The sequence below is a fragment of the Tinamus guttatus genome, unplaced genomic scaffold, assembly GCF_059628265.1.
Source record: "Tinamus guttatus ecotype Peru unplaced genomic scaffold, ASM5962826v1 Tinamus_guttatus_pri_ptg000583l, whole genome shotgun sequence".
Taxonomy (NCBI): domain Eukaryota; kingdom Metazoa; phylum Chordata; class Aves; order Tinamiformes; family Tinamidae; genus Tinamus; species Tinamus guttatus.
In genome coordinates, this window is record NW_028289117.1 from 1,501,548 (window position 1) to 1,645,726 (window position 144,179).

The 144,179-nt window shown below is 37.8% G+C and overlaps 1 protein-coding gene across 7 annotated transcripts; it reads left to right on the forward strand.

The window, feature by feature from the left end:
• The first annotated feature begins 9,337 nt into the window (after positions 1–9,337).
• Positions 9,338–96,149, forward strand: ELAVL2 (ELAV like RNA binding protein 2). 7 transcript variants are annotated; one of them, XM_010212444.2, is made up of 8 exons: positions 35,566–35,680; positions 58,987–59,077; positions 61,443–61,683; positions 76,160–76,263; positions 87,476–87,629; positions 90,033–90,258; positions 93,522–93,560; positions 94,083–96,149. In XM_010212444.2, the coding sequence occupies exons 2-8, from the start codon at positions 59,006–59,008 to the stop codon at positions 94,411–94,413; spliced, it is 1,167 nt and encodes a 388-aa protein (XP_010210746.1). In that variant the 5' UTR covers positions 35,566–35,680; positions 58,987–59,005; the 3' UTR covers positions 94,414–96,149. The 7 variants fall into 7 exon arrangements, with proteins under 7 accessions (XP_088390802.1, XP_010210746.1, XP_010210745.1 ...); XM_010212443.2 differs by having other exon boundaries at positions 94,086–96,149; XM_088534674.1 differs by having other exon boundaries at positions 61,446–61,683.
• Positions 96,150–144,179: the final 48,030 nt, after the last annotated feature.

The window sequence follows — 144,179 nt, forward strand, 5'->3', positions numbered from 1 at the left end:
ATGTGCCTATGTGTGTGATGCATTGCGTCTTGAATTTGAAAGGACAGAAGTTAATGCATCATATATTTATAATGTACCCAGCTGACCAGTGTTCGGAACTCAACTATGACTTTATGGAAACCTAAGAGAAAAATAGGTGAAATGGGTCATTTTTCCAAGATGAATACGCTTAGCAGAATTGTGCCTCTCTTCACCAGAACATCAAGATGTTACCTCAACAGTTTCAGGTAAAATTCACTATTACGTCAGTGGCTTTTGTAGATTTTGATTACTCCAGGCTTGCCTCTGAAGCCTTCTTTCTAATACCTTGACACACTTAACAGTCCATCAGATAGAAGCTCTTGTGCACTACATCACAGCATGAATATTTTAAAGTGATGACTGGCTATGTAAACGCATAGAATAAAGACCTAACAAAAGGATATTTTCTCTAGTCAGCAAAGCTTCTTGGCTTCTATTCAGTTGTGTGAACTAAGACAGCAGATATACTTTATTATCTACACTTTGTCTCTTTCCGTTTCTAGGACATAATATCTGATTTTTATAAGAATTTAAACTATGAATGTATTACCAAAAGTTTTTATTAAAACGATATTAAAAAAAAGCTCTAACAAGAACATTTCTATAATAACAAAATATAAGCATAGAGATTTGAATCGAGAGTGAGCTTGCTTGTAAAATTCAAACACATTTGAATAAATATGCTTTTTGTTAGCTGTTTTGTATTACCACCACCAGTTTGAATGGCAGCTACAATGTATCAGCCAAAATAAAAACAATGGGTAGAATAAAAGTGATGCGAACAGGTTGGCATATGCCAACTTGACTATTTTGGTAGGACATGGCACGCAGCCAATGCAAACTTTTCTCATTTTTTTTAAGAAATGCAATGCAGAGAATAATAGGAGATTTAGAGGTATAGAGTCTACGTTTCTATCAGCAAATGAAGAGTTTCTAATATCACTGAAAGACACAGATCATCATGTACATTTAGAAGACCTTTGAATGTTGACAGAATGCGCCTTTCAAAGATACTGCCCTTTGTACTATATGGATAGTATCGATACAACATTAAGAATGCAGAATCAGGAATTTCAGAAATATTTTATTAACTTCATGAACCTTCCTTTAAGGAATAAGCTGTTTGCAAGCCCACATATCCTTAATTAAAGCCACTCTGAGTTTTCGGGTCTCTTCATTACAGAGGATGCTTCACATTTCTTCATCAGGTTGAACAGTTTCATTTAAGAGCAGAAATAAACCTGAACCTAAACAGGTTTAAAATCAGCACAGCTAAGCAAGAACCAGCAAAATCCACAGCTGATGATTTCCTCACTTTGTGCATGGCTGCCCATGCCGCAGTGTTGCCTGACAGAAGATGAAGTGAATCACTGAACTGTGATCCCATCTCTGCATTGGCAGCACAGCAACAAAAATACAACCCAAGTTTGCTTCAGACCGTCTGTCTAAAACTGAGTTGGGTTTCATTGCCTCAGGAAAATAAATACCACCATAGAAGTTAAAAGGCAAAAGTTACATAGCGTACTTTCTCAAATTTGGAGAAGGAACCTGTGATTTCTTAAGCTGCATAGAAATAATATGTTTATCTTCGGAGTATGTTTCCAATTCTTAAATTGACTAGAAATAATGTATTTATCTGCAGAATATGCTTCCAGCAGTAACGGTCTGAATTCTTTTTTTTTTTTTTTTTTTGACATAAAACTTAACTTAGTTGAAAAGTAGATAGAGTAGAACTACTGTACAGTGTCATCCCTTACTGTGCAGGAGCAGATAGCGAAAATCTCAGCAGAAGGGATTAAAGGCTAAAGAGGGGAGGGGAAAAGAACAGGAGGGAGGCGAGGCGAGGCAAGGGGAGGAGAGGCAGATATAAATACTTACTGAGAGATTTCATATCCATAGAAAATAAAAAGACTCTTACTTTTATTTTTTTCTCCTTCTGGCTGGAAAGACTTGCAACAAAAACATACGATAAGCATTCCAGCAAGACCAGAGTAAGCAGAAATTTGTGTGAAATTCAGGAAACTGTCTTAAAATCTATTATGAAGAACCTCTCTTCAAAAAGGAAAAGACAGATTAGTCTTGAACAGCATAGTCCAAAATGAATTTCAAACAGACTCAGCTTTATATAGACATATACCTTCTGCATCATGCTTTAAATATGAGCATGAGAAATATGGATTCTGCTGAATTAACATGGATTAAAAAAAAAACCTCTAAAATCTGTGACCCGTTGCTTAAGTTGTTCTAACCCTAGGTATTTTACGTTGAACAGTACAAGTAACTTTAGGCCTTGCTACATATTCATGCAGAGAGAATCAAAACATCTGAATTAGTCTGTTTCTCTAGAAAGCTTTCTAGAAGTTTTCTCAGAAGGTTTCTTCTCCTCTAGAAGGTTTCTCAGCTGAACTGTAGATTAAGATAATTTTGTGAACATAACAATGTAAAACTTAAACTGCTTCTTTCCAGGCTATTTGGTAATTCTGAGACATTTTCTGGTCCTGTTAGTAGTTGTTTAATTCAATCTTGTAGCAAATTAAGTATTTTTTTTCCAACTGATGTTGGTGTCCCAGACATTCAACCAAAGATGTAAATTTGCCCATATGACATTATAGCACTATACATACAATTGCTTATGTAAACTGCTCAGGAAAAGAAAGCACATATTCAGGTGAAGTAGAAATTCATGGAATCATCAGACTGAGACTCATGTTACTTCACGTGTGCTAAAGTCATTCTACCATAGGAGGTAAACATGTAATGTTCTTTCTTTTGAAACAGATTTTTTGTTTGTTTCCAAGGCTTTTTTTTTTAACTCCTAGCTCTCTGAGACCACCTTTTTAAATCAAGTTCTCAGTTTCCTATTGAAATGCAATTTTTATCCTGCTTAACTGAAACATACTGAAGAGCTATTTGGATTTTCAGACTCTCAAGAAGGTAACACCATTTGCACTGAGTTTCTGCAGCAAGAGCTTCTCATGATTTCTTTGTAAGATTCAAGATGCGGATGGTGTCACTAGTTAATTTTGAACACCACCATTTTAACTTTGCTCTGGTGAAAGAGAGAAGAAAGGAGCTAGATTACCAAGAAGAAACGAAAGTGCTTGTCCTACACATATTTCTCAATAGGTTAAAATAATGCTGTTCTCTCTTGCTCGAGAGAGAGCAGGGATTCTAGTCAGAGGCAGAAGTGATTAATTTATTTGAGCATTGTTAGCATCATGTTATTTATATCAAAACCAAATTCAAAACTTGCAGCATAGATTACAAAAAAACCACCACCACCACTAACAAGAAAACTGATTAGTGCTTGTTGAATCACACAAAAGAATAAAGGAAAAAAGAAATAACCTCTTCCCTGCCCTGCTAAATAATTTTGTTGCTTGTTGAATCATTTCCATCTTCTTTAACAAGAGTAACAAGAATGAGATCCTCTCAAGGGATATGTAATCAGCCTTCTACATCTCTCTTATACTATCCAAATCTAATAAAATGCTTCTTTTGAACAAACTTCTTTCTCATCATCTTTGTACATACACTTTTAAAGTCTTCCCACATGTGGATGTTTACACAATCATTGTGGAGGTCTCAAAGCCTCCACATATATCTTAATTGGACTTTTAGAGTAATTCGCAGGTAGAAACTTTCAAAAACAGTTCTGCGAAAAAATAAAAAGTTATAAAATATTTATCCATTCATATTATCCAGAGAAAATGTTATTTACATGTTATTTACATGTTATTTACATATGTTATTTACTCATAAAGAGTCATAAACAATCAGAAGTTACTTAACATTTCTCCAGTGCACAACCTGATTAAACCAAGTTTTCTAGGAAGATGTTTGCAAAATGCCTACATAATGCCCATACTAGAGAAGTCAAGAACCCAGTTGGCTCACCTTTCTGCAAAATTATGTGACTTTCAGAATAGAAAATAGCTATTTTTTTCCCTTTGTTTCTACCTTTCTTTCATTTTATTCTCATTATTCCTAGAACAATATATAATCATTCAATCCAGTCATAATGATCAATTGTTTCAGCTATCACCGTCATCTTTGGTGACATATTCTGAATAACCACAAAATTTTCAACATATAATTCTTCCTAAGTATTTGTACAGGTGAAAATTGTGTCACTCACGTCTAAAGTAAGCTTAGTGTGTACTAAATATAAACAGACAAATATAAACAGAAAGGAGGTTGGTTTTCCCTGGATTTTGCCAAGTGTATTTGAAGGATGGTAGTCATATTGTATATTAGTTTAGACTATCTTAAAAACTGCTTTATTCCAAACACCTTTAAAATACTAAAAATCTTTACAGCACAAATAGTTTACTTACAGGTTAGAAAACTTATAGTTTTTCATGTATCTTTTTCTTTCTGAAGATATTTCATGTGTCTGAAGTGGTTGAGATGGTGAAAATTAGTACCAACTCAGAACAACAATGTTGTTTCTGCATCCACCAGTAATTACCAATAGTCTCTAAGGTGTTTTTGTTTTTCAGGAATCTCCCTCAAATTACAGAATCACAGAATCACAGAATGCTTAGGGTTGAAAGGGACCTCTAGAGATCATCTAGTCCAACCCCCTGCTCCAGCAGGGACACCCAGAGCACGGGGCACAGGGTGGCATCCTGGTGGGTTTGGAAGGTCTCCAGAGAAGGAGACTCCACAGCCTCTCTGGGCAGCCTGTTCCAGGGCTCCGTCACCCTCACAGGAAAGAAGATCTTGCTCCACTTACACCCATTATCCCTTGTCCTGTCACCAGCCACCACGGAGAACAGCCTGGCCCCATCCTCCCTACAATCATCCCTGAGATACAATCATCCCAGGTGCAGGACCCTGGCCCCCTGTCCTTGTTGAACCTCACAAGGTTCCTCTCTGCCCAACTCTACTACAAAGATTACTACGGAGATAACAAGGAACTCTTGTATAATGCATTTATGGGAGTGGGAAATTCACAGGACAGCAGTAGATCAGTTTAGCAATTTGTATATTTACAGTAAAAATAAGTTGTACACAATTTCAGGCATTCTTGTATTTCTTCAGGCTTTAACTCACTACTATTCCCACCGTGTGTTATCTGTTATTTCGGTCAGACAGTTGCAGATCTTCCACGGAGAGAAGCAATATCTTTATGAGAAAACAGTAGTACTGGAAGAAAAATCCAAGTTGCAACAGAATTCTGGTAAGAACTACAGATTAATTCTTGCCACAGAACTGAACACTCATATTAAAGTCTCACAAGGGATCTGTGGCTAAAACTAATGAAAAAGTAGTATCGCTTTGAATTTGTGCATTAACAATTTCCTGACCTATCCCTAACCTTCATCATGCAAAGTATCCATTAGTCAGTAGAAAGATCAGCTAGCTATAAACAAAAAATGTGACAAAGAATTTTAGATAGTTCAAACGTTCTTATTTTGAAAATTGTAAGCTCAGTGCAGATGGAAGACTGTTACAGTGTCATTAGGGCATTGATGAGAGGCAGTAAAGAAAAAAGTCTATATGAAATAGAAGAAAATTTCATTACTCTAATTTGAAACCTCAACAAATTATTGAATGGGAGCAAATGTGATACGTATGGCAAACTCAGTGTCTTTCAAATTAAACCATTTTTCTGAACTGCTGTGAAGAGTGCTTTCTGAGTATAATACTTGCTAAGCATTCAGGTTTAGGAAAGTATTCTTGCAGTCTAGAGAGAAATTATTGTTTCTCCCTCTTTTTTTCACCTCTAAGTGTTTTCTAAAGTAAATATAATCATAAACTTGGAGTTCTAAGGTAAGATCAGAAAATTAGTAGCTCTTGGTATCGATCTTTCACAGTTTTACCGGATTGCACACAATGCTGAGTTCAGTTACATCCAACTTCCTACAAAGAAACCAGCGTGGCTTGTCATGTTGTGTTTTACACAGGCAAACACTTGCACAGACCAAGTTCCTTGCCTTTCAAATAAAAGATGAAATATTGGCCTATGCCAATAGGCCAATAGTAAGGCCAGAGCAAGGTCACACAAGCTCTTCCTGCCACAAGCCATCTTATGTCCAAGTAAAATGAAAGTAAACTAAAGGTATAGTGTTTAGATAGATTTTTACATAGGAGATGACCAGAAATGTGTTAAGTGCATCTTTTGACAGTATTGGGATGTCCATTCTAATGTGAAAAAATCCTGTACAGCAAAACAACTCCTCCTTATCCCCAGATAATATTTACTTCCTTCCTAGTTAACTCCTTCTCCTGGTCAATCAACTTAAAGTATTTACAAAAGCCTGACTTCAGCTATGTGATCTTAGTCAGACCAAATCACCAAATTAAGTTGGATCAATAATTAATTTATATAATTATTGTTTATATGTTTAGTTGGAAACTACTGTTTTGCAAAGTACCTTACAGTTCTTTAATTCTAGTGACAGTGTTCAGGTTGTGCTGCATCAAAAACTTATGTTTTAATAAAATATACTTACGATGCGAAGGGTGTCTGGTGACTCCTTTGGTAAATACTTCCATATTGCAATACACTAGCTGAATTAACAACTGCACCAATACTTGGTTTTGTAGCTGTTTTGTATCAAATTGTTCTTTTATTTGTTCATCTTCTATACATGTTCCTGAAGCCTTTTTATTTAATACCTAGCAATTATCAGTAGGAGCTCAATGCTAGGAATTGGAGTTAATGCTCAAATACATTACAGCTGCAAAGGTATGTTGTATCATATTTTTCAAGTATTTCATAACACCTTCTAAAACATTCTCTTTACTCAAATTTTCAAGTTTTCATTACAGGAATTCTGCCCAAATTCTCACTGAAGAAGGGAGTCAAAAAAATAAAATACTTCAGTAGTTTAAATGGAATCAATAAATACTCAGCAAATTCCATTTAAAAATAAGTATGTGGGCATGAAGATGAAAAATACTAGCATATGTTTTTATGTATTCTAGAGGTTATCATGAGAAAAATGTAGTAAAGGTATTAAATTACAATCATATTTCAATTGGTCATTCTGAAGGCATGGCATTTGTCTAACAGCTAATGAAAGATTAATTATTCTGTGCAAGTCTTTTGTTAAATAAGTACTAAAAACACTGACTGTGAGAACATAAAATCTATTGAATTGGTGAAGGCAGATATAAAAACTACAGTTGTACCTATAGTAAAGAAAAGGTAGTTTTATTAGGAGAATTTTTGCTTTGACATGTCTCTTGCTTAGACAATGTAATGATCCAAGAACTGAAATCCTATATTTATACTTTGCTCAGGCTCAGCTACCTGCAATATGATATTAAATACGCCAGAATAGACCAACAAGTGAGAACATCTTCCAGTAAGAAGAAGAATAAAAAGCCCTCAGTCAGAAAGTTGTCATCCACAATAATCATGGTGTTATATAATCTGTTCAATTGTGATTCTTAAACACAGCATCAATACATTTGTAGGCTAACCAAAGAGAAATCAATAGCATAATTTGCCCCACTGTTCCAAATTCATTACATATTTTCTCATCTTGGAGGAATAGAAATCTCCTCACTGTGAAGAACTCCATTTTTCAAAGATGCGATCATTCTGATCTCTGTGAAAACCAGAGAATATTGAGTAAATTCCCCAATTTACAAACATTTTCAGTACCTTGAGAAATGGATAAACACAGAAAATAAGATAGAAATATGCAGAAGAATCCAAGAGGAAGCTGAGCAAACAAGGTTGTATTGAAATCAACTCCCACTGCATGCAGTAGAAATCTTTGACTTTAATGGCTCAGCATAATTGGGGAAATAAAATATAGAGACTATGGACTATGGCAGATAAAGGACTTCCAAGATATTTAAAAATATACAAATTAGATACTGCAGTGTGTTTCTTTGCCACACTGCAGAGTGGAATGCAAAAAAAAAGCCCAAGATACCTCCATGCTGAGAAGCTGTAAAACTTGCTAGGGTTTAGGCAAATAAAGTTACCAGGGAGGACATGTTTGCTTCAGACAAAGAGGGGAACCTAAGCACCTCCAGACAGCCAGGCAACACAAGAGACTTTCAGATCTTGCTTAGATCTCTAGTGGGCTAGTCATACTGCACACAGCACAAGATGCCTACTGGGCTGGGACAGGGCTTGACCACAAGAAAAAATCCTCAGTTCCTCAGTGGGCAGCTCAGGATTGCCCTGGGACATGAAGGAAAATTGCATGAATGGGGCTGGGAGAAAAAGGCAGAGTGATTTCAGGATGTGGATTGTGGAAGGGGAGAAAAAGACATTCCAGCTTTTTCTCGTTAAAGAGTATTTGACCAATGAAAGGTCTGCAGCAGAGGGGTGATGTCTACCTCCAGAAAGGGGACCAAGAGGATGGCAGTAGGGTGTTTTGCAAACATGAATTGATGCATGGACATGCTGGAGAGACAATTTGCCACTATTTTCACAGGAGAGATGCTATTACATATCCCCTCCCTTCTGGGAGCAGGAGCACTTGCAGGAACACCCTTGGACAAAGCCCAGAGCACCTGGTGTGTAGCGCAGGCTTGCAGGACTCAGTGAGCCCAATCTCTCTGGGGTGGAGGAGCAGAAATGAGTGATGCACTTGCACCAAATCTCTCGCAGGGGGATGAAAGAGGAGGAAGGAGGTGGCGTGCATGTGTGTGTGGTGGGGAGAGAAAATATTTCAAGATGGGCTTGACATAACTAGCGATATTCAGATCGGACTGCACTTAGGTTCACTTTTTCCCTCTTTTTTGCTGTGGAGCGTGCCAAAGGTGATTACTGGTGATGGCTTCTCTCACTGTAGGTCTCCTAGAGGAGTAGCACACCTGAGTGCTTCCTCCAGTGGCAATTCCACCAGAAACCACCCACTGTTCCTCTTGGAGGGGGATGTTTGTTTATTCTCCCCTGAGAGTGGTGCCTCACTGAAGGCAGGTGCAGTCACCCCCTCAACCCTTTTCTCCCTTCCTCTTCCTCCCCCTATCTTTATTTTATTTTATTTTATTTTATTTTATTTTATTTTATTTTATTTTATTTTATTTTATTTTATTTTATTTTATTTTATTTTATATTAATTTCCCTAAAGGCAGGCATTTGCTAAAGGCAGATAGGAGCTGGGATCGCTCCCCCCCTGTCCAAGTCTCTCCATCCCCTTGCTTGCCTTCCCGGGAGGTCGGGGGAGGGGGATGCTGCAGCATTTGGCCTGGACGTGCTCTTTTTGTTCCGAGGTCCCTAGACAAGATTTAAGCCCCCAGCAGTGCACGCAGCCCAACAGTTTTGAAAAAATACGGTGTAAATACTTCTCCTTTGGGGAAGAATGTCTTTGTGTTTTTTTTTTTTTTTCCCTTTGTCCCGAGACGATGACAAAGCACTGTGATGTCACAATGGTAAGTGAGATTTTTATTATTATTTTGTTATTATTATTACTGTAATTTCTTCTTGGATCCGGGGGGAGGAAGAGGCAGGAAAAGAAAAATGGAGAGAGAGAGAGAGAGAAAAGAGGAAGAAAAAAAAAAAAAAAAAAAAAAGGAGGAAGGGAAGAGCTGCCGATGGGGGCGAGTAAGGGAGAAAATCGTGCGCACGAAACTCAGACAGGGCTGCCCTGGGGTCACCTTCTGGAGCATCCGAGGGAGCAGGGACCCCCCTCGCCAGGCGCCCGAGGAGGAAGAGGCAGCGGGGGAGGAAGGCGCCGGGCGGCGGCTGTGAGCGGGGACCGGCGCAGGGGGCAAAGCTTCGTCTGCGGCTCCTCAACCCGCGGAGGGATTTGTGCCGCGAAGGGTGGTCACTCGCGCTGCCTTTTCTGGGCGTTTCACTCGGGGGAAAACAAAACTTAAATAGCATCTGTGAATGCTCAAACGAGTATGTGACTGCAAAGGATCCCATCCGGCTCCTGAAAAGTGCTAGTTTAGGGAACAAGACAGGCAGTGGAAATTGAGTTTTGCTTTATTTCTACTTTATTTCATTTTATTTTTAAGAATGAGCGCTCAGAGTGCTTGATCCAAGGGAGGGATGAGACGGAATAAAAAGGAAGTCGCTTGACTTTGTGGTTATCAGAGGTAACGTTCCCAAGCTTGTAACATTAAAAAGGAGATTAGATTTTATTTCATGTGGTAGACAGTAATAATTAACCTCTACTGAGGATATCAGAGTGCTTTCCGTAGAAAATAGCTGTAAGACAGTATTATTTAACTTGGCCGTGACTTAAAGCAATTCGGACAACTGGAAATGCTGGTAAATACAATCACAGCTTTGATAACACTTTTTAAAGCTATTAAACACTATTGAAATGGACCAAAACTCCTATATAGTTTGAAGAATGTAGATAGAAAGGGTTTTTTTTTTTAATATATATATATTGAAGTCTGCAGTGGCGATTTATAAGTAAACTGTATGTTAGGATTTTTTTCTCTTTAGAATCCTTTCATCGTTAATGACTAAATGGCTTGGATTTTGCTTTTTAAAAATACTATCTCTTCACAGACAGTAATAATGAGGCTAATGTATTGCATATACAGCGAATTTAACTACATATATGCCAGCTGTAGCTTCCCTTACTTCTCTTTTCAGAATACTCTGAGACTGGCAGTAGTCTTTAAAATGTATATCTATTCTGCTTAATATTCCTTAAGGATAAGCATATACTAACTTAATCTGAGTTTGACTCCGTGCTTGCTGAAGCTAATAGTTTGCTGAAGCTAATAGTGCTGAAAGTTAATTTGGAAGTAGTAAACTACACACGTATTTCTGTAAACAGTTTTTGGTAGGCAAGAAGGCTCCAAGGCAACCAGATCCACCACATGAATTAATGCTTTATTTTCAGAGCAAGCATATGAAATAGAGGGGTTAGAAGTATTTATACTTTTTGAGGGATGTCTCTTAAGGATTCACTTCATCTTTATTTCCATTTTTATTTAGAATAGTTTTAAACACTGCAAAAATATTTGGTGAATACAGAGAATGGAAGATAATGATTTTGTCCAGAAATTAAGACTTCTAAATCAAAAAAAAAAAAAAAAAAAAAAAGACAAGGACTAATGAATAAGTTTCACATATTCTCCATATATACCATTGCACATATTCTCCACAAACGCCATTAACTTCATGGGTAAGGAGAAGCAGGTGAACCATTAGTTCATTTTCTCACCAGATTTCAGATGAACGCACCTTTAAGCCAAACATCTTTCTTAGTGGCTGCAGCCACCCTCCCAGTTACCTATAATCCTTTTATGTTCCCTGTCCAAATCCTGCCAGTTTAACCACAGCATGGTAATGTAGAAAGGAAAAGAAAGCAAACAAACCAAAAAAAACCCAGATCTACACTCACCTGCATCTGCTACTGGGGGTCTTCTCTATGTATGAGTGGCTCTGAACACCAGCAGAGCAAGTGGTCATCAAGGTTTCTGAGGATTGCCTGCACCTAGTTTGAGTGTCCCCTACCAGGTCTTTGCAGCAGTTTTAAAGAGACAAATTGATATATTGCTTAAGTATAGTCTGTCTGTTTGTTCTAGCATTTGGTGAAGAGCCAAAAGAAAAAGAAAGTCTTTTTTTTTTTTTTTTTTTTTTTGTACAGCAATATATTTTGCCATCATTGAGGTATAAATAGGGGAAAAAAAAAAAAGATAATCTAAGAATGCAATTTATCAAGCCTAACCCAAACTATTGATAAAAGACTTGACAACCACCCCAAAAATACTCCCAAAAGACTGATGGAATTTTATTGCTTAGTAATGATAAGAATATGATAATCTGTGTAGATAATAGTAGAGGAAAACCATTATTTTCCTCTATATTTATCCATATCTTGGAAAAAAATACATGTGCTGTTCCCGATGGAGTTTACATCACTTTCCTCATCACATACGGATGAATGTTCTGCCGAAAGTGTTACCAAAAATTAAAGCAATGATTGTGAATGATACTAGTGTCCTGTCTGGGAAATTATGAAGAGTGAGGTGGGAAACTCATATAAACATCTTGCAGCAGATGAGTAAGAATTAAGTTGGTACTTGCTTGGTGCGTTTGGTGAAGTTACCTTGGCTTTATTGAGGGAACTTTGTGACATCCATATAAATATTATATTTCCCTACTTGAAAGTCCAGCTTTGATGTGAGAAGTCAGAATTCAAATGGGAAGGCACCATAAAAAAGTACCAGAAATACATCATACAGCAGAAAAGTCTAGAAAATTTGAAGTAAAGGAAAAGGTGATTGCCTGCAGCTTGCCTAGACTATTCTTTTGTGCAGACCTTCTTCTCCTTCCCTACGAACATTCAAACAGAGCATTGAGACTGTTTCCTTGTAAAACTGCCACAGTAAAAAGTTTGAAAGAGCATACTAATTACTAGATACCAATGTTAAAAAAGTAGAACTGAGAACATTTATTCTGTTAAAAAAGCCAACAAAGTCAATTCTTTCATATTTAAGAGCTTTAAGAAACAAGACTACAGGCACCTCTTGTTTTAACTCCTTAGTGCAATAGTTCATTCTTTTATTTTAAAGAGTTATTACTGAAAGTGATATACAATGCAATGTTAAAATGGAATTAGCACAAATGTTTTTATATCTGCAAAGCATTTATATGACTTTGTAAGTTTTTGATTTATGACATTTTTCAAGGTTATGTTTCATTGTGTCTTATGTATAATTCAAGTTTGATCTGATATCAAACTACTAGTTTGATACTACTATAGTTTGATACTACAAGTTTGAACTACTAGTTCAACTACTAATTTTTACAAATACTTCCTCGACTCAAAGAAAACTTTTACATTTTGTGAATCAAAGTTCTAAATTAAATCCTTTTGTGCTTTGTACAAGGCATGGAAAACTAAAATGACAGCGGTTGCAGCATTCACATCTGCAAATAATGCTGATATGTGTTATCTGAAGTGCAAGGAACATTTAAATTATTTTATGCCTAGTTTGAGAAGTCCATACAGAGCCTGACTGATTTTTAACCTAATGAATTGTGCTCTTAAGTCTTTTTCCTTTTGAGGTCTTATAAGCAGAAAAATATAAGATAAATCTTACTGCTTTGTTCAAAAACTATCTGTGTAAAGAAACAACTTTAATAAAGACAGGTAATATATTTTTTCCATTCCTCATTTGAATGTTATCTAATTCATGTAAAGAAAATGGTTAACCCAAATCCTGCAAAGATTTAAGTGTGTTGACCATATAATCAGCTGAACATCAGAAGTGCTCTAATTTTGGAATCAGCATATGCCTTTGATGCTTCTAACAATATTGTAGGTGTCCAGAAACTGCTTCAGTTCCATATGTCTATGAACATACAGGCAAATGTACTTGCTTAACCACACATACCTCATATTCATTATAGAGAATTAAAAGTTCAACATCTGAGTTAAATTTATTTAGGATTTAGAGAAGAGCAAAATGCATAAAATCTGCGTCTTTTAAGGTAGACTTTCTCTTCTCTGTGTTTTTGTGATATTAAAATCAGCACTTCAAATTTCACACAGTTTAGACACTTTTGACATTAGCAGAACCTCTACATATGTACCTCTGAAAAAGAATTAGTATTAAAACTGAACTGCTTAGGCAACAGAGAGTGTCATTCATCAAAGCTAACTGTTTTTCTTGAAAGTTGACTTCACAAGCTGTGCTGTTTGCTTGGAGTGTTGTTTGGTGATGAAGTGATAAAAATGTCAGACTAACTAGCAATAGCAGAAACTGAGTGGTATCTATTGAAAGTTATTCATATAAAAATAGGTTTAACAAGACCAAGTTCTTATTTCACTGAGTGGACAGTAAGCAGTTTGTATGCTAGACAATTTGTTTATGCATGAGATATTGCTCATTTTTTTTTGTAATATTTTGATCTTAATCCCTGTGCTTTAGTCCAGGAGCTATGACTCATTTCTCTGTCAGGAATGAATCTACAAAGTCTTCTTTGGCCACATGAAAAGCTGGCACATTTCTTGCCACGATTCTTTTCTTTTTTTGAAATGGGAACTGGGTTGTCCAATTTTATATATAAAGCCTAAATATGTAATGTCATGAACAGTATCAATGTATATGACTACATAAAACCTCCATGTGGGGAGAAATCTATAAATCCTCTTATTCAAAATGTTTCTTTTTTCTTCACCAGTTTTTCTACTGAATAAAGCATATCCACCATCAATGACTACTTCTCTGCATTGTGTCTTACCTGCTGGGGTCAGTAAGTTCTGAAATGATGGTGGGTATTCTCTCTAGGTATGCTTTCCACTTTCATGTTCATCTAGCTTTACTGAGCTATGTGCAATTCTTAATGCATATTGTGTTCATTTTTTCTCTCTGGTTATAAACTGTTCATTAAAGGAATCTGGGACACTAATACAGACGTCTTAGAATATTTCATGTATGTACCAAATACAAGATTTTATTTTTTTAAATCCTAAAAAAGGAAGAAGAAAGAGGATCAAAATCTCTCTCTCTCTCTCTTTTTTTTTTTTTTTTCTGGTTGGGAGCGAATGATGAGGGGAAGAAGAGTAAAAATGGTTCTCCAACCTACTTTCAGTTATATTTTATCTTAAAATGAGTGGTCATTTGATTCCATGTTTTTCTAAATGTGCTTTGATATATTTTTACATCCCATAGTGCACTCTTGTTGTTCAAAGTAAAGAGAATACAAATGGTTTAGGGAGGCTATCAGAAAGACATTTGGGGCCTTTTTTTTTTTTTTTAACCTGAAAGTAAGATAAAGGATGTGTATATTTGTTTGTTTGTTTTTCCTTTTTAAAAATAGATATATTTTTGTATTTAAGAAATAATATATTTTCTCTATTTTTGGCCAATCGTAGCTTTTAGCAACTTCAAGTTTCTGAAGTAATGCTTCCTCTTCTTTGAAAAAATATTCTTCTTCATTTGCTCATAGACAAAATGAGCACTCTATTTTAGAGTTATTTGATACCAAGACTGATAATGAAAGAAAGGAAGTGAAAAATTTAAGTGGCTGGGTAGAAAGACAGACCAATGTTGATCACAGGGCTGAAAAAGGCAGAAAAGCAAATTTACCCAAGATTTGCATTGACCATCTATTTTTATTAAGCAAAATAAAGTAGAAGTTCAGTTCTGCAATTGTTAATTCTTATTTCAGAGGTCTCTTCTCACAAATAACAGTTAAACTCTCCAGTCCTGTTTGTTTTTCACATCAAAGTCCCTCAGTACATGATATCTTGTAAGTAAAGGCAAGTTAGATGTTTTATGCTAGACAATCATGTTTGTTTGTTTGGTTGGTTTGTTTTTGGAAATAAGTCACTTTTTGGAATCTCATTAATGTGGCTGTATATTCTCTGATTTGACTTTAACTGAAATAAGTAGACTCAGTATTTCAAGCCAAATTACTAAAAATAAAACATCTACAGTAATGAATCTGTTTTAAAAAATCCATTCAATTTCTGTGTTCTCAGCTTAGTGAAACAAAGACTTTCCCACAGAAGCTCAAATTATCAAATAAAGGTCCAAAATGTGGACATTTCAGCACATTTCCTTATTTCCAAATTTTCCTTATTTGATGGATGAATTTTGTTAACTATAAAAGTCACTGTCCAAAACAGTTTCATCTTCCTTTATGCTTATGCAGGTAGGGAATCATTGTTTACATCTTATTTTAATAGGTATCATGAATTTTAAGAACTTTCTTATTCTTAAGGAACATGTAACTCTCTGCCTCAGCAATATTTTATTTTTCATCTCCAGAGTACAACTTAACACTTGTTATACCTGCAATACATTTATCATTCATCTTTGGGGATACCTGTTTAATACCTGATTAAACATACCTGATTAATATCTGTTAAAGAAGGCATTGCAATACCTAAATGTGTCTATTGCTTTTAAAATGAACTTCGTGATTGTTTTTATTGAATCTCCTTCTTGGCACCAGTTCTTCATGTCCAAGCTTTGGGAAAAACCTACACTACTTTAAAACAGAGGGAAAAAAACATAAAAAGGAATAAGAAGAAACATAAAAAAACACTCCTGAACCCATTTGGCTTGTGATTTTGAATAGCATTCAAATTAGAATGATTTTCCCAGATTTTTTTTAGGCTTGCCCAAACCAGCTGTATATTTATATGCTAATCTAAGTTCTATTTTTGTTCCCGTTGGGGATTTAAGTGATTATAATTGTTGCTCTTCAAAAGCCAAACAGATGATGATTGCTGCTTCAGGAATATACCAATAGAAACTGTCTTTCATTAAACCTGCTCATCCACTAGATAATTATCTCCATTTTAGCTCATGAAGAAGCAGAAAAATGGCAGCTACAGTTTCTTGAAGGCAGTTCAGTTATTTAAACATCACTTCATTGGGATAAGAGGAGGTTTCAAGGCAAGAAGTTTGTGTTTTTTTTTTTTTTTTTTTTTACTTCCCAAGATGCTGCAATATCTGACACTCCATGAACATCAATAAAAAGGGTATAGATGTCTCCCACCACATATCTTGGCTGAAATATATAACCAGTCCTTCTATTCACATCATAGTAAAAATGCCTCAGCATTTAAAACTCTGCAAGTATCTTCTAATGTTCTGTTTATCTTACAAATGGAAATACTTCAACTTCAACTTGTTCTTTAAGGTGAGGCTGCTGCAGTTTAGTGGAGGTAGTCAGACCATATATGTTGACATTTTTCCTCTGCTCTTTCTTTATGCTGGTTGTCAGTGCAGCTTTTTGGCATAAATCTCATCTCACTACTCAAGGGGACATGAAAAAAACTGTCATCAACAGTTTCAAAGACAGACTATCTGAAAAACTCATACTTTACCACATAAAGCAGGAATCTTTCACAGCTTTAGTTCCCCGTATTATATGGTTATGCCAAGGAGATGACAAAATAAAAAGCAAGAGTTTACAAAAAGATGAATGTGAATTTTCTTTTCTTAAATTTAAATGCCTATATAAGAATAGAGGCTAAATTTGTCCAACCATCAGAAAACCATCATTTCCATAGGTATCAAGAAATCAAAAAGTATCTAGAATGAAAGAACATTGGGTCTTGAAACAGACTTTTAATGGGGGTCTCTAGAGCACTGGTTGACAGGACTCTGTGAACTGCTCAGAGGTAGCTTCTTGGCGAAAGGGATTCCAGTACCCATATATCAAAATAAAATCCGTGGTTTCTCTCTGAAAGGGAGACATTTAGCCTTTCCACAGGCAAACCTCTCCACTTCCCTTTGCACCCACAAACAACATTTGCACTATGCAAAATTTGCACTATAATGAAATGACTAGTACTTTCCATGCAAACTGGAATTTAAAGCCCTTTTCAAACACTGAAAATTTCAAGTGTGAATTATTTTCCTTTTTCCCCAGGAAATCAGGAAGTTTAGCCGTATTTATCACTAAACAGCCACAACTCACCAGTATTTCCCAGCAATAAGTTAGTCTGAAGATAGATGCAAAAAAGGATGTTCTCCAGTTCTGGCTATTCAAACACATTTCTAATTCAACTTCACTCTGCAGAACATGGCTTAGAAAAAATAATTTTTATGGTTCCTTCAGTCTCAGATAACTCCAAGAAATAATGCTGAAATACTGAATTGATTTCTATTTCAAAGTTTTATTTCCCTTCCCTCCTCTTCCCTTCCGTTTATAGACTATGAATAAGTATTTATTGATCTCAGTAAGATTACCATAAAAAAGTGGGTATGTGCTGAATTTTTCACAGAAATATGCCCCTACTCCCAAGTCTTATCCAAATAGAAATGATAAAAACCATTTTCCACAAAAACACTGGCAAAACTTGCAAGCAAACTGTCTACTCATTGTCACTCTGTAAACATTTTCTTGGTTCGTATCTTGCTCTTAAGGAAAAATAGAAAAAAATAGAAAATCCTGGGGTTATGCCATTTCTTTCTGTTCAGGACATTTTGACAACTTATAACAATGTTTGGATGTGACTGAATCAGCACTTTATGATGTAGAGTTGGGTTAGGATGCAGAGATGGCAGGGGAATCTGGTGAGTCAGCAATTAGACAGAAACCAACACTAGCCTTGTCATTTTAAATGATCTCATGTGTCCTCTCCTCAGTATCACCAAAAAGTAGCAAAATGATAGCATCATGGACTGAGAGGCGAGCAGATCCCTCCATAAAATCGAGCTTGATCAGTTATTCTCAGATTGTATGGAAATGCAAGGACTGAACCTTTCTCTCCCTCTCCATCTTTTATTAGCCTAAAAATGTTTTTAGTGAAAAAAACTGTTCTGATAGATGAAAAAAACAAAAATTTCAATCTTATGTCTTTGCATAACCAGAGACTCTGTTCTCTCCCTGATTTCTCTCACATGCTCCATATGTGCTAGCTCCACTCTCTCATATAAATACATACAGCCTAAAATACTTTCTGAACTCCTCTCTTCTTTGTGTGTTTAAACAGTCTAGTCATTTTGTTCTCTTTATAACTCCTCTTCCCATTCTTGAACACCTTGTTTTTCTCTTCTTGCAAAGGGCAAGCACGAGACAGCCTCGTACCCCAAACCGATGTGCTTTTAAAGGCTCATGTGCTTAGGATGCACACTATATCAAACCTCTGGTGAATCCATGAAAATACAGATCATAAATAGCTCATCTCTCTTTCTTAATTTTCCACAGCAAACATGGAAAACACAATTATTACAAACAATAAATGTTGCAGAAAAAAAGCACAACGGATTTGTGTTAGATTAATTTAGTGCTCATTTGTACACATTAGCTATGTAGTAGACTTTTCAGACCTAAACTGATCAACAACAACAACAAAAGAATAAAAATCCTGCAAAGTATTAGGCTGTTGGGACATGCTCTGGAAACAAGGGGATTGGTATGCTTAGAAAATGAGGGGCTGGATGAACTACTGTGATTTCCTTTGGAGGTAATATATAAGTATCACACATCTGGGTTACAAAGAGTGAGAAGATAGACATAGTTAAGTTATCATACTCGTGTTTTTAATGCTCAGCGACACCAAGAGAGGCATTCTACAAGGATGAAGGAGAAACTCTAGCCAGAAAGTATGAAATAAATATTTGAACAGTAACCTATTATTTATTTTTATATTACTACATCAGCTACTAGCACTGCTGAAGTGCTGCTGCAGCAAAATACCTACTATAGACCTTGTCACTCTCAATATTTGTTTGGGAAAATATGAGAAAAAGGACTGTGAATAGAAAGGCTAAATAATCCTTGCTACAGGATTTTTACTAACTGTGACTTCATTGCTTGCTATTTGTTTCCTTGCTTTCATCGTTTGTCATGAACATCGGAAATATGGATAGTAGAAAGGCAGTGCTTTCAGAATCTAAAAGATATCCAGTAATGCAAGTTCTATCTTGTCTTTCCCTGACAAAACTTTAAAAAAGACAAATTAGGTTCTAAAGGGTTAAAGATAACCTGAGGAAGAAGGCAAATCTCATATCTGCAACACAGATCTGAGTAATAAGACACATATTTTATATCATCTTGACACAGGATATGACTTTGCTTTCCTTTTTTTAAATACAGGAATTCTTGGAGAAATCAATTTTAAATCTCATATAAAGAATTTTACATTTCACGTAAAGTAAAGCACATAGAAAATCATGGATCATGGAAATGGTTGGAAGGAGAAACACATCTTTCATGGAAGAACTTCAAGGAAGTATTGCATAAAAACTTTTTTTGCTATTAAAACCTATTTCTGGACCAATAAAATTGAATTTAGGCTCTTAATCACATTATCTTTCAGGATTCTACCATTTGAAGGTGAAAATGAGGTCGCTGTAGACCGTTGCACAGATTACAGGTGAATTCTTAGCATTGATCATCAGAGCTGAGAATTCCTTCTAAAATGTACAATTTTTATTTTTCATTGAAACAAATTTGGCAGATATCTGCATTTATGCTATTAATACAGTGCTGTAAGACCTAATTTTGCTTTAGCAGGGTTGTGCTTCAAAATTTAAGTCTCCAAATATTGATTACTAAAGGAAGCATGAATTTTTCTGAGTGAAGATTATCAGTTTAATTCCGGAATCCCATGTCCAGTCTAAGTCTGCCTCAAAATAAATAAATAATAATAAAAAATTGTTGCTCAACTCCAAAAGTTACTTCGAAGATAGAGATATAAGAAACCAAAAAGCAATCATTCTTTTCATTTATTTGGGATAATACTACATTATAAGTAACTTCATTCAAAATAATACTACCTGCTTGGTTTCAATACATTTGCTAAAAAAAAAAAAAAGAAGGAAAAATGTGTAGACAACTTGATTAGTACTTCACAGGTTTTCACAGCCTGTTAGATCTATTTCTTTCTTGATTTCTTTCAGAAACAAATGTAATTGATTATAAAAAAAAAGCATTAAGTTAAATTTTACTCATATCGGTGACAGGGAATGATATAAGTAAGAAAAGTAAATCCCCTAATGATTTTTCAAAGACCAAGGATTTTATTCTAATTACCTGAGGAAAATAAAATGTATATCATCTCACTTCTTTTCAATTTCAACAACTTGCTTAAATAATGTGTTCCTGTGCTTAACTACTCCTAAAGAGTGTTCCTTGCTAGTTAACATGGGTTTTTGTTTTGCAAAATAAGCTATTTTCTCTATTTCTTTATTTCTTTCCCTCTAGTTCCCATGAAAACTACATGTCTGTAATCTGCCAGTAAGAGTGATTCTAGAAGCATTTTTGTATATCATTTGCAGTGTTCCCATTTCTAAACAAACTCTCCCTTAAAATATCTTCAAGAATCATGCTAAGCATACTAAGATGCTAGGCATGTTCTTTTCCTGACACTTTCTGGGTTCTTTCTTTCTGTCTTTAAAACACAGATAAATGGAAATTAAGCATTATGTTTTGAACACATCAATACCAAATAAGGATCATATCCATGAATGTCTTTTCCAATCACAATCTCATTGACACATGAGTCACTCATTTAACAGAGTGAAATCTCCCTTTTTTTTCAACATCACAGTCCAATAACCCTGCTAATTTGTGGTAAACTCTTCAACAGTGCTTCTATTTTTCTTTTCTTTTTTTTTTCATTTGCACATTTGATTATGATCTTTCTATAAATAAATCTTCTGCCATTTATATTTACCCATCTGTATTCTGCAGATATTAAAACATGCATTTCCAAAGAATCATCTTACAATCTGAAATTACACACCAAGTATTTTGACCTGTTTGTTTACTACTTCTGCTAATTGTTTTCCATAGTTTCCATAATCATGTTGCATCTCACAAACCGTGGTTAGAAATATTGACTTGACTTTAAAAGATATGGAATTTGGCTAATGCCTTGTTCCTGGCAGATCCCTATTAACTGTTTCTTCCTGCTACAGTTTTGTGAAATTCTTCAAAATAATAAGCAGTTGGCTTCTGAATATTGAAACAAGAACGACATCTACCTTTCCCTGAATCTCTGAAAAAAAATTACCTTTCCCTCAAAAAAAAAAAAAAAAGGAAATGGCAGAGTGAACCTAGTGAGCCAATTTTGAGGTGTATATATATTGCCTAAGGACCAGATACATTTAGCAGAATTTTCAACAGTCAGGAAATATTCATTATATCATCAGAATCATTGGCTGTAATTCGATCACATTTTTTATTCCAGTAAGCCATATTACAACTCAGTATATTTCTATTAGTTTGAAAAACCTTTAAATATTTTCAGATAGACGGTCTGGATCATTTATGGTCTGGATTTTGCTGATGACTCATCTCAAGAAGAATCCGAGGGGTACACAGCTCTGCATGACAATTCTGATGCAAGAAACTGAATTTTAGAAGCATAGGAAACAAAACCTCTAGCTTTTAAAGAGAACAAAAATAGGGGTTGTAGCCCCTGTGAAAGTAATTAAGTAATCCACAGATGAATAGTTTTGCCATTAAAAAGCAGAAAAACTGGTCATTTAGATAATTTTCAACCTGATCATTAAGAGTAAAATCACAATCCCCACAAAATTATGAGGGCCAAAAAGGTATTGTTGCAGTTTAGTTTTCTCTCTGATTTGTGATTTTGATTAAATTACATATCTACTTGTAAATTTCTGAAATACATCTTAAAGAGCAAATGTCTGGAAAAGACACATATCTGTAACTAGAAAGTGTTAAAATCATAGAGAGTTCCAACAAGGTCTTTGAATTAGTTTGACCTTCTCCATCCTTACTTTCCAGCTCTCTCCAAGTCACTTCACTTTTCTCCCCACTGCAGGTTTAGATGACCTTCTAATTTTAGGAACAGCAGAGAAGCGTTTCCAGTAAAGTACAAACACCAAAGATTCCTTTTTCTCCCACCCCATTCTGCTTTTTCCTTTTGACTCTAAAAAAACTTATTTGCTGCAAGCATGAAAGAAATTAGTTATCTCCTGGGGTTTCTTCCACTTCTTCTTTGGCAAGTCTCTATCTTGAATACTTCTAAGCAACAGACTAAGACCAAATACATCTGATTGTATAATCAGGATTATCTGGGAGTGGTCAGGAATGGGTCCAAGATTAAGCGATGACAGGCTGTGCTTCTGTTAACTTCTTCTTTGTATACATACCCAACAATTCATCTTAAGAAATAAAGCTGGCCCTGCCTTTAATTATTATCTAAAGAAGATTGAAAGTTAGCTTTAATCGACAGAAAATAGCTAACATAATGGCTTATAAACTTTTCAGGTACTCTGGCTTTTATGGAATCATTACAATGAGTGAAGTGAAGGTAGCCATTCCTTCTTTAGAAAATAACACCATGCGACCTCGGATTATACACTCTATCTTCACCACTTCTAATTGAATTTTCCATAAAAATTTCTTCAGGAAAAAACAAAAAAAATCAAATCAAAGCTGAACACTTTCTAAAGTAGGTGCATCTGCTCAAAAAGGGTGAAGCAACAGTATTCCAATTTGATGCCATTAGTCAAACAAAATGCACAGTTAAAAACAGTCTAATAGACTTAGCATGTCCTATGGGTCTTTTTTATTTTTTGTCAAGCAAATAATTCTAAAGCTCATTATATATGCCATTCACATCACCAATTAGTTTTTGTTCATCTGTGCTCACAATACATGCTTTTATTGTCTGTTGCAAAAGTGAGTTTATGTGTTTTGATGTAAGCTTGATGGCCGTTTATTAAAAATCACAGTGCAGTTCCTTCTCCTGCAGAGGAAATAGGGAACTGACAATAAACCACTGCAGTTTCAAAGTGTTTTTCTGTTGTTTTTATATCCTTATCTTTTGTAAAGAACTTGTTAGAAAAACGAACAGCTTGTTCTGTGTCTCCAAGGTATGTTACAACAGATGAGAACAGATCAGGAACAGAAGAGAAAACTCCACCCCAGCTGAGGTACTTTTGGGAGAATTGTTAGTTTTTTTAATTATTATTAAAGCAGCACACAAAAAGAGAAATAATTTCTCTTCGTTGACAGCATGCTAATGACAGTTTACTTCAGTGGACTATCAGCAACATTCTGGCTATGCCACCTGAATTTCAATTTCTTAATTTATAGTGCAGATAGAATGGAGCTGGATCTCTGCCGTTTTCTGCTCTGGACTGGTGTTATCAAGCGTGAAGTTTGGCACATTACAAACCTATTCAAGTGATTATCTGTTGAGGACCCCTTGAGCCATCTCCATCTCTGCAGTGTGCTGATAAGACAGCTGTTTCTTTAGCTACCCTACCTCTCTGGGCCGTAGTCCACTTTTAGTACAAACTACAGCTTTGTTACTGTGCGCTGGTGCTGTCACTTTCTCAATTGTGCAGGCCTTTGATCTGAACACAAAAGAGGTCAATGGAAGCAATTGACTGGTTGACACAGTCATATTATTTTATAATTAAGCATGTATTACATGTATTGAAAATATAAATCTTCAATGGAAGAAGTTGATGAAACCATGCTGCAGCAGAAATCTGCCTCTTTCCAGATCATCACAGTAGGAAACAAGCAAAGATGCAATGATTTGAATGAACAGGCAGTTTCTTTCAGGTATTATTTTTATCTGGATTAAGACTACACAGTTGCCTGCAGAAACCCAAGCAGCAACTGTTACCTTTCTGGAAATGAGTTTTTACAAATATTCTCAATAAAACTAAAATAAAAACTAAAAATCCCCTTCCCTACACCACTTACCAACGGTTTTATTAATACTCAGACATTGCTATGTAATAGGGCAGAGAATAACAGCACTGGTTGCAATGCTTGTACTATCATAGATAGTGCGACAATCACAAAGCTGTACTGATGTACAGGTCTGTTTCGTACCAAGAAGTTTCTGTCCAAAGACTTACTCTGAACCATGAATGCCTGTTATTGTTTATTGAACTACCAGGAAAAAAAAAAAAAAAAAAAAAAAAAAAAAACCCTCAGCTTGCACTGATAAAAATAACCCATCTAGGCCCTACGGGTGCAGTAACTCCTTTCAGCTCCCTGCCTCCCTCGCAAGAACGCAGCTTTACACATGATCCCCACTAACCAGGAACCTTTTGCCTGAAGTGAAGGAGACTGACCTCAAAGAGACACCACATACCTTATGGCTTCTGCCTATTTATCTGTTTTCCTGGTGGAGGAGAGAGAGGAGGAGGGAGGAAATTCCCCTTTGGAGCGCCGGGAAGCGACCGGAGGGCGGGGGCCGTGGCGGGGGCGGGCGCCGCTGTCCGTGGTGCTGGAGCTGGTGGCGGCGCGGGGATGGCTGCGGCCGAATCCCTCTTTCCCTCTTCGCCTTTTCCCTTTCCTTCTCTTTTTCTCTCTCCCCTCCCCACTTTTCCGAGTTGTCAAAATGCTCCTTTGCTGCTATTTTGCGGCACTTTGCAGGTTTCGCTTCTGCGCCCTATCCTCCCAACCCTAGAGGGAATGGGCTGTTCAGCACGGCTAAACGAATAAAATGTCCCTTCAGCGCGAGAAGTCCTATATTTTATTCATACGACTGCCTTGTTTTAGCAATGATTTAAATTGCTCTGGAATTTTAGGGAGCTTTTTATTTTTTTTTTCCTACTATAGAACATTGTTGTTTGCTCAAACACTCCCAGCAAAAAGTAGACAGGGGGATGCAAGTGATCAGAAACAATTAATACCTAGGAATACTAGTAATACTAGGCAGAACGCCTAGGGAATAGAATGCTTAGTAACACTAAGGCAGAACACACACAAGTTTCACAAATACATACGACTTGGTCTCCAGTCTAATCTTCACTTCAGAAATCATCACAGCACAAATAATTGCATTTTCTTCAACAGACGTATACAAAACTTTGCAATATCTGTTTTGAAAAGGAACATGACAAAGTTAATTTTAATTGTGGTATCATTAACAGGCATTTAAAAGCAGTTTTACAGAGCGTAAGAGGTGCCATAGAGAGGCAAGAGTCATCGACAGGTATTAGTTGAGTGATCGTATAACCTCACAAGGTATTCTCAAATGCTGACATTACTGAAAGCATAATTTACACGCATTTTTTCAAACGAAACTAAACAGACATTACTTAATGCAGGACTCTTGCAGGAGCACCTTCAGTATGGAATCATTGGTAGAAAAAAAAAGAAAAAAGAAATAATAATAATAATAAAACGATCAGTTCTTCATTCAGCTTTTGGGATTGCTACTTCATGACACCAAGGAGTCATTCATTTCCTTTTCTCGGAGTGTGACTGACTCAAAAAGCTGACGATAGACTGTTACTGATCAGATAAAGACTGCATGTCCTAGAAAAGTGTCAGCTACATTTGGAAAGCAATTAGTTATGTGAGATGTAAAATCAGGCCCTGTGTGCTACTTAGTAATTGCCACAGTGATTGGATATGGAGATCACAAGAACCAAAAGATAGATAAACAAGCATGTTTTCTCCTTCGTGGTATTATTCATTTATAAACACTCAAGGACGCTCTCAAGGAACACAAACTTATTTTATGCCTACCTTTGAAACCATATACCTCTTCAGTTCGCAACTTTTTACATGAAAAACAAAACAAAACAAACAACAACAAAATAAAACAGACTATAGTAAATAAGCATCTGAAGGATTTCCTTTCTGAAGAGCATATTTTGATATTGGAAGTACATTATGTGCCCGCTCTAATTTGTGTCAGGCGGAAGAAAAGTGTCTCCAGGAAGCATTTCAGATTACACAAAGAAACGAAGATCGAAGGACAAGAAGTGTAAGAAATAAACAGCATGTGCAGAATTGTTTCCCCCTTGCAGCATTGATTTTTTTTTTTTCTGGGAACTTTTTTTTTTCTCTCCATTCGCCTCCTTTCTCTGCACTCCATAACGTTAGTTAGAAGAACCACTTCTCATTAATATGTCCACTTGTGAGAGGGCAGATTGCAAGAACAATCTCTGGGCAGATCTATAACTTTAAAACGAATACTGGCACACGTTTTTCCAGGGCACTATGGGGTGCGCAAGCATAACATAATTTCTAGCGGCTTCTGCTGCAAAGGCAGGACTACTCCGCCAGCCCGGACCGTGCTCTTCTGGACAAGAAGGTCTGTATTCCAACCGGCCGCTCTTACGTGATGAAAATAATAATACTAATAGTATTATTACTAAAATATTAAAAAAGAAAAAAAAAACGCACCACCATCACCACCAAAAAAAAAAAAAAGGACGAATTGCTCTTTTCCAACGCAATCGCAGGAACTGCGCGGGGCTCCCACAGGGCTGCTCCGATGTCCCCGTAGCGACGTGGGCACCGTCTGGCGCCGCAATCCCACGCCTCGGGCCGCCGCCCAGCATCGGCAACGCGGAGCGCTGCCGCCGCGCATCGCAACGCCGCGCGACGCCCGCGCAACGCCGCGCAACCCCTGCACCGCCCCGCGCGCCGCAACGCACCCTGAAACGGGGCGCCGCGGGGACCGCCGAGCGGCGGCGCGCCGCGGCCAATGGGCTGCCGCCGCCTCGGCGGGGAGGGGGCGGCCGGGCCAATGGGGGCGCGCGGCGGCAGCAGCACGCTACGTTGCGCCCGGCTGCGGACTGATGCCGCGCGCCGCGCCGCGGGTAGGAGCGGGCGCGGACGGGGCGGGCGCGGACGGGGGCGGCGTGCGTGGGGGGTAAGGGCGGCGCGCACCCACGCGCGGACGCGCACCCGCGCCTCCCCCGCGGCCACGCGCCGCGCAGCCGCAGGCACGCGCCGTAACGGCGGCCGCGGCGGGGGAGCCGGGGCGGCTATAAATCATCGTGGCGGGCGGCCCCGCCGCACGGCACCCTCCCCCCACGCGGCTCCACGCCATGCGGCAGCAGCAGCTCGCCCCGGCGGCGCGGCCCTAGCGAGGAGGCAGCGCACGCGGGAAGCCCGCGGCCGGCCCGCCCGTCCATCCCTCCCTCCTTCCTTCCCTTTGTTCCTCCGCCGCTGCCCCCCTCCCATCCCGCCCCGCTCCGCTTTTTGTTCAGCCGGGAGACGAAGGGAGCGCCGTCCTGTCACTCCCTCCTGCCCGAGTATCCCTCCCTTGTAAATTTCCCTTTATATATATATAGATACATATATATATATATATATATATCTCACGAATGTTGGACTGCTGGGGGGGGGGGGAGGGAGAGGATATTTTTTGCCTTTGCTTTCTTCGCAACTGTCCACAGTTTAGTTCTTGCATTTTGTCTCCAGAGAGCTACCCATCTGCCTCGTACTCTTCTTTATTGGGAACTGAACGGCACCGTTACTTTTTTTTTTTTTTTTTTTTAAGCTGAGGAGAGAAAGGTAAGTTGTGCTTTTATTCTTTACAAGATTGTATATATACGAAAAGATCTACTCATCTTTCCCCCGAGAAAAATGAAGATGCATGCAATACAGAATTGCATTTATTTTGCATGCTTGTTCTGTATTGTACAAATCGTGTATATTGCACCATGTAATGCAATCCGCTGTGTTGCAGCGCGACTGCAGGACTCGCTGGAAGCATTTCTAGCTACAACGCAGTAGAAATACGATCAGTATGTAGTATGTGCAAGTAGCACGATGTGTGCAAGGTAGCCCGCAGAGCGCTACCTGCCCTGCCTGCGCTGTGAACTTCCCAACGCCGCCCTCGCTCCAAGTTCATTCGCGTCCGTCCAGCATCCGCGCCAAGGGGTATCGCTTTGAAAAGATAAACCCGCGTGCACAGATTAGACGGGATGAGATTAGAGTGGAGCCTAATTGCATTAGCCTGGCAGCTTTCCGTGCCTCCCCTCGGCGCGGAGGGTGGCAGAGAGGGTAGCAGCGCATGTCCGCAGCTTGGCCCGCCCGCGCGCAGCGGCGAGGGGCGCTACGGACCCCCCACCCTGCGCAGAGTTTGCAGCGTGGCCGCTCTTTGTTCCGCGCAGGTTTGTGCTGCGCGAGGGCGGCAGCGCCTCGAGCTCTGTCCATGGTCCTAGCGCGCAGAGGACGGGGTGGAGCGGGGCACGGGGAAGGGGGCTGAAGCCCCCCGTCGTGCTGGGGGCGTGGGGGAAGAAATTTACATCGAGGCAAAAGAGCCGCGGGAAAGGAGCGCGGGGCGCTCCGTCTGTCCGTTCGCCCTCCATGCCCGCGGTGCCGGGAGGGCCCGGGGAGGAGAAGCGCTGTCCGCGGCCGCTGCCTCTTAATTTATGCCAAGCACGTTGCTCCGCGCCCACCTCTCTCACATGTGAAAAGAATTAACGCGAGAGCCGCGCGGCGTCGGGCAGAGCGCTCCCGGCCAGCGGAGGTGGGCAGGGGAAGGGACACCCAGCCCTGCGGCGCTGCCCCCTCCGCGGGGACCGCGCCAGGGCTCGGGGGGGTCCCACGACAGCAGCCCTGGCAGGCGCGGGGGGGGAGGGAGCCCGGGGCCCGCGGGGCTCTTTGAGTGGCCGCCGAGGGCCTCACTCGCGGCGTGGTATGAGACATCCCCTCCTCCTTCCCGGCTCGCTTCCGGCACCGTCGTCGGCGAGCGGGCGAGGTGGTGCCGCGCAGCCCCCGCGCAGCGACACGTCGGGGCCGCGCAGGGACCCTCCGCCGCGCGGGCTTCCTATCCCCTGCGTTGATTAAACGGCTTATTTATTTGCTCGTCGGGACGCGCGGGGGGCGCAGCCGCGCGCCGGGGAAGGGGGGCCGGGCGTGGGAGAGGCGCCGTCCAGGGCTGGCGCTGCGAGGCTGCGGCACGCGGAGGTTGGGCTTCGCCGCCGCCCCTGCAGGTAGCCTTTCACTTTTATTGCTTTTTTTTTTTCTTTTTTTTTTCTCCTCCTCTTTTGTCATTTTAGGTTGGTAGCTCTTCCACTTGCAAACTGCTAAGGTATTTACAGAGTTGCCGCTGTTGGATTTTTTTTTTAATTATTTTTATCTTTTGGTCTGAGCATCTATCTTTTTTCTTTTTCCCCTCCCCCTTCCTTGTGCTAGATTTTCATCTCTTTTTTTTTTCCTCTTATCCTTATTTGTCCCTACATAAGATTTTTTTTATGCCCCTCTTTTTTTCTTTTTACCACGAGGTGCTAATTGGACGCGTTAGGCACTTCATTTAATTATTTCCCCTCCACCCAAGGAAGCATTGTGCAAGAAGCCCTTCGTTTTCTCCGAAACGCCCCTTGCAGCCTCGTGACCCTCCTCCCGCCCCCGACCGCAGCGTGCCCCACTGCCCCGTTTCCTCCAGAGCCGGCCTTGCTTCAGCTTTGCCTTGCTCGCCGTCCAGCGCTTGCCCTTGGGCCACCACCTTCCTCCTTTGGGGGAAGGAGCCGCTGCCGCCGTGGGACTGTGCGCGCTTTCAGTGAGCTCGACGGGCCCCGGAGCCCTGAGCTTTTTGCAGGAGGGGGTCGTGCTGGTTGGCAGGGGAAGGGCTGCGACCCACACGGATGCCACTCTCACCTTGAGGCGCGAACAAAATAGCTAATAATAAAAAAGGTGCTTTCGCCGAGCGCCCGTGACGCCTGTCCAGGCTGCAGGTCGTGGGGGGCGTTTGCGTGGGGGCACGAAGGGCTCTCCTGGAGTGGGAGGAGAGGAGCTGAATGGTTCCTGGAGAGGCTTCAGGTCTGCAAGCATCAAGCTTTGGCCTCCTTGCTCCTCCCCAAATTGCTCCTGCATCCTCCTTGCACCAGTGAAATGCACCAGGCAGGAGGATGAGAAATAACACCGAGCAGGGCCGAGCGCTGCAATGTTGGTGGGGTTGGGAGGTTTGCTTTTACTTACTTACTTATTTATTTTTAAAAGATGGCTTTGGAGGGCAGCTTCAAGTTCTTGCGTACCTGCCATGGCCCTCTGGGATCAGGTCACAAACAGTAACTGCTGCTGCAGAGGGAGGCACAGAGCAAATGTGCTCCTGTGCACAGAGCAAAATAAGGTTCCTGCTCACACACACATTCTGTATTTTATTACTTTTTTTTTTAAAGCTCTTTTTGGCCTAATCACGGCCTTTTTGTAAGCGATATGTCTTGTGGCTTTATTTTCAATTTCTTACTTGCCCTCAAAAAGCCACCTTGTACTTTGTGTTGTGTGGAGAGGGACTGGAGCAATTTGTCCCATTATACATAATATCAACAATAGTGGCCAAAATACCTCGCCAGTGTGCTGAAAACAGTTCAGTGTCGTCATTTTGTTTTTCCTTTAATACTTCCATATTGCACAGCTTTAGATTTCTGTGTGGGTGTTTAAATGTAGTTATAGGCTGTTGAAATAGTGGAAATAGTGTAAATTCAAATAGTAGAAATAGTGTAAATTTAAAAAGGAAGCAGTTTAATTGAAGTCCATAAGACTAAAAATATTGCTACATTTATGGAGGCTTTGAAGAAAATAATTATATTAATTTACGAATTATGATTTACCAACTTCTATGGTATTTTGTATAAATTATATGTTTAAGAAACTAGTAATTTCTAATTGAGTATATATATTGTGTGTAGTTATATATACACACATATATGTTGTTAAGTGTGTGTGTGTGTATGTACATACACACACATTCTTACATGTATTCTTTCTTAAAAGGTGAGAGACTCCTATTTTCTCATTTTTTCAGTGGTAATAATCCATGCTATTTGCCTCCTTTCATTCTTCGTGATGAATGTTACTTAAATAAATCTGGCACAGTCCAGGCAATAAGATATTAGCTAGAGCCTCAATTTAGCGTTTTTTTTTCTCAGTAATCTTTCAGAGATTTTGAATCTTAGGGAGAATCTGGACATGGTATTTAATTTTTATCTTCTCTCTTCTTTTGGAAGTGTTATGTGAGGGTTGATTATTTAGCAGTGGATTATTTAGGAGTAGAGCTATTGCATATAAATAGCTTTGTAAATACATAAATATTAATTCTTCATACTGTTCAAAGTGAATGCTGTGTCTGTCATATGACAGCATTTGCAACAATAGATATTTACAAATGACCTTGAGGCTGCCAAGGATTTTTAATCATACTACTACAATTTGATAAACTTGTAAGTTTGTTTTCCCTTTCAAATGTCTTATGACTACACTTGACCTTGCATTTCCCTTCATGTAGAGCTGTCTTAATTTTGTGTGTGTTTTACTAATATTCAAGTAGTGATTTATTTATTTAATTTTATGCATGGTGAAGATGTTAATTGCTTTAGTCTTTGCAGCTGATACCCTTCAATACATTTGTGCATGCATAAATCTTTTCCTATTTTTGGCTCAATCATGTTAGTATAATATTTCCTTATGTAAGTTCAATGTAACTTACCTATACAAATATGAATCTTAATTTTCCAATTAAGTTTTCTCTTGAAATTCCTCTACCCGAATGTGTTTTAAATGGTATTTTTTCCTAGTGAGAGGTGTAGGTTATCTTTCCGTAGGAGTGTTTTCTCTTTTCTTACCCTCTCTGGAAAAGAGGCACAGGGCGGGGGGGGGAGAAAAAAAAGTCCAAATTGCAACACTTAAGTGAGACTGGGAGGAGGAGATCCAGGTGTATCAAGTTTCTAGGGTTCCAAACAGCTGCAAACTGTGTTTTGTTTTCTTTTTTTTTAAAGACAGGAGGGAAGCCCACTGGAAGTCTTTAAAACTATATCCCAGACTTTTAAATGGTATTGTTTAAACAACTCCACCAAAGCTACACCTAAACTGAATTCTTATTCTAACACCCTTTTAAAGCTAAGCTAGCAAGATTGACCAGCTTTATTGGGGGATTGATTAAGAAATAGATAATGGTTCTCTTTTTTGGTCAAAAACTCCAAGATACACTTTAGCTCTTCTGTGCATCTCTCTTAAAATGAGACAATATTAATGTAGAGATGGACTACGCATGTTAAAAAAAAAAAATACAAAGATCCCAGGCCAAGTTCTTTTCTGGAATAGCAGTGTTAAAACGGTGCTTTTATGGGTAAAATCTGGCAGTTCTGGAACATAATTACTTTTGATTGTAGTTTTTGCCACTGGTGCATTTCACAGGAATAAAACTGAAAGCCAGCTAACAGATAGACTTGCATTGTGATGCATATACATTTCAATCTTATTTTAAAGCTGGCTTTTGTTCTGGTACTTCTGTAATCAGCTGTTTTTGCTACCAGCTGTTACAGAGCATTTAGAGAGGGCATTGCCTTGGTGCATATGGCCTTTTCCTTTCCTGACAGCCCCCAAATTATTAGGAAAAAAAAATCCTGTCCAGTAGGATTAGCTGATGGTGCTTTTGGTTTGACGCTTGTTGGTCCAGTTCCAAAGTTAAGAAACTGGATGCTTTTTTGCCTGTAACCTATCTAAATCCAGTTAATTTAGTCCAAAGGATTATTTCTGTAAAAGGCTGGTACAGCAGAGTTGGAATTTGTGACTTTTTAGCTGGGGGTCAAAGCAAGTTGCTAAAGATGCATGATTTTGCATGCATTTTTCATATTTCTGCTGGCAAAATAGTGTGCAGAGACTGTCACCGAGTCCTGGTGCTGCAGCGCTGAGCAAGGTGCCCTGGCCTGGTAGCTGCTGGTGCAGGGACTTGTGACACTCAGTGTGCTTGCAACTGTGCCACACTCCTGTGCTTGACGGGGTTGGAAAACAGCTAATTGTAGGTTTTCCTCATTAACAAGTGCCTCCTGTTTTGTTCAGGCTTTTTGAGCAAGGCGTGTATCTGTGCAGAAAGCACACCTGTAAAAACATGATTTTTTTTGGTAGAATGTTCATGCTTTGTTGTCAGTGTGTTGTAAAGTGTACTGTTCGGGGGCTTAATAAGTATGTAAAATGGTTACAAACCACTTTTAGCAGAAATATTAAAGGAAATTATCTTCTTGGGAAACTTTTTTTTTTTTTAAAAAACTGTGAAGGTGTGTCATGTTTTGAAATAGATCACAGTCTAATTCTGATGTTGACAAAGTATCTCGATTTTTAGTAGCTGTAATCACAAAACAGCAGCAAAAATAATTGGAAAGGCAAGGTATTTCTTCTGTCACCAGAAAAAAAATCAAATTGGAAGCAACTTTTAGCTTTCCAGAGGCAGCTTATAAAACTTACGTGTTTCATGCTGTTTTCTCCTTGTTTTAAGCTACTGCTCTTCTCGGTACTGCAGCACTAAAACTGTGTCCCATTTGTGCTGATGGTTGCAGTAAGCCCCACATCTATGCCGTTTTGGAAGAAGGTATCATTTCCTAGCAGCAAGTGTGCGAAAAGTGTAAGACAGTTAAATCTTTTAGCAGCGCTTTGCTACAGAGCAAACAGCCTGGGATAGGGGTAAAATTGATTCTTGATAGCTAGGAGTATAAAGGTCTATTGGGCTGTTTTTCAAGCAGGCTAAAACCTTTTTACTCCTATAGATGCTGTCTGAATAACGAAGTATTCAGACTTTGCTTTGCTTCATTGAGGAAAATGGGCTTTTCCCGCTAAAAATGCTGTCGATGACCAAATGCCTAAACTTCGATAAAGCCAGTAAAACACCGAGGGTGGTGGAAGCTGCTCTTTCTAGGCAGTGTCTGAGGTTTTCAGCTCAGTGTGAAGTAGATAATCTTGTATCATGGATAGTTACCAAATTACTAAAATGTAGTCTAAAATATATGTGTGTAATTTGTCGAATGCCTAATGCTGAAGTACTAGTAAGATGGGGAGAACTTGAACATGTGAGTGTTTGGTAAAACCGATGTAGGAAAGACTGTTCAAGGTGCCACGGAGACCTTGCTGAGATGTCCTGAACAGCTCTTCTGTGGGTCTACACTAGCTACATTTTCTTTTAAACACCTCAGGATCAAATTATTTTAACCAAATACCTACCCAGGTTTAACTGAACACTCTTAACATATATTTGGGGAATGAAGCTGCCTTGGTGTCACTGCTGGAGTACTGGTTTTCAGTGGTTCAGAGCTTAGTGACAGGAATGAAAGGAAGAGACTCAGCTGTGGAAAGGAAATTGTAATGTAAGTTTGACTTTTCTAGCAGTTAAATCTCTACTTGGCAGCAATATTTGAATACTTTTTTGTATATCTTTTTTTAAAAGTAGAATTATGGCCTGAAGTGGCGCTTCGAATTGTCTTGGGTTTTTTGTTTGTTTAGTTTTGTTTGGTTTTGTTAGTGTTTTTTCTCCTTTTTCCTGTTTCTTGTAATATTGATGCACTGAAGATTTCTCTTGTGTTGCCTAGAGTACAGCATGAGAGGAGGCAGGGCAGAATGATGCAGATAGATCTGCTTCAAGTGATCTCCTCCTAGCTAAATTGCCATGATGAGGCTGATATTCCCTCAGGTGCCTTAATCTGTGCAAGGGGCCTCTTTGGTTAGCGTGCCTTTGATTTCAAGGTCAGCTATATTTGAAGTATGGAAACTGGCAACTAAATCCAGCGTGGCACGGAAAAAAATGTGGTGTTGTGATGCTTAATGATACAGCTATATCTAGTGCTGTATGGTGGTCCACCTTTGCACCGGGTGCAGTGGGTTTTGGTTTTATGTGAAGTTATAGAAATGCTAATATTAATATATTATGAAGTGCGCATACATATGAGCAATGAAATCTGTTATAATGCTTCTCTAGTATTGAAATTGTGTAGTGCCTTCAAGAAATGTTAATGTTCCTTGTTTAGGCTTGGCGCAAAGGCTACTGAATAAAGTACCTGGACGCTGGGTGAAGGGCAGGGGATTTTGCCCGGTGTATTGAGCCTTATGATCTTGGCATTTTATGTGTTGTCATTCAAAGCAAGTAGTTTTCAATGAAGCCAAAATCATTGAAGTTAACTTCATGGGGTGCATGGTGCATGGCCAGTGCTCCTCTGTTCTTATTCTCAGCATTTTAAGACTATCTGTGAATGTCTCCTCTGGTCTATTAAGATTGCTTTTTTAAGACTTTTTTAAGATACCCCAAATGTGCTTTTTTGTTTGTGTGTGTGTGTGTTTTTTTTTTTTTTTTTTTTTTTTTTTTTTTTTTTTTGTTCAGCAGCTTTGGAACAGTGTGCTGGACAGCAGTGTTGATAGGGATGCGGGAGGAGGAGGAAGACCTTTGGGGCTGTCCTATAGGAGGAGGGGGACTCTGAAGAACTGGGCACCTGGAGGGAGAGGATATTGTGGCAGTGGGAAAGATGTTTGGGGTTATGGAGATTTTCTGGATCATCCCTTTTGGCATGCACGTGCATAGCAATTGCATCGAAATAGGTGATACATAGAAGAACTGCTAGTAACAACCATACCTTGTCTTGTAACAGCATTCTTGTTTCATTGCCATCCACATTATTTGTCATCTTGAAATGCTGAAAAACTAATGCTGTGACTCTCTCTATTCATCCATTAGCATTAATTTCATATGCACCAATCCAGTTTCAAGGCAGAGCAAGATCTTGGAATTTACTTACTTTTTCTGTATCTACCATTCATCTCCAGCCTTGAACCAGCAAACGTAACTAGTTAAAGGTAAGAGGCAAATGCTATAGTTTACATATCGCAGTCAGAATAAGGTTTTCTTAAAACTTAAGTTCATTTTATAGATATAGGTTATTACTGTACCTAAGGATCTTATTTTCATGTCTAGTTACGTGCTTAGAAATCTCTCCAAGTGTCCTGGCAATTCCCTTATACCCAGTATGTGCTAAAAGCTGTTTTCTGTCCGTTTCCAAAAAAAGGGACAACTAAGGTCATAATTCTAAAACACTATCTGCTTCTGGTAGCCTTTTCTACATATATGAAAAACACATTTGCTCACTAGCGAAGAAATGGGTTTACTGATGAGTATAACCGCCCCCCCTTTTTTTAAATGCAGCTGTATATTTAATTGCATCCTGAAATTGAATCTAGCACCTGAAATTGCTATCCCTAATCTGGTCAGAAAACCAATTCTGAAAGGGACTTTAAATCATAAACAAAGTGAACTATACAAGATCACAAAGATTTTTAAACTGCTTTTGCATGTATATTGCTAGACTGTTAAAGCTGATGTACTAATACACTATGGTGTGCATCCATGGTTTTTGCCTATTGATATTGAGATATCAATAGACAAAAAGAGATTTTCAGTCCCAATAAACAGGTTTTATATAGTTTTGTCCTCAGATACTGTTGAGCAAACTGAAAGGAAATTAAATGTGGAATCATGCTAGTTTTTTGATAAAGACCATTTTTATAAGGAGCAGTTTTCTTGTAGTGCCATTCCTCTGTGCCAGTGAAGGTTAAGAATATAAGAGCATAAATTTGATATCCTGATGTAGGAGACTTAATGTTTGTTTTAGATACAGTTCTGCTGGTAAAGGATCTCTCTCTCAGTGAATTATAACTGGGTTATAGAGCTGTGGGGTTGTTGCTGTTATTGTTTTTGTTTCCTTTTTTTCTCCTGCAAAGGCTTCTTGCACAGCTGAATGTGTATGGAATGGTGACTGGATGGTATAACATGGGCTATACATACAAAATGTCTGAGAGATTTTTCTGCCAAAGTTAGATAACATACGAGGACTTAGGGATTTAATAATCCCTTCTTTAAGCAGTAACTCTTACAAGAGGAATGGTTGTTGTAGTCTAGAAACAGCTGCTGTAGCAGAAATACAAACTGTACCTTCCCAGACATGCCCTTTTCCCTCTCTGCCAGCCCTTACAAATACTGATCACACATTGTCAGGTGCAGTAAGGGTTATGTATTTTAACTGTGAAACAAGATGTTAAAAGTTCCTGAATCAATGCTAATTGTGTCAAATTGCATATCTTTGATGTAAATTGCCTGGAATGAACAAATGATCTCCTTATGCAGAGGAACATGTACACATGAGAACAGAAGATGAACTGATACTTCTGTAGGAACCTTTCCCTTTTGCTGACTTTTTAAATTAACTGTGCAATTTCAACTTCATTTTACACTTTGCCTATAACAATCTTGGATAATGTTACTGTATGCTGTCTCTGCCAAGATTATAATTGCTGTTACTAGTGATTGCTCAGATGTTCTACTACAAATATTAATGACCACCTAACTGTTCTCCTGTTTGTTTAATTGGGTTGGCTTGTCGGCTTGTTGGCTTATTGGCTTTTAAAACTTTTATAGCTGTTTTCATGGTTTGCTCATCTGAGAAGGCTGTGTTGCCTTTATCTGCATATATCTGCCTTAAAATCTGGCTTTTAGGCTAACAGGAAAAAGCTGTAGGCATGTACTTATATGTTTATATCATACCAAGCTAACTGTGAGTAAATTTCCATCGAATTGAAGTATGTGTATGCAGGACTTTGTTCTGACCTGGCTAAATGAGTATAAAATGGTACACTCAGATCAGTGCAGCATTATCTAGACCTCATCTAACAGTGCTAAGGCAGTTTGTACAGTTGAAATGCAGATGGTAGTAAGTCATGTGTCATGTGCACAAACTCAAAATGAAGCATAATTCTACATGGAATGGTAGAGAAGCTGTACAGCAGGATTAAGTGGGAATAAGAGTAATGATTTCTTAAAATATACAGCTGTTAGATACTGAAATATTGTAGATGTAGTGTACTTGGTTGCATACAAGATGAGTACATGGATAAATGTCAGAGAGCCATGTTTGAGAACTCGTAAAGCTGCTCAATTTCTGGAGGCATCTTTTAAAGCACATGAGACTTCAAATACGTTGCAATGCTTGCTTTTTTTTTTTCTTTCTTTCTCTTTTTTTTTTTTGGAAAAAAAAAAACCCTAAGTGGATGGAGTGGGTATGATTTATTGGTCCTCAGCTTCTGGATTACTCCTTCCTTCTGATAAGTGTGCCACTTCTATGTTTTCTTAGCCTGATTTGAGCAAGAAGATGGACCTAATTTGCATGCTTATGCTCTGTAGTCCTAAGTCAATTAAAAGTTGCCAATATTTGCTATGCTTTCTGGTACCAAAAAGCATCTGACCAGCCTGCTAGCTACTGGGTCAAGGAAAATATTCCCTGAGGAGCTCTTTCTCATTTACAGTTCCTTAGTGACAACAGAACTTAATCCAGAGTACTGAGCTTGAGCCTGTTCTGCTTCTGCTAATTATTGCTTCAGAAATGGATGTAGCACAAGCTAGATAGGAGAGCACTAAATACTGAGATACTACTGCTATACTGGAGGGGCCTTTAAGCCCATCCACCTTCAGAAATAGTACATGAAGCAGACTGTAACTTGCTTACAAATACAAGGAATTTTTAAAGTATTTTTCTCCTTTCACTTGTTTTGCTGGGGAGGAAAGTCTCCAACATCTCTGCATCTGAAGCTTGAAGGGTGAAGCTCTTAAGGGTGAGTTTGATTGTGCCTTGCCTTTTTATCATCTCATGTCAGCTTCTGTAGAGATGCCTGGAGAAGCTGGTATCTTGCAAGGTGAGGCAGAGAAAGACTCCTGGGTCCTGCATTCGTGTTTTGATAGATGCTGAGGAGAGAGTGGCAAAGTAGTCAATAGCTGTTGCTCCTGAGAAAATAAATCAGGCTTCTCTGGGCTACCTAGTGTTCTGGGTTTGAAACGGCAAGAGAGAAGATCTTTCCCAACAGGAAATCTTGTTAACGGCTTCAGTCTTAATAATGTAATTTTCAGACTCAAAAGCCAAAATACTTTGAAAAACTTTTGCCTCGTTCTTTACTCTTACTGTGTTTCAGCTGAGGATTTCTCTGTTGTCAGGGTGGTACTGGGGTACTGCAGTGCAGGAAAGTACTTTTCCTTCCTTTCTTTCAGCACTCAGCTGACTGAAATAAGAGCCTTGTTTAAAATCTCAGCTGCTTTAAGCAATTGCTATAGTTGTTCTAACTCACTGGATTTTTGTGAGAAAAGCAGAGGCTGCAAGAGCTTGAAGTGGGAGCCTGAGGAAAGAGAGACCTTGTACAAGATTTCCTTTCGTGAAGTCTGGACTTGAAGAGGGCTAAGAGGAGATATGACATATTTTCATGACATCCACATAAAGGTGCTTGAAGATGGTCGGAGTCACTGACAACCAATGTAAAAGGGAGTTGTTTCAATGCTGCCCCTTTTGGAAATCTGAAAGGAATTCAAGGAGATTACTCTGTTCTGACATGGCAGGAATATCTGCTGTTTCTCCAGCTAGGAATTTCATATTCAAGTAATGCTGTTCCCCATCTGGACTCCGCAAATGTGAACTGGATGCCTTTTCTAGTGTGGTAACATAGCACTGCTAATTGGTGGCTTAAAGGCAACCTCAGCTTGTCAGGGTATTTTAAAAAAGTGGGCAAGATGCTGGTAGCCGGATTCGGTTCACTAAGCAGAATTGTGCATCGGAATGAAGATGGCCATGCTTGCTGTTAAAGGCTTCCAAATTTAGGTCTGTGTCCCCTCCGTGTTTCTGAAATGTGGTCTTCCCTAACTAATTATAAGGAGTAAGCAGACTTTGAAGAGGCTGAGGATTGTGCATTCGTGGTGTTATAAGTGCTATATATAGCCTATATATAGGCTTTTCTTGTATATTTGAGATTCACAGTACACTTGAAGATCATTTTCTCTTTGCCAGTAAGTTTGACCTTTGTGGGGCAGAAAAGCAGGACAAAGGATTGGAGGGACAGTCCAGGGTGAGCTGAAGGCATCAGAATGAGATTTCTGCTTTGTCAGCTGTGCTCTAAGAGGTCACTCATTCGAAAGATGTGCTTTTAGTCTAATGTCACATAAATTTTACATAGAGACAAAGCTAACAGAGCCCACCTATATCTTTTATTAATCACAAATGGTAGCCCAGCATGACACTGCTTACTGTTCAAAGTGATTTTCAAGGTGAAATTTAGTCCTTTGTACTTTTTAACAGAGGTAATATATCTTTGATGAGTTTTGGACTTGCTTCTCCTTTAGGCTTCCTTCAGGCTATAGTCATTTGGGATAGCAAATAAACACAGCTAGTACTGTTGCCTACTGTGTGGGCAGCCCTTCTCCTGAATTTATGCTACAATTCAACTTATCTAATTAGTTAACAATATTTTTCCCAGACTTTATCACAAGTATTAGTAGTGATGCAAGTATTTTCTGATCCTGAGGGATTGCATGGTATAGTCCTCTTGAGAGCAAATATTTTAGTTGTGTCTGTAAATTCAGCTATCAAAGAGTAAATACTATGATATGTTGAAACTTACTTTGCTGGTGGGGAACAGCCTACAGAAAAAGATCCTTCGTATTTAGGTTTTAAAGTGGTGTTCAGGGCACTGTTAGAGCTCAGATGATATAACTGTCTGAGACAGACTCCTACGAGTACTGGCTGCCAGAAGCCTTTTTCTGCTGTCCCTGTAAATGGCTTTGGGTCAAATAAAGATCGTGTGATGGAGCGTGGAGGTGTATTAGTGATGCTCTTTGAATGGGAGATGTACTGCAGTATGGGAAGTTACCAGCCAATACTGCCTCATGTGGCAAGGAGAACTGTTGCTCATGCTTTGCTTTAAGTGTTGGCTTGGCTCTTTCCTGAGGATGTTAGCACTGGTCCAGATGGTAAATGGGATTTTGGACTTCTAGGAAAATGCATTGAAGCTTTGGCTTTGTGACCAGTCTCTGGAACAGACTAAGTCTCCTATGAATTAAAGCAACTTGGTTTGGCTAATATCTATTTTTTTTTCTTTTAGAATAACTTTTGTTGCAGTAAGGGAGAAAACAGTGAAGCTGACAGTCAGCTGAAGTTGGCTGTGGTGATGGGATTTAACCTGTTTCTGTATCAAGACAATATAAATCTGTTTTTTTTTTAATTATTATTATTGGTTTATAAGACTGGTATATTCCTGTCTTTCCATAAGTAATAGCTCATCCTTTCTAGTTTCCTGAATTGTACCATCCCTACCTTGTCTGATTTAACTAGTGGAAGTGACTGTAATATCATGTACTCAAGTGGTAACTTAAATAGGGGAAACAAAGGGCTAGTTGCTATACTGTAGTTGCAGGTTCTCAGGACACATTTGTATAACAAATCAAAAATACACAAAAATGATGAAGTGCTGTCTAAAATTGTTTGCTTCTGACAATAATGCTGTTGGTGTTTCCCTCTGCTTCTGGTTAAGAGCTAGTGGTGTTGCAGAAGAGGTATGCTGTTTACATGGTAACTGAACATGGACAAATTGCCTGCAGCTTGTTTGTAGGCTGTCCATTTTGGTCAGTGTTATGTAGTACTGTCCCCTCTCAGGAGGGTTAGGATGTGGAGTTATGATGAAGAAATTCTGAGCGTGAAAGGGAATGGAAAGTGGGAGGAAGACCGCTAGTAAACACTAGCGGTATTGCATTTGGCTCAGATACTTTAACAAAGGCTAACTTTCCTTCTTCCACATTTCCTTCCCTTCGTTAGGCAGAGGGAAGAAGGGAAGGAAGAGTGGGCTGTTTGAACAGTTCTTCCTGGTCTCTTCTATTTGACATACAGTGGTGGTCTTGGAAAAAATAGGTAGGTACCTGGAGGATTATGGAAAATTTGAAAACTTGGCCCATTACACCCATTTCAGATGCTAGTGTTTGTGCTTCAGCTTCTGCCTGACTTGACACGGATGTTTTTTTCATGGACGTCATCCTTTGAGTGGAATTCACATGTGACGTGATTGGTCCCTAAAGACATATAAAATAGGGATCCTAAACTGCATGTCCAGTGCATTCCACCATAATGGCCTATCCGTAGTCATTGCAATTAGTTGTTTGGTTTTATCTGTGCTGACAATTCCAAATTGTTTGCCAGGCTCTATGGTCATGTCAAATCTTCAGAGCCAAAAGAGGTCTTGGAAGATGAGTAAGAAATTGATCTGTTTAAAACGACCAGTACCAGCAGTTGTGGAGATGGTGTTAAAATGTAGCATCTTGTTGTCTTGGACTCCACAGTGTAACTAGATCTTGTTTCTAAAATTAGTTGTTTTAGTCTAAAATTTGTTGTTTCCAAAAAAATGAAGTTTGTAATAAGGTCTTGTTATCCCAGCCTTCCCTACATCCATTTCTCCCAGGAGAGGCTACTGGCTCAGGACTAGATCCTGAGAACAGTTTTGGTGCATCTGAGTTGAGTGAAATGGGCAGAAGGATTATGGTAGGGCTACTGAAGGTCCAGCTGTGTAAAAGAAACATTGGGTTGGTGATGCAGAGAGTTTTATTCTTACCAGCCTACTAGATCTAGTTATAGGAACTCGTAGTAAGGAAACTTGACAGGTCTGGAAAGAGGAAATGGAAATTGGGCGTGGAAAAGTCATTCTAGAACAACTGAATCTCTCTTGATTTTCCTTATATAATCCTTGCTTTACAAACTGATGTTGAGCTTTTGTTCTGCCGTACTAGCTTCTACCTCATTTTTAGGTGTTACCTGCAAACTCAGCCTTGGTTTGCGATGTCACGCAAAAATCATATAAAAAGAATGCTGTCACTCCTTTTTCAGGAAGCCTTTCTCATACATATTTTAAGACCAGTACATTTTGACAGCATTTTCAACTTGCTAAAAATGAGCCTTTTTTCAAGGTCAGGTCCTGGAGTGAACCAAGATAATGTCCTCAGTTTATTAGAGACCATCATTAGGAATTTCCTAGTTGTGACCAGCTGTTACCTTTTGAGCCTCTCCCTCTAAAAGCAACCTTCACATCAAAATATGTCTGCGGTGTAATTTCCTTGAACTGCTTTGCTTAGGGTTTATTGTGCTGTGTGGGTGTAACCAGAGCACAGCTTCTTGCTAGCTACTAGATAATTAACATTGTGTGCATATGTTTAGTTTCATAATGAGAAAAAAAATCTAAAAATATTGCTCAAGCTAAATCTAGGCACCTTTAAAACCTTTGACAATACTGCTGAATATCAGTAAAACACCCATAAAGATTATGCAATAACCTAGACTTGTGCTTGTAGGTATATACACAAACACCCACTTAGACACCAATCCAACCCACTCTGTCTAAATATATGTGTATATAGAAGATATTCTTTCATTTGATTGTGTTTTTATTTTGCATGTCTTATGTGTAATTGTGTCTCATTTAGAGAAGGTGAATGGAAGCTACAAGGACTTAAGGGTAGCCACACTGATTTGTGGGGCCTTCCGCCAGTGAACATGAAATTACACACAGTTGGGAATGCAGTTGTGGGCAATCCTGTGCTGCTTTTTATCCATTAGCAACAAGCTACTATCATTAATGTTTATTAATTAATATTAAGGAAGCTTTAGTTCTCTTTAATCAACTTGTTCATGTAAACTTTGCATTTCTGTAAGATGAGCTGTGGAGTGAAACCTGCACCCTTCTGTAGTTGTTGCTTGCTTGATACTACGGAGTGCCTGGAAGCAGGACTGGCCTCTTGTGAGTAGTTGCGACTGCTTTTATTAAGTGCTGTTTCTGATTGCAGGTTTCTTCTTCCTTGGTACTATTCAAGACACTGGTGGGATTTAAAAAAATAAGAAAAGAAAAGAAAAAGAAAAGAAAAAAATCCTAGGGCCACTGGTTATGCAATGCCAGTAATGTTGACCATTTTAGTGTTTCTACTCTGCTTTAATTCCTGTTGCTGCATAAATGTATATGTCGTTTGAAAACCCTGCCGTATATTACCAAAACAGGAGTACTGAATAACAAGCTGAGTTTAGAACTGGCTCTTTATTTTGTATTTGATATAGTATGCCTGTGTTTGTATGCCTAACTTCCTTCACATTCTGTTGATTAGCTGAGTTTGAAGAAAACAGAGTAGTATTTGTCTTGTTCAACAATTAATTGTTCAGCGGTTAATCGTTCTAGTTATGGCTCTCATGAACAGGCAGACTTTGTGCTTTGGAACAAGTCAGGTTGACTGTGGTACAGTTAATGAGGGTAGTAGATCTATCTCTAATTCAGTCAAATCCTCCTTCAGAATTTCGAAAGCGTTATGAAGTTTCTCAATGAGGCATCCATCCTTATCAGGTTCAGGAGGGAAGGAGTGAAACACTGTTGACAGCAAACCGTAGTTGGAGGTGCTTGAATGCTACAGCACTGCAAAAGGTATTGCAATAGGCTCGAGGTAAGGAGTGCTCCAGGCAAGAATAGATTAAATAGACTGCGAAGAAAAATTACTGGAATATAACACAGCTGTAAAATTTTGTGCTTTCAGAGGATGTAGCTGAGTTTCTTCTTTATAAAGATTTACTTTGGTGTTTTGATGGGGAAAAATAGTCCTGAAAAACAGAAAAGTTGGTATAGCTATTCTTTAAACCATTTTGCAAGCTCGCTGTTTGAGGGGTTTTTCTTCTGCTTTGGCCTATTTCCAAGTGTGACCTTTATCTGTCCTCTCCTGCCTTGTTAATGCTTGTGCGTACTTACTGTTCCTCAACACTGGAGGATTCTGCTCTGAAGCAACTGTAAAGGCTTGACACGTCTTATCTCCAGTTGGTAAAAAAGCTGTCAGAAACAGCCTCAAGGATGCAGACTCTAGTACAAGTCTTAGTACTGTGCGTATAAATATGTATAATACCAATTTGATATATCAAAAGTTTGTGTCTTTATCCAGAATTTTTGAATCCTAAGGGTTTTTTTCAAGTGTCCTGTTAAGTAAGTCTGTCTTAATTTGCTGAATGGATTGTCTTCCTTAGAAGACAAAGGTGCAGCATTGCTTAGAGTTGGGTCTTGCCTTAGTTTCTGTGTGTCTGCTGGGAATGATTGCAGGTCCCTATGCTTGACAGGAAAACAATACCTATTAGACATGTTGTCTGTGAATTTGTAGAAGTTACTGTTTGGGAGGCTGCAGAAACCAATTTTGAGGTATCCATTAAACAAATCATAATAGTTTATGGTGAGATTGGTTCTTTTCTGAACTTAGTTTTACTTAGTAGATGAGGAGAGTCTCATGAGAGGAGTGTTTGTTTGTATAATCTGTTGGTACAAATAATCTATGTGAATCACATAGTTTTGTTGCAGTGAGAAGCGAAGGATAGACATGTAGACCTGAAACTTCAATTATCTTGCTAATTAGGAAACAAGGAAATACTGAAAACTTCAGGTTTGTTTTCAGTGCCCTTAGAATTCTGTTATTTTGAATTTGCCAGTATAGCTTCTTCAACTGTTAAACAGTACATTACCTTCAAACTTCCTCTAGTCCTTCCTCAGTTGTCTTTGACTTGCCAGATTTATATATATATATAATATATATATATATTTCCTTTTTTTTTTTGTGGAACCCTAAGCTTAGAGTGAATATGGATTGTCTAATATAATGCTTACCCGTGATGTGCTGGCAGTGGTAGCCTGCTTTTGAAACATGAAATCTTGACCAGTTTTCTAAGCCTAACTTGCATGCCTTAGGTTCAAATTCATATGCTCTGCCTTCTTAAGACTTTGTCTTAAAAGTCTTTTTCCCTGAGAAATCTCATCTTTTTAAGATGTTCCTCATGGTTTTTAAGATGGTCAGTTTCTGGCAGGGGGCGGGGAGGGAGAAGTGGATAAATAGCCTTTCTTAGTAGACAGAAAGGCACATAATCTCAGGATGACTGTCACGACTGTGTTCTCTTTCTTCCTCAGTCTTGAATTGAAAACATGTCAGGGAGGGAGGTGCAGGGTCTTACCAATCTGTATGACGCTTTGTATAGAGGAAACTTTTCTATGTGCTTGAGTTTTTCCACTCAGGAATAATCTTCAAAGTTTTTCTTGGACCCACGTTACAGGGGAGGACTGTTTGTATTTTATTGAAATTTGGTGATAACAGGTGCTTCATATTTAAAGATGGCTACTGCTCCTGGCAGGTTTGCGTTTGAACTGAAAACCAGTGCAAGAAACCTTTGCTTTTAATATGGTCTGTGGAAACTTTAATTGCATACTGGCCCTTACTTTTTTGTTTGTTTGCAGTGTTTGCTCCTCATGTTTGTTAGCTTTTTATTAAGGCTGCTAGATGATTTTTTTTGTTGTCTATGAAGTGATTTATGCAGAAAAAAAGTACATAATATGTTGAAGACAAATCATTTACTTGTAATAAAATAGCTGTTTTAGCCTTTTTTATTATTTACTCTTCTAAGTGAGTGCTGTAGCATCATTATCTTATTGTTGACAAATTCTAAGGCATTTCCTTACCCTAATGTGAGAGTCGATTTTTGGATTAAAGGATAAAAATGATAACGATAGCACTAAACACTTTATAACTTTGGGAGTTTTTGAGCTTAGCAAGGTGATTTTCTAGTTATTTGCAGTATCTTGTCTGTAAAAGCATTCAATTTTGTGTTATTTGGCCCTGAAAAGCTCTGTGAAAGAAACAAGTGTCGCGTATGAAAGATGCAACATTTGGAATTACCTCTTTAATTCTGGGAAGAACTTGTAGGAAGTGCTCTAAGTCCTTGGTAGCCTTTAAGTGACTGGGGAAAAATAGCAAGAGTTAACTCTGTTAGTTCTTTTGACCTGAAGTTTGTCAGCTCGAGCTGTTGTTTTTATGGCAAGATGCAAGCCAGACTTAAGTCCTTTGGACAGTAACTGATTCAGTTTTGTCAGCTGAATCGCTGGTCTTTGGGCGGTTACTCTTCAATTATGTGCTTACATACAGATAAGAACTGTGCTTTTAACATGTTTTGAATTCATTTTCTAAAGAAATAAAAGAAATAGCAGATGTCTGGCATCTGTTTACATAATAGAAGATGTTTGTGAAAAGGTAGAAGGCAAGCTGAATGTAAGACTGATAGAGAAGGACTATCCCTATTAGACCTATAGCTTCACAAGAATAACTGCAATAGACAGGTTTATTCATTTCCAAGGCTTATCAGGTGAAAGAAAAAACTCTAGTAAGCACATTCAGATTTGCATGAATCTTTCTCATCATTCTTAAACTCTTCGGAGAATTGGCCATCTGTTTTGAGCTGTGTATAGCTGACAGTGTTTAAATAACTTTATGCTCTGCCAAATCTCCGTACTGTGTACCAGTTGAGCTGAGTTGCTGCAAAGAACAGAAAATAGATTATCAAAATGCTTTTTTATTCTGTACTCGAAAAGGCATGTTATGAGCTGAGGATTGTTCATTATGTGAAATATCATGGTTGTCAACTGGTGCTGTCCTATATTACTGATTGCATCGAGGAGAAAGACAAGGTTTTAATTCACTGTTTGTGTTACTGTATTGAAAAAGATAAAATCAGCATAAACAAAAGTTGCAGTTGCTGCTAACGGCAACTTACTGCATGAAACTTGCTCCAAAAACTCATTTGATTAAAGGGGTTAAGCAGAGTGGTAATGGAGAAAAAATTAAAGATTGATATAATTGGGCCTCAAAAGAAGTAAGTTGTGAACCCAGGCAATATTGATTAGTTTCCCTTCAAAAGCAAAGTGATTGTATGCAAAGTGCGTCAAAACTTGTTATTGAACCCAAATGATTTTTGGGGATGGACTAACACTCTGCAAGTGTTTCCTCTAACTGTTAGAATAAACATGAGTCTGTACTGACTTATTTTTAAGCTTTGGTCTGCTTTTCTTTGCACACACGGCCACCCCCTGCCCTCCCCAAGGGAAGCTTTCAGAGGGCTCCCATCTAGAAATCCAGAACACTAGAATTGGGTGTAATTCTTTATGCCAACATATGAAAGATTAAGCTTTCTTGAAGGAATAGCTCCTCCATCAGAGGATGTCTTGTGTCAAAGGGTTCTTGGAGCAGTGCCAGCATGTAATGTGGTTTTCTTTGAACACTTTATATTTGGCACTCCAAGTGGTATCTGTCATAATTCAGTAACTTTTGTTGCTTAAAAATGGCTGCACCTTGTTTCTGCTGAATTTGGCATCTGTGTGTGCATGCATGTGTGCATGTCAGTTGGGACTTCTGCTTTAAAAACTGAGAGGTAAAGAAAGCAGCCCCAGAATTGGGAAAAATGGTACTTTCAACTTAGGAGGTTATGATATGATTCAGTAAGACATTTGTTCGGTATATCTAGGGTCATTAACCACTTAAATATGTCTGTATCCTGCCCATCTTTTATGGAATAACTCTGGAAGCGTATCATGAGGAATGCTATCTGCTTTTTCTTGACTCAAACATTCAGGATACCTTGATAAAAAGGAAAGACTTGAGTTAACTTGCAACCTACATTAAAGTGTTGGAAAGTGACCTGTTGTCCATGAAAAAGACCAATTTCTCTAAATCAATCACTACCTAAATTCCTGATGAAAGGGATTCAGTCTGGTGCATCATGCTCTTGCAGTGGTGTAGATCTAGTTAGAATGCTCATAGCTCCTGATGATACTATATGTCAGTAGGAAATCCTGTTCATATTCACTGATCTCTTCAGCTCTTCCTGCTTTGAACCAATTTTTGAGGCTTCTACAAGCAAAAATTTAACTTCCTGTTTAATAGAGCCTTCGTCTGGCTTTTGACTAGTTGGAAACTCTTGTTTAATTGGTCGTAAATCCTAAGTAATGTGACTGGTGCTTTAGTGAGCCGAACTTCATCTTCAAAAGCTTTTAGGTTTAGGAAGGATGTTACTTCTGGAGTACTTAGAGGAGCTGACATTTGGCAGGATTTGAAGAATTAAGATTTTGGAGAAGAGATCTGTTTCTAGATTTCCCAGCAGATTTCTTTCTGAATCTTGTCCCAGAATATCTTTTAATGCATCACATTCAGGTGTTTGTTTTTTTTCTCTTTTTTTTAATTTGCGTGAAATTTTGCCCTTGATAGGCAAAATACATATTTAATAGATGTGAGGATTATGTGCTATTCTCTTCATTTATTAACAAAACTGTGTTGTGCTAGGATTATAAAGCCTTCAAAACCTTCTCTAACTGAAGGAAGAATATAGAGTGGGCAGTCTGGGTTTGTATTTGAATATATGAGATCAAACATCAGTTCTGTGTAGCAAAGGGGCATTAGAGTTTACTTAAAATTAGTCCATCTATTGTTATCATACTGAACTGGCATGAGGTAAGCAATGCTAATGTTACTCTTTTGATATCTTGAAACTTCTTCTCACAGATGCTATTAACAAAATGCTAAGAGGCTGAACCTCTAACTCAGCTTTCAGGGAAGGTTTCAGGAGCTCCTAGGCTTAGCCTCTGACATCATACACCCCTTATTTTTTATTTTATTTTATTTTATTTTATTTTATTTTATTTTATTTTATTTTATTTTATTTTTTCCTCTTTCTATGTAAGTGAATGAATGAGACTTAACTGAATAAAAACCCTTTGGAGCTAGCATAGAATTAAGCCGGTGCAGGAAAACCTATTTGTACTTTTCTGTATCGGGGTAAGCTCTAACTTGTTCTCTCCGGGGCTTGATTGATACTGCTTGTGCACACCAGTGTCCTGCTCACGGTGGGATGAAACCAAGGAATTTGCTCTACAGAACTTCTCGGAAGGGCCTTTCCCTCCCTAATGACCTGCAGTGTTATTCAGACACTTGCTGGAGGTTGAGAGGACCAAGCAGTTGACTTTGAGGTGAGCAGAATATACTAGGTCAGTTCAAACTGATGCCATTCATTTTAGATCAGTCAATCCAGCTGTCAGAAGTTTGAAAAACAACTGATATCCCTTTTCTCCAATTGCTTCTCAAGTGAACCCTCTCAGCCAGCTGAACTGCATCTACCACTTACTGTTTTCTATGGTCTGTTGAAAGAATGCAGCTGTACCACTTCTGCCAGCTGTCTCCATAAATGCAAAATCTCCACCCCCTGGAGTCTTACCTCTTCTCCATGCTTTGAAGCAGATTCTTGCTAATAATGGCTGGTCTGTGTAGCTAATCACTTACTCTAGTGGGTTCTTTGGAGAAATATGACAATTTGTACTCTTCATAAGCAAATTGTAATGTAATAGGCTTGTATGACAGCTGGGAAACTGCACCACTTACTGCTTTTAAATATCAGAAATAAGGATAGTAGCACTTTGCCACTATGAAGTGTATACACTTTATAGTAGTATATACTATATAGTGTATACACTTTATAGTAGTTTCTGGTTTACTATTGAGAGACAGTTTTACTACCCAACTCCTCATTTTTCATCTGACTATGTGGGAGTGTGCAGGAAAAAAAAAGTACTTGTGTGTGTAAGAACTGAGAGAGAGATACAGGAGTGATTCCAGAGGAAATAGTCCTCCTAATATTAGTTTGTAGTGCTTTGGAATACAGACCTGTTCCTGAAATACCTGATATCTTCTGTTCAGCTGGAAGATCATTTTCTAGCATGGGGTTTGGATGGTTTACTTGTCTTCCTTTTAACTTCTCTAACTGGTGTATTTTTGTGTGTTGTCTTGAATGAGTGCTTTCAGACAACTCGATGCCCGTGCTACAGACGTACTCTTTTGCCTCTCCCTCCCTCAATGCTTATCTGGAATACAGAACTGGTTCAGTAGCTGATGCTGAAGGCAGAGGATTCAGCCACAGAACTCTGAGCTGAGTTGGTTTTATTGCAGTAATAAGCTTTTCTCTGTGGTTCATTAGATGTAGCTGCAATGAATTAGAAGTGACTTAAATATAACTCAGCTGATCAGTACTGGATGTCCTAGGTATTTTTGCCAAAGTTGCAGGCTGCCTTTATTATTATTTTTTGAGTCCTTACTGGAAATACACTGTTCATAAGATGAACAGCTTTCCAGTTTGACCTGTATTTTTTGCTCTAAATCTGTAGAATCCCCATTTGCCTTTTTGTTATGCAAAGGATAAAAATTAGCTCAGGAGCTGGTAAATTGGAGGCTGCCAGGTGATTTCTATAATCTGTGTGATACTTAACAGGCTAAAAATAGGTGCCGTAGGGGATATCTATATGGAGGGGGCAGCTTCTGCTGTTTGAGAAACTCTGTGCTGAAGCAGCTCTATGTTTGAGTGTTTAGTAGTTTCATCAGTGAGATGGAGAGAGTGAGTGGCTTTGAATGAGAGCTACTGCCGATGTCCATATATCTGCAAGGAAAGGGAGCTGCTTACTCTGAAACGAGTCACAGAGTTGGTATGGCAGTGTTTTATGTTTTTCCTCCTTTTTTTTTTTTTTTTTCTTGTCTGCTGGGATGTGGTCTGGTTGAAAATTTCTTGTATTTTTTTTTGTATTTCAGTTTTTTAGTTCTGGCTTGCGTCTGTTTCAAGCCTGTTAGGATTGTTTAACCTTTACTGACCTACTGAGAATTTGGAACTTAATAAATGTTTTTCAGATATGGGCCAGGTAGGGTATTTTTCCTCTCTTAGTTCCTATAAATGCGAGGATGAGGCCAGCAGACTACCCAATTGCCAGTAATCTACTCTTTGAACCTCTACATGGTACAGAAAATTGTCCCTGGCCAAATGATTCTTGACAGTAAATCTTCAATGTTTATATGCTATTTGCCATGTTTTATCTGTTCTGTATGTTGATCTGATCTCTGCTTCCTTCTCCTGTCAATATTTTGCCTGTTGTCATGGTCTTTCCCTAAAGTTACTGTTTGTGCTCGTAGGTTTGTCTGCCTGGGCTTATTGTGGCTTTTTCAAATCTTTGCAACATCAGATTCTAGAATTTTGATATGGTTTAAGTGAATGCCAGCAGTCATGAATCTCCAACGGAAGCTCTCCTAATCTTTTCAGCAAATTAACTAGTTTACAGTTACAGAGGGAATACTGTTAGCCTTAGGTAGCTAATCCAGAGTGAAACAGCTGTGAAGCTTTTGCTTTTGATGCACAGGCTGAATGAGCATTTGGAGAACATCCAGCCCAGGCTTGGTCTTTCACAGCTGACTTGCACGTAGGAAGTATGTGTGCAGTGCCTATGTATTTTATAATACAGTATTTTGTTTAGAACTTGCTCTAAGAACAATTTAAATTCTTTTTTTTCTTACTGCTATTGCTAATAACTATACTTCAACTTTTTTTTTTCCTTCTACTACTGCTTTTTCTCCCTATGCCCTCTTTCTCCCTCTTGCTTTACAGTGCAATGCGTGAACTACTGAAAGTGGAAAGTTCGTCATCAAGTAAAACTCTGTTTCATGTAGGCTGGTATATATGCCAGGTTATATTCTGGGCATTTTTAGTCCTTTTTGGGTGGCTACTCAATCTACACCTGTTTATTAGCAAGCAGTGGATTTAAAGTCTTTTTTAAGTTTCGAACTAGATAGATTTATTCTCCTGAGGCTGTCAAACGTTTTTTTGCAAACACCTCTGCTTTTCTTTGAAGAAAAGTGTAGATAGGCACAGAATTGCATACAGTGAAAAAGATGCAATCAAGTGTTTGGGTATTGTGTGATCATATATTCCTGAGAGTATTGTTTCATTATTGAATTAGGTGTATATATATATAACTAGTATGACTGTGAAATCGGGTACTACTTGAGGCTTTGATACAATCAAAAATCTTAATATAGAAAGGTGAACCTTTTAAAACTTCAAGGAAAATTAAACAACAATTTCTAGATTACTTAAAGATGATAATTGGTATTCTTAGTTTTTTAGGGAGTTTTTTTATGGATAAGAAACTTGCATAAATTTATCAAGTTGAAATTTTAATAGGCTAAGGTATACTCTACTGTGCGACATAGACACAGAAACAGTGTAGAGTAAAAGAAAAACATATTCAGCATACCTTATATAAGGTATCTTGCATCAAGATTGCAGTATTAGCATACCAGAAAACGCTAGAGGTAGAAGACAGATTATCTGTTGTTTTCATTATAAAGAAAAGGTTACCAGAAAGGGAAGTAAGTCAAATGGCCTCATAAATTCTGCTTTATGGATAGATTAATATGGCGATATGGTTAGTTCTGTCATTTTGACTACTCTGCCTCCCTGTCCTTGAATTTATGTTCATGCAGGGGTTGCAATTCTCATTAATCCTAAGTCTTCAGACTTAGCAGTTCTGTCCCAATGGACAGAAATTCAGAGCAAGATTATTTTTAAATAGCAGAAATATTTAAATATCTGTTTTTTAGTTTGTTTGTGTAAATAAAAAATATGTATCAGAGCAGCATCTGATTCTGTCACATTGGATGTATTGCATTATTCATTATCTTTTTGTCCTGTGGTAATCCAGGGTTTCCAGGCTATGCTTCTGGAACTGTGGTGGCCTTTGTGAAGTGGGCAGGGACAGTGTTAGAAGATCAAAAACAAAAGCTGTGTCAAGTGTCTTCCCCTCCCTCACCTTTCCCTCCTGAGACATAATTATTAACATCAAATCATTAAGAATGCTAATTATGGCTTGGATATTCAGATTTTTAGCTAAGTAGTCAGAATATATATATTTTAAGTTAATCGTGACCATATTTATTTTTATAAGTTAGTAATGAATTGCATGGCTTGGTAATGTCTAGGTATTTTAAGGTGTTTTTTCTAAGAGGACAGAAAAAGTTGACTGGAAGTGCTTTGTATTATACACCATAATACAGGCTTCAAATTTGATTTTGATGCCTTCCAGCAACGAAGAAAAAGCTGGGACTTAGCCATTTTGTGTATTTCAAATATTAAAGGAAATGCTTGGAAATCATCCTTACAGAAGGACATAACAGTATAGGGCAAAATGTGATCTTTATTTCCTTTCATCTGTAATGTGTTTTTTTTTTTTTTTTTTTTTTTTTAAGACAAAAACTGCAGCTTTGTCACTTCTGCACTTGAAACCTGCCCTTTACTCCTTTGCATGCTTTTTCCTCTGCAGAAGTGAGTTTGTTCAGCCTCTAAAATAGTAAGAGACCAGAAGCAAGAATTCTGCAAAACGTTTGTGACTTCTCTTTCGTATTAATTTGTACCATTATTGTAGCCTTCTCTTTCGTATTAATTTGTACCATTATTGTAGCCATCCCTTTCACTAAAGAGGCATCAGTTAATGTAGGTGTGCAGAAGTTCTAAGTTACTTCAGATACGTGGACCTAAAAAAAAAAAAAAAAAAAAAAAAAAGAGCTTTAAAAATGAATAGCTTCTAAACCTAGCCTGGGAATTTTTCTGAGAACAATCACAAAACCCATCTACTTGACAGCAAATTTACTATAATTATCACTTGGAAAAAAAGGGATTGTGCGTACTATGCTATAGAAACTTTTGTTGTGAGTTTTCTTGTTTTTGTTTTTAATACAATGCATGTTAACCTCATGAAGCAGCAATTAAACATTCTGGTGAAGAGTTAAACTTCTAAAAGTTTGATGTGTTTTTTTTTTACACATAATCCACATCTTCTGCCACTACGTCTGACTTGTTGGTGCAGATCAGTGTGAGTTAGACAGCTCCTATGATCTTGTAAAGGTAGGAGGACTTACAGAGAGCAGATGAATATTGTAGGGCTTAACTGTTAAGGAACTTCTTCCTTGCTTACTTCTCATTTGAAATTGGTTAACTGTGAGGAGAAAGAAAGAAATGCTTTTGGGGAGAGAAGTCAAGGGGATTTGCCCTGGAATTTGAGGGGAAAGGCTGTGATGGAGATGTTGAGTTACCAGAATCTGATGGCACTGTGGACCTGCTGGGACTTCCTTCTGCTGGCAGGTCCCTGACACTGTCTGGTTTTGAACCTGCCCATTTTCCTGGGAGGCCAGGAGAGGCTGGTGCTGCTATAAAAAGTGGAGAGGGGAAAAGTTTCCTTAACCATGGCTTCTTCTCTGGAAGATAATATGCTGTTGCCTGATCCCATTGTAGGACTTTGTAGCCCTGCAGGAACTCTGGGCCAGGAGGGACTATGTCTTTTAGCTCTAGTCCCCTACAGGGAATGGAGCAGGGGAGGAGATGGAGAGGTGTTGAAGTTGATGCATGGTGCCCCAAAGCCGGGGGGCAGAAGAGGGGCAGGGGGCTGGTTTGTTTGTTTAAGCTTAGATATTTTTAGAGTTGCAGTACTCTGTTTTGCTTCTTAGGTGTACTTGAAGTGACGAGAGGAGAGTGCAAGTGTGTAAGAAGTACTAAAGGGAAAAGTTTTTTATGACTCCTAAACCAAAGGATGAGGTGGAAGTTGAACTTATGTGGGAGACCTGCCTATTTCAAAGAGAGCAGGGCCTTGAATTAAAACTGAACAATTAAATGTGAGTGTTGACTTTGAAATTCCCCTAGGTGTCAAGATGTACAGTCCTCAAGATGTTAAATTCTTAAGTTCTTTAGAATCTTGGAGGCTTTGTCTTTTCCATTACTTCTAGCATGTTCAAGAGCACTGCACATGCAGCTGTCTCTAGTATAAGACTGTTGGAGTTTAACTTCTTGCAGGATGTATATGCTTCTTAAAGGCATGGATTGTTTTGCATGACTTGCAGCCTCTCAATAACAGGCTGTCTAGCATGTGAGATGGTGACAGTGTAGCTCAATATTTACATGAGCAAAAGTAAAAAATTTTTATGTAATTGGCCAGGTCTTCTAAACAGTGTTGCACAGTTGAAAGTTCTGTGTGCTGCTTCTCTTAAACAATAGTCTTGCTTCAAGGATCGATCAAGTTGATCAATGTGGGGAGACAATTCGGAATAGTAGGTCGGTGTATAAGACCAGCTTGGATCATTGAATACATGACATAGCTGGATAAAACTAGTCTAACAGGGACAGTGATACCTCTTTTATATATCTTGGTAATATCAATGAATGGCAGTCTGTGAGCCAAGCATAGTTTGGTGAACCATTGGGCAAGACAAACTTGACATTTAATTAGCATTTTTGAATCTAGTGTTTCTTCTTGGATATCTTGGACTTTTATTTTTCTTCCATCCTTTGTCTATGCTTATTAATGCTGCTTACTAATGCTGGCTCATTCTGGGAATAACTACTTATGTTGTGTGATAATGTGTCTTGAACTGATAGTTTATCAAAATGCAGATGTATGGTGTATGCGTGAGGAAACAGAGGAATGTTTCCAGGGGACTTTAAGCTTTTTGGTACATCTTTGTCTTCCCCCATGTAAAGGACACTTCCCAAGAATTAGCCTATGCTTTTGCTGGTGCCTCTTATATCTTTTCTAGACTGGTCCATTATTAGGTAACACTGCTCATGCTGTATTTATGACTCTGCAAAACTGTTTGCAGTTCCTTAATGCTGCTATTTTAAGGGCAAAGAAACCAGTTTAAGTCAGCGCAGCATTACTTGGGGCATCCCACAGGTTGTTTTGGCTTAAGAATGCTAGCAAGCTGGAACATTAACAGTTTCTGAAGACTCTGCATATTCTGTGCAGATCTTTTTCTTTTCTTTGTAGGTATACATTTCCACTGTTCCCTGCAAATTCTTACCTTCAGTGAATAACTCTACCGCACTGAAAGGAAAGAAGGATATTGAGGACTACCAAGTGCTTCTCTGGTAGCACACCTCATGCTGGTACTCATGACCATTTGTCCTCCAACCTCCCAGCAGTTGTCTTGTTGCCCACCTGGAAAAGGCAAGGCTTGTCTAGCTGCCTCTTTCTCTCACCAAAAGCTTCTATAGGTGAACTTAGGTAGCACCACTTAACCAGGATGAATCCTTTTCACACACAGAATCACAGAATGCTTAAGGTTGGAAGGGACCTCCAGAGATCATCTAGTCCAACCCCCTTGCACACATGGGGACACCTAGAGCACATGGCACAAGGCAGCATCCAGGCGGGTTTGGCTTACATGCCATGTAACGGATCTTCATATCCATGTTCCACCTCTTCACTTCCTGATTTTTCTGGCCTTTGCGAAGGCCGAAGTATGTTAGGGTCAAGCAGTTCTATTTCTTTACTGATGAGTGCAAGAGACAGTGTGAAAATGCTTCTAACCTAGTCGCTTTAGAAGGAAGCTGTGTACTTTGACTACTCTGCTTTCTGATTTACAGTTTACTGTTCTTAATAATTTTGTAAGAAAAGCTTTTGAGAGCACTTTGTTATGAGAAGTTAAAGTATCTTTCATAGAAAGTGAGTGTGGTTGTTGTTTTTAACTGGTGTAACGGAGGGAATGACACAAGTTAGTAGGAGGTGTGTGTCTATGTAGATAAGGCTTTTAATGGAGAAATGCTGTCTTGTGTTGATCGAAATTAGCAGTTAATCTACCGACTGAGATTCCTGTTCCTATCGGACTTGGATTTTCAGACTCACCAAGCACAATCTGTGCCAGCAGAATAAGCCGTTGGAGTAAGCAACAAGATTTGGTCTGATCTGAAAAGCAAAACATGTATTAAATGCACTCTGGCTGCCTGTATGTATCTTCACCCATAAAGAAGTTTGGGATGCTCTTTTCCAGCAGCCTTTGCTTATACTGAATTCAACAGCTGCCTCAGATGAGCTGTAGCGTAACCATATATTAATGAGTACTTAGAGTACTAGTTCTTGCAGCCTTAAAGGCTTAAAGGCTTTTTAAAATTGTCCTTACTGCAATATTGGTTTGAAGAATGAACCTCATCTTTTTAAAGATACTATTAAAAATATCTAAATACTTATTTTTAAAGCAGAATTGGACTACTAGCAAATGTGTGGTAACTTCTAGTGCTGAATGTGCTTTTTTCCAATCTGGTTCCATTCTTTTATTGAATCAACAAACAGTGGTTGTATGCAAGTATTCCATACATGAAAATAGGTGTGAAATTGTTTTAAGACAAGATGATGAGGGATGTATAGAGGTGGATGAGATAACATTCAAAATTCAAAATGCAAAGCAGAGCACATGGCTGGGGGGCTTTGACCACAGCTGTGATGAATGAGGTCTCTTCCATCCCATGCTCCTGGGATGTTAAAGGTGACTGTTCAGTCCTGCCTGCTTTGTCATCGCATCTCAACAGCTTTGAGCCTTGCAGCTTTGGCTCGATGCTGCTAGGATCCAGGTTCAGTTACAGCTTTTCATTGTGCATAAATGCTTGTGTATCTTACATAATGAAATATGTTGTTGGGGCTTTTGTTGGTTTTTGTTACCTTTTGTGTTGTTACCTTTTTGACTTAAAATCTTGCTAGCTGTGCTTTATTTTCTAAAGCATTTAAACCATCTTGAATTATATCAAAAGTATTTTTATGGCAACCAGGAGTTACTGCATAAACTTGTATGGGTTTAACTTCTGAGTCTGTATCTTCCCCACCCCCTTAATTAGGCTAGATGCAAACTTTGGACTTCTCATCTACTAACAAGGCTTACAGAGCAAAAAGACTAGATTATGCTTGCATTAATCTTGAACTGTGGCAACGCAGGCAGGAGTCTTTCCTTTTCCTACCTTTAGCATGGCTATATTTAACACCTGAGCTATTTGTAATGAGCTGCAAATGGCCCATTAGGTTTGGTATCCTCCTAGCACACTGTTCACTTCAAATTCAACTGGGTTTGCAATTAGCTTTTGTTTAACGGAGATAAGGTGGAGAAGGGAGTAGTTTCCTTGGAAGCAAGTACCCTTATGAAGAACTACCTCTTGCATTCCTAATTATTGGTCAGGTGATTTCTGTTGGCTGTTGCCATTTATATGTCAACTAATATGCTTTAGCAAACTACTGCAAAACTGGACACAATCTGTGCAAGATTTTAGTTAACTTTTAAAAACTTAGTCGTAATGGTTTTAAAGAACAGAATGGGTTCTAGCAAAGTGGTTGATCTCTCAAGTTCTGTGTTTTGTGGGCTGCAGAAGGCAGGTAAGGGGAGTTTATATTTTCAATGGTGCATGATCATCTTACACACTAATGGAAAAATCTACCCTTAGCATTTTCTTCTTCTCCTTTTACTTCCATCTTGCAGATACGGAAAAATGTGCTGTGGTTCCTTTTAGGTATGGTGTGATTCTTGTGATAGCTTCCATGCTAGATGCTGGGGTTCATTAGATTGTGCCGTCTTATAAATGCCCTCCTAAAAGGAAGCATCTCAAATTGTGCAAGAAGTGTAACTTTTGAACTGTTGAACTGTTTTTGGACAGTTTAGATTGGAATTGCCTAAAACTCCATTAAGCCACACTGCATGGACGTGCTGGGAATACTAATACATAACAATTACTGTAAATTTGTACAAACTGATTTGTTGCATTCTCTTGCTAATCTAACATATGGTACTTTTTGTGTCCATATTGCAGACGGCAACTCCAAACTAACATGGCAGTCAGACTGTGTGATGTGGCTTCTCTGCTTAGAAGTGGTTCGTGGGCAGCAGAGCCTTGGACTGGGGTCTGTGGGATTTTTCTTAAATTCTGTAGGCTACTCTTTTTTTAAAACATGCTAATAGTGCTGAGGCCATACCAAACTCCTCAAGTTTTCATTCGGCACTTTATAACTCTGCTCATTAGAAGTTGTAGGTTGTGTCCCTATTTGGTCAGGGCCTAGAGCACGCTGGTGTATTACGACCACTTTTTCCTTTAATACAATGATCTTCTGTAGAAATCAAACTGCAGTAGTTTGCCTTTCTTCTAATGTCAATCTATATTCAGTGCTAATTCAAAACACTCAATGGATAATCTAAGAGTAGTATTGTACTAAAATGGTTTTGGTATGGTCTGAATACTAATTTGCAGTAATTTTAAAAACCTGTATATACTGTATATTTTTGACTTTTACTATTTTTAAAACTATGCTTACAATCTTTATTCTAAGAAACTGTTTGAAAACTTGTAGATTTATTGCTTAAACTATGTCTGGGTGGAAAAAAAAAGTGGTAACTGCCAAAGATGTGGTTTATTTTGTGAACTGTTATATTCAACCTATCAATGGAAATATGCATTATTTGTAATTTGTAGTTATTAGTATCACTTTATTCAGACCAGATGGCTTTATAGCTGAGAAATGCTGTAATTTCAGCACACCCAGGCTACTGCAGCTGTTCACTTGAGTGTTGGCTTAGGATTTCATTCTTGCCACCTGAACATCAAAATGAATGTGCAATTAAGTGGGGATTGTTTGTTGTTCCTGTTAAAGCTTGCTAATTTTGTTCAATGAACACTTTTTTTTTTTTTAATGTAATCATAGAGAACTTCAGTTAGAGCTCAGCATCAGCTCTGCCAGAGAAAGTAGTGCTTTTGAAAAAAAGTTATTTTCTCAACATTCACAGCGCACTTGTTTGGTCACAGTGCCAGAAGCAGGTTACCCTAGGAAGACCAGCTATCCCAGCTGTTCAGGAGAACTGGTCGTAATAGACCAAATAAATATCTTCCCTTTCTCTCTTTGTACTACAGTAATTTCTTGGAGAATATCTCTGCATGCAGAACATAAAAATGTCATTTGAGGAATGCCAGAGATACAGTTCAAGTCACTTGAACCAACTCCTATCTAATATTTTTAGGAGAGTTACTAAAATTCAGGTTTGCAGATGCTGAGTATAGTTTATCTGTTTGGGTATGCATTAATCGGTTATTCCTCTCTAGAAAGGGGAGTTAGATAAAATCTAGGTCAATTCCAACCTAAATTAGTCTATGACTTTTTGAGATAGGCTTTTCCATGTGAGAAAAGTCGGTCTAGAGAATTAATTATGAAGTTGACTTACAGGTACTGGATTCTTTTTTAATTCAACTGTCTTTATCAGTCTTTCTTCTGTATTGAAGTATCTATTAGTGAGTAACAAATCTACGGATTCTCCTGTTGTCCATTGCCTTTTGTAGCTTATCTCTAACTGGGTAGGCTAAGTCTTGGATATTTGGTCACCATTAAAAAGCTATTGTATTTGCTCACTACCACTCAGTGAGTATCTGAGATTTCAGAGTGCCTTTTCTTCAACTGGCAAATCCTGGGCATTTTTCTAAATGACTGATACTGTATCTGCCAAATGTTCAGTCAGATATTTCATGATGAAATACAGGACTTTTTAGAGTGATGGTCACTCACTTTGATGTGAAACAGTAAATCAAGTAGAATATCAAATTCAAATGATTTGGGTTGGTGGGGAAGGGAAGAATTTAAACCCATTACAATTCAATTTAATCAAATATGAAATGCATTAAAAACTGTTTCAAATCAGTGTAAGCAGTGTATTGACTTAAGAGTTTTCAAGGAGGAATTCTTTCCATCAAAGCACATTCATTTAGCTCTCTAAAGCATCTGTTAAATCATTAATCTTGCTGTCTTCCAAAGTTTACTAGGAATATACTTAGGACACAGTTAATATCCACTGTCTTTTTGATAATGATAAAAATGATAAAAATGTCATTTTGAAGCTACATGTCACTTCAGTTCTTGGTTGTAAATTAACAGTACTAATTAGCTTTGTGTGAAAACTTCTATACCAGAAAGATTAGGATGCCCCTAAATGAGGAAGTTGTGGAGAGGGCAGAAATCAGGTTTTGGCTATTATTATATGCTTTTTTCAGATAACTCCTCAGATATTTCTGGTGACAACTTCATTTCCTTTTATGTTTCTAAAAATAACTAGTCTTGACTAACAGGTTTTCCTTTTTCTTTATTTTTTTTCCTTTGCATGTAGAGAACATGCTAAACATGACAATGCCATTTCTGTATAGTGACAAGTTATTAGATTTTTACCTAGAGTATCCCTAGTGATTATGAAATATGAATTTTGATGGTTCCTATTTTCTGTGTTTTTTAGCAGGTAATTGCTGCCATGGAAACACAACTGTCTAATGGACCAACATGCAATAACACAGCCAATGGTTCAACTGCCATAAACAATTGCTCATCACCAGTTGATTTGGGAAATACGGAAGACAGCAAAACCAATCTAATCGTCAACTACCTTCCACAGAACATGACACAGGAGGAGCTGAAGAGTCTGTTTGGCAGCATTGGTGAGATTGAATCCTGCAAGCTCGTAAGAGATAAAATAACAGGTATGTTGGTCCTGTGATTTGCCCCCCCCCCCGCCACCATCTGCAGCTCTTTTACAAGTACTAAGCTTTCAACTGGTATTTTACAGTTTTCTAAACCACATAGTAAAAGAGTACAAAACAAAAGATGTCACTAGACTGAAGGAGTTTAGCTGTATTAGTGTGGATTATGCATGCAAAAAATGAGTTGTTTGCATTTCATTCTGGTTAATATGAGCACTGCGAATGCTAAAAGCGTCTTTAAATTCTCTGGGTTAGACATTCTGAGTCTTTAGAAAGAAGTCTTAGGCTTTTAAAAGCTGATAATTATGAAATTTGCTTGACTAATTCTGGAAGTATGAATTTGTTATCTCCAGCCGATACAAAACTAACTTTATGAAGGGTAGAAATGAAAAGTGTACTTTGGGAAAGAGTGGCTAAGTGAAACAGCTTTGCACTGCAGCTTTTATGTCAGTTTTCTTTAGAATACACACTTTTTGTCTGAGAACTTAAGTATGAACTGAGGAATGAGAAGCAGTACATCATGTCTTGTAGTAGCACTTTAACAGCTGTAGCACAAGTCGCTCGTGTATTTAGACCAGTCATTTAAATTTGCTTAAATTATCATATGGATACCTATGATTAAGGAGAGTGAAAGGGCAAATAGCAGAAATTGTTTTATATCTCACTTTCAATTTTCAACCCTTGAGCTCTGTTGTACTGAAAAAAGGCTGGCATACACCTTATGTTGACATAAGGTTGTTGACACCTTGGCCATATTAAAATCTTCTTACTGTGCTTCATTGTTCCTAGAGCAAAACACTGAGTAGAAAGATAAAAGCTCTAGTTTAAATGTGTTGCACACAGTTTTGACATGTTCTGGACAGTTTTGTTCGTGTTGGTGAATTGGGTATATTGCAGGTCTGTGTTTAACGAATTACAGGATGATTAAAGTTGGAAGGGACCTCTAGAGATCATCTAGTCCAGTTTTTCTGGTTGGTTGATCCAGGCAGGTTTCAAGTATCTCCAGAGGAGACTTAAGGAGACTTAACCTCTCAGGACAACCTGATTCCCAATAGTGTAAGAAATAGCAAAGACTGAAGATTAAAGAACTTCTAGGTGTCTTCACAACAGATCCTGGGACTTCTCTATCCAGTAGCTTGCTGCAACTCCAGTAGCTTGCAGAGTGAGTCTTGTACTGAGTGCTTGAGTACTGGTGCTGCTTGTACTGAGTACTACTACTGCTAACATGGCAGTAGGAAGCTGTACCAGAATTCATACCCATATGCTGCTAATACATGGTTGGTCAAAGTATTGATTTGACTCTTGGATATTTTTCAGAAGTAATCTTCTTGAGGATTGTGGGGGTATGTGGTGTTTTTTTTTTTATTATTATTATTTTATTTATTTATTTTAAATCACTGTCTCGTCCACATGGAGACACAATTTTATGGTGTCTCATCAGTTTTAATGGTGTTCTACAGAAAGGGGATGTTAGGCCTTCACTCATGATTCAAGGTCTTTGTGGCTGTTCTCATCTCCAGACAGTTCTGTATCTCAAGGCACAAGTTGGATTCAGGTCTCACTCCTTGATCTCCTACAGTTTAATCCTGGGCAATTTTAAATACTTTTTAAAGATTCCCGAAGAAAAGGAGAAATGCTATGCTCAAGCTTGTTTCCAAGATTGCAAGAATGGGATTCATTTGATACCTTGGTCTCTTCTACTGACTATTCTGACTGTATCAGCTGCACATAATGTGGGGTGTGTGTGTGTTTTGCTATGGTGTGTTGTTGTTGTTTTCTTAAACTTCATACATGCTTTTTAAAGTTTTCCTCCAAACAGGGTAATTTTTTTAAAAGATATGATGCCCTTTTCCAAGGAGGCTGCCGAAATGGATCCTTTTGTCCTAGTGAATTTGGTAGGCTATGATTCCTTGTGTTTTCTTATTTTAGTTAGTGGCTGCTTTACTTTTAAGATAATGGCTGGTAAAGTGGTTAAGTCAAATCCATAAAGTACCTGTCTTCAGCAGTTTTGCCTTGGCTACCAAAACCACTGTTTATGATCCTTTCAAACACGCATTGAACTCTACCAAACCTTGTCTGCTTTTCACTACAAGGAATATTCGATGTGGGTTTTATTAACAGCTTTGGTGGTGTTTTCAGTATTTTGTTGCCATGAGGGAAACTGATTTAACAGACATCTTAGTTTCCAACAATAGTTATAATCCTTTGCAATATTTGATAATTACATAAGTAAACTGCGTAAAGTTTGCATCCCCCCATTCCTTATTTCAAAGCTCATTCGTGAGGGAGCTTGGAGTGCAGAAAGGACAGACCCATCTCTTTCTCTCCTGCTCATCTTAGAATGTGCAGTGCACAGGCCCAACTTGCTGTTGGGCACCTTTTGTGGTGGAAAATGCTTGCTCAACTAATGGCAAAACACTGTCAGTCTTCCTGTCAGGAATTTGTTTACTGCTGTATGTTTAGAAGGCAGAGAAATCAAACCATGATACTAATTAAGACTATGAAATGTGCTGTGCAGTTAACCTCTTCATCTGGAGAACCCCATGAACAAAATCAGCCTGAGAAGGGCATGGGCTACCATCTAACTTCACTTGCAAGTCAAATAATTTATCTGAAGTAGTGTTCTTGTGCAACTATTTTGGTGTCTTAAAAGCTTTTAAGACTTCACTTCACTTGATGGAGGTGTATTTCCAAGGTGCAGGTAACATTTACTTAGTCTAATCTTATGTAACTTCCAAAAATAAGTGCATTCAAATGCATTCACTTTACTTTTAATGAAGTTTTAATTAGCAAACTGTTTTTTTTTTTTTCTTTCCTGTATGACAACCTATGTGTGTTCTTCCTTTGGTTTAATCTTTGGAAGCCTATGTTCTCTGATACCCCAAGATAGGTCTATTCCTGCAGCTACATAGAAATGCAAGAGATGGTGATAATCTGATACAAGACTTACCTTACCTTAATATGGCAAACAATTTTAGAGAGTAACTTTTCTGATATCTGAATAGGCAAAATCACAATGAATATGATAGTGTTAAGAGGAAGACTGGACTTCCTAATGCCAACTGTTTTTATAGAGAAAGTAAGAAATCAGTTTTGTATCTGGAAAATGAATGTTTAGTTTAAGCAAAGTAGAAGAACTTGGATTACTTGAGGACTTTGCTTCTTTGTTGCTTTCCCAGGAGTGCTTCAGGAGCTGCTATCTTTCTGGATGCTCTTTAAAGGAATCCACTGTCTCATTTCTGAGAATAGTTGAAATCTTACTTCATGAATTTGAGAGAAGGTCTTCATCTTCAAAGTGCCTGTTGGACTGTTATTGCAGTAGTGCATATGCTTAGAAATTACACAAACCTGTGTATCCAAAATCAAACTTTCTTATTGACAGGTCAGTTTTTTCCTGTCTCTTTTTTTTCCTAGAGCATGCTTGAATTAGTAACACTGTGTATTTGGGGTTATTGTAAGTTTGCAGTTTGGTATTACCTTGAAGATGAGGTGCACTTATAGGTCAGCCTAAAAAGGTGTTTCACAACAATTGACCCACTCAGATGAAATTCAGTGCACTGAATAGTGGGTTCCAGTTAGTACAAGGAGCCAGCTGCTCCCCACCTGACTATTTTGCTTTTCATATCCTTATCTGCTGACATGTTGTCTTTCTGCAGATCAAGGGATAAGCTTATTTCAGGACATTCTTGCTGATCACCAGTACCTGGACTTGTTCTATAGACTTGATCTCACAGGTTATCTTTTGAATTTATGTGCTGGCTGGAAGCTTGGTCCTCCTGGCCAACCTCCAGCAAAGAACTGTGCAGCTATTTGGCTGTTGTCCAGTGAATACATGGGGCGATGATTCTTCATGGTCAAATCTATAGTCTTTTGGCATCAACTGTTTTGTTGAGGGTGGCCCTTAATTTTCATTGACTTTAATGATCTAAATACTAGAGTGATGAGCAGGTGTGAGGGGAAAGGACCGTACTTATTTCTACTCCAGTCTAGAAACAGTTGTAGTCTGTCTTGTCTTGTGTAATTCTTCATGTTTCTGCATATTTGTCTTGTTGAATTCTACGTCTTGCCTTCTGCAGATGCCAATTTCCCACAGGCTCAGAATTGTTGTCCTGTGACTGTTCTGTTGGTGATAGTCTGGATGTAAAACGCAGTACACAAATCAGCAGGTGCCTAGGACTCTTGTAAAGAATGCCTGAAAGTTGAGTGTTTACAGAAAACTGATGCAGCTGTAGGCAGTGTGCTTGGACTTAATGCCTGCACAGAAATAGTTCTTAATTGTTAATACTGAACTGCCTCGTGTTTGTTCTCTGTATTGTTTTCCTTGAAAAGCCATGGTAACGTGTGCAGAGGATTCTGGGTTGTTTGCAGCAGAAAATGGAAAACTTGTGTTGATTTGAAAATGATGTCCAAGGAGTTGAGCTTTATCACATGAAGTGTTACAGTGGTAATAGTAATTTTGAGCATAGTTGAGTTGCATGCTCTGCAATCACAAATGTTTACAGTTCACTATGCAGTTTCTGCTGTGGCATAGGGGCTCAGTGCCTTGAAGCAAGGAAGAACTGTTACAGCAGAGAGTTGGCTTGTTTAGCTGGTGATTGGAATAGTGTTCATTTGTTTGTATTGCTGGAATAACTCTGAACAAATTAGCCTTTGAAGGCTGGTATATGGATCCAGAGCTGTATTGGTGAAAGCTGTCTCAAGTATGTTAGTGTCTGTGTCTTTTCTCTGGCACAGAGCATTACTGTTTAACGTTGCCAGAAGGTGTATAATGGATTACTATACCGTTTCATGATAAACTGCCTCATTTTGTGTATCTTCTGATGAAGATGATTCATGCAGACAGGTGGGAATAAAGAAGCTTGTTTTATTGTACACTGTTCAAGGTAGTGTCATCTTTGCTCTTTCAAAAATGTCCACTCCTTTGCAGGTAGACGCTGTTTTCAGAAAATTGTGTCTTACAAAAGTTTGTAGACTGTGTGTTGGTGTGTTTTTTTTTTTTTTTTTTTTTCCTTATAAACACACTCTTTCTTATTTAAAAAAAAAAAATAAATGATTTCATGTCTTTAGAGTGTGTTTTGGAACTCAGTTACTACTTAATCACCACTTACCACTGACAATGATGTGAAAACAACCTATTTTTAAAATGGTTACAATGCTTATTCAACTGTATTTTAACCTGATTTAGTGAGTTGATCTCAAGACACAAAACATAAGCAAATACATAAAATTCTCTAAAACTGGGACATTTGTAAGACTAAATGCGTTTTGGAAGCTTTCTGAATGTACACTATGAAAATAGACATCTTGATGAAAAACAATGATTTAATCAAGCACTCTGCTTTCTGATGGGATTAAATGCAGTATACATATTTTCTCTGGCACTTTTCTGCAGGCAAAGATTAAGTTCACTGTTATTGAGGTGATGGCAGTGCTTTAAAGAACCCAAGGGCACAGTGTCCAAACTGTTGGCGTTCCTCTGCTGATATCCGATACTTCTGAGTGTTTTTAGTTGTGATAGTGCTCTTTGTTCCCATCTTTGAAATCCCCAGGTTGCCTATGTGACATGTTTCCTCTTAAGTGCTTACAGGAATCATAGACTGATAGAAAGGTTGGAAGGGACCTCTAGGGATCATCTAGTCCAACCCCCCTGCACACGCAGGGTCACCTAGAGCACGTGGCACAGGACTGCGTCCAAGCGCTTTTGAAAATCTCCAGAGAAGGAGATTCCACAACCTTTCTGGGCAGTCTGTTCCAGTGCTCTGTCACCCTCACTGTTAAAAGATTTTTTCCTTAAGTTCCTGTGGAAATTCTGGTGTTTTAGTTTGTGGCCAGTACCTCTAGTTTTCAGTGGCCACCACTGAAAAGAGGCTGGCCCCATTCTCTTCACTCCCTCCCTTGAGGTACTTATAGACACTGATCAGATCCCCTCTCAGCCTTCTCTTCTCCAGGCTGAACAGGCCCAGCTCCCTCAGCCTCTCCTCATAGCGCAGATGTTCCAGGCCCCTGATCATCCTTGTGGCCCTGCGCTGGACTCTCTGCAGCAGCTCCACATCCCTCTTGTACTGTGGATCCCAGAACTGGACACAATACTCCAGATGCGGCCTCACCAGGGCTGAGCAGAGGGGCAGGATCACCTCCCTCGACCTGCTGGAGATGCGCTTCTTAATGCAGTCCAGGATCCCATTGGCCTCCTTGGCCAAGACCGCACACTGCTGCCTCATGGTCACCTTGTCATCCACTATGACATGCAGGTATTTCTCCGCAGAGCTGCCCTCCAGTACAGGCTGGGGACTGACCTTCTCGTGTCTGTGGTTATTCCTCCCCAGGTGCAGGACCTTGCACTTGGCCTTGTTGAATTTCATGAGGTTTTTCACCGCCTGGTTGTCCAGTCTGTCCAGGTCCCTCTGAATGGCGGCACAGCCCTCTGGGGTATCAGCTGCTCCTCCCAGTTTCATATCATCAGCAAACTTGCTGAGGGAGCACTCTGTGCCTTCATCCAGGCCATTGATGAATAACTTGAACAGGAGTGACCCCTGGGGGGCACCGCTAGCTATAGGTCTCCAACTAAACTCTGCGCTGCTGATCACAACCCTCTGAGCTCTGCTGTCCAGCCAGTTCCTAATCCACCTCAGCGTCCACTCATCTATCCCACACTTCTGGAACTTGCCCAGGAGGATGTTGTGAGGGGTGGTGTCAAAAGGCTGGCTGAAATCTAGATAGATGACATCCACCGCTCTCCCCTCATCTATCCAACCGGTCATTCCATCATAGAAGGCCATCAGGTTAGTCAAGCATAATTTTCTCTTAGTGAATGCTGACGACTCCTGAACACCTTCTTATCCTCCACATGTTTGGAGACAACAGCCAGGATAAGCTGCTCCATGACTTTTCCAGGGATGGAGGTGAGGCTGACTGGCCTGTGGTTGCCTGGGTCCTCCTTCTTGCCATTTTTGAAGATGGCTGTGATATTGGCTGGCTTCCAGTCTTTTGGCACCTCCCCTGTTCTCCAGGACCCTTTGAAGATGATGGAGAGCAGCTTAGCAATAACCAGCTCCTGCAGCCCTCTTGGGTGCATCCCAAGAGGGTCCATGCATTTGTGGATGTCAAATTTCCCTAAGAGCTCTCTGACCCAATCTCCCTCTACCCAGGGCAAGCCTTCCTCTCTCCAGGCACCTTCTCTGGTTTCTATGGTCTGGGATTCCAGAGGGCTCCCATTGGTAACACTGAAGTGAAGAGGGCAAAGAATATAGTGCTTTGATGTATATCCCAGTGGTTCTCCACAAGAGGCTGTCCAGAGAGGTTGTGGAGTCTCCTTCTCTGGAGATCTTCCAAACCTGTCTGGATGCCACCCTGTGCCATGTGTTCTAGGTGTCCCTGCTGGAGCGGGGAGTTGGAGTAGATGATCTCTAGAGGTCCTTTCCAACTTCAACCATTCTGTGATTTTTAGGTCAACTTTTGTAAATAAATGTTACTTACAGTGCAATTTTTAGGAGACCTCAAATAATCAGGCTTTATAGGTCTCAAGATTTTCTTTTTGTAGGTCACTCTAGTTCATTCAGCATGTGAGGTTAGTGCCAAGTATTTCTAGTAGTTCTCCATTTAAAGTGTGGTTTGCTGCAGCTAGTGGTGTTGTGAGCTTGCATGCCCTGAACCTTCTTCCCTCTAGGTTTGTCACGTAGGTTTTGTGGGAACGTTATCTCTAAAGAAAGCAAGCATTTACTTTTAATCATTACAAGCAGTAAAAAATCTTGTCTGTAGCAAGATGTGGTTGGTACTGTGTGTGTCGTTTTTCTTTGTTTTCCTTTCCCCTCTCTTCCTCTCTCCAACTTAGCCCTTCCAAATAATTTTGCTGTATTACTATAGGGATTAGTTAGTTCATGGCTTAAATCTGCAGTGCGTCTCTGCAAAAAAAAGTTAGCTTTTTTTAGCATAGCTTCTCCTTGTGTGTAATTACCAACTGCAGTGACAAATGACTGTTTTTTTTACTACCTAGTACTCCAGATTAGTGGTTCTTGCGTATTAATTACTACAATAAACATCGAAAGAAGGGTACTTTGAATTGTTAGGAAGAACATAACTTTATTATGAGCAGCCCCTTGCCTAAATGTTGGTTTTGTGGTAAAAAATTACAATAATTCAAGTATTGTCTCTGAATGTGTTATTGCTGACTAAAAGTTAATATTGAGGAATGTGTCTTTAAAAAAGCAAAACAAAACGTCTTTTAGAAAACAAACTTTTTATCCTGACATATATCAGGATTTATTTGTCTTTCAAAAATCTACATTTAAGCGAAGTATAAAAAAGGCTGAAACGAAAGAAAATTGCAACAACAATTTATGTCAAGGTTGGAAAGGAATTTTTGCTTTAGACAGTTCTGTTTTCACTGGTGCACACATACTTCCACATTTCTACTTCTCTTATTTAAGGTGATTAGAAGCTAGAACAGGACAGAACCTTATGTGTTTCTGCTTCCTCTTGGTAAGGAGCAAGTTCTTGCTAGGACTTATTACTATTAACCCTGGTGAACACTAGGATAAGGTAAGGTAATTGATGTATAGCAAATATGCGTCAACCATGGGATGCGTTTTTTATCTTGAGAGGCTTCTTCTTATAGTATTGCTAGCAGGTTTGTAAAAAAGCATATTCCTTCCTTTGATTTCAAGGAGCCCATGGTTTTCATCAGTCCTGTTTGTGAACACAATAGAAGCCATAATTCAGACTACAGCATTGGGAATCTTGTAGTGGCAATAAGCAAATGCCTTTGTTTTACTTCTCTACAAAGGTATGTGCTTCTTTCACATGCGTTTGTGGCTTCCAGCTGTTTTTCTTACTCCAGGTTATCTGCTTGTTTGGAGACGGTGTACCTATGAGTAACCAATCCTCATTTATCTTTTGCTTTCTCTTTCTTTCTTTTCTTCCCTGGCTTGCTGAACTTATGGCTGAGGTGTATATACATGACAGCATCTACTGTATCCCCTGCTATTAAGTTACCACTGTTGCATTCTCTGGGGGTCCAATAGAGCTACTGCCTTGTTTTTTGTATCTTTTATCAATAAGTCATAAAAGACTTCCAGGAAAAATAGCTTTCATTGGTAGCAGCAGAGGATGGTGTTAATCACTCTGTCATAAAGAGCCATGCAAGAAGTAAGGGCAGAGAATAATACTAACTTATTGGGAGAATTGGCCCTGTCTGAGGTTAAACTTATTTTTCTTCTTAAAAATTCAGTTTATACCTTTAGTGATTACTGCTTAATTATCAATTTAGTCTTAGTGCGTGACAGGATTAGTTATATGTTGAATATTCTGAGTAATGCTTCATCCTTCCTTCAGTCTTTCTGACTATTTTTTCAGACTAGGAAGACGAGATGAGAATTGAGAATTAAATGAAGTATCAACATTTAAATTAGTTATGAGCTTTCTGTAAATGCGTGATAAACCTGTGGCTTACTAGCATAGTGGTATATGTGCGTGTCAGTAAATAAAAGCCACCCCCTTGAACCAAACTGCTTTTTAAATGGAAATTGCCCAGTTTTAACACTCGAAATACATTTCAGAAAGTTGAAAGGACTGTGAAATGCTGATAATTTATGTTAAAAGTTAACGATGAGCAACCAACACTGCTAGTACTCTATCCTAATTCCTTTAGTTCCTATCACTAGAGACTGAAGCTATGTGGGTACAATTACAATTGAATTTAATGAATTGGATACCCAGGCATGCACTTTCTAGTCTGATTCAATGTCAAAAAAAATGTTTTGGTAGCCTCTAGTGGCTTAAGTCACCACTACCAAATGAGCCTGTATTTTGAAGCTGCAGTAGCATATTTTTTAGACAATTCAATAATTAGAAAAGCTGGCAGCAGCAGCCTGGTCCGTTCTTTGCAAAAAGAAATAATTCAAATTCAAATAAATAGTAGCTTGAGAGTATCATAGTGGCATATTACGGAACATGTGGATGTTTTAAAGCACCAGTCTAGATAACTAAAAGGTACTGGGGATTTGTGAATGTCTTAAACTGCTGTGAGAGGAATCCTCTTCATCAAACTACAGTCTTCCAACTTCTCAACGGTATCACAGCCTGTAACTACTTGCTGATTTTAGGTAGATTTAACATTGTGTTATGTTCTTAATAGTGGGTGGTTTAAGCCTCATTGCCTGTCGTGTCTGTGCCCTTGTTACTGAGGTCTGGTCTTCCCCCTATTGCATGTACAAGAAACTTGTTAAAAATGGTATGGGCCTAAGGGATGAATTCGCAAGAGGCCCTTGGGATGTGGGGTTATAATATTAAAAGTATCCTGCAGATTTCTTTTAATGGCATTTTTATACCAATACATGCAACAGTAGGCTTTCTTGTGCTTTTCCATCACTTATGATCTTTCTGTCAAGATCTGTGAATTTGATTTTTAGTGTTGTTTAGAAAGATTTGTTCTCATGGTATTTTAGAAAACAACCTTCTATTCAGAACAAGATAAGCTTACAGTATTAAAGAGATTATTCTCTGAATTTATTGAAAGAATGGTTGTGAAATGAACACTTCTATGACTGGTGGTAGAAAATGTATTCATGCTATCCATATCATGCTATTCATGTATTCAGGCTGTCCGCTTTCCATCATGGACTGGCTGACAGGCCTTCAAGGAGTAAATCTATTAAAGACATCATATACAGCTGATTTGAAAAAAAAAAAAACCCAAATTATTAGACTTTTTTTTTTTCTTCTGTAGGTTTGCAGACATTGACTTTTTGCTCCTTAACATTATTTCTTAACTTTAGGAGTATGTTCAAATAATATGTAATATTTTGGAAGATGATATTTTAAGCATTCATTATTTGCTATTTTACAATTCTTGTTGGTCCTACCCTTTAATTATTTTAGGAATATCTTTAGAAATAAGTTTAATAGTTTGACTTTATTGAAAATATGCCCTTTTTTTTTTTTTTTTTTTGAAAGTCATGAGCTTTTTTTTTTTTTGAAAGTCGTCAGCTTTCATTTTTCTTGAGCATATGAAAGTAGTTCAAATTCTTGATCTCGAATGCAAAGTATGCAAAGTGAGTTTTCTTAGCTTTGTTTCCTTTCATTTTAAGATGTATTAATAATCAAATGTTAATGCCACTTATTTTATCTATTTTTGTCTGTATGTATTTCATCTTTATGTAGAATCTGTATATTGGTGTTAATTCGAAATTAATAGTTTGTTGTGTGTGTGTGTTTGTTTTTTTTTGTTTGTTTGTTTTAAAAATTAATGTTGATAGCTCTCAAGTCTTGGAGATGATTTTCCTTTACCTGCCAAGGAGATAAGTAAGGGAGTAGGATGACCAAATCTGTTTTTGACCTTAAAGTAAGCCAAACTTATGTCAGAACTCATTCAATTTCACCTTTTAAGTAAAGTACATACCAAAAAAAGTTTTGAAAGCTTAGCAACTTGTACTATTTGTTTTAAAATACTTTTTTTTTTTTTAGTTCCTATTTTTCAGTAAAAAAGTGATCTGCTTAAGTCTGCTGATTGTATGCTGATTTGGCTAGTATATCTTACAAGAATATTCAAAAAAATCCATACAAGTGCACAATTAGCTGGTTTGTCCGGTAGTTAAACCACCGGTTAGTTCAGAGCATCCAAGGACTCCCTCGTGTGGTGGGTGCACAACACTTTCAAAGCATGCTCCATTTCTTCCAAAGTCCCTTTCATATTTTGACTCAATGCTAAAAAATACCTAGGCATTGCCCAGTAATTACTATTTAATTTGCATCTTCATATCAGGTGTCAGGTAAGCTTTATAAAAGCTCGATTTGAAGCATTAGTAGAAAAAAGTGTTCTATTTCAGTGCATTTGTATGTTCTTTACCAGTGCTGTGCAATATCATAGGTTAAAAGTTAGTAAGCTTGACAGAGACAATCTGAATGCACAACTTTGAGTGACAGATGCTACTGCAAATGAGCTCCTTCTGAACTTCTTGAAACCAGTGAAATTGTTTTTATTTTTTATTCTTATTGGTGCAAGTAATGACTCACAAAAATAAAAAAACAAATCATTTTTCTTTAGCATGAACTGAGTTTAGCAGTGTTCACTGCTCTGGCTCCTGGAACAAATAGCTGGTGTACAATGTCTCTCTGTTACGTAGGGGTCTGGAAAGGCTAGACTTTTGACATTAGGAAGTTCTAAACATATAGTAGGAAAAATGGCAGAAGACTTCGATGGATAGCCTGAGGAGGTGCTGGAGGGTTTTACAACTGAAAAGTCATTAAGCACAAATTACTGAGGAAGAGTTAGGCTGCCTGTCTTTGGGCAGCAGGATTAATCTGCACACTAATATGCACTTAAACCTGAGGATTGCTTGCTCTTCGGAAAAGTGTAGACTTCCTCTCTCTTCACCTCTGGTGGACTCTGAGACAAATGTCCACTTTGAATGTGTTTTTAGAATTGAAAGCAAGCATATGATAAGATTAGGTGATTTCTTGCCTTTTGGTGAATTAAGTTAGCTGGTTTGGAAGAGGCACACATGAAGCAAAAGTCCCAGGCTGCACCTGGCAGTGTTTCCTTTAGTTCCTGGCTTTGTATGACATTAATGATTTTTACACAACAAAATGGCAGAATAGTTAGGGTTGGAAGGAACCCCTGGAGATGATCTAGTGCAACTCCCCAGTTGAGCAAGTCACCTATGACACGTTACCCCAGACGATACACAGGTAAGTTTTGAGCATCTCCAAGGAAGAGATACCCACAGCTTCCCTGGGTAACTTGGTTCAATGTTCGGCCACTCTCACAGTAGAACTTCGGGATTGTCTTGGATTGTGTTTGTGTAACTTTCTACTTCTCACACTCGTTGCCGAGTTCAGTGAAGCCTCTCCATAAGAACTGGTCATAAAGGGTTTTCTTTGGAGCTTTTGGGATACCTGCTCCCTGGTCTGGCTGTTTTTACTATGTGAAAAACAGATAATGTAAACAGAGCGGTGGAAGTCATCTCTAGGGGTCTCTCTTTAACCCCTACTGGAAATAACGATAACTTCTTCATAGAAATCAAAATTTCTGGGCAAAAAGCTATTTTCATTAGCATTTGTGACTTAAATATGCCCTTGTCTAGGAGATAATTGAAAATAACACCAAAAACTAGCATTTCTGTTTTAGGAGACAACTAAAATAAAAGTTGTGCAAGGAAAGAGACATTCTTCTAGATTGTGTTGTGGTATGTGTTGTTAGACCTGCTGATAAGAATTTCTGTTCTGCAGACAGTGCAAGTGATAGAGATGACAGTACCAAAGTTACACTAATCAAATTAGTAAAGAAGAACTTGTTTTTCAGGATAACTCAGTTTACTTTTTTGCTTTACTGTTTAATACATGGTTCTTTTGGAGTATCTGTAACTTAGTAAAGCCATTTATTGCTAGGAATAAGCTAAGCTTGTTTTATATAGTATTCTCACCTTTCCTACCACTCAGTCTCCAAGATAGTATTTCCAATTAGTATTTTGTTAATGAGAAATGCTAATTGCTTCACTCTGTTCTGGCTTGTTGACTCATTTCTTTTAGATCTCATTTTTGTACAGTTAATTTTTTAAAAAAGTAGTCAACAACATCTATGCAATTCTTAGTGTACTTTCTTCTGTGTTAAGGCCATATATAAACTTTGGTATTTTTGTACCTGTGGTTCATTATAAATCTGAAAAGGGCAGCTGAGGGCAGCTAGTTGTGATGGTTTTCAGGTTGAAAGATGACATTTATATTAAGTTCTCAAGTGTTCAATGTTAGATGTGGGCAGTAACTCAGGAGGAGGTAACTAAAAAGTGCTTTATGGCCATCTGAACTAGATGTGCTAAAAGAACCTGAAAGCAGTACATGTTTGTTTTGAAGATACTTCGGTGCTATCCAGCCACTTGTAGCTGTTTTTTTGAGTATAGAATTGAGTTTTTGAAGTAGTTTATACTGTGAGGCTCTACACTTGTAATTGCACTTTGTATTCTACGCTGTGAGTATAAGTAAATATTCGTAGAAAAGTTCAGCTTCAAAGATAACTTTTGGCTGAGAAATCAGAATTCTCTTCTTGAAATATGTGTTAGCTTTAAAGTTCTAGTGCAGTATTTTGCTATTAAATTTTATTGACTCAGGTATGGAAGCTCAGAGCTAAGCAAGTAGTTTGTATAGCAAGGGGTGTATATTTTAAACCTTGAAAGTCTTGCACTTATAACTCTCTCACTGATCATAGCAAAGTTTTGAACTTATTTCTCATAAATATTTATAAGTTGTTCGTTAAATTGGCTGTAGCTGTTTATGCATTGAACCTAGGGCAGTCCTTCGAAACAGATCACTAATGTTGCTGGAAAAAAATCAGTGTTACGAGCATCTGAAAGTTCGATATATGAAGTAGATAATGTTTTTTATATAAGCAATTTTTGCTCAGTTTGTCTATACAATTTTTAAATATCTCTTTTCTGTAATGTAGCGTTGCAAAACCAATTATCACTTCATTTCCTTTTTTAATCAGGACAAAGCTTGGGCTATGGCTTTGTCAACTATGTGGATCCCAAGGATGCTGAGAAGGCTATCAACACGCTGAATGGATTGAGGCTTCAAACTAAAACAATAAAGGTAAGTTGAGAGAATTATGTTTTAAAGGAAACAAATCATTCTTCTCATCAAGAAATTGAAGTATTTCCACTTTTCAAGTGTAATTAAGGCTTTCTATTAATATTCGTTGTGTAGGCGGGGACTTCCATAGAGCAGGTTGTTAGTTTGTCCTTATCATAAGCAGGCTTTACTTTAAATTTAGAGAGCTAGATTCTGATTAGACTGAAGATTTCTAGCTAGGTGGTTTCTTAATGCTTCAAGCTTGAAACAATTGTGTTACACGCTTGGTTATATGCAGTATTTCATTTCTGGAAGTCTGGGAATACTGCATTATTTGCTTTTTTCTTACTTTCTCAAAGAATATGATTTGAAATGCCTTTTAGAATTATCTTTATTTTATGGTGATGGTGGCTTGTTTGTTTTAAAATTCCTTAAAAATAACTGTCCGAAATAACTAGATCGGCTACAAGGAAATATGTTACCGGATTCCTAGCGTGATGGCTTTTTTTATGTTTTACAGTTACTGTCCATATGCATCCCTGTACCTCTTGTTTCCTGACTTTAATTAGGCAGAAAAATTTGTGTGAGCAAAAGTAATTTCAGAATTTGCATTTCTTACCAATGTTCATTTTTCTACTCAACCACATTTTATTCTTGTGGCTTAAATTGGCTTAAAGTTTCTCTAAATTCATTACCTGGGCTGCAATGGTGGGAAAAAATGGCTTTTTTAATTAGTATCTGGTTTTAGCTGGGTATTTTAAGCATGTTTCAAGTTTCATTTTACCGAGATTTGCTTTAAAAAGCAGTCTTGAAGCCCATTATCAGAAGAGTAACAGCATATTCCTCTGAACAATTCTTTGAGTTCCAAAAATCTCTGGAGAGGAGATGAAATAGAATTCTTTAAGGAATTCTGACTTCTGAGTATATTTTGGCAGTGTCTGAAGTCAACATATTTGGTCACCAGTCCATTCTTCTATATTACCCAGCATGGTATGCCAGTGACCAGCTAGTGACTTGGGTAGTGACTGCTGTAAGGTGAAACTTGCTTCAGAAAGAGCATGAACTTTAAAAAGTGGTTCTGATCCGCTTGAAAAATGATTTTGAGGCAAGAATAGCAGTGATTAAGGTTTAAATGGTTAAACCTGTCCTGGGTTTGTAAGAATTAAAACACACTATTCGAGAGCTACAAATATATAATGTAGCATGCAGGTGTGTTTTTTTTTTTTTTTTTTTTTTTTTTTTTTTTTTTTTTGAAGCTGTTGTCTTGGTGTGATGGGAGAAGAATGGGAAGTGCCTCTGGTAGGCATTATAACCGCATATTTGGTAATAACTTTCCACTAATGACTTATTTACAGTGTCATATTTTTTAATTGCATGTAGTCTTTTAAGCTTGAAGTTCATTTAATTTTTGCACTAAAGCTATATAAATATTTCTAACATAAAGTAAAACACTTCCTATGACTATCTCTTCCAGAAAAAGCTACTGCTTGTAATCATTTAGACTCCTATTTAAGAGCCAGTGGAATAGGGATTCCAGTGTCTGGAGTTAATTCTTTTGCTTATCTACTTGCTTGTAGAGTGTTATTTTGGGTGCTGAAGTGGAAAGATAATCATTCCTGGATGTGTGGTGAAGTATCAGAGGAACAAATGTCATAAGAAGTAGTCAGAGTGACTTGTAGATCATGATAGCAAAGTTCAATTCTGTTTTCTGTTGGTTTAGCTTCTCCATGGAGGAGAGACAACCAACTATGTGGTCAGTGATATCCCCTCTGTGAGCCTCCCCAAAAATGACTTGGTGAACTAGCCTCCTATGCTCCTCCTTGATCCAGCATAGAGGTGTAGGAGGCACCTTTTCTCCTAGATTGCAAGAACTAGCAAGAAGAATAAGGAAATGGCAGAGCATCACCTTTCTTCTGCAGGTGGTGGGCTACCACAGCAAACACTGTGCTATGGTCTGTCAGAGCTCCTGCAAGGCATAGTGGGCAGCAGTGGTGCCACGTGTTGGTCTTTCCTTCCCAAGGTGATTTGGGGATCAGAGTCTTTCTGCTCCCTGGTCTGAGAGGGCATAAAATGTCAGAACATTCACTTACATGAGCTGGCAGTTGGTTGGTTGTTACTGCTGATGATACATATATAGATGCATATACAAATGTATATATTAAGGATAAATAAAATGGACCTGCCTAAAGGTCTAGGAATTGCACTGTTTATAAAATAGCATTGACTGGGTAACTGGCCTCTATCCAATGAGAGTTTCTTAATTAGATCTAGTAAGGTTTCTTTGAAGTTTTATCTGTCATTTTTTGGCTACACTGCAAATCAAATATCCTACATTGCCATAATTACTGCCATAATTTATCTGCCCTACTGTAGAAAACTGCAATGAAAACATTTGATTTCAGCAGAATAGTCAATACGGCTTTATCAGCACTTAGAGATAACCAAACATGTTGGTTAAGGCGAAACTTGAAGTGAGAGTTTTGCCACAAATAGGGCACAATGACGCTATGCACAATGAAAGTGCTCTTGAAATTGTCAGGTGTACTTTATAGGAGATAGAGAATACTAAAGGGAAATGAACATGCTAGCCTGTTTCCTACATTAATTCAACAAGTGAAAGTTATTTTGACATTACTCCTGCCTGTTGTGCTGCCTATGTTTGTAGCAAATTTTGGGTAACATAAATATTTATATTTTTTTGTTGTTGTTAACTAGTATCTCTGAATAACAGTGAAGTATATATGGATGGTGTAAAAATTCTATTAAGATATCAGGGATAAGTGAAATGTGAAGGTGAGAAAAATAAGTCACTTATTTTATTTTTGGCAGTAAAGAGCATTGATCTGGTGAGTGGCAAAAAAGAATCCTATTTGAAGGTTTAATTAAACCTACTGAATTTTATTGATGTTACCAATCACCAGGGACAGAGAGACTAAGGTTCCAGAACACTTAGTAGTGCTGACAGGGTGATTAAATACCTCAGGACTGTATTCTCAGGATAAAATTGAAGTATTGTAGCAGATCTGAAGCAGCAGAGCAATTTGCCTTGGAAAAAAAGTAAAGTGTGTGTGTGTCTGTGGTGGTGTTTTTTTCTTCTTCTTCTGCAGGAGTTATATAAATGGTAATTATACAGTCTTTAGCATTGTTATAGTTTAAGTTTTGACAGCATTTTCATTTTAAACCCTCTCTTCACCCCCCACACACTTTTTCATCTCAAAGTAAAACTTACTCTTCAGGGAGACTTCAGTCTCTTCAGTAGGGTAGTGTTACTTAGGCAATCAGCTTGAGCTGGTTCAAGTTATTTTGATATTCCAGAATAATAGAAAGAGATTCAGCATACTGCTGTCACTTTCTGTAAACCATATTATTGGACTAATCTAAAAATATGCTCAGCAGGGTGCAGACAGCCCTTGGCAAGGGCTTGGCAAGGTTCCTTCTTGAACCTGCCTAGGACTTTCTGACCCAAAAGTAGATGCTGTCGTGAGTGGATGCTACTGTCTAGAGCTGACAGAAGGCTTTGAGCAGCGCTCAAGAGCCAAGCTGTAAATAACATTCTCTTACTCTGTTATTTTTGTTAAAAATAACAAAAAGTAATCTGCTACTGGGTTATGGTGTATTTTCAGGTCCTCTGACATCCCCAAGATATGTAGGGTCATTTAAACAGACCGTTTTTTTGCACCTCTCAAATACTGCAAATATCAAGTATAGAAATCTCTTTATTTTCTTTAATTCCCTTATTTGTTTTCTTTGTAAGGGTGTCTTTATTGTAAAATAGTCACTTTTGTAATTGCGAAAGCCTTGAGAACTTGATTGACATCTGTTAAGCTAGTGGCTTTCCAATTTTAAATATTAAGTAGTCATTCTGAGTATCTCTAACCTTTCAGTAGACGATATTACTTATATGGATATCTAGGTGGTAAAATCTTTTGGAGGAGTAGTAGTAAGAGGCATTTGACATTTCCTTCAAACATTCATGTAAGGGGTGGGTGGGTAGTTGTAGGGGAGATATTGAACAATTAATATGGGAGAGACCCAAGGAATCTGCTGCTCATGCCTCTCCTCGACAGCTCTCTGCGCAGAAACATGGAGAAACTGAAATAAATTTGTCTTCTGTGGAGGAAAGGAAAGCAGATTTGAGAAAGTATGCAATTGCTTATTTCTTACTGTTTGACATGTCTGAAATTCATAATGCTGATATTCAGTCCTTGAGTAGTAATGGAGTATTCTTCAGATGAGAAGAATGAAATATGAAGGCAGACTTTGGCGAACTAAAAGCTGAGAGTTGGGAAAAGTAGGAAAGTGTCTTTGTTTTAAATGCAAGAAGTGTAGAGATTGGCAAGCACGCTTCTTTAAATTCTTACTTTGGTATATTAAATTCTATGAAATTAAAGTACTCTTTGCTTATAAACAAGCAACTATACAGGCATCACTTCAAATTTCAAACAATCTGTCTGCATTACAGTCTATTTTAAGCAAAGGCAGTCAGAGTTGCTTTTCTGTGACTGTAGGGCATAATCTCATTACTGGTTTCAGTGCAGGAGGTCAGTAAAATTAATTATCCACTTTCTCCTGAATGTCATAGTAAAATTATGTTTCTATAAGCAAAGGTTTTACTCTCCTTAGCACTTCTGGGAAAATCCTCTGGTTCTGCTCTGGACTTCAGCAATTTTAGATTTGTTTCCACTCACCAAATGGCACTTCAGTTCTCTTACGATCTCTTCTGATCAGGTCGTAGGAAAACCTATTTGGTGTTCTATTTGTCCTCTTTCTCTGAATCACAATCTTAAATGGATGTTCTTTCTGGAGGAAGACTATAGTTGGAGAATGCTGGCATAGTAGGAAATACCTAGCCCATGGATCTAGTAAAGAAAGGCAGATTACCATCAAGTGCTAGGAACCAAAGTTGCCAACTGGAGATGAAATGTTATACTAACTTAAAGGATCGTCATCAAGATGATGGAAGGTCAGTCTTTAAGAACACCTAATTCAAAATCCATCAAGTCATCTTCAGTGAATTTGGTAATCTTTGTTAGGAGGTATTCTTTGGTTTAATTGTTCCTTTTGCCCCACATCTCACAGGACACAGTTTAGGATACTGCATGAGTTGAGCATTTCCAACAATATGAATTGCTATGTATTTATACTCTATTCTTTGCCAAAAGAAAAATGGATCTAAACACTTTTCTATTGTCAGAATATCTCCTGATCTGATACTGTGACATACTTTGTAAAGATCCTTTAGCAGACCTTGAAAAACATCCAGTCAGTTCAAGACTTGGAAATCTTTTGTATTTTAAGATATGCTGTGTACTTCTAACTATATGTAAATCTTGATGAAATAGCAAAGACATTGAAAACATAAATATGGGAGATTAAAAAATCTTCTGGAGTTGATTTAGAAGCTGGGAACTGTTAAAACTGAGATTGACACCTGAAATCCCATAAGGGTAATCATTCCCTTCACATCAGTTTTCATCATCGTGGCTGCTGTTTTTCCCAATGGAACATGGCTGTCATGGATAGCAATATTATCCAAAGGTGTGAGATACAAACTGAATCAAGGCTTTTTGAAGTCCTCAGTCCAGTTCTGTTCAGTTTATTCATCAATGACCTGGATGAAGGCAGAGTGCTCCCTCAGCAAGTTTGCTGATGACACAAAACTGGGAGGAGTAGCTGATACCCCAGAGGGCTGCGCTGCCATCCAGAGGGACCTGGACAGACTGGACAGCTGGGCGGTGAAAAACCTCATGAAATTCAACAAGGCCAAGTGCAAGGTCCTGCACCTGGGGAGGAATAACCCCAGACACCAGTACAGACTGGGGACTGACCTTCTGGAGAGCAGCTCTGCAGAGAGGGACCTGGGTGTCATGGTGGATGACAAGTTGACCATGAGGCAGCAGTGTGCGGTCTTGGCCAAGAAGGCCAATGGGATCCTGGGGTGCGTTAAGAAGAGCATCTCCAGCAGGACCAGGGAGGTGATCCTGCCCCTCTACTCAGCCCTGGTGAGGCCGCATCTGGAGTATTGTGTCCAGTTCTGGACTCCACAGTATAAGAGGGATGTGGAGCTGCTGGAGAGTCTCCAGCGCAGGGCTACAAGGATGATCAGGGGCCTGGAACATCTGCCGTATGAGGAGAGGCTGAGGGAGCTGGGCCTGTTCAGCCTGGAGAAGAGAAGGCTGAGAGGGGATCTAATCAGTGTATACAAATGCCTCGAGGGAGGCAGTGAGGAGGATGGTGCTGGCCTCTTTTCACTGGTGGCCACCATCAGAACTGGAGGTAATAGCCACAAACTGAAGCACTAAAAGTTCCACAGGAACTTAAGGAAAAATTTCTTAACAGTGAGGGTGACAGAGCACTGGAACAGGCTGCCCAGAGAGGATGTGGAGTCTCCTTCTCTGGAGATCTTCAAAACCTGCTTGGACTCAGTCCTGTGCCACGTGCTCTAGGTGACCCTGCGTGTGCAGGGAGGTTGGACTAGATGATTCCTAGAGGTCCTTTCTAACCTTAACAATTCTATGATTCTTGAATCCAAAGGGGATGGTCCACATTTGCCTCAGAATCTCAACATGGATTTTGGGAGAGATTGTGAGGAAAGGAGAGGAGAGCATTAAAGGAAAAAATACATATACATACATAAAATATAAATAGTAGCTGTGATCATGACTTGTTGCTGTTTGGTGCATTAGCCTATAGAAGACATCTTTTCTGTTTGGTGCTACATTGGATCAGTATTGCTATTGTCTAGTGATGAGAACTGTTCATATTTTATTACAGAACTTCAGTCTTTGTTGGCTGGCTTAATGGCAGTGGGGAAACTGAGTTAATAAGCAATTGACAAAAGATGACAGTATTACCTGTGTCAGCAAGAGAGTGCTCAAGTGTGCTGACAAGTCTTTGACATGTAGAAAAAGATCTTGGCATTCTGAAGAGGTATTTCTGTGCTTTGTTTCAAAAGAAATAACCTGAGAAACAGTATCAGGGTGTAGAGGGAACACTTCTCATGCTAAAGAATCTCTGCTTTATCTTGAAAATACTTGATCTTGAAGATTAGATTTTTTTTTTGTTTGTCTGTTTTTCAGCTTCTTAGGGTCTGATTGTCTAATGTCTTGCTGCTCCCATAAGCCTTTAGTCTTCCCCTGTTTGTGGGTCTTAAAGCTTGTTGCTTCTCTGTGCTGAGTGGACTGCTGTCTCTTTAATGATTAAATTTGTCTGTTTCTGAAGAAGTCTCAGAGATTAAAGGAAAAGTAGTATCAAAAGCTGAGCTGAATTTTGCCCCAGAGTTGAAACCAGACTTTCCACTGGTCACCATGCTAAGCTTAGTTCATGAATGTCCATCCAGTTTTCTAGCCCTGCTGTGGTACTAGGTCTTCTGATCTGATCTTGGTTGGGGTTTGGTATCACTGATCTTCCTACTCTTAAGATCTCACTGATCTTTTTCTACTCTAAACAGTTTGAGTATACATTCATGAGTCTTTGCAGGTGAAATGTGATATATTTAGCTTGCAGTCTTTGGCAAATTCTTGCTTTTGCTTTGAACTGAAATCAAACATTAAGTTGCAGTCAGTTTAGACCTTGGCTTCTTGTCATTCTCCTCCAAATATGCCAAACATGCATTACTAGCCAAGACACTATCAATAGCTATCACTGGATTACCAGCCACTGTGAAATAATTCATATATGCTTGACAATGCAAGAAGAGTTGCAGTAAATATTTTGGCAGATTATGGTTCTGGAGTTAATTTTCTAAACTAAGGTGTAGAAGGGGTATCCTATAGGTAATATAGTTCATCTGGCTTGCTTTTTTTGGCTTGTTTTTTTCTTTGCTAAACTTCCTTGTGCACATTTCTGTCTTTATAAAGAAAATACATCTCTCTGCTCACACTATGCTTCCTCATCTTCATTCCGATATGATGAATCAAAATGTGTTGATGATGATGAAGGGTTCCATTACTTTGCTAGATTCAGTGTATCCTTTTTCTAAGCAAAGCACCTATAGAATTACTTTTAGAGCAGAATCCACACAGTTTGGACCATAATCAGGATTAAGCATATTGCTTAATAGCTTTGAAAGGCCCTCCTGAACTTCAAGGTGTTTTTTTTTTTTTTTTAAAAAAAAAAAAAAAAAGAACTTGGTCAAATATAGTTTGACCAAGTTTTCTATGGAGAAAACTCCATAGATAAATATTAGACCTGCAGTTGGGACAATTTTCTATCTTTAATTGCAAAGGTGAGTCAACTCTTCAGAAGACCTGATCAAATAAATGGGCAAAGAAAAAGTTGCATGAGGCATATGTAGAACTAAACAGAAAAAAAATCAAGGCATCTTAATTGCAGATTTTGGAAGGGAATGAAAAAACTTTAGGTAAATTTGAGAGGTGTCAGAGATGCATGCAAGAGTGTGTCTTTTGTAGTCTAGTTTACTTACTAACTTAGAGTCTAAGCTCCCCTGCATCCACTGGCATCAAATTTTGCATTGATAACAGTTCAGTGATAATGCTATTCAATTAGAAAATAGATTCTTTTTCTCTACCCTTCTAAATTTGGAGAGGGATAGAAAAAATCCTCTATGTGAAAGCAAGTAGTAGTGTCCCTGGCCTTATCCCCTAAGTCGTTTGTCTCTATTTTCTTGGCGCTGGCTCCCATTAAGTTTTTCTTAAGTGTGCCATGGAGATTTATCTTAAGTAAGCTCATAGCCAGCTTGAGCAAGCTCTTCCCTTTTTGAACGGCTTGGGCTGTAGGGGTGACTGTGTAAGATATTTAACAAAGCAAACCGTCACTTTCTCCATGCTTTTCTCTCTGGTGTAGACTGCTTTTGTACCTGTGTGAATATGGTAAATGTGTATACTTAGGCTTGCAGAAGGCTAGGAGAAAGACTCAAACTGTGCTCAACTGTACTCAGATGTACAAAGGTACATTTGAAGGAAAGGTGCAATACATCCTGCATGCCAGATGAAGTCTGAGATGATACAGAATAAAGGGGGGGAAAAATAACCCTCAGACTCCAAATTTGCAAGTATCAGACTTTACCTCCACAGCCTGTGATGGTAGTGGCTTTACTAATTCAAAAGTTTTACCAAAACTTTTGCATTAAACGGTTGTGCCAAGAACTAATAAAAATCCTGCTACTTGACACAGCTGTCAGAAAACCTGTAAAACTGGTAATTGAAGAGTAATTGCTGTTATCTTTGTCTTAATTGTAAAACCATGCTTTACCCTTATCTCTTTCTGCAGTTCCACTTGTACCTTGGTGTCCTTGACTTTTCAGATACTCATCTGAGAAGAGGACATGGTTGATTAAGCAAAAACTGTAAAATGAGAGAACAGTAGGATCTCTCTTCCTTTCCTTCTGTGAAGGAGCTCATGTTACTGATTATATCAGGACTTTGGAGTAGTGAATTTTCTCAGGCAAATTTTAAGAAACAGAAATTACGTATTGGGAATAATTTTGCCTTTCTCTAAGAACTAGTTAAATTTTTCATCTGCCTTGTGAAAGGCTCTTGGGAATCAGATATTCTCATGTTAGGTACCTGACTGCTGCTATCATAAGCTGAAACATCTATTATCCTGTGTCTTGCCACCTCTGATTTACAAGATGCTATCATTGCTGAAGTTCAAATGAAAATTCTCAGTAGTGTATAGAAATACTATATTGTATGATGTTGTGAAGAGACCCCAGTCATCTTTTACTGCTATAAATTTGGTAGCAGGGTACGTGTAAGTATAAATACTATTATTGTTATTGTATGAATCCGCCTGTAGCAAAACAAGCCCTAGTGTCTTCTGTAGTGTCTTCTACAAGTAATGCTGTGTTGTATTGACTTTTGATAGAGAATACCTATTACCTACCAAAACCTACTTAAGGTTTTGGTTGACAAGAATCAAGTGAAAGTATGTGATGATCAATTCCTGTCTGCCTTACAAATATGTATTTTTTGTGGTACCATACCTTGATGGGGAGGAGAGGTAGAAAAAAGTAACAATTAAAAAAAAAATCCTAGACAGATTTGAAGAGGGAAAGAATGAATTTATTCACAGCTGCTGCTGTTTGTGATGTGGGATGGTATTTTATGTCACAGATTTTGTAGGTCAGTCCCATTTAGCCAGCTGTAGAAGCCATCTTCCATAGCCTGTTATAAAGAAGATCCCTTGTGGGGATCATAGTGGTGTTCAGGGTGCTTCTGATTTAATCAGCTGAAGTACTAGGCTCTCTGCTTCAGTTGTTGTTTTCATTTGGTTTTTTGCAGGGCTCTTGGAGTCTGCTAAGGACATGTAGCACCAAGAAGGGGAGAGGATATGAAAATAATTGCTAAACTATTAGCCAGAAGGTTTCCTAGGAGAGCTAAATTCCAGCTGCCTTAAAGGCAGCTGATTCTTCCCTGAAGGGAATAGGGATAAATCAGAAGACTTCTCAAGGTTCCTTTTAGCATGTAACTTTTTTAGTTTTTTGGCTTATCCTGTTGCATGTACATGGACCTCGAGGTATATTATCTTTGCTGGGAAAAAAAAATCATTTTCCTGTCCAGGTTCTAGTGAGAAGTACTGAACACTTCTCAATAGGCTGTTTTTAGAGCACATATTTAAGGGTTGTTTTATCTTTGCCTTTGAAGATAGCAAAAATATTCTTGCATGGTGCTTTGAGGCAACATGTCAAAAGTTCAATCTGAAAGGACTTGGGGAGCTTTCACCACTATTCAGCATTTTGCTGGCAGAGGTCTGTCTGTAGTCCAAGTGTATTTTGAAACCCCACTTCAATCCCTCATTCTTCTTTTGACTTACAACTGCGTTTCATTTGATACTGTGCTAACATTTAAAGTGATCATTTTAGAGGAGGAAAAAAAATAAACTTGTGAATTTGCAAGTGCTTTGGATTGCCTTTCTCTGTGTTCCTGACCTTGATCCAAACTGAAGTCTTTGTTTGGTGTGTCTCTAACGATAATCAAAAGGAAAGCTGCCTTAGATCTCTTTAAATCCTATTTTTAATTTTATAATTAACTGAAAAAGAAAATTTTATCCAGACATATATTTTCACTAAGGACAAAAAGCTTGCTTAGATTATAATTTGCATCTTGAGTGGATGTAGTCAACTTCTGCTGTTGACCTATGTTGCATTCCTTTAGTCAACAACAAAAAATCATTCTTGGAGGTATTGCTTCATTTCAACCCTTTTAGAAACAGCACTTGAGTTTTCTGTGTGTGTGTTTTGTTTTTTGTTTTTAACTTTCCCCTTCTGAAGGTTTCATACGCGCGACCAAGCTCAGCTTCTATCAGAGATGCGAATTTGTATGTCAGCGGACTCCCAAAAACAATGACCCAAAAAGAACTGGAACAGCTCTTTTCCCAGTACGGACGCATTATTACGTCCCGTATACTCGTTGACCAAGTTACTGGTAAGTAGGCAGTTCTGCGTTTTCTCACCCTCCTTTTCTTAAAGTGTTAATTTGAGAAATATTTCATCTTTTAATGCAACAGTCATGTCTATGGAATGTGTGAAAGAAAGGTGTATGTGGGCCAGTTTTTTTTTTGTGCTGGACTTGTTCATAAATATGCATAGACAAAAATAGATCGTGGTGTGTACTGAACCAGCTTGAGTCGTTTCCACCCTGAAGGTGCAGGTTTGAAGCCTGTTCTGTGACTTGTAATAAATTTACAGCTGCTATAATCTTTTCCAAGCTGCTGTGAAAAAATAGTCCCTATGGTCTTCATGAAATGCCATTAAACAAATTATTTATAAAATAGAATTGTGCAGGAATGCACAGTTGATCCTCTGTAGATAGGATTACGAAAGACTTGGTCTGTTAATTGCTGTTAGGCTGATTTCGGGGTTGCCCCATTAATTATGGGCACTCTGAACATAAACTTTGAGCTCCTCTGGAGCAGATAAATTCTGTGATTAATGGTGATATAAAGAACCAAACTCCAGTAGGTTATTGCAGTGTGTGACTAAAACATGGAATAGGTGTCAGCTACCAGTGATATTGTGTGATCACTGGCCAAAATAGCACAGTAATACGTGTTTGCCATGTATTCAAGATGACTCAGTGGCTGATTTAGAAATTGAGGAACTTTAAAGTTTGCTTCATTACCTTTTTCCAGCAAGCATCTTGTAAAAATTATCAAAACCTCTGTCTCAGTACAGAGACATTTTTGAAGAATAAAGACATAGAAACAAGAATTCTCATCCCACTAAAAAAAAAAAGGGGGGGGGGGACTGGGGAGAAGGGAGGCAGGCAGATATTCGTTACTCATCTAATTGTGCTCATCTAGTGTTTTGGGCTTGTTTTTCCTCATGCTTGTTCTCAAAGTTTTGTGTCACCTTGGGGTGATAACATTCAGCAGCCAGAGGTCATGAAACTTTCAAGTGGTCCTACTTTAAAGAAATGACTGCATGCAAGTATTTGACACTTAGAGAAGGTGTCTTATGCACTCCTTTGCAATTCCATTACGTTAACACAGATCCCAATATTAACACACAATATTTGTTGAATTTTTAAATAGTGAGGCTTGGGAGTGTAAAGAGGCAGAGAGAGTAAATTTGAAGGCAAAATAGTGACTTAGAGGAGAATCAGATCTGCAGGTCAGGCTCCCAGTTTTTTATTGTGTGTTCTCATATATTCATGCCCAGAAGTGGAATGATTTGACAAATGGTCAAAGTAAGTAAATATAATTCAACTTATAAATATGTGCACTGTAATTCTGAATACTTATAAACCTTAATATGTGCAAAGTACTTCTCTGGTATAGACTGTTCATGCTTTAGGTTTTTTTCTCAAATTATTGAGAACAGAGAAGATGAATCAAAATGGTATGAATAATAAGGTTGTGACACAAACTGACAGATAAAAAATGCAAAGTTGAAGCTGTGACACATGCTTCATACCTTTCTTATGCCTGTTCGTTGTCTGCTTGTTGGTTCAAATTGTCACTGTTTATGAACAGAATATATTTCTTGTCACAAATGTCTTTTTCAAGTGAGGACAACTAAGATGCAAGAAGATCTGACTATAAGAATATTATTTTGTGTACTTTGCTGTTTAGCTATAGTGGCTTTAATATTAATAAGCTCAAGCATGAACATCTTCTTTTATTTTACTCATGCTATGGTATGAGTTTTGAAATTGATTTTTCTAAGACATTTCACAAACCCTTACTTGACACCCTTGTGTATTTTTTTAAAGAAATATTTAGATTAGAAACTATTAGATTAGAAAGACTCTATAGTACAAGTACTCTAAAAAATCACTAACAAAAGCATGCAGTAGTTTGAAACTGAATGTTGGTTTTAAAGAAATAAGCACTGATTGTTAAAACAGGACAGCAATTCTCATTCTAGTAATCTAGAACCTGCACTGCATTATTGGTGTTTTTACCATATCCTCTCCGATTTCAACTTCCAAGGGATTCTATAGGAGACCATAAGCCAAGTTTTGCAGCTAGGATGATCTTAACCTATCTACATAAACTAAATTGACACTACAGTGCAGCGTTTTCTGAAATCCTTTTCCCCTTCATCTCAATTGGCCCCTTCCCCCAACTGACATTTTTAGATAGATCTTCCCTTCAGATCCTTATATTTTCATTTTCTTGACTGTATTTCCCCCCAACTTTCTAAGCATTCTTTCTACACTGTGCAACTTGTCACCCAAATATAAGTTTGGGAGTCGCAAAGTCTTACTTCTATCAACAAATGCTTAGTTTTATGGAGGGGGGGAGCGGGGAAGGGAAATTGTCTTAATGCTGGACACCCCAGAGTCTCTGAGCTAATTAGTGTATGCATTCCTCGTCATATGCAGGAGTGTCGAGGGGTGTGGGCTTTATCCGTTTTGACAAGCGCATTGAAGCAGAAGAAGCAATAAAGGGTTTGAATGGCCAGAAACCTCCAGGTGCCACAGAGCCCATCACTGTCAAGTTTGCAAACAACCCAAGCCAAAAAACGAACCAGGCCATCCTTTCCCAGCTCTACCACTCTCCAAACAGAAGGTATCCAGGACCTCTTGCTCAGCAGGCTCAACGTTTTAGGTAAATCTTACTTATGTATGAATTAACTGCTGTAAGCCTCTCTGTTCCGGTGGTTCTGTCAGCTTGTTTTTCCTGCTGCTTCCTTTCCCTACTTGCCAGACCTCTGTATGGGTAAGCAACCTGTGGAAGTTTTGAACTTTTGCCGCTATGTTCCAGAAATATAGTTAAAGGCAGAAAAGCAGCTTACAGCTTTTCATTATCTAATAAACCTGCTTAAATATATTTTTATTTTAAAGCTTTTATTTACCTAGATTTCTTGTTGATATAATGTGTGAGTTGAGTAGCATTAATGTAGACAACTCAATATTCTTAACCATGTACCATGCCATAGCCAGCCAGTTTCCCTTGGCCTTTCCTCCCCTTTATGGCTTTTAGTTCTTCGTCTCGTTAGTTAGCAATCTAAATCTGGCCTGCCACATTCTGCCTTGTCATATTCCCCATTTTTTAATGAGAATGTCTTCCAAGATTTTCTGCATGCATCTTCTGTGTTCCTGAAGTGTTGACTACAGCCATAGTTTCCCATGATATTTAATGTGTTGTAAAGGGACAGATGGTGATAGCAGAGGGAAACAAATATCGTATTAACTACATTCATAATCAAAACAGACTTTGTGATACTGGTCACTGCTTCTTACCTCCCTTTGGGCTGTGTGATGAGAATATGTTAAACATTAATGCCGTGAAACATTATTTTTCAAGAAATAAAATTCATCTGGCAGTTCAAAAGGTAATGAACTGTACTTTGTACCCTTTACAACAGCCCCCAAGTCCTAGGCTTAATGTGCAAATAGAGTTTGTGGATTATGCTTCTGGCACGATTTGTGAATCTTATTCAGCTTCACAGCCTTGAGCTGTCCTGCAGGTGTCTTACCAGTGTAATGATAAACATTGATGAAGGCTGTCTTCCTTGGGGAATACAGATAACTGTTTTTGTCCATTACTGGGTAAATTTTCACACATAGTTCCTTAGGGAATAAAAAGGGCTGGCTTAAGCAGGATGCTACATATTGAATAAAAGTAGACTTCCCCTCGTTCCATAGATAGGTATGACTGCTCTCATACGGAGCATACTTTTAGGATGACTGGCAATGTAGTATCATGAAGTAAGATCATGAGAGTGCTTTTGTACAGATGTGAAAAATGAGATAGATAATCCTTGCTGATAAGGCCTGTGTGTTACAGCATACAACATCTTGCAGCAAGACTGGCCTTTTAATTCCTTGAGTTTTTCAAAGTGTACTTGTACCCAGATACTCAGCTGCTTTCAGTGTTACTGATGCCAAGTAGGGTAGCAGCAGGAGTAGGTCAATTTAAAAAATACATTTAAACACATTTAAATACAGATATCTGTTACGATTAGTAAAAATTCCCCAACTGTTTTTGCTTTAGATGAGATCTAAAGCTCTTTGCAATTGCAATGTATCAATAAATAACACTTTCCCTACAAAACTAGCTATCAGAACTTTGCTGTGTTTCCTTTTGTAGTCCTTTATAAGGGCATCTTTATGCATGTACTTACACTAGAAAGCTTTTGCCAAGATTGTCAAGTTTGCTTGAAACAATCCAAGAGGTGATGTGACTTGCCCTATTTGAGAATAGTAACAGCAAAAATCACTGAGTAGATACTGTCTAGTGAATAAGAGGATAAGAAAGTCTTCTAATTGTGTATTTAAGGGCTTTACTTAGTTACTTTTGTGGCAGTACTTGTAGCTGTGCTGAGCACAAGGTTCAGTGGCAGAATTAACTGCTGAAATTGACTTGTGTACTCCAACTTCAGTTAGGTCTTCCACATGTGAAAAATTCTACCTACTGAAACTTAAGACCTAAACTCGGTAATGGAGACTTGAAAATGCAGAGTTAGGAGTAAACCCGAATGTCGCCTCAAAGGAAAGAAAGTGGAGTATTGTAGGTATTCTTTTCATTCCGTTTTTGCCAATAAAAATCTTGAGCCAAACTTTGAAAAGCAGCTGAATATAATTGTGCCCTGCAGGGGCACAACTTAAGCAGCAACTTAAAACATCTTTAAAAATTGTTCGGTAAGTTCAGAATGTTCAAAAAGACTGCATCTTTCCAAAGTCTTAAGTCATCCAGACAACTTAAACTTTGTAATGGCCATAACGTTACTATATGGAGTCTTCATTTAAGTGTCCTACAAAGAGTTGTAAGTTCTGCCTTTTGTGCTGTTGCTGGGCAGCCCTGGGAAGAGTCTAGCTCAGTGTTATTTACTCCTCTTGTCAGGTATTTGTACTTGTTGGGAAGGTCTCTCTTTTCCACACTGAACGCATGAGTTCTCCACCAGTTCTCTCCACCTCTCGTCCCATGAGAGATGCTTCAGCCCCTCGGTCATTTTTGCAGACCTCCATTTTGTCCTGGGGAATGCAGCACTGGAACCAGCCTCCCCAGGGCCAGGTGGAAGGGGAAATCTCTTGTACCTAGGAGCAGTTCTAGCACAGTTAAAAATTGAATTAATTTCAGATTAGAAGTGAACCTTTACTTTCAAAGCCCATCTTCTGTGGTAAAAATTTCAGCAAGAAATTCCTCATATTTGCTTGTCCTTGGTATGTCTGAACTTTTCCCAGAGAAAATCAGGGTTTCTCTAAAGAGAGATGCTTCTTGCAGGAGCACTTAAAGAATAAGATTAAAGACTGTTATTGAGATCGTTGGAGTATCGTGTATTCCAGCTATCAACTGGATCACCTGCAATGCTTTTAAGGTTGAGTTGTATACTATTATTTACTAGTCTGGCAAATGGTGAGGGAAGCAACATATGGGGAAAGCTTATAGTTTAATATAAAATTTAACATTTATTAATATCCTAAAATTGTTTGTTCTTACAATGCATATTCTAACACTTGTTACTGCTCTTAAAACCTGTGTCTGTGTGATTTGTGATTCCTCTCTTCGTAGGAGCAGATGACTCAAATTGATCAGAAACAGATTTATGGTCTGGAAAATTTCACTGAGGCTGATCACCGACTGTGTTTATAATAATGCAGCGGTTTGACTAACCCAACTTCTTGTAGCTGGACACTTTCTGAACTTCATTAGAGGGTCATGGTCAGATTGCACAAAAAAGCATCAATGCCTTGCTGTGTTTGAGATGCATATAATATGCTGATACTTTTTCTAAACTGCAGTGCTCAAGTTTTGTATCCTTTCCTGTAGAATAAAATGCAGGGGGACTGGCAATAATATATCAAGTTTCTTTGAGACTAGGCGTGGAAAAATCCAAAGACTAAAACACTTTGCTAAATGTTTTGTAGGTTGGACAATCTGCTGAACATGGCTTATGGAGTAAAGAGGTAATGAAGAATCATTAGATTAATAATGATTTATTAACAGATCACTTGCTAAGAGAAGTATTTTGAGTATTACTTCTTCCAGTAAGACTAATATTGGGCTCTCTTGCTTGTTGAGACTTGCAGGTGAAATTGTTCATTTCAGTGCATTGTGCACGTGAAAGAAAAATCTTTGGCAGTAGACTCATGGATTTCCTGTCTTACTAACTGTTAATCCCTACTAGTGTTAGCAGCATGTTTTTATTTTGTTTTTCTAAATGCTGCTTATTTCTAAACATTGCCAGACTTAACCTTGTTCCCCACTTCTGTATAGCATTGCATTATACATGTAGTCAGAAAAAACTTACAATGCTTCTTAATCTGGCTGAGGTGTCTATACACACTATGAAAAGCCTTGTGTTATTTACCCCTCCTTTTTAATCTTTTTTTTGATGGAAATCATTGTGAACGGACTTCTTACGGTGTTGTGTGTGTGTGTTGTTGTGTGTTTTTTTTTTTTTTTTTTTTCCCCTCCCCCTCCTTTAGTAGGTTTCCACCCATGACTATTGATGGAATGACCACTTTGGCTGGAATTAATATCCCTGGACATGCAGGAACCGGGTGGTGCATTTTTGTGTACAATTTGGCCCCTGATGCTGATGAGAGTATTCTCTGGCAAATGTTCGGACCTTTTGGAGCAGTAACCAATGTGAAGGTCATCCGTGACTTCAACACTAACAAGTGCAAAGGTTTTGGATTTGTGACTATGACAAACTATGATGAGGCAGCTATGGCAATAGCCAGCCTGAACGGATACCGCCTTGGGGACAGAGTATTGCAGGTCTCCTTTAAAACAAACAAAACGCACAAAGCCTGATTATTCTCAGTGCATTAATATGTGAAAACTCTACAACAAAGGCAATTTAAGAGAAACTTTATAGTGTCTTTGTTGTAAGTCAGCGTGGAAATGGGGATAAAATAACTACTTAGCATCCTAAGAATATGTGAGTTTTTTATTGCTAATATTTGAATTAAAACTTCTTAAATATCTTTTGTGTTTGAATATTGACAAGAGGTACAGGGTTTCTACCTGTTACAATGCATTCTATTGCCTTCTTGGAAGAAGGTAAACCTTTTAAAATGTTTCAGTTAAGGGAAGTTTTTCATGATTGCCTTGAAACCTATGAGTAAATATTGAGGCTTTGTGTTAACGTTTCTGGAGGAGTTTTTCTTATGTTGTATAATTTTGTGATTAGCTTTGTTTAATTTACTCTTTAACATATTGCTGTTTTGTTGTTTGAGATGTATTGAAGTTTACATTTTATTTATAAAGTAATAAGCAGTATTTATTTTATATTATCATTTCGGTTGGGGAACGGGAACACATTATAAAAGCTTATTGTAAGAATACTGGAGAACTTTTCGTAAAGCAGTACCTTGCCAAAGAGATAAGAGCCTCTTTGATGTGGGTTTAAAAAAGCATCTATTTTTATAAATAAATAAATAAATAAAATTTGGAGAAACTTTTTACTCGTCCTGGAACAAATATTTTGACTTGAATACTTTGAAAAATGTCTTCATATGACACCTAGTGAGCTTTCAGAACTTACCAGGAAACTTGCAGTTGTTGAGGGAAACGTTGAAAGATTTAGGATGTAGAATACTTTTGAGGTCTTTGTACTAAGATGTAGAATCAATGGGATGCCCTGTTGGTTTCATTTGTGTAATCAGCAGTGGGGCTTCGGTCATCCTGGTTATTAAGTGGTAGGTGGCTCACATTAATTTGTGATTTTGAAACAAATTAAAATTTTAAAAGCATATAAAAAGAGAGCAGGAAATTTAAAATGCTGAGACATAGGGAAAAAAAAAATCTGTTCTTCCTAAAGAATTCCCTTCAGATAGAGCTCATGGTGTTTAGTGATGTACTTGCTATTGTTTGAAGAATTGTTTTGTCTTAAAAGGCATTGTGTGTGGTTTGCGCAGTAGCAAACCATCTGAGGTGGTCTGAGTTGGACACATTGGGTGGTATTTTGAAAGTTATGTTCAAAGCTAACACCTGAGCTTTGTGTAATGTAAATAAGAACTTGAGTTATGAACCTTTCGGCTAATTTTGGTTTTAGTTTACTTTTTAGTTTACATGAAGAGTGATGTTCAAGTTTTGAATGTTTCTATATCAGTTTATTTCTTTGTAAATGGCATTAACATTGTTACTTGGGGTCTGCTTATTCATTTTTATTGTCCTGAGGACTTGAATTTAAAGCGCATCAGATCTGTTGCTATTTTTGTCTGTAGGTAGTCTAGCTTCAACTGTTTATGGTGATGCTACACTTTTGTTTATAAGTATGTTTGTGGTAAAATGAGCATAATCATAGGTTTTGAACAAATTTCCTTACATTTTTTCAGTTAAAAAAAAAAAAAAAAAACCTGTATGCTCTTGAAATTTAACTTTGTATGATGCTTAAATCACTATTTGGGGAAATAGTAAAAGTCTTTACTATGTATTAAAAGAAATTTAAGAGAAAAAAGACAATATTTTCTGATTAGCATCTAGCTTATAATAAATTTTTAAAGCAGCTGAAGGTTTTGATGCCTTCACCAGGATGCACTGACAACTATGTAGTTACGTCCTGCTTTTTGTATAAACTGAGATGCTCATACGCTTCCCCTTTAGAAAAAGCAATGTGTTATGCATAACATAGTTGTACATTTATCTTTGCAGTTGCTTTTGGTTCTTATTCTTTTTACCTGTAGTTAAAAACTTTTTAGTATAGTACAGTACATATACTGTGAAGCGCGTGCTAAAGTGAATAAGCAAGTTTTCATGCTGACCCACTCAATGCTATTAAAATCAATTGGCTTCCAGAGCACTTTTACATTCCTAGGTCCATTAGAGTGTTAAAGCTAATTCTTTGCACAAAAAAAAATATAATAAGAGAGGAGAAAAAAGAAATAAATAAAATCTTCCTGACTTGCCAGTGTCAGGAAAACAGTATCTACATGCTTCTTTCCTATACTACTGCATCAAACCAAGGCATTGATGAGAAGGCATGTAAATTGGGCTTCACTTTACAGTGTTTATCAGAGCACTTAGTAAAATGTAAGGCTGGTATTTATTTGAAGTTGTATAGTATGACTTTATTCACATCTGTTGGAATAGAAAATATATTCTGTTGAGTATTTAAGAGGCTGTACATGTTTTCTTTTGTGTTTGGATCCTTTGTACCTTTTCATGTTCAGTACATCAATAAACAAAGTTGAAGGGAAAACAGTGTCATAGCAGATCTTTCAATATGTCCTCCACCATAGCGGATATGCAGTCTGGGTGAAAAGTTCATGGTCAAGCTCTTGAGTTGGTCATCCATTTTAATTTTTTTTTTTAGAATTTAATTTTTTTTTTTTGATTTATTTTTTAATAACAAATGGATGAAAGATACAGAGTTGTATACCAGCTCTGTTATTTTAGAAATGATTCCAGACATCGTCACTTCAGTTTTATATGCAGGACAACAAATGAGGAACATTAAACAGAGTGTAGTGAGGAAAAAGCAGTTGTCTGTCTAGTAACCATTTATTTGGTATACTTAACGTATTTCATTAGGATAAATAGAGAGGAAGTGTTTTTATTTTTATTTACTGTGGTGACCATTTGATTGCTATGTTAATTTCTGATCTCCATGAATTCAAAACATGCTGGTAAATATCTAGTGAACTTCCTTTTCTGTTGCCTCTACCCAACTCCTAAACTTCTTAAATTTGGAATTCTTGACTAAATTCTTAAATTTCTTCAAATGGCAAGAATCTAAATTCAGTTTTAAGATAGCAGTATTTCTGGTCTCGCTGATTTAGTTAACCAATGATTGGGAATAAGGGTCCAGACACGTAATAGGTCTCCAAAACATGGTATATGAGTATCAGTTTTTAGTTTTGAGGGGGTGGCAGGAGGAGGGGAGTGCCTTTTTTTGTTTGTTTGTTTTTAATATTTGCTTTTAAAGGAAACATCACAGTAAGAACTAAAAGCAAAAAAAAAAAAAAAAAAAAAAAAAAGTTGTAATGTGCAGCTTCTCCCATTGAGACATAGTGTTCCAGGCAGGTTTATTTGGAGGGACGGGTTTGTAAGTCTCTTGAGCAAAGATGATACTTTGCAATATCTTATTAAGTCATAAACAAGGTGTTAATACACTGATTCTTTGCTTCAAATTCAGAAGTAATGTCTTCTTTGTTGTGCTCTTTGGCTCAAGACCTCAAAGCTTGACAGCAAATACAGAGCTTTATTTGGAGCTAATATTCTAGCATGGAGATCTGTGTTTTCAGGTTGCATGCTTTTTTGGAAGTGTAGTCTTAGTTATAAACTTAAACCAGTTAGAGTGCAGTAGAATCAGCTAGGTGCAACTATTTTTTTAATTTAGAAATAACGGCAAAATGTGTTTGTTTAATTGTCTTCATTGAATAACTGGGTGTAGGAGTTGATAAATTGAGGAACCTGGCATGAATTTATAGCGATAGGACTTTTCTCTCTGTTTTTAAAGCTTTAAAGTTAAAGGTAGAAAATGTGAAAATGCTTTACAGGGTGTAGCAGAGGAGTGTTACTTTCTTTTGAAGTACCTAAATATCTGATAAGAGTTCCAGAAACGTGTGAACATCTCTATGGGATGCAATGCAGGAGATGGTGATAAGCTGTGAACCTGCTACAATAGTGGGGACACATGTGCTAGCTGGGAGACTTGTGGAAGGGTTTTGCTTTTGCAGAAAAAAATGCCAGAAGTTAGTTATATCCAAAGTCATCGGTACTGATGAGTGTGGCATGCTCTGTGCTGCTGATCAGGGCTAGCTGATGTTCAAAAGATGTTTGGGTATTTGTATCTGATTGCCACTTAACATAAGCTGTGTCCAGGTCTAACCAGTATCTGAGAAAGGTGAGTTACTGATGGAAAAGCAATGAACAGCTTGAACTCCCCAACAAAATATTAGTGGCTATATTTCTATATAGAATTTGAATGTCTAGCAGAGTTTTTTAGCTTTCATTCTATAATTGTGTGACAGAAATCAAAACTGTTGAGAAAGACTCCAAGAGATTGTAAAACAATAGCCTGAAACTGGGGTATTTCATCCTTACCAGAAAGTAGTACTTTGGCTGTTCTTTTTAAGCTTTTAGGTCCTGCACTCTGTGGGCAGTTTGGTTTTCTTTTGTTTGTTTGTTTTTGTCCAAACTATACTTTTTTATATGTCCTACTCCTGCATTCAAAACCAGTGCTAGAATGACCAATCTTTTGTATCAATAAAAGTGAAACAACATAATATTATCACATGAGAAGTCATCTGGTCAAGCAGCTTGAAATGATTAAGTGGTGGGAATCAGGTCTCCAGATGGGAGCAGGCGTAGAGGTGCACTGTGATGGTATGTAGGAAGGGTCTGTTGTTTGGGAAAGAGGAGTTTAATCTGAAAGGCTTGACTTTTTTTGGCCATGCTGGGAATAGAAGCTTAACACATTAAGGGTCATATTCTTCCGCTTTCTTGTTATTTTTAGGTTGTGGTTGGCAAAATACTATATTTCTAGAATAATTAATAGTTCTAAAACATAGACTATTTGCCAGCATCCCTTCAAAACAATCTCTATATAAATAAATACATATCTTCTATATATATAAAATGGGTCAATAATTTCTTCGTGTCTGCCTATCTAAAAAATTCAGTGTTCCTTTGTTTTCTAAAAGGTAATTCTCTTGCAGCCGCTCTTATTTTAGACCATAGGTGGAGACATGCCAAGGTGGAACACACCTTTCCCCACTAATATTTGTGCCATTGTAAAAATATATGAAGAGAGAAAATATTATATCAGACTGCTTAGTTATTCTGTCCTTGATTAACATTGTCACTCCACAACAATTCAGTTTCATCCTTCCCTTCAAGGTGCCTGTCTTTTCTATTTGAAAACTTGTGTTTTCTGTCTCAAACTGGGACTGGAGTCAGCTCCTTTTGGTTGAAGCACTTTCTTTCTGAAAAAGGTGACATGTTGCACTTGCATTGTGAGCAGCTGCAGTATCCATTTTTATTGCCAAAAACTCAGGTCTGTTACAAATGTGAATATGGATAATGTACCTTTTTTTTTTCAAAAAAGTATGAACAAAAGACTATTTAATCCTCAAGTGATATTTTTAGAGTAATTGTACTGACTGATCTAAGTACTTTGTTTTGCCAATACAAAAGAAAAAAAGTGTGGGCTGCCTCCAGTCCTACTCATGTTGTGCTGTCACTCAGCAGCCCCAATTTAAAGAACAGAATATCTGATATAATACATAGCTAATATTTCTGGAGATAGAGGTTTTTGTTAAGATGAGTGGAAGTCATAACAGGAGGAAAGTGAACTGCCGTTGTTGCTTTCAAAGATTAATGACAAAACTTGTAATAGAATTCATTTTTCTTGCCACCTTGTTCAGATCCTCTGATCCAAAGCTAACACATTATAAATGTAGATGGCCACTTCTTGGAAGCAAATCAAGGATCAAGCATTGACCAAAATGAAGAGTTCATGAGGGAAATGAATCTTCAGATGGCCTCTAAGGATGACTAACATTTCTTATTTCAAAAGGCATTCCCTTTGCCTCTTTGGCTTGATATTACTTTCTCTTGGAAAATCAGCAGAAGCCTGAAAGAGTCCTTTCAAATCCTTTTCAGTAGGAAAGGTAATACCACTTTTTGATTATAACAAAATGTAATACCAAGCTATTAGTCTCCCTCTGTGTTCTCCAGCTTTTTATATAGGTTTTAGAAAAAAAAGCAAACTGGTCTTCATTTTCTCCTTGTTGAACTGTGACTGGTGAAGTGTGTTGTGTTTTTGGAGGGCTTACCTGGTTATGGTAAATACTGAGAGCTCCTGTTTAAAAAAGAAAACTAATAAATTTTTTTCAGGGTAAAATTCCTTAGATACTCCCTAGAAAAGGCTATTTAGAACTCCTAGAAAGTGATACCCAAATTTCTTTTCTTGTGACAGAATATAAATTCTACTAGATATATCAAATAACACGTTGTTCCACACAGTACACAACACGTTGTTTTTCCTTAGTGGTAACTGTGGATGAGAGTTTCTGTAGGTGTTTTGGGTGAAGGCATTGTCTTACCATAATGGCTACTGTTGGGCAGTATTTTCACCTTAGATTGCTACTGAACATGGGACCCCACAATAGTATGATGATATCACCATGGAAATCACCAGTCTTCTCGAACTTTGGTCTTCAGCTTTTCTAGATGCCTTGCTTAGAAAAGAGCCTTGTGATCTGGTGAGTCTGTAGTGTCAAATATTGCATCCTTTCAGTAAGAAGTGTTAACTTTTCAGAAATGGGCAAACTTGCAAATTCAGAGCAGTTTGTCAGAATTAGCAGTAGTTGCTGAATTGGAAGCTCGTTTGGGATTTCATGTTTTTTCAGGTAAATTTCCTCCCATGTATCTATGTACTGAGAGTAGGCAGTTACAGATAGTGTCAGGCTTTGGGAGAAATGCCTGTTCCTGAAGATGTGTCCTTTCTTGGTGGCCAAGTAAAACCAGAGGATATTGAAAATAGAGAACTGGCTTTGGATTCAAACTGGCAAAGCACTGAAGTGCTTCAGTATTTCTGCAGAATGTATGAATCTGGTTCTGCATCATGCAGAAGTCATTAGTGCCATAACAAACCATAACAAATAGGATGAAGTGAGCAGTTTTGAGCTTGATTGTCTAAGGAGCCTATTTATGCAGAAGAGTGCTTCAGTTTGGTTGTGAAGGAGAGCCCATGAGATGCATCTAAAGTGGAATTCCCATTAAACTTGCTGATGTGCCCTTTTCTTAAATGAGCCTTGTGGCAGGCCAGAGCTTGGGGAAGACACATCTCACTTTTGTTTGTGGCACTTAAATGTTGATACTGTCACCTGGCTTCCTTGGATAACTTGGGACTGTCCCTGTAATCAGCTGGTGGCCATTAGATTGACTATCCTTTCTGGTTCAGGCTCCATCATCTGCAGGTGAGTTGAGTGTGTAATGTTGCCTTTTAATAGTACTAGTCCTCATGAAGACTTTGTTTCTTCTTAGACCCTCTTAAATATCTTTTGGGATGGCTCTGAGGATTCAGAATTGTTCTTTCTAAATCTCTAGGCAGCTGCTCACCAGCTGGGCTCAATCAGCCTTCTTAAGAATCTGACATTCGTAGCAGAAAGGACAGAATGCTGTCTTAAAATGAATGAGCTTTCATTCTTTTCAATATATTCAAAATGGTTTAGATGCTGAGTTTTTCAGCTTTTTGCGTGTCAGTCTGAGCTGCCTATTTCTCATTGCTTCTAGCTTCAACCTACCTCTCTTCAAATCCAGAGCTCCATCTTTATTGGCAGTATGATGTTTTCAGGCTCTGGAGAAGGAAAAAGTGGAGGTGGGGGAAGTCATTTTCAATGGTGATTTGTTTTTCTCTGCTTTGAGCTACTTAGCTGGCAAGAAAAGACTTTTGCACTGGTGTTGTGTTCTTCCCCCTGTGCAGACTAAAACACACAGCTTTCAACTCAAATTTCTCATAGTCTTAATGTTTTCCTGTTTTTACAACACCCACCATTATATGCGTTACTGATACAGTCAGATGATTGTAAAATCTTGTTACTACAAGTTAAGTTATGGAAGAAATCAAGGTTTATAATTATGCCTTCTTTGAGAGATATTCAAAGTAAAAATAAATTATAAGCATAATGGTAATAATGGGAATATAAACGTTTAGGTTTAGGAGTGAGTTACCTTGGACTGTTGAAACTAACCTTCTTTTGGATGGCTCCTGCCTTTCCTATTGCTGAAAGATATATGGATACAATTGACAAGGTGTTAAAGGTGCTGCCAGGGAGAGGAGCCAAATATCCCATCTCCTTGTTGACTAGGAGAGGGTTGGAAGATGCTTTCTTAAGTTGTGGATTTCTGTGCTAGGGGAAGTCATTGCAGGTAAGAAAATATTGTACTGCTCCTGACTTTGGTATGATTTATTTCTTCCTATGTGTTCAAGCACACTATACTCTAACAAGAGTAGGTTCCAAACGCCCCTACATTGTTCTCAGATATATGAGCATTCCCCAAAGTCCCCATCAACACAGGATAAACTGTTTTGCAGTACGAAAGACTAACTTTACAGGAAGAATGTACAAGTGCTTGTTTGCTGTGTATAATGGCTGGGAAATTGTAGGATGTAAGACATGACCTGTCCTGGTTGTGATAAGATGTTTTAAGGATCGTGTATCCAGGTACCATTTCTCTGCTTCTGAGACAAAGGAGACTCATTTCTCCACTCCTCGCACCCCCGCAATTTACAAAAGGAGGTCTACATCTGAGAAAACTTTAACAAAGATTTAGGGCAAACAGCAGCTACATAAAAAAGCCTTAATATTTCACTGGTAGGAACTCTTTTTCCTGTAATGATTGTTTATTCTTTTTTTAGTTAGAGGTAATTAGCTAGGACAGTTGACTGCAGCTGATAGGTACCGTAAGCTCCAGCAGAGATCATAAAGGGCCTTGCATGTATTGAGATCCTGTTCTGACTGCTTAAAAGGGTGATTTTCTCAGAGTAGTTAAGATCAGGAAGTGCTTCTAGCAATCTGAGTCCACTGAAAGAAATGAGATGAACTTACAGTATAATCACAGTTCTAAATCCTCCCAGCAAATGCCTGAAAGCCTTGCCACTGAAGTGTATACATCATAGTTCTTTCAGCATACATTCATGTGATTTTGTTCAGGAGACAACCTCCTGTTCTCCAGCTCTGGGATGGCTAATAGCAAAGACACTTAGCTTTTTGCTCGGTAGTAGTGCCCTGTATTTTTTACCAGCTGTGTGCTTTTGGTTTGCAGCTGAACAGCTGAGGTAGCACTGAATAATGCAATTTCCTGGTTACTGCTGTATGTAGGATCAGACTGACCTTTGTGAGCTTCTTGCATTTTTACTGCATGTGTAGTTTTGACAAAAGAGCTCTGCTAGGTGCCTTTCAGGTCAGGTGAACGGCTGTGTTGCAGTTTTTTTCATTCTACTGGTTTGTATGGTTGCATCCAGAACTTCTCCCCAATAAAAGTTGCGGCTATTTCCTCTCCTGGAGTGCCTACATGCGGAGGGTAACCGTTTAAACTTAAAAGTATGGTTTAATTCTTTCAGCTCCCAGATATAGACTGCCATTTTCTTTGCATCCATTTCAGCCTCAAGCTAGTTTGGGAAAAGTTTATTGTCAGAAAGGTAAAAATGTACCTGAAGATATATGAAATAGCAAATATTACCCTCTCTTGTTAATCAGGGGCTCCATCAGAAGCGTACATAAGGAAGCAAACAGTTTCAGTCCATGTAAGGACTACACAGATACTTTTAAGGATGTGTCAATAGTCTTTACAAGCCCTTCAAAGAGTTAAATTGTAGGTGGGAAAAAATGGTAAGGCTTTGTAAAGAATATTCAGAAAACCTAAATAGATGTCTTATGTCGTTTTCAACGGAAATACTGAAATAATGATACAAAGGACTGATTACTGAATGTTGGAGGCAAACATAAGTAGCAGGTGGTGTATTTTGTTTTTTCTTTCTTTTTTTTTTCTTTCCTTTTTTTTTTTCATTTTTTTTTCTCTTCTTGTAGAGTTGAAAAATAGACCTAACAGGAAGTCAGAGCCTCTTCCTCGTCCCCCAAACTCTGGTGCTAATATTCTTCAATAAGGAGGTGCAAAAACTACCAATAACCGTAACTTACTGCTAACAAACACAATTTAAACTTTTGGTTAAAAGTTTAACTTTTTGGTCGTAATTTGTTTAATCAGTTTCTCTATAGAGGACCTCTCTAGCCAAGTTATTTTTCTTCACCCAGAGAAGAGCCTTTGGTCTGTCTTTTTATTACTTAAATGGAGTCTCTGATTTCTTGCATAATTGAAAGTTGCTGAGATTTCCTTCCTGTATAGCAGGAAAAGGGATTCCTTACTACCAGATCTACCAGGATCTAGCATTATGTTCCCTGTTTAGCATGAATCCCAGGAGCTGTATTTCCATATCTCCCTGGCTACATGGTTGTAGATCAGAGAGCCCACAAGCCATGCAAAGTGCCGTTTTCTGCACCTTTCTTCTGTTGTTCAAGTTACGTAAATTATTCAGATTCAGAATAGAGAAGTGGGGGGGGGGGGGGGAATTTTTTTTCCTCAATGCAGTCAGTGCTCCACACACATGCTGTTGCAGAATCATGCAACTGAAATAATTATACTGTTTGTGGCTAAATGTGCACTGGAAAATTTATGTCAGGGTATTTCGATACTGCTTCATGAGATCATGTAGCTAAGTAAAAGCATATAGCTAAGCAGTCAAGCAGTATCTAAGAACCTTCATTTTCATTATTTTCAATAAGATTAAGCTGGGGGTTTGTGTTTTTGTTTGCTTTATTTGAAGAAGTGGCTAAGTAGTGTCATTTGTAAACACTGATCATTCTCAGATTATCTCAGCAAAGCTAGTCCAAGAATACGAGTTACCAAAACCAATAATGAAGCTCTGGTGAATGTTGAAAAGTTTATTAGCAATATTAGGTTTGATACTAATAAATTTTATCCTGTCTGCCATTGTGTTGATACGAGTATGTTACTACTCTTTTGCTTTTCAGTTTTCTTTGTCTAGTTAGTCTGAATCAAAAAGTACACATTATAGTTATGTGGTGTTTAGCACAGCAAATTCTGATTTGCCTTTTCTGTTATGTGTTTTTTGTTTGTTTGTTTTGTTTTTAGTTAGGTCTATTGGAATAATTTGGGAATAAAAGGGACTGAGCAGCATATCCACAGAGATGTTGTTGAAGTGCAGCATGCAGAGTTACCTTTTGGGAAGAAATATTCAAGGGACTGGAACAAACTCTCCAGTCCTGATATTTTATACCTTGACCATCTTGAGAAGACATAGCCATCTTTTCTTCCATCTGAGCCCTCTAATGTTCTAGATATGCAAGTTTACCTAGCTAGCCAGAAAACTGTCATTAATTCAGCACTTCTGTTTTCCTTGATGCTTTTTGAAGTTTAGATGTTCTAGACCAATTGCCCCAAAATTATATTTGTTAAAATATACATTCTTCTATCAAATGTTCCTTTATTTTAATATTTGAAGAAGAAATATTTAAAAGGGTGCAGAACTAAAAGCTTGTTTTTGTTCAAAAAAGATAAGGGCTAAGGAGGAAAAGAAGAAATCTGTGGCCTTTGTCTTAAAATAAAAATAGTCTCACTTTTAAAATAGTCTCTCTTAATTTGGATACATTTTAAATAATTCAACTGAAAGAGAAATATTCTGGGAAAAAAATGAAAGGATACTTTCATGAAAATCACACTGTAGAACGTGTTTCTGTTACGGAAGCTCTGAGTTGTTTCAGTCATTAGTTGTCTTGAAACATATATACATAAAAAATCTGTTTACCTGTAGGATATATATGTATGCATTTAAGTCATAGAATCATTAGGGGAGGAAAGGACCTCAAGATCAAGTCCAACCATAAACCCTTCAACACCTTGTCTGCTAAACCATGTTCTTGAGTGCCTCATCTATGCATGAGTGCTCCCTCAGCAAGTTTGCTGATGATACCAAACTGGGAGGAGTAGCCGATACCCCAGAGGGCTGTGCTGCCATCCAGAGGGACCTGGACAGACTGGACAACTGGGCGGTGAAAAACCTCATGAAATTCAACAAGGCCAAGTGCAAGGTCCTGCACCTGGGGAGGAATAACCCCAGACACCAGTACAGGCTGGGGACCGAGCTTGTGGAGAGCAGCTCTGCGGAGAAAGACCTGGGTGTCATGGTGGATGACAAGTTGACCATGAGGCAGCAGTGTGCCCTCGTGGCCAAAAAGGCCAATGGGATCCTGGGCTGCATTAAGAAGAGCGTCTCCAGCAGGTCGAGGGAGGTGATCCTGCCCCTCTACTCAGCCCTGGTGAGGCCGCATCTGGAGTATTGTGTCCAGTTCTGGGCTCCACAGTACAAGAGGGATGTGGAGCTGCTGGAGAGAGTCCAGCGCAGGGCTACAAGGATGATCAGGGGCCTGGAACATCTGCCCTATGAGGAGAGGCTGGGGGAGCTGGGCCTGTTCAGCCTGGAGAAGAGAAGGCTGAGAGGGGATCTAATCAGTGTATATAAATACCTCAAGGGAGGGAGTGCAGAGGACGGTGATGGTCTCTTTTCAGTGGTGGCCACTGATAGGACTAGAGGAAATGGCCGGAAACTGAAACATCAAAAATTCCATAGGAACTTAAGGAAAAATTTCTTAACAGTGAGGGTGACAGAGCACTGGAACAGGCTGCCCAGAGAGGATGTGGAGTCTCCTTCTCTGGAGATCTTCAAAACCCGCTTGGATCCAGTCCTGCGCCACGTGCTTTAGGTGTCCCTGCGTATGCAGGGGGGTTGGACTAGATGATCTCTAGAGGTCCCTTCCAACCCTAAGCATTCTATGATTCTATGATTCTATGATTTCCTAAACACTGCCAGAGACAGTGACCTCATCACTTCCTCAGGCAGCCTTCTCCAGGGCCTGACTACTCTATCTGTGTAGAAATTCTTCCTAATGTCTAACCCGAACTACCGGCACAACTTTAGGCCGTTTCCTCTTGTTTTATCTCTACTTATTCTGGAGAAGCGATTGACCTCCTGGCAGATGTTAAATCCTGTTCTTTTCCTAAAGATAAGTAAAATGCACATCAGCTCTTTTGGGAAATGTTGAACATTTTGATCGGCTCATGCTAAACCAAGATTTGGGACACAGTAGAGAAATGACCTATTTTAACTGAATGAAAGTTACTTTTTTGTGTTTTTTTTTTTTTTTTTTTTCTTTTTTCACTTGTTCATCTGTGGTACATGCAAGACATACTTTTCAATTAAAAAAAACAAAAAACAAAGAAGACTTAAGTGAATGATCACTGCTGCTTTTTTTTCATTTCATGACAGCTTTTTCCTTTTTTTTTCCTGTGCTTCACAGAGGCAAAGTATGCAGAGGGAAGGAGATGTACTGAAAGATTGTTTATTGCTAGAAACTTTTGTGGTTTTATATTAAAGATAATTAAGCCAAGATAAAATCTGTTTCAGGGCTTTTATAACTAAAACTTGTACTTTGCAAAAAATTTTTTATATACATATGCATGTTTGTGTGTGTGTATATATACACATATGTGAGAAATGTTGGGTAAATGTTTTTAATTTTAAAATATCAATTCAAAACATAATGGAGGGAGTCAGTGGCTTCCCTTTCATTTTACTCCTTTATACCATTTGTGTGACCCATGGGAGTGGGGAGCTCTGCTAGTGCAGAGCTTGTCAGTTATTTATAGATAATTTTCAAGTTGATGTTTAAAATGGCATGCAGTAGTCAGAGTTCAGTTTGAACTGACTTAAAGCTCTTCTTGACTCTTCTCTACTTACCTCTGTCTTTACACCTTGGTGTTCTGGGAGCAAAATAAATGTTGTTGCCCCAGCAGGCTTAGTATACAAATAAAAAATACCTTTGCTTAGCAGTTTTCACAACTTATTCCATTTTTATGAAAAAAATCAGTCCAGCAAGTCATTTACTTCATTAATCCCTAAAGGTGGAAAAAATCACAATAAGAAAAGGCAAAGACCAGTATTTCTGAATGTTATCAATTGCTTTCCTAGATGACTTTCAATGTGGTATTTCAACTTAACTTGCGTAACATTTAATTCGTTTTCCTCTGTGTGATGGGAAAATGAAGCACAGATGACATGGGAACAGGTGTTCCAGGTCAAGAAATGAAATAACCTAGATGGAAATATTTGTCCCCCAGTGCTTTTGCCACTGGCATGATTCAGAATACTCTGAAAAGCCAAACTGTGCTTGAAGTGGCAATTTAAAGCTATTTTTGTCTATTCTATTGCTCTATTTTACAAGCAATTTATTTTCTTTACTATAAGAATGTATATTGGAATGAAATTTGCAGATGGAAAACTTCAGAGGCATTTCAGTTGGCTTGTTGTCACAAGGCATCCTTGCTGACTTTTTGTAATTAGTTGTGGCTAACCTGTAAATAGTCAGCAAATACGTGAGGACAATTGGCAAATTAACAATGCTTGGTATTTTTCTTCTGGATTCTGGTGAAAGCAGTTGATTTTGATTATGATAAAATATCTTTCTTTAAATGTTTGCCAAGTCTCAGATGCTGCTTCTGCTTTTTTTTTTTTTTTTTTTCCTTCCCTGTAGAAGGAGTTCTGCTGAACACTTGTCTGCACTTGATGCATGGCTTTATATCTGCATTCATAGGTTGATGAACAGGAGATACGAGAAATGCCCATCAAGGAGAGGGTAGTGTTTTCCTTTAAGAATGGATAGGATTAGATACATGAAATCCATGGAGCTCCATTCCTCCTCTGTCTGCAAATTGATGTTAAACTCACATGGGCCTCTGAACCACAGGCTGGGAACTAGGAAGAATTGTGTATGCAAGGAAGGGAAGTAACTTCCCAATGCCAACACTCTTTTGCTGTTTGTGTGTTAATACATCCACCTCATTGAAGGAGGTGGTGTTTTAATTTATTTCCTCTCTCGTACATCAAATTACAATTTTCTTGGAGTGTTAAGATGCTTCCATTTTGTACTATGTTTGCAGATGTGTCATCACATCTGCAGTTCTGCCTTTTCTTCTTTGTGCCTGGAGTAGTAAGAACCTGGTATGTTCCAACTCTAAATATAAAGCAAGATGTTATTCATAAAACCAGAAGCCTACAACTTCTATTACTTCTTATGCTATGGTATGCAATAGCAGAGGCACATAAATGTTCACCATATTATTCAATGCCACTGAAACATTTAATGGTCCTTTTTTGGTACTTGGGGGATAAATAAAAATACTCAAATGGTATAAGGAGTCAGATCACTCCTTGAAAATAAGTAAATAATTTTTCACTTTTTTTAAAAAAAGTCTTTAGGTTATTCAGTTTGGCAGGAATTAGGTGCTAACACTCAAACTTAAGTCTTTGCTACTAACATTTATTTATGTTGTATTTGAAATTAATATGCTGAGGAGAGACTACAGCTCACTACTGGGTAAAAGATTGCAGGAATTTAATTGGATTTTTCCGTTAGGGAAATGGAAGCTACTAACAATATTCCCATGTAGAATTCCTGTTTTGTGAGTATAAGTTAGATTTGCCAGAGGTGAAAACTACAGCTCCTTCTTCCACTGAAAGTATTCCCTGGTAGCCAACTTATTAAAAAGATATGCTGATGTAATATAAGTGTATGAACTCTCGTATGAGAGAAAAAAAAAAAATGTAGATATGTAGAGGTTTGACCCTCATTTTTTCCCCAATTGAGGGAAAGTTAATCATTCCACTATCTCTGTTACTTTGAAACTCCACCTAACAATTTTCAAGTATACTCTTATATCTGTTACTGCATGCATGTTTTTTTGCATGCTTGTAGTTGTTACTACCCGTAAGCGTCAGATTACAATGTGTTGTACATGAAGGCAGTGTGTGCGCAATGAATGAGCTTACTAAAAACCTAGTGCATTTAGAGCCTCCTCTTCAGCTATGTCTGAAATAGGTGAGTAGCAGAAGTCATAGAGAGCAGCAGAAAGACCTTTGTTACTTTGCACCCTGTGTCATAGTAGGGAGTCCTAGAAATGTTGTAAAAGCCATAACTTTGTGGAACTTGCAGGAAACTGATAAAAAATAACACATATCTAATCTTGCCATTAAAATATTGTGCAGAAAGTGCCAATTGTAAGCCATAATTACTTTTTTAGTATTAAGTCTGCATATCTGACCAAGATGATTATAGCCTTTTAAAAAATATGCATGTGTCAATTACAGAATTGTAATTTAAATGTCCTAAATTAATTCCTCTTCTAAGAGCAGCTAAAACACCTCCTTCAGCAATTTAATTATTTAAATGAATTTTACCCTAGTTATTTCACTAATGCTAATCTATATTTTGACACACTTTTTGCAACAATTCTGCTCACACTGGGAATAAGTCACAACAGGAGTTATGTTACAGAATATTGTCCTGAATGTGCCTCTCATTACTCAGTAGCATTTGTGGCATGCCTCCCCATGACCTGCACGTATTTATGGAACGGTTGAGCTTGGAAGGGAGCTTTAGAGATCATCTAGATCAATCTTCCTTCTCCAGCAGAGATATCTAGAGCACGTTGTACAGAATCACATCCAGGCAGTTTTTGAACATCTCCAGAGAAGCAGACTCCACAACCTCTCTTGGCAGCCTGTGCCGGTGCTTGCTCACGCCCATAGTCAATAAGTTTTTTCTCAAATTCAGATGGAAATTTCAGTGTCTAAGGTTGCTTATTGTTTCTTTTCTTATCACTGGGCTCCACTGTGAAGAGTTGGGCCCTGTTCTATTGACACCCTCCCTTAAGATATTTGTGCACACTGATAAGAACCTTCTAAATTAGTTCTTTCTTTGCTGTAGTCCCTCTCTCAAGCCCGTGTTAACTTGTACAGGATAGTTTGATGATCAATGTATAATCAGTTTTTTGCAACTTATGTCTCACAGTTAAGCAAGTCTCTTGCATCGTGTGGGCTGAGGTAAGGAGAGATTGAGAAAGGAGAATAAACATTTTAGCTGGAAAGAGTATTTCCTTTTCTTCCTGACATTTAGATTTTGAATGCAATTAGAGTTGTAAATCTTTAAACAGCATGTTGAAAGGTCTAGAATCAAATTAAGCTTTTAAAAGAATTAACCTTTCTGAGTTTTGTACAACTGTGAGATAACAGAGCTCTTAAGCATAATGAATTTTATGTACAAGTGCAGCTATTCTTGTTTTTCAGTTACTGGTATTTCCACTGTGGGTGCTTTTAGTCTTCTCAGGTTTGGATTAATAGCAAAAGTAAGTGAAGTGGTTTGATCTATGTGGTTCTGACACAGGATGGGTTTCTAGTATTTGTGTACTTTTTTCTTTTCTTTCTATTACTATCCTTTTGAAGAGAAAATGGCCATCAGACATATTGCACAAGTTATTGCTTTTGTAGGATACTTTTTTTTAGGATAGTTTCATATAATGATGCCTGCAAGATGCTGACAAACAATGGTTGTTTCCAGTGCAACCATGAGTCCTGCCAGTTTGTTTAATGACTGGAACTTGAAGTGGTATTACATGTTAATGTGGGATGACAAGAAGCCATATCATATATGTGCTAGAAAAGAGCGCCAGGAGGAATCAGTCTCCAGATAATTGACTGATAGATGTGAAAAGACTAATTTTACTCCAGTCTTTTTTGTTGATATAAACAGATGGTATTCAGTTTGTATTTTGTTTCTTGTAAGGATTATATTTTTGACTTTTACAGACTCTCATTGAGTACAAAGATTGTTCTGTTTGCATAATTTCTTCTAAACAGAATAGCAACCTATTAATGTAGTAAAATGTGGCCCTTTGGGGAATACTAATAAATAAATAAAAAGAGAGAGAAGAAATTCCTACACTTGGTTGAATACTTAAAAATGTCAGAATTTCCAAATGTGGCATGAACAATAAACAGATCTGATGGATTCTGCATGTTCTTCAGAATTGATAAGTCTTTTTTGTCAGTGAAGAACTTCATTTGAGTTGTGCTTATCCTTGTTTTCCTGAAAGATGTATACTCTAGGTAGACTTCTAAAGCAAAACCTCACTTTGTGTCACACAGTAATGAAGAAGCACAAATTAAGGTTAAAAGTGGCAGTAATGCTGCTTTCTATTTTTACATAGATACCTCAAAATTGTGGTTCCTGCAGAGCTGTGTGCTGAGTAATGCAAGCAAATCTCAGCTGGATAAGCAAAAAGATGGCCCTATACTTCTAAGATTGCTTCTCTTCCTAGGTAAAGTGCTCTGAAATGAAACAGAAGCATCTATGAAAGTATTGCCTTCTCACAGTCTGCCATTCTCATATACCAAGGAAGCTGAATACAAATTTCCTCCTGCCTGGGCAGTGAGGGTACACAAAATGTGTCTGGATTCCTTTCTATTAACAATTTCTGGGTAAGAGTAGCACTTGTACAGCCTTTTGCAACTGTTGATAACCTTTGCTAAGTATTCTGTTAACTGTCAGGTAGGAGATCCAGCTTATCTTTAGTGAGCTGCAAAGTCCTCCATTTCCTTCCAGATAAAATGGCAGCAGGTAACTAGGGCATCCATCCAACTGAGGTTACCGAGTAACAGACTCACAGTTTTTAAGCTGAATGATATGTTGAGAAATAAAAACTTGGGATGAACAGGAAATCACAGCTGCTTCTTCAGCTGCAGTAAACTGCTTCCTTCTGATCTCCAGAAATAGTTAAGCTAATATGGTCCCCTTCGATCAAACCAGGAAGAAATCTTTTTTTTAATTCCTAAATGGTTGTAAACTTTACAGGATTTTATCAATTTAACCTACTAAAGGCAGCAAGGTGATTAGAAATGAAATAACAAATTTATCAGATCCCTAAAGATAGTCTTGAAAGTCTCAATTAGAAAAAGCAAAAAAAAACAAAACAAAACAAAAAAAAACCACATCTCACACCTAGTGAACTAAATTTAGCTTCAATAGAAAACAAGACAAAAAAGTTATTGAAAACTGACTTCACTGAAGAGCTGAAGCTTTATTTTAAATAAGAATATATTCTACCAATTCCAGCAAAAAGAAAGATGTATCTTGTTGACTTGTTTTGCTTTATTTGACTATTATTTTGAGTTCTGTCACTTTCTGGGGGCTAGTTTAAAAATATATATTTAATAGCACTTTTGTGATGATACTAATTCACTAGTGAGAAGACTTGAAAGGGACATTATTAACATGCAAGAGCAAATTTCACAGAATATGAAAGTTTTTCAAACAAAATCAATCTCCATATGACATTCTCAAGTGAGAAATAAACATCCAAGCTATACTATGAGAGTGTACAAAACCTCAAGAGTAGAGATTATTATATTAATTTCAAAAGCATTACTAGAGCTTAAGGATGGCAGAATTTTTATCAAACTTCATTTGAGTTTTGTATATAAATTTATAAATCTAATTTGATCACATAAGAAGGAAAAAAAAAAGGAAGAGTTAACCAGGTGTCTATGTGAGAAAGATATGCTGTTTCTCTGATGTGAAATGACTTGTAGGATATGACTACATTTCATCTGTAGTGTCATGTGGAGCTGTGGCTAAGCATTATTAATGCCAACAGTGTAGCTGAATTAGCTCTATGTTCCACCAATTCTATTTTCCAATTTTCTGGCAGGGCTAGTTAAGGCAAATTTTTGATTTAGTAGTGTGATGATTCTCATCCTTAAGTTAGCTTGCATGTCCCTAAACAAACTTTTATTGTGCTGCTTAGGTATAGCCTTAGTTATACTAGAGCATCAATATGTCGAAGTCTGTTAACTGGACGTGGTTCGAGAGCAGTAACAGTATGTATTCTGCCGAGAAAGGTGAAAATCTGCCCTGCAAAACAACTAAAGAAGGTATTTTTGGACTTGTTGATGCAGAGAAAGATAGTTTCTAGAAGAGTATATACAGATGCAGAGGGAATCTGCCATTTGCTTGTAAATAAATCTGGTTGGTTCCTGTCTTAAGATATTTTAAAGGAAGAAATTTTCCTAGTTTGTATGGTTTAAAATTGAAGAACCTGTCTCCTTATTCAGGTCATCTCTTCTCAGACTGTTGGGAAATTAAAGTCAAATCTCTGAAAACTACTTATTGGGCTGCATGCAGCAGACCTGGGGGCATTAAATATTCCTTTATTTACAGCCATGAAGAGTTACCTCCCAGCAGGCAAAGAAAATCTTGTTTTTAGGTATAGAAATGGCAGCTGATGTACAAAAGCAACTTTAACCAATTGTTTGAATCAAGAACCTTCAATATAGAGTGACACAAACTAAGTAAAAAGAGAACTGGTTCTCTAAAAATGTTACATCTTTATGAGCTTTAATCTCTGTTCTGTTTGTAGTTTCTGAAATAGACAGAAAGGATGATAGTGGCAAATGTTTTGCTCTCTATCACATCAAATCTACTGGTGTTATAAAAATCTTACCAGAATTTCTGATCAAAATAAAATCTAAACGGAAAGATGTGTGTGTGTGTGTATAGTGCTAAGGTATTCTTGGGAAACTCAAAGAAGTCCAAATAACTTGACGAAGAAGCTTTATCTATTGTTTTTCTGATATGCTCAAACATCTGCCTGGCAGATAAATCCAATATATTCTTTGTGGTCATTTTCTACTTTGAGGCAAACATATGTTGTTAAGGAAACTGAAAGCTTTGTACTGTCATGTTAGATTGGGATTTGACTGTCTCTACTTTTATATAGCTTTTAGTATTTTTTCTATGCATCAGAGCGATTTCTAGGGGAAGTAGGAGGTTTGCAAACTGCTTTTAGATGTTCTGCGGAGTGCATAATAGTTTAGTGATGAAAGATGACACTTACTTGAAATTGCTAGGAATATACAGGCAGCAAAGGGTGCTCATGCTGTTTTCTGATACCATACCATTATTCCCACTGGCTTCTCTATAGTGCTGTGAATTTCTTGTTGGAGAAGCCCTGGATGAACAAGAAGGCAGCATAAACATATGGATAGATTTTGGATCAATCAGGAACATCTAAGTTTTTCTGTCTTGTTAATAGCATGAGAAGTCTTATTTTCTTTCCTGTTATCTCCCCAGCTAGCCAATATTCTTTTGGTTCACCTGTCTCTCTTAGTAGATACACGTGTACAGTGTCTAGTATAAAGAGCCAATTATCTCAATGTATGCATCTCACTACTGCTTTAAAATGGGCAATTAATAATGAAATGTTGCTAATATAACAGGATGATCTGTAAATTTATTATTAAGTACAGACCTGAATACATGATTATAAAATAATGGGGCACTGATTGAATTTAAAAGTGAATACACTATCAATTCATGTAGGCTTCTCAAATGATAACTGGGAATTTGTGTTTCTTTTGTAGAGATAGTGAAGTTTGTATTTCTGTTCAGGGATGTTGCATTATCAGTTTCTGCAATAAAATGGTGGAAATATTTATTATAATCTATAGTCAGTCAAAGACTTCTGAGAGAATGGAAAAAAGTGCATATTATAAAAAAAAAAAAAAAGTTTAAACGTGTTGATTTTAAACATTTAATAAGCACAGGCTTGTCTGTGTCCCCTCAATATATGCAATTTCTTTGAAATAGAGCATGAGTATAATGGGTATTTGTTAGACTTGCCTCTTTGCCTTTAGATTGGAATAAAATTGCCTCCCACAACCAAGATGCTACCTATGATTTATTTTGTAAGTGGATTAAATAGTATTTGTTATATGACAGTAACTATGGAAGAAGCAGAATTTTATTAGTATTTGCTTGCCAATATCCTCTGTTAGTTGTATTTAATCAAAGTATATATTTGATAGTAACCTAGGGTCTAGGTGTCAACTTTTCTGCTTTCATGTGCATTAGACATTCGCAACTTCTAATTGAGAAAATACCTGTTGTCTTTCTGTTGCCAAGATGTTAAATATGAAGATGTCAAAATAAGAATAAATAAAAGGGCATGGAGATCAAGCAAATTCGTCAACTATGTAGCCTGCAGTGGTGATTTGATGAGCTACCCTATGCTAAGTTGAAGTCCGGTGGAAAATCAGTAAGGGAGATGGCTAAGGTAAGGGTAAGGTAAGATGGTAAGAGAGGAAAAGAATCACTGGTTAGCAACACCCTCTCAGGAAGGGCTGACCTCTCTCAGAATGCGTACAGAGACTCATTGAAGATTGCGTAGAACATTTATGAATGCAGCATTCCATAGTTTAGGGAATAAATTTAATTCCCCACATCCACACCAGATTCTGGTAATACCAATCTGCCTCCTGTAAACTAAACCAGATTTGTTAATTTTCTTTTCTCAACTTCCTGGAAAATGTTGTGCCCTTACCAATAAGGCTGTAATGTCAGATAGTTTAGCTTTTTAACTCTGAGTACCTCTGATAACAACCATATGTTATGCTTTCCAGTTGGTATTTCAATTACATATCCTTACTTCTAATCATCTTTGGGCTAAGAACAGGATTCAACCCTATCTGGATTTTAATGTCTCCAACTGGAAGTTTATTGCTGTCTACTAATTAGCTTCCTTAAGACCCCTGGGGCAATGTTGAACTTTCAAGATACTCCACTGGCTGAAATAACATGGTTCTTACTGTGCCAGCCTTGAAGACACTTTAATGTGGAGGGACACATGGAAGATGAAATATTTATAATGTTTAAAGGTTTATAATGGCTTCATACAAAATTGCAGTGATTTCAACTCCACAAAAGAAATGACTGGAAGTGAGAGCTAAGAAAACAAAAAAAAGTGTTTCTTCAGCTGGATTTCCTTACCCATCTGCAGCCTCTTTTGGAGTCTGATCAAAGATTTTGTGAGTGCCTGCTCCTGTTTGTGTATCGTATTCAATTTATGCATATATTTTGATGAGATAGATTCCTTCTATTTTGACATGTCCTGCAGCCAAATAAAAGTCGCTCCTGCTAGGACTATATGCCCAATTGTTTTTCTCTTCCCCATGAACTGCTTCTCCCTGTTCTGTGGTCCCACTCTTTCACTAAATTTTAAGGGAATGCTATTCCTTCAAACACCAGGCCTCTGCAGCATCGAGGGGCACCTCTTAGCCAGCTGCTAGTCATGTAGCTTCATGTGTGTTGATTGGAGGTCCCATATTACAAATATATGAAGCTTCCAGCAGCATGGCTGTAAGGATGAGGGTTTGGATAGCATTCCCAGACACAGGTGCAGGTAATCCTGTCTTTGTTTGGAGCTGCAACTTTTTTATTGTCAAGTTAAATATGTAGTGCTTGCTATAATCATAATGATCTATTTTCCCTTCATATAAAAGGCATGTAGGATACAGTGCACACACACACAAACATATGTACATATATTCCAAAAAGAAATTTAGGGCTGAACAGTCCTATTCGCAAAAGTGGGGAATGCATTCTTGTAGCTTTACGAGAATCTTATGTGCCCTCTCTAATTCTGTTACAATTTTATATTTATCATGACATGACTTCATCTCACAGGATCCTGCAGCAGATGCACATGGGATCTTAAACAGTATTGGATATGTTATTTCTTTGTTTTCTTATAAACACTAAAGTAAGTGTCATAGATAGAAACTGTTAGTGTGAATTTTCTCAGCATATAATATGTATATGCTAATATATAAAATGCCAACATACTACAAGATAGCCCTCACATCAGGCAATTAAAAATGTGAGCTGTATGTGTTTTATATGTATACATAAAATGTAATCCTGTACATTTTATCCAGCTGTTCAGTGATTTTTTGAGCTGTCTTTCAAATTTCAGAGTCTTACAAAGGTAAAAATAAAAATTGATCAACCAAGCGTAGTTCAGTAAATTTTAATGTCTGGGAATACTACTTATACTATCTCCCCTTACCATTCTTCATCTCCTCAAAGAAAAGAAGTTTCAGTTTTGAACTTTGACGAAATTATGGTTTAAGACTAAATTGAGTTGGACTGAAAATTGGCCAACTGCATAGCTGTCAAAAGGACGTACAAAATGTTACTTATCTCTTTTAATTGGTGCATGATTTATGCTGAATTTGCATGTTCTTCACATTAATGAAGGTAGACCCAGGCAAAAGAAACGCTTTTGAATAAAAAGATCAGGACTGTTAATTGTGCAAGGAACTTTGGTGAAGCCTCATAGTACTGAATCCTTTATATACAAGCTTGGACACCTTGGAAATGCAAACCCTACAATTTCTTCTTCTTCAATGGGTTTCCAGGCACTGTAGCCACACTCAGATATGAGTGCTGCTGTGAACAAATATTGTGTATATGAAAAGGCAAATGGAAAAATGCTCTATTAAGAGTGCATGTAACTAGCTGCTATGGTAAGTGTGTGACTTGCCAAGGCCCTGGTAGGAGACTGATCTTTATTGCTTGTCTCCAGACACATACCACAGTTCAGGATTAAAAAAACGCTCCATCTGTTATGCGGCAGGAAAAACTGTTTCAAGGTTTAATACTGCAGGTGTTTAAATAAGCAGCTGTATAGCTTGGCTGCTGTGTTTTTTAGCTTCTTATGGCTGTTTGGTGGGAGATTTTGTTAGACTTAACAAACAAATATCTTTCAAAGAGCATCACCACTCTAAAATATATTTAAATCCTAATCATGCTGTTTCTTGAAAACTCAATTAGTTTAATGAACTAACTAACTGTCGATTAGCTGAACATGGCCCATTTTGTAAAAGGCCAATGCATTCAACTGAACAGACTAGCAGGGAGCAGATGAGTGATACTGTAGATTCCTTTCCTACACTGGATGCATAGGGTGGTCCTGAAAACCACATCAGCAATTCAGATTTTACCATCCCAAGATTACCTCACTGCATCAGATATTGCTACTTTTTAATGCAGAGAAGATTAAAATAAATAAATAGAAATAGGGCGAATTGCTCTCACAGGCTTCAGCCTGTCCTGGAAGAACAACATGTGGATACTTCTCCTTCTCGCTGTAATTTATAGTTTTTAACTCATTTAAAAGGCTTCACTATATGTTTGCAGTGCAAGAACAGTGTTTTCTGTGCAAAACATCATCTTAGTCACTCATAGACCTGATATGTTGTCCCCCTTATTATTGATGGTCTAGCAATTCAGAAGAACAGAAAAAATAAAACAGCAGAGTCTTCAGTTCAGCAATTTCAGAATCTACCACAACCCATCCTAGCTTCTGAACCACTAACTCGGTTCTAGGTGATCACCATATATATAAATGTATATATATACACACACGTATAAATATAGTCACTTATTATATGTGTGTATGTATATTCACACACAGACATACATATATATGTACACACTGTAATGTATTGCTTAACGTAAGTGATGTATTTGTGGTACATTTGATAAAATCAGAAAGTAGATCACATTGGGTAATATTATCTTCCATCATTGTTCCACCCTAATTTAATATGAGACTATACTAGTAACTGCTGCCTGTCATCCTAAAATTAGCACAAAAATTCTTCTCACAAAAAATGTAATCTTTGGAAATATAATTCCTTACTGAGGCAAATAAAACTGTTTTCCATTTCAGCAGTGTTTTAAAGTAATTATTATTATTTGCTTCTATTTCTTATAGTTAAATAACATGTTAAATAACATTCATTCATACATGTGTGTAAATATTATTTAGCTAGTTTTCTTGAGTGTATCACACTGTAACAGAAACATGATGGAAACATCTATCTGCTCCTTGTTTCTTTCCATTCTCTTCACATCTTTTTGACACTTTTCGTGATGGTGTGGATGATAAATGGAAGAAATGAAGCTGCCTCCTGCCATATTTAAGCCGTAATTGCTGAGAATTGTTTTCACTTCTTTCTCAAAGTGTATTTCAGAGATTGCATGACTATCTAATAAACAAATAAAAATGTTCTATTTTTATTAAAAATGTCATTTTCAGAGCACATGCCCTACCCCTACTATTCCATTTCCTGTGTGATGGGGTCTTGTCACTATTAGGTACTTTTCAAAAGATGTCAGAGTCCTCATATATGCTAATAAACTTGGGAAAGACAGTGGCTGAGCTGTAAATAGGATTTAAATAAATCTTTTCATTTTTTTTTCCTGTGTTCTTCTAGATTCTTAAAGAACATTCTTAATACAGAAAAATTAATTGTTTATTTGTTTGTTTGTTTGAATATAGGTTGATATTTTAAAATTGTGCAAAATTATTTTTTTCTTTATTATCTAGCCTTGGTTAAGACATACAGGTTTTCAGGTACAGGTCTGTAATCCTGCAATTGCTTTTTACCTGATTCAGGTTTTTAGTTCTATCTCTTCAGTGTATAAAAGGACATTGAGTAAATCTAATAGGAATATATAACAAGCAGAGAAAAAGATTTTGTTTATATATTTATTTATTTTGCTCTGGGTGTACCTAGGTGTTGCCATGGAGGGCAAGGGAATGAAATGAGATGCTGTTGGACAATGGCTACTCTGGTTAAGTAACATAGTGGAGCTCTCACCCATACCAGTGTGTGAACCCAGTGGATATAGTGGCCTAGTGATCTGTGGGATTGTGACATTTTCATAGCTGAACTGTTCGTTTTTTCGTACTTGCTTTCCATACTTTGATTTTGCTGGAAAAAGAAAAAAAAAAAAAACAGGAAAATTTTGCCTTGGAAAGCCAATATCTGCTTGCTGTGCTCCACAGAACAGCCTGTATGATGCAATTTTTGCCTTTTTTCACCTTTGCAGTTATGTAAGTTCTTTAGTAACCTGCTGAATCAAGAAATGTGATCAGCTTGGATGGAGCTCCTCAGGCATCTGGAATATGCCTTAAATGTTTTGGAAATCCTAGCAAATCCAAAGTCAGTCCAGAATCAAATGTCAGTCTGATTATGCTCATAAAGCACCATTTTGCAGAGAGAAACTAGTTTTGTGAGACTTTAGAAAAGTAAAGTATGAAAATTAGCATAGCTGTTGGCCTATCAAGATCCCTTCACGGACATATGCTTATTGTCTTACTTGTCTCAATAACTGTCTATAATTTCAAGTGTCTCTCTAATTGTCAGTATCTCAGCCATTCAACTACTTTTATGATTTAGCACAAAACTTTGGCAATTACTAAACCAGGAACATGGTGTTGGTCGAAGTGCATCTTTAAAATCCCTTTCTTCATCCTTGTACTGTTTGCAGTCTGCTGATGTTTTAGTTAGCTATGATATTGTACCTAAAATCTTGTGTGATACTTAAAGATCGTGTGCTAGCAAACTCTCTGTTCTCACTTTCTTTGTCTGCCAACATGACTGCTATAACTTTAACCAACTACACACAAAACATCCCTATTTTTAGCTGAAAGAAGAAGGAGAAATAATTAGTCATCTTATGTTTTTTTGTACTTGTTCAACATTAAAAAGCAAGTTTCAAACAGATAAAAGTTATCAACTGCTTGAAATAAAGTATAGGAGGTAAAACTTTACAAAATATAAAACCTATTACTATCATCTGAATCATTCTTTAGTCTGTAACTTTGAATAAATATTCTTTTACCTAACAGCAGATCAACAGTTAGATTCTCCCGTATAAAATATGTACTTTTATTTCACCTTAATTTGAAAGTGTGTATCTGTATGTTATATTTATATCATAATTTTTCCAAATTTAGTATACATTTGTCATTTACTTGTGTGAAGAAAAGTTTGTACTCCAAAATATTAAGCTTGGTAACAATGATTTGTTACTTAGGAACTGAACGGAACTGGAGAGCTATCTCTTTCAGAAAATGGATAGAAATGCAAAAATACATCAAGAAGGACCTGATTGTTATGTCCTAAAATCTGGTGTTTTTTCGTTGAAAAAAAAAAAAGACAGAAATGATATGGGTTGAAAAAACGCACTCGGTATCCCCCCCCTTTTTTTTTTCTGAAGAGAGAAATTGATGAAGTCTTCATTCAGGTCACTCAGCTGGAAAAAAAAGACAAACAAGGTTTCAGTCAAGGATAACGGTATTTTTTGTCAAGGTGAAAATCCGTTACTCTCGCTTTGCGTTTTATTACACAGTAACAGAACTAAAAATTTGTAAGGTGTTCTCTCACTCGGTATCTGCTTCTGGTTCTGGTTCTGCTAACTGGTTCTCCTGCCTTCAACTAGGCCCCAAAAGTTTCTTAGTGTAAAATGTTTATGCAATACCTGTGTAAACTTCTTGCAGAAGCATTGTGCGTACCTGGGAGCCTACACCCACACAAATGAAAAGCTGAGTGTGCAACTCTAAATCTCTTTAGGTGATGTTTCTTTTATTCCCTTTTATTTCAATGGCCTTCTACTGCCACCTGTCTTCAAAGAAATTACATAAAATCTACAACTGAAGAAAGAAGTTCAAAAAATAATCTGCAACGTGTGCAAAGCTGATAAAAGAGGTTTTCTGGGAACACACCCATTTTGCAGCTAAGAGTTTGGCATATCATGGAGAGCATAGCACCTTTGCCAAAAAAAAAAAAAAAAGAGAGAGAGAGAAGTTGTCACTCATGCTTTACAATGGTGCTTCCTCTTCTTGTCTCTCAGAACTTGCCTTGCCCTGTCAAATAAACCTAGCTTTTACCCATAATTTGCTGATGTTCTACTTTACTGCTTCAGTATACTTAGAATCAAAGATGTCACTCAACACAAGACTGCTATATTTAGGACTAGGATTTGGAGTGGTATTGGAGAATTCATTCTATTTGGGAAATAGGATGAAACTCACCTTTGAATGCACTCTGTCACTAACAAGGCAGATAAAGTTGAAATTGAACTCTTACAACCATCTTGCTCTCCCATCTTCCCAGATGATTTCTGTTTTTAGTTGAATTTTATATTTCAGTACAGAGGTTCTTTTAAAGTCTTTCTACAAGATTAATCTGCTTATTTTAAGGCAATAGAATATGCTTTCTCATTAACCTGTACTGTGGGAGTATCAATTAGCTGTGTATATGTGAAAAAATACGTAGTCCTTATCACAAAATACAAACCGTAGCCCCAATTCTCTATAATAGTACCCGAAGAATGAGAAACAAATAATACAGTGACAGTGAGACAGATTTACATAGCACATAGCACATGATGGATATTAACCCCTTTTGAGCTTTTAATGAAGGATATATTGCAGTATGTGTTACCTTGCCTGACCTTGTGCTGCTCTATCTCCTGCACATTAAGCATGACGTTAACATGTTCATGTAGTGGGTGAAAAATGCTGCTAAAATGCATTTCCTAGAGACAAAAAAAGCGTGCAGAGATGGAGAAGGAGCAAAGCAGTGGTGAGCTAGGCACAGGGCTGTCTGGGTATCTGTCTGTCTTAGATATTTAAGTCTGCCTCACCATGGCAGCTAATGTTTTCTGTCATTTGCTAACCTGTCCTTGCAACACTCTCACTCAAGGCTTGTCTGCAGAAAGAAATGAATCTTGTAAGGTTCATTACAGGTATAATTACAATTTAACACATTGGTCCAGCAGTAAGACTGTTCTCACAAAGAGTGAGTGCATTTTAATACTTCTGTCACAGGGAGGTATGTAGGGACAATATAGATGATATAACAACAGTAGAATCAGGTTTGTGTAGTTATGTCAAAAATGTCAGACACAGGAAAACTGAAACTCATTGCTTCTCAACTGCTAAGACGATAAGAAGGACACACACTTCTTTAGAAGACTGGATTGAAACATTGAAAAAAAAAAAAAACTAGTTTCCTAATTCTTCATTCCTCAGTGGTATGGCTACAGCTTGTTTGAAGTCAAGTGACTTTGAAAAATGGAAAAATGACTTCAGAAAAATGGGATCTGGTTAGAAAACCTGGGTTTTGCAAGCCTGAGTCGCTAAACATCACCAAAAAAAAAATGCAGCACATAGATACAGTTGTTATTATGTTATTGAAGTCTTTTACCCATAAACCTCTTGAAACAACAATCCTGGGAATTTTATGGAATAGCTTGGTAAAGGATCCTCTTCCTTCTGCTCTGTACAACATCTGGCTGGATTTGTCTAGGGATGTGCAGCTTCTGGAGAGAGTCCAGCGCAGGGCTACAAGGATGATGAGGGGCCTGGAACATCTGCCCTATGAGGAGAGGCTGAGGGAGCTGGGCCTATTCAGCCTGGAGAAGAGAAGGCTGAGAGGGGATCTAATCAATGTCTATAAGTACCTCAAGGGAGGCAGTGAGGAGGATGGTGCTGGCCTCTTTTCCCTGGCGGCCACTGAGAGAACTAGAGGAAATGGCCAAAAACTAAAGTATCAAAAGTTCCACAGGAACTTAAGGAAAAATTTCTTTCCTGTGAGGGTGACAGAGCCCTGGAACAGGCTGCCCAGAGAGGCTGTGGAGTCTCCTTCTCTGGAGATCTTCAAAACCCACTTGGACGCAGTCCTGTGCCACGTGCTCTAGGTGACCCTGCGTGTGCAGGGGGTTTGGACTAGATGGTCTCTAGAGGTCCCTTCCAACCTGAAGCATTCTATGATTCTATGATTCCTGCATTTTTGTCATTGTTAAATGCTGTCATTTAACAAGAAATAATAACGTTTTGTAATCTGATATTTGGAACATTTCTAAAATTGTAATCCAAACCTTTAACATCTATCTGTAACCTAGCATGTAAGCTTATATGATAGCTTGTTAATATCTGTGGAACATAGATGGATGTCCCTTTAAAAGTGCCTGTGAAATGTGTTTGAATGAGATTACTGGAGACGATAAGTGGAAAGCAAATATGTAGTGACTGTCCAGCATCACAGCAATGATATGTATATTTTTTCTGAATAAGACAATTCCCTCAATGTAAATTCTGGTTGCTCTCAAAACCCGCAATGTGAGTTTTCGTAAAAGATTGTTGTAACTTCTCTACATTTTCATGTGGTTGAAAAGACCAGCAACCTGGTCTAGTAGGTTAACAAATATAGTAGGTTAAACTGTCAGATATGGGTAAACATTTAACTTGGCTAAAAGTGTGCATTTCAATTCATAGTTTGGTCTTATTTTGAGTTTTACGACAGGACAGATGCCTTAAATATCATCTAGCAGGTCAAGAAATTGTGCTGAAAACAATGACTTCTTATCATAAGCATACTTCTTATCATAAAAGACCTGTGTGCCTCTAGAAAATAGAACAGCATAGTCATCTGCTGTATCATTTGCCAATGCATAGCCAAGTGCACCTCTGACTATAGTTTACATTTTCTTCTTCTATCACTGTCACACATTCCCATCATCAACCAGCCTGTGGACCGAACATTTCTCTTCCAAGGATTCACATTTCAGAGCAATATTGTGGAGGTTTGCGTTCTGTTTTATGGTCACCATGTAAACAATTTCATTTCCTGCCTTTCTCAACTCAGCTACTGAAATTGAAAAAGCTTCTTGTCCCGCTTCATGCATGCCCATCCTGCCTATTTATATTGACTGAAGTCTCTACAACCATCTTTACTTGATGCCTTGCTTAGTTTGACTCATCCTTGTTCTGAAGCTCTTTATTTACTTCTTTTCTGCCACTGCATCGTGCTCAAGCTATTGTTCCCAATACATGTAGCCTTCATGCCCTTACTTCCTCCACTTTCTTCATCTTGCCATGTTTCTTGCCCATTTGACAAGTCTGGTGCTCCAGGACACTGCTAAGTTATCAGCCTGCAAGTCAACTCCACCCTGCATCTTGCATCTTTCTTCTTGCATTTTTCTTCAGTGAAGAAAAAAATGAAAAAAAAAAATCTGCAGAATGATCAGACACCATAGATTTTATGGAAACAGGGCAAAATTAAATCATTGTATGTCCTGCAAATGCAAGCGACATATTTTGTTACAGTTTAGGCCAAGTTGTCTTCCCTGGCAATCTGTCGTTTGTTTTAAAACCTGATTCTCACTCCATTCTTTTTAGTGGCTTAGTCATTTTTTTGTGTTACATTTTCTGGTGTCTCATGAAATGAAAAACAGCACTTCATAACTCCTGAAATGCAATGAAATAAACTATGTCACTTGCATAACTTAGAAAATATTGGCTCTTCAGAATGGCTGAAATAGGATGAAATAGGTATTTCTCTGCCTTTGTAGAACTATTGCAGAAATGCAGAATGGTTGATTTGGTGGTTTTACATGCAGTATTAGATGGTTTAGTAAAAGAACATTTCTCTCCAAATTAAAAAAGTATGAAGGGAGGAGATTTAAAAATAGAAAGTGATTGTTTTCTTTTTAATACCTCTACTTTCTAAAATGCAATTTACAAAGACTCCCTTTAGTTCTGCCTTCATTAAAGTGCAATAGGATTTTTTTCCCAGCTTTTTCTTTCTGTCAGTAAAAGCCCGTGTAGACCAAAAAGGGAAGAATCACCGAAGAAACCTCTCTGGAGGAGCCCTTGCCCCCTGTGAGCTTTCATCCATGTCTCTCATGCCAAATACTTTAAAGTTGCTGAGATGAGAACCAATGTCCAGGCAAGACACTCTCTGAAGCATTTGGTTCTGTGGATGGTCTATTTGCACAAGACTCTCTTGATTTAGGTATAACTACAAAGTTATTTAAACCAGGAGTGTATTTCCTTGGGTCTCTGAATTGCCCCCCAAATTTGACATTGGACTGATACATTGTAACCCCAAGGAAAGAACTGATGGAGGGAGGGTGGTTCGCCATATTATTCTCATATCTTACTGCTAGTGGGGTGAATATAAACTTTACTGAAGACCTCCACCTTTATCTTATCTTTGAAGAAAACTACAAGCCTGCTAACAGCAGTAACAAAACAGTTAATTGCTCAAATATTGCCTAAAGCTGAATCTGAACAAAGTGCATATACGTAGAGAGAATTTAAGTAGGCAATGTATCAAGGTCTGTGCCTGTACAGCAGGATGCACAGTTGCCATAACAGCAATCAATCTGCTAAATAACAGCTAATATAAGCTAATTCAAAGGCAAAGACTAATTTAGGTGGGGGGAATAATGCTTCATAAAAAGAGAGACCTCTCTGTGACTTTTGATGGTTATTTTACTTTTGTGAATGCACTTGCAGTGAATACTGGGGAAATGCCTGACTGCCAGAACAAGTGTGTTATGACTCAAGAGCTCTTGAATACAGTGAAGAACCAACACACTTAGAGCACTCATGGCAATTCCAGTATCAGCTGCAGAAAAGTAAGGATTAGGTGAAGAGGTGTTGCTGGTTTTATTCTGTTTATGGGTTTCTTCCTCTTTAAAGGAAGAAAAATCATTCCCAATAAGCTATGTGAGCACTGCCCGCTGCCAGAGCTCACTCTGAAATATTTGTATTTACGGAATTAGAAGAATGACTGTCTGCTTCTTAGAAATACTCTTGGTGGTTTTGGTAGACGTTTACTTATATGTATGTATTTAGACAATTGTATATGTATGTATGTGTATATACATAAAACACACATATACAAACTTTATGTATGTGTATGTAGATACATACATACACACACATATGAATATATATTTTTTGGGAGGGAAATTGTTTAGTTCTGGAGAAATTAAAATGTGATACAGGGAAATCAAAATGGCATTGATTAAATAAAACAAAACCTGGTTAAATTAGTCTAGGAATGTATCCATTGAGAAGTTGTTAATTTTCTTCAGTTTCAGTGTTGTTTGGGTGTATGGGTTAGTTATGACTTTGTGCTGTTTAAGAGTTGTGAATAAGAAAGGATACTGAGGAGAGGACGCCAATTCCTGGGTATTTGGATCTGATGTAACAGCCCCTGGATTGTGACTTTAAACTCTGGTGCCACAGTACAAGACAGAAGCCAATAAATAGGAAGGTTTCACTAGTGGTATAAGAATGGTTAAGAGTTAAGAGGTATTTATACACAAAATAATAAACCAGATTACTTATATTATTAAAAGAAAGACTAATGAGTGATCCATCTCTAATTACATAATTACACAGGGAAATTTAATAAAAAGGTCTCCTTACCATAATAATGAAAATTATAAAACACATCACATGGAAGTCAAAGCTAGCCAAATTCTGAAAAAAATAAGACATAATCTTTGTGCAGGGAAAGTATTTCGGTTAGAGGCTCTGTCACTACACCGCTAGAAGGTTCTTCCATTATATGCTCTATAACTGGAAAGTTTCAAATTGATACCGTAAAATCTTCTTTAATGTATATTGCTGATCAAGTACTTGCTGTAGAAATCAAGATGATAGGATTCAAAACCAGGGATTAGACTCTACTCAGTAATTCTTCTTGTCTTGTAAAAATTTTGACATGAAACTTACTTGTTTGTGATGCTGCATACAAACATGGAAGCGGTAAACTTTACATTATGATTCAGGACCCTATACTTGACTTGAACAAAGGTGAATAAAGGTATAATCCATGTCCCCAAGATCTTTCTGTTTAAGCTGTGCTACAGAAACTGACAGCCAGCACTTCAGAGATGGGCCCTTCCAACAATTTGCATCAAAATTCCTGCTGTAGAGATGCTTACAAGATCTAGTTTGCCTTCTGTGCCAAGTTAACCTCTGCTCAGAGTGGAAAGAAGGACCTTCATTATGGTATTGCTTTGTTTTGTTTTTAAACTGAGAGCATCTGTTCATTAGCATACAGACTGACGCTTGTCACTTGTTTCACAGGAACTAGAGACCAGCTGTCAAAGAACAGCCACTTTAGTCCCTGTTGATCAGGCTTGGCCTCAATGCATTGACCCAGTTGCCATGATTGCTACCTATATCTTAGCACTTTCTCTAGACACTTCAGTCTCATATGCTACTTTCTTTTAAAACTATCCCTCATTTCATTTTTGTGTCATAACACAACTGCGGTGCTGTGGTCCCCCCTCAAAAAAAAAACAAAAAAGAAAGAAAGAAAATTCTTTCTACATACAGGCATAACTCCATTACAGTAAAATAAAGATTCTTCTCCTATAGAACACATTTTCACAAGAGCAATAATAGTTAGTGCTATTCTTTTTTGGTAGCTTGATTACAGATTTGACTCTAAGATTCAGCTGCAACTAGGCACACTATTTGAGAGTTCCTTCACTTCAGTTATTCATTTTTCTCTATAAACTGCCCTCCACATAATTCTTCTCTGAGTACTCTGATGAATTCTGTGGGATAATAAAATTTTCTGGGCTCCAAAGTTATCTACAACATGCTTCCTGAACACAGAATAGGTTTTCTCTTACAGTGAAAGGAGTATGACAGAATGGGGCCTTCTTCCAGCAGGGTTCACATCTGTGCTGGTATTTGCAATGTGAAATTTTTTAAAAGATTACTTGAATGAATTGTCAGCCTGCATGTGCAATGGTCAGTTCTTGTGCTGATGGGTGTTTTTGTTCCCTCATTTATATATTCCAGCTCCTGATAGTATTTTTCATTAATTTTTATTTTGTCAAGCAGAGATAAAATGTACTAAAGAATAAAATAAAATGGAGAGAAGGATGAGAAAAGAAATGGTGAAGAAAAAAGCATGAAACTGCTCTTCATTGCAATCTTCATTGCAAGTACAGAAAAAAGGCAGCTTTTGTACTAGAATTCACATTCCTTAATTGGTAATATGTTGTGGAGCTAAAAATCCATCCATACTTACTGATCTCAGATTTAAGACACAACTAGACTGAATTCCCTCTGTGCACAAATGTCATACTTCTTCCTCCCTTAAAATAAACCTGTTCCTTATTTTAAAAGGAATTCAAATTCTTGACAGATGCGGGAAACAATTATGAAGAAGTGGTGTAGCTATTTTCTGTACTCAGATGCTAAGGCGCCATGAACGTGCCATTTGGTGGCTTTGCCAGTTCACTCTGCAACACACTGTTTGGCTGCTAAGGTCCTTCCATGGATGAGAATCAATAGCCTCTTTGGCCTCTTGCTGACTCCTTCTGGACTGTTTACAGTGTGCCACTCTGGGAAACATCATTTCCTCTTCAGTGAGCTCAGGATTTCTTCCCTGCCTTCCTTATAAGTATGATTTTTCAACAGCTTGTCATGTAAAGGTTTTTGATTCGCATCCTGTGCATGTAGTCTCCTGATCAATGTGGTGGCATCAATTTGGTGACAACTCTCACCCATCTCAGTACTCTGTCCCAAATCTCCTATGCTTCAGTTACAATTCCTGCTCTTGCAGCCTTAAGTCACTGTCTCAAAACTATTTATCACAACAGCTGATGAATGAGGTGACATTGACTGACTGACTCAGACCAACAGAGATGCTTTTTTCAAGCTTATTTTAAACAGATTGCATAGTTTACAAGCGATCAGATATAGTCTACTCTTGAAAGTCATGAGCAGTCTATCTGACACTGTGTTGTATATTGCATATAAAAATCTGGTCAATGAACCTGGTCAATCTTCATGTGATGGCTAAGTAATATTAAAAAAAAAATCATTCTAGATTCATGATCAGATTTCACAGAAAGAATCAGATGTTTATCATTAGTTATTACAATCGTAATTCTAGTACACGAAGAGCTATCCTTAATCCTAGCAGTAAATAGTTTTATTTATTTATAACATGCTGTTTGCTTACTTCCCTCTTCTTTTCCACCTGGGGAAAAGATAGATGGAAAAATGCTTGAGTGTCCATATATATCACAAAGAATCAAAGGTATTTTTTTCCAGTCTCCTGAATAAATTGTTTGCAGCAAATATTCAACCTTACCCTCTCTGCAGGGGGAAAGAGAATGAACTGAAAAGTTTGCAGGAAGCTCTCAGTACTTGAGGGAAAAAACAAACAAACAAAGAAATAAACAAATAAAACCTTTCATTTCTTCTAATGTGTAGGTAGTTCATACAAACATGAGATTTTCTCACTCAGGAGAAAATTACCTGTCCACAAAAAAAGATATTCTGTTATTTGAAAGTGAAGGGTAGGCAAGGATTTAAACTTTTATCACTGGATGCTTTTGAACTGTTCTGCTAAACTTGAAAGATATAATATGAGTTTATGTAGTTGTATAGGAAGTGGAAATTTTTATGATTATTTATGACCTCTACAGATTGTGGGGTGGCATGTGTAGGAGGTGGAAATTTTTATGATCTGTGAGGTCATAAAACTGTTGTGTGAAACAGAATCCAGACCCTGAGAAAGAAGATGTTTGCCTGCTTGGGCTGAGTGACATGTATAGGAGAGGAAAAATATTAAACTTTGATGATACTCAGCATTATCAAAGGAGGATGGTAACAACCGGATCTCTGAAGAAGAACTGAAGGTACTGAGTGTTAAATATTATCCACACCAACAAAAAAGTCGCTAGCTCAGGAGAAACAAGAACATCATGTAGAATGATGTTTAGGCTGGTTTTGCTGCCAGCCTAAATACAAGAAGATCAGTCACTGTGAGAATGAGAAAGATGAAAAAAGGCAGGACCACGAAATTGAAGAACAAGACCCTTTCTGGAATGGGCACATGCACAGTCTTAGAAGGATTGTGTCACCAGAAGGTGGAGCTTTGCCCACCTCAGGGTGGCCTCCTGGCATGTACTGGCCCTATGTGACAGGAAGCCCTGGGGATGAAACATGTGGATGGACTCAGGTGAGATTCCCAACATTGAGACCAGTGTTGTCTCCAGGGGGACACCCTGAGTTGAGAGCCTGCCTGCCAACTCCTCCAGTCTTGGAGAGATGCGTGATCTAGTAGTCCTGCTGGCAAGTATTAGTCGGTAAGTAACCCTTTCGTATGCATTTGTCCTTGTACTTATGTTACTTGATTAAAGGCATCAGTATCAGTAAACCAATCTCCCAGATGTGTTTTATTGCCAAATCTTGAGCCCATCAGGCACAGTAGTATCTGAGAGCTAGTGTTATTTTAGGTTGTTTAGATGTTGTACTCTGAGGCAGCCTATGCAAATTAAATAGCAAATAGTAAAAGATCTGTCCCAAGTCCCATGCAAATAGCCTCAATATGGAAAAATAATTGCAAGCTCATAGCTGAAAATCCCCCCCAAAACCAGCTTAAGCCTTTTTTGTGAGGATAATCAGTCCTGCAGTTCCGGGCCCTTTCTATATTTGTGTGAAAAGTGACATGGTGCTAATTCCATCCTGTTATCCAGTTTTCCCTTGTTGTCATGTTTCAGTGTCTTCTGCACTGTGATTCCAACAAAGTTAAGAAAACATTATTGCTATGTTTTACCCTTGCAATGTTGTTTACCCTTGCAATGTAAGCCTTTGCAGTGTTGATACACAGTTGAGCATAGCCAAAATATTCTGTAAATATTAAGCGACTAATCATTATACAGTAATAGTTTTAGCCTTTATTGAAATTTCTTACTATATAAATGAAACTTAGAGGGCTCAGTTTTAACAGAAGTTGAAAACTGTTCCTTATGATCTTTTTGTCTGGAAGGAGGGAATTCATAATGTTCACTTGTCTCAGAAGTAACACTGAGAACACAAGAAAGCTATGATTTCTAAATTTTGGGTGGTTGTTGTTTTCTCTGTTGCTAAGAAAAGTGATTTGGAGCATAATTTAGTGTAATTTAGGATAAATGAAATTAAAGAGAGTATATTGGTAGAAATTGTTATCTTCTTTTCTGTTGACACAACCAACATCACCAGTGTCTTAGCTGAGAAACTTTTCCATCTGTGAAAGCAGTATGGTGTTTACAGGGTTGTAATGTAATAATCAATCTGTGTTTAATTTGTCTTCAGTTTTTTTGTTCTGGGTTATTTGAGATCTTTCTGTTTTCATATGACAAAATTAGTTATTACCTTACTGTGTTTCTGTGCCGACATCAAAAATGTAGGAAGACTGTTTTGTAAAGGCATTGTGATATTGGAGTTCATAGGGTCCTAGGACAATTCGGGATGGCAGGGCCCTTGAGAGAACTCTAGTCCAATTTGTGCAAAAATTAGACTGAGTCAGGGGGCTGGATGAGGTTGCTTGGAACTTGAAACCCTCCAAGGGTGAGGATTACTGAGACTTAGCTCTGCTGCCTGAGCTCTGTTTCCCCCTAACAGGGAAAAAACTTTTCCTTACCTCCACCTCTCTCATTTCAGGCTATTGTCTGTGCTGAATGTCATGGCTTCTCTGGCCGATCCTTCCTTCCACCTGCCCAAGGAGCTATGGATGACAACTCTGCCCTGAGTCTCATCTGCAAGTACAGTCTTGTTCAAATCACAGATAAGATGTTCAACAGGAGACGCTCCAGGACAGACCCTGCAGGACCAGCCTTCACTCAGGATATGAACCTTACTAATGAGCCTCACCATCCAATCAAGCTTTTACCCGCCTTGTTGTATATGCATCCAGACCATAATGTCCCAACTTCTCAACAAGAATGATGTGGAAGTGTGAAAAACCCTGCTAAAGTTCCAAGTAAATCTACTCTTCTGTTCCCATAGGTCCATTCATTTTACAAAAAAATAATACAATTAGATGGGGCATGGTTTACCAGTAAATCCAGATGGACTCTGTTCTCCACCATCTTCTTCCTGTGCCCAAAAATGGGGCACATTTCTGAGCAATTTTTACTCCTCTTGCCACATGCCATTTACGTTCAGTTTACTTGGCAATTTCTCATATGGTTCAGATTTAACCAACACCTAAAAGACCCTTCCCTGCCAGTTATTTCTCTGTCCTTAGAAGAGATTTTCAAGGGGACACAATTTAGTACTCAGCCCATCAATTACATATTCCTGCCTTTGAATATTGAAGAAAATATGTCACTTGCCTATTAGGCTTTTCATCTGCTATTAATCAATCATATTTTTAGCAGAGGATTCCTTGCATAGCACTGGGGAACCTATAGATTCCTGACCAAGATGTTCACTCTGTCCATACACACTCACTCCTGTGATATGCCTATCTGTGACACAAGTTTTATCAAACTTGCACTGCTCTTTATCTGTCCAGGAACACAAACAAGGTGAGATGCCTCCATATGGCTCCAGAAGGGATCAGTTTCTCTTTTTTTGAGAGAGGGAGAGGAAGTGAATATATATACATTTTTCAGATAGTCTAAAATGGAAACACAAGTAATCAGAAATGGAAATACAACATAGAAAAAAATAAAGGAATATAGTGGATTTTAGATTTTCTTTTTTTTCACATAAAGGTACTAAAAAGTAAGACTACAAAAACTCATGTACAGTAGTTATTTTTATCCTGAAATGAAACTTAATCTATCAATTTCTGTTTTCACTGTTATAAAAAAGAAAGAATTTCTCTACCAGGTTGCTTTTCATCAGTATGAATATTTAAGAGAAAATGGTAATATTGTTTGGATGAAGGCGAAACAACAACAATTTCATATGCAGGAGATGAGCTATTCAGAAAACAGTAGTTTATTATTACATTATGGTATGATTTTTTTTTATTCTAACTAGAAGGAAAAATATCTGGTGTTTTGGTACCAGTGGACATTTTAGGGAATAATTTAGTTCTACGGATGAAAATAAACTTGAAAAGTGTGAACATTGATAACATTTGTTTAAGAGCCTTGCTTGTAAACTAGGTATAATAGTATTCTTGAATCTGTCCAGATTTAAAAGGGAAGGTAACTGTCTGCAGTTGAAAAAGGAAAGCCACTCTTTGAGCTGAGTTCTCCTTATTTTCTAGAATAAACATAAGCATGATGTGCAAAGGTTTCAGCTAAGTTGCCACAGGGAAATACTGGTCATTCTCTTTTGAATTACCCAGTGCTTGAACACAGATTGAAAAAGTGCCATTACTTACCTTTATTATCCTGCTAGATGGTAAAAACTGATGTAGTTTGGAGAATCTGAGGGGGAGGAGACGGACAGAGAAAGATAGGCAAGTCTGCACTATGTGAGTCAGTGCTGAGGAGTACCATATAGGTGCAGAGCCACTATAAGTGTGCTAAAGAGTGACAGATATTTTTTCCGATTACCTCATTGCATTTTAGTCCTACAGCCCTTTGTATTACTGTTTTGTGTCCTCTACCAATAAGAAAGACAGATTTGGTCAACTGCTTGTTTTGAATGATCCTAAGTGATTAATTATTTGTGTTCATGATGTTCATGGATTTTTTTTTTCAAATCCTAGTGAACTAGGGTGTAGGAGACGTAGAAAGCTTGGATTGCCAGCTCTGTTCTCCTGCCCAATTTTCCCCTTGTGACCTGAGGAAAGTGAACCTTACTGCAAATTAATTGCCAAATCTTTGCCTCCTTTTTTGTAAGCAAACCTTTTGGTTTCCTGCTGAAGTTCATGTAATTCCAACTAACTGCTCCCTACTACTTCAACACAAACAAACATCACACTATGCATTAAGTTTTTGAGGACAGAGGTCATCGTCTTGAATTCCCAATAATGTCAAAGAAAGGTTTACTGCCTTTATCACCTTTAGAATAAATAAATTATTTTATCTATTTTATACCTGAGAAGTGTCTCTGTAAATAAAGGTTGTTGTGGCATTCTTTTTCTTTTAAATATATATTTTAGTTTTTCACTGAAATTATTTTCATCTATTTTTTTGCTTCCTGCTAACAGATAAAAAGATACTTGCTTTGGTATTTAGACCTCTTTAGTTGTTTTGCATATCTTTCAAATGACTTTTCAAGTCTTTTCAATGCCTTATTCTTCTGAGAAACATTAATGTGACTTTCAATTTTGTCAAAAAAAGACAAGAATTGTTTGTAGCTCTGTAAGTGTAGAAGTATTGTTATTTCTTATATTTTTCTCTAGCCCTTAGGATAGAAAGTAAGGGTTTTGAAAATCATGCAAATGTTTAGATGACTGATCTTTCCACTTCTGCTTTCATTTCAGATTTTTCATTAATTTCAGACCTTTTTTTTTTCTCTCTCTCTTTTTACAACTCATAGGTCAATTTATTATTGCTGCTAGAAATGAGCTTTCCGTCTTTTGCAGTCTGACCTCAGAGAATATTTGCAGGTAAGTTTTCATGAAAGCTTTCTGTCTATCTCTAATAAATCAGTTGTTTCAGATCTCTTTTTAATTTTAGATAATTTCTCTGACTCGTACACTCCTTAGTCAGTTTTGGCCATGCAATTAACAGAGTCTGCCTCTAAAATGCTATTTTTTCTTTTGACTTTCTCTGTGATAATTTTTCTCCCTTATATGTTTTTCAGGAATGTTTCTCTAAACTTTGCTGAAATACATGGTAAAACACAGAATGACTACTTCTGTTTAAAGAACTTATTCTAAAGCTGCAAGGCCATTAGTGCTGAAACTGTGAGACACAAATCTCAATATTATTTCTCTCATAAAATTCATAGAAAATACTTTTATTCTCTGTAGTAGCATGTACATTTGACTTTTGTTTTCTGAATTAGTTGACCTATGTTTCTGCTTGTGAATCTGTTTTATTGGACATCAAACTGCAAGGTTCCCCATTAGCAATTTGTGCAAATAGCATAGTGTTTCTGGAGAAATTCAGGTAAAATTATTTTCATTGTAATATATTTTGTCTTTCTGTCTTAAAATTTTCTTTTATTGAATTTCACTCAAATAGTTTTCTTTTTAAAAGTATATGGCAAAATTTTTAAGCTTTTCATATTTTTGCTTATAGGATTTCATATTTGCTGGATTATGCTATGTATCTGTTTTTGACTTTTGGAGAGGGAAGGTGGAAGAAGAGGAATGGGAATGAATTAAGTTCACACAAAATATTCATTGGCAACTATGGAAGGAAGGGAGGAAGGAAGGAAGGGAGGAAGGAACTGCTTTGAACTGTTCTTGATACAGAGCTGTGGCACTCTTGAGATGAACATCTGTGATGTGCATGAAGCAAATAATGGTGCTGTCAGCCTTTTACATTCCTAAAACTCTGATATCCAGAGCAGTTGTGCTCCATCTTCCTAGACAGAGAAGCCGACTTTAACTTTCAACACAAGCACAGTTTCCCTGGAAGTTTCTGATCTTTCCATGTTGCCCTAACATGCCAGAGGGCAGTGTGAACATACTTGTCTCCTTCAGGCATTCCTTCCCAGTGGACATTTAGCCTGACTTCCTGGAGACTTAAGAGGGATGCTGTTTCCACATCTGCCCATTTGTACACTCCTTTGCCCTGTTAAGGCACAAACCGCTGAGATAATGTGGCAGAGGGGACACACAGTTCCTGTAGTTTTCATGGCAACAGACGAGTAAATCTCTAGAATTGCTCCTATGGAGTGAACAGACTCTCAGTTACGTGTCCGAATGGATGTACAAATATACATTCATGCTAAAGCTGCTCACAGCTTTGAGGTGATAATTGCCAAGGGACAGGTTGATATAGTGATATCCTATGTAATTTAATTTAACTCTCTTCACCTCCTTTCCCTATCCACTTATTCTGATTTGTTCTTTTCTCCACACTTGCACATGTGCAGTTAGATACCCTCAAATGAGAAATGAACTCTTCCTCACTAATACTGCTTGAGACTCACGTGGCAGCAGGATGGTCATCTGAAGTAATGCAGTAAGTTTCCCTGCTTTCATACTGATTTAAATGTCGATCAAATATGTCTCTTCCTGAATTAGGCAGTTACACTCCCCTCTGAGCACATCTGTACTGAGAATGTGGAAACCACTATTTTTCAAATGTACAGTGACAAGAGCAGGCATACGCTTGTCAAAAAGGCAACTCTTGAAGTCCTCTGTGGAGGAAAAGCCACAGAACGTTTTTGCTTATTTGTATTTGTATTTGTATTTGTTTTTGTTTTTAATCATCCAAGCCACTGGTTTTACCTTTGCCTTTTTCTCAGAAGTGGCTGAAATATTCACATTTTCCAAAATCACGCAACCTGAGGCAAATTATTCAGTACGCAAAACCTGAGCCCACAGATTCAGTAACAGAAAACAATCTCAATATGACAATTTCTGAGAGTGAATTGTGTGTATTTGTGGCTAATATACTGATTCTTCAGGAGGATGTGACAATAGGCATGTGTGCATGTACAAATATATGAATATATATTTGTTTAAGACTGAAGTTGATATAAAACCAATTGTTAAGGCTATCACATGCACATTTTTCCCTAGGCTCTTCTCATTCAAATCGCATGTATGATGTCTGAAAATATTATTAAATTAAAATATGATAGTTGAAAGTTTAAAAGATTTGGAAAGAAAAATGAAATATGATTTGACACTGACAGAAGTGCTGGTTGTGCATATGCTTGATACAAATTAAGGAGAATCATTCAGTAAGAAATCACTTTGGAGGCCTCAAATATAGTGAGGGCTTATTACAGAGACTTTTCTTTACTTTACAGTGTTTTTCTTTACTTACTTGCCCAGTGAGGAGTGAACTCTATACAAGAAGCTTAAGTAGAATTTTTAAAAAGTTCATCATCTCCCATGATTTATTATTAACCTTGAAGATAGTTCCTAAAAGATCATACCAGCCAGAGTTCAAAGAATAGCAGTCTTTTAGTTACTTCACACTTAGAACTGTGGGATCCTCCTCTTCCTTCTCATTTGCATTTTTGTGATGCATCTTTTCCTTTTTTCCCTGTCCTCCTCCTCTTTTTCAGTGTAGTGCTGGTCTTCAGTACTAACATCCTGAAAATAATTTCTATAGAAATTGTTGCCTAACTAAGGGTCACATAATGTGTATGCGACCTCTCAGCCAATGGCTGAGGAACTTCTGTGAAGACTTCAAGACCTCTATATACCACCAGGATATGTACCTCTACACATATCCTTCTGTAATATGCCCAAAGATGTTTCAACCTCTGGATAAGGAACATGAGGAGAGAAATTAGGATGAAACTTTAGGCTGTCTCAAGCTTTGCATGACATCTAGATCATGGAAGCAATCAAACCAAAGCTTACCATAGGTTCTGTGCTTAGCAGTCATGGCTTTGTCTTGGACTTTTCTCAGTCACCATTTCCCTCTTCCCACATCTGGAAGGAAGTCTCTAACACTTCGACTGTGTCTGAACTTTTAAAGAACCAACTTATGGAGAATACAGGCTGTAAATATTGCCTATAGCCTGGATATCAGTGAAGAAAAGAGAGCTCTCTCTTTTCCTTTTACTGCCTTATTTGATATCCTGACTTGTTTCTTCAGAATTCTGGATGGATGAAATGGGAAATCCTACCTGAGAAGTAGTGTCTCAGCTGAGAAGATGCATGATGGTGGAGACTCATCTAGAGTCTTATATTCAGCTGACTTGTGACATTCATAAAGCTACAACTGCCAAGACTGTTCTCAGCTCTAACTGCTACAAGTCATGTTTTGCCAGTATTATACTCTCATTGTCAACAAGATTGATGAAATTAAAATGATCTTGTGGGCAGAGGCTAAAACTACCTAATGAATAACCTTTTCAACTGGTATGCTCATTTCTGTTTTACAGAAATGGTCCACAAATGCATGTGCATTTTTTTTTAATCAAATGCATTTATTTTTCATATTTTCTTCCAAGATATGTCTTTGAAGGCTCACAAATACTGCGTAACATGCCTAGGGCTGGTGAAAGGTGAATTGCTTTGATTGGAAATTAGTTGTATGGCATGGTTACAGGATGGGTTTGGAGTGCAAAGAACTTACTGTTCTGAATGTGTTAAAGAGTAGAAGAAATGCTCCAGAGAGATCTTTACTGCAAACTAGCAAATTTTTCAGTCAAGGGGAAAGAAAAGGGGATTACTTTTAGAATGATTTCTGAGAGATGAAGAAAGACGGAGCAATCCATTTCTCTTGTGCAGAATCTGAGAAGTTTCCTTATAGCCAGCAAAATAAGGCTGACAAATTCACAGGAGGAGGTGTGACAGTACAGAGTAGAACAGAGTGGGCGTAAGTGGGCCAGGAAGGGACCATGTGTGTTTCATAGGAAATGAGACTAAGTAAAGTATGAAGAGAGGATCTGACATCAAATTTTGATTGCATGAGAACTCCAGTAGAATTGTGAGTTTTTTTTAAAGCATTTTAATTATAACCTCTTGCCAGAAAGGTTTTCAGAGAAAGATCATTTTGAAATGAAATGTTCCATTTTTTAAATAGTTTTTCAGCACAACCTGAAATTTGATCATATGTGGTATTCGGGGACGGTTATTTTTTCTTGACTTCTTTCTGTGTCTATCAGATAAAAATAACATCCAAGGAAAATATTTTTTTTTTAAATCTGAATGTAGTAAACTTTTTAACTTCATAACACTAAAGAGAAAAACAAGTAACTAAAAACAAAGATTAAGTTCAAATGCCATGATGTAGAGTAGCTGCTTCCCAGTGAAAACATGTATTTATTTTTTCAGCAATAGCAGGTCTTTCTTTGATAAGTTGAAATCTATGTTCAGGGCCTCCTGCTGTGCAAGAGAGATTTTTTTTTTTTTTTCCCTCTCTGTTTCTCAGTTTAGCTAGGAAATAAACCCCTTCTGCCTGTGAGTGAAGCCTCTGGACTCACATGAGAAAGGTGACATTACATATATTGTGATATTAATTGATTTTTTTTTCTTGTTTTTTTTTCTGAGTGAGGCGTGGAACTTTGTATAACTGTATACTTGTAGCCGAATAGAATATAAGCTTACAAGTAATAGTTCAGGCTAAGAAAAGGCAAAAAGTAGGAGACTTTTGACCCATCACACTTTATAAAGATAAAAAAAACAATTGAAACAATGCAGTAACATCTGCATACAGATCCTTCCTTTTGTCAAGAAGACCATGTGTTTCATTTTCCTAGCTCCACAGCCTTTGTTAGGGTACAATAAAGCCCTCTGCACATGTTTCAAATTATTCTAAATCACATCTTGGTTGGTCAGAGAGAGCTGTGATTCACAAATCTAGTTTGTCTGCATTTTAACCCAAGGGATAAAGATGACTGAGCTGACAAGACATACTGTAGGTGTTTGTGTTTGCAGAGCATTCCGGTTAAACTGCTAGAGACAAACAGGCATGAGCATTTCTGGTTGGAAAACACCATGGTAGGGGTGGCAGTTTATGATACATTACTTTTTATTGTCAGCCATATTTCACATGCAATGTAAACATGATGCAGTGATTTGCTACATCCAAGGTGTTCTTCTGTGTGTTTGTTTTGTGTAATCAGAACTAAATGGTATTACATGAAGTTTTCTTGCTTTTCTAATGAGTCTAGATTCAACACTTTCAGGCTGCTCAGTGCTGGAGATAGAAGAAAGTGTAACCATAGTGATAGAGTGGAAATTATTCCTTTGTTCCAAAGCTTCAACATCCAATACACATTACCATTTTCAAGGTCAAAAATATATTAGGAAGAGATAAAAATTAAAGAAAAATGTCCTGGCTTAGCTACAAAAGCTAATTTAGTTTATGCATTATAAATTAGGTTAAAAATTACTGAAATGAGATTTCTCAGCAAGAACTAAATGTGTGGTTTCACAAAACTAATTTCCAAAGATGAACACGATTACAGAATATAGCTTTCAAAGCTTTTCAGGCCATCAGAGAAAACAATGAAGCTGTCAATTATTAGTCTTTAGAGGTGCTTCTCTCAGAATTATAATGGTAATTTTAGTATGCTCCCTGACATTTACTAAATTAAGAAAGTCTGCAAACAGATCAATTAATTGGAACATTATTTAATTTAATGAAATATGATCTGTCAAGAAATTTTAATTAGCCTTTAAAATAAAAGATTTCAGCTCCTCTTTCAAAATGACAGAAATAGTAGTGCCCAAGTATGATAAGGTGACCATTGCAATTTTGAGGATTTAACGAGATTGAGCATTTTTGCAAACAAGCAGAACTCTTGCTATTTAAGGTATCGCCCAATGTAAGTTCTGATGTGCTGTGTTTTTCAGCGCTCCTTCAAGCATCTTGTAGCTGATGAGCCTGTCACCACTTCAGTCAATTTCTTCTCTTTATCATTACTTTTTCTAAGGAGATGGATGGATGAGGGAATGCAAAGCTTCACTCCAGATATGATGCTCAAAGACAATGTGAAAAAAACCACAGTAATAGGAGACTTATGGGATCTTAAGATCTTAAGAGTCTGTGCTATATATGCCTCACCTCTTTCTTATAATCCAGGAAACTGCGTAAAACTTTTTATTTTAAATGTGCTTTGTAGCATTTCCAGAGGCGTGGCAACAGGCAAGACTGCACTTTTTGTGTAGAACTTCAATTAACACTTCCTCTTGGCAAGCTGGTCCACTGGTGAGTTTGAGGGAGTGTAGATGTGGCAATCAAAATCAAATTACCTTCTTGTAACTGAAGACTAAACACACTGGACTACATGATTCTTAGTTTTACCCAGAACAACTTATTGTAGAAAGCCCATCCTTCTCCTGCTCCATAGCACAGACATGCGACAAAGATGCTACATCTGTTGTGGTTTGCCAAGAGACAGTGAAGTGGAAGGAGCAGAGGCAGCTTGCGGAAAGAGGAAGATCCCAGAGTAAAGAATGAAGTAAATAATTTTTTTGAGTGTTTTCAGTCAATTGTTCTCTGAATTTTTCCCATTGTCCTAGCACCCTAAGGGTCAGCATCTTTTGCCAGGGTGTAATTGCAACTACAAATGGTGGGAGGCCACTGTGACAGGGTTATTGAGGTTGTATTCTCCAGTGATAATTATTATTAAAACAGCACAGTAGGTATGAGCTTCTGGTTCTAGGCAGAGGCAAGAGTCTGAGATAAAAAGATAGTCTGAAAGCTAGCTGGACTCTGATATTTCAGGCATAGTAAGGATTCAGTCAAGCCCGGAGTAGCTCATTTTCTCCTGTGTAATACCGCCCAAACAGTTTGACTTGTCATCATACAATCCATGACCTTTTCTCACATTCAGCTGTATCTTTTCTCACAATTTTTCACTCTGCTGTCAGGAGGAACTATGCAGATATTTCAAAATGTCGTAGTGCATTACTGGCAGTTGCTAGTTGCGCACGATGTGGGAATGACGCTGGTCAAAACCTGGGGAACAGCTGATGCCCTGACTGCCTGTGTAATTAACAAAGAGAAATGGATGTCTGAAACAGGTTAATAGAACTGAGCTTCCAAAGGCTCCTCTCGCCCTGGCGAATACAAGGAGGGTCTAAATATCAACCAAAAGTAAACATATATTGTCTGAAAATAGGTGAGACAAATAATCTTTTACAGATTGCACTGAAGAGATAATCCAGGCAGTCCAGGGTCATCTCCATATGACATGTTCAGATAACCCTATTAAATTAAAAAAGAAAGAAAAGGTAATTCCTTCAAAGAATAATTAATTTTAGACAGTGTTAAGTGAAATCATTGGCAGTGCTTCCATCTCCAGGTGATATCAAGGGATAAAGCACTGTACAGCTTTGCATGTTTACTCAAGCTGTGGGCATTTTTAATACAAAACTTCCTCCTCTGTGAGTTTCCGCACCAAAGAGGAGTACCTTGGGGTCGACACCAGTGGAGTGGGAAAAGGCTTAGAGTTCTATTCAACTGTATGCTATTTAAGCAAATGCTAATATTACAAGGGTAATATTACTAATGGCAGACCAGAAAAGGTCTGTCAGGTAGAGAGGAAGAAACAGAAACCAGGAACAGCTAGAAAAGGGAAAATATTTTATTTCTTCTCCTCTGGCTTCTTCTGCAGTTGCTGTGATAGGTGTTCTAAAAAAGACTGCTGTGGTCTCTCAGTTCATGAAGGGTCCTAGAATTAGATTAAAGTCAGTGTTTCAGTTTAAATTCATTAAAAGCATCCAGGAAAGTGTCTGAAGTTCATGTCGCCAACAGCAATTAGATGAGATTTCCAAGCTTCTTTCCTAACCAAAAAAAGGAAAGCAAAAAAAAGACAAAAGTGGAGGCTGAGTAATAAAGCAAGATGCTGATACAACTGTTAGATATCTATAAGCAACAGTGGAAGTCCTTCTCATGCCCGTGGTGACCTGATATTATCCTGGCAGCCTAACAAGGTGGCCACAATTTTGGAGCATGTCTCTAGAAAAACAAAAAGAATAAAAAATCATCCATATTCATGTTGGTATGACAAAAGCCATCTTCAAACACTTATTTCCTTTCTCATTTTAACAGCACTGGTGGTTATCGTTAAGGCAAGTGTTTGTTAATAATGAAAAATTGCTCATTTTTACGTGGTTCATTGGGATTTTAGTTAGTCAAACTCCAAATCAGATTTTGATTGAATAAGGTTGAAGTCAATGTTTTTTTAGTCATTTACTTGAACTGTAATGTGCTGCATACTTCTCTCCTCCCTGTTATAATCTCACACAGACCTCCTTTAAGGCTATGGACCATACAAATGTAAAGCAAAATTATTTTGTTTTCTGCACAGGATTTGGCTATGGAAAAAAAAAATTGGTCAAGAAGACATTGGACATACGACTTTGTTGGTTC

Coding starts and splice junctions, on each gene's coding strand:
- ELAVL2 (XM_010212444.2), top strand. CDS start 59,006: ATGGCAGTCAGACTGTGTGATGTGGCTTCTCTGCTTAGAAGTGGTTCG. Junction 61,684..76,159: donor CGTAAGAGATAAAATAACAG/GTATGTTGGTCC, acceptor TTTTTTAATCAG/GACAAAGCTTGGGCTATGGC. Junction 93,561..94,082: donor ATGGCTTATGGAGTAAAGAG/GTAATGAAGAAT, acceptor CCCCTCCTTTAG/TAGGTTTCCACCCATGACTA.